The sequence below is a fragment of the Pagrus major genome, chromosome 6 (genome assembly GCF_040436345.1).
Source record: "Pagrus major chromosome 6, Pma_NU_1.0".
In the NCBI taxonomy this organism is placed as follows: domain Eukaryota; kingdom Metazoa; phylum Chordata; class Actinopteri; order Spariformes; family Sparidae; genus Pagrus; species Pagrus major.
The window spans coordinates 31,198,748-31,342,926 of NC_133220.1; the positions used below are offsets into that span (position 1 = coordinate 31,198,748).

The following is a 144,179-nucleotide window of genomic DNA, read 5'->3' on the forward strand; positions in this document are numbered from 1 at the left end:
GGTGTGAATCAGCCTTGTTTCATTTCTTCCTTGACGCCGTGCGACATGTGTTTGATTGACATTCCCTTTTACCAGAAAATGCTTTGGTTCTTGTTCTGCATCGCGGCAGTTCCATTCCAATAAGTCCTGCCACCAAACTAATTGGGCTTGGTGTGAAACCTCAAATTGCTCAACAGGCTCTGACAGGAAAGAGAAAACAGAGATCGGTACAGTCGCGTGTGCTTTAATAACAGTGTGTGTGGAGGTTAGCGCCACAAACTGTCACAGGTACTGGAAGAAAAAAAATACTCCTTCACTGTTCTGTTTTTGACAGCAGGGAAAGCAACTGACAGGTTGCAGCCGTGTATATTCTCTAGTTAGACTGAATCCAATGCGCATTTATTATTTTGAGAATCAAACTGTTTTACTTGATCAACCTCAGCAAGGTTACTGTAAGTGAAAATGACTGGAATGTATACCATCGTTACAGGGTTACATGGGCCAGAATTTGTGGTGGTATGCCATCAATTTACACTTGAAAAGATATTTTGGAATGATTATATGCAGTATTTTTGCACTTATTTGATATAATACCTGTTTGATCTCCTCCATCCCTGACATCAATGCTTGTAGGTTAATACAAAAGACCCGTCCAGCCTATCCGCTATGTCTTTGCACCAAAGGCCTTCATATTGTGGATCATATCTCCTTTTCTCCACTGTGCAATTGATCTCAGACTGTGAAAAGGAAACCAGCCAGCTTTACATAATTGGATTGCAAAAGATTGCTTCTCTCTTTGAGGCTCACATCAATCTCTGTACCTATTAGAGGGAATGAAGTAAATCTTATTGTCATTTCAATTGTCTTTTATTGAAGGTATGCATCAGAGGTGTGCATCCTATATGTCATGCTCCCTGGTATTACAGCGTCTCCCTAAAAAGAGCAACCAAATTCAACAGAATATCAAAGTGACTGATTGTTTCAAGGTGCCTGCAGCACAGGGGCAGCATACTGTTAGTGATTGATTACTGTTAGTCACATCCTCAGACACAGTATATTATTTAAAAGCCTAGTTTGGTGTACACCTAGTGCAGTTGAATTTGTGTATTTTTTGAGGAATAAAGTGCTCTAACCGTAGCATAAACTGAGAAAGCATTGACAGGTGGAGGCTGTGTGCACATACTGTATGTGACTGTTCAGATTACACAAACAAAGAAACGACAAAAACAATGCCTTCTCCGCTCTAAGCCTCTTTCCCCTCTGCAATAATTTTACTCCACTTTCCGTCGCAGCAGACTGTTGTGCAAGCTGTGATCATTCCCAGTTTCTGTGCGGTTGATAAAGCCCCGCTCAGTTCATTACGGTTTGTCACAGGCTGCAAACGCCATGTTCAGTGGACAAAAGCTTTGCATACTAATTTCAGCCTCGCTACATTTTCCGAGCGGCAGCCAGGTGTGGTCATGTCCTGAAAAGTGTTTTACCAAGCTATCCCCTAGTCACTCCTCCACTTACTGCTGCTTCCCATTATCAAATGCTAAATGTTTGTCCTCACACAGAGGTGAAGCACAGCGTTTAATTGGCTGCTATGATCGACCAGGACAGCTTGTATTTAAGCACATGAGCGGGAGGTGGCAGAGCGCTTCTGATCTGCTCCTGTCAGGATCAAACTGAAGAGGTATTTTTGTATGGAAATGAGATCCGTTCATTAACTTTCAAGGAAAATTCCAGTTTATTACATCTTGGGTCTTATTTTGCTGGCTTTGGCCAGTGATTCTGTTAGTTATGACAAGTACTCACCCAAGTTATTGCTGAGATCTCTCAGCCCAGTGTCCAAGGCGAGGCAAATTTAAGGATGTGGAGGTCAAGGTGGTGAACATCTGGCTTTCATGCATGAGACTATTCGTGTCCTTATACAGTGCTGCAGTTAATGTTTTGCTTTATTAATTAACCAGGATTTTTTGAAGTCTGTAAGCATAACCATATCATAAATGCATCCATCGATTAAAATGCACAGTATGTCATTTCTGCCACTAGTGGTCTCTCAATCAAACATGGAACAAATCAACAAATCAACTATTGCTGATGAAAATCTATCTACGTGACTCGGGCAGAAATGTTCACAGACCAGCTGCTGTTTTGAAGTTGTATTCTTCTCTTTCAACGACTTACTCCCTCTCTGACTCTCCCAGAAGTTATAGCAACAGACGACCAAACTAAATGCATCATCAAGTGTTGTCACTGAACATAATCTGGGCTTTTCTGCAGTATAGTCCAGTATTCATGTCCTTGTCTGGCGAGACAGAGGGTTCAGATCAGGTTAAGACATTTCTACAAGGAGTTCTGACAGGGCGAGACACAGTGAGAAATCAGACAGGTTGTAAACAAGATAAAAATGTAACCTGATTGTCTAAACCACTTTGGAAACAGCTGGAGTGTTGGCTAGCTAAAGCTAGCTACCCAGCTGTCAGCTGATGTCTCGTCAAGAAACACCAACAGCATCAGATTAATAAGTGTGCTGACTTTTCTGCTTTTCGCTGTAACACGCTGTTAAAGTAATGTGTTCTCTGCTTGAATGCAGCCTCAGATATGGACAATCCAGATTTTTTATTAAACCTTCAACTATTTCAGTCTTCTTCAAACTTCTTTGTTGTAATGTGTTCTGAGACCAATCAAATCAAATCAAATCAAATTTTATTTATATAGCCCAAAATCACAATCACATTGCCTCAATGGGCTTTACCAATGTGTCTAAAACTATGAAAATTAGACTCATATTGTATGAAATCAAAATGTCTCTTACTTCAGGAATAGAAAAGAACACACATTGATTCATGGTTAATAATGCAATCTTTGACATCATTTTACAAGATGTTCATGTGATACTTGACTTGACATACAGCAATAGAAGAACCATGACCTAGAAACAGTCTTTCTTATTATTATTGTTGTCAAATCCACCCCAGTGTGTGAGAGAAGCTTGATCTGTAATAAGAGACAGCAAACAGCATGGGGTTAGGCTATGTACACACTACATGTTGGGATGTGTTGGAAGCTACAGAACTGAGAGTTTTTGGCTGATTTAATTTGAGTTACTGATGACAGTTTGACTTTACATGGCAGTAAATCTCAAAAGTCATCCTCCAGGAAGAAAGACATAATCAGGTCAACTATAGTAAATGACCAAACAGAAAAAGTCTTCTTTTTTTTTCTTTACAACATTTTTTTCGTAGTAAGTTTAAACTTTTAATTGTGGAATTTGTTTTGCAACTCCTTGTTGCAAAAATCTCTTACTTTACAAGTTACAAAAAAGCAATGGCTGAAGTTGTTTCTCAGTCTCAGTGTGACTTTTTTGTGTGCAATCCCTGGTTCTCCTGTAACTGGCGGTCGGAAAATAAACGAACCAATTACAAAGCTGGAACAAAGCAGACTTTCCCACTGTGTAAGTGGGATCATACCAAAGCTGTCAAACACTTATGATAGAGGCCCATGACTGTGAGCAAAGAGACGTAATACTCAGAGAGCCTGACTTATACTAAAATGTTCTAAAACATATCCGCTCAAAATAGATTTAGCAGTTTTATGGAATCAACTTTGCTCTGGTTCAGGTTATGCCTGCTTGAGTCAGTCTGTCTGCTTGCAAGTTGCATTCTTGTTCCCACAGCTGGAGTTCCTGCTGCGTTGTTGGAAACACTGTATGCGATCAAGCTTTGGCTTGTGAGCTCAGCAGCCCTCTGCCTCTAAGAACATTTGTCTCTGAAATGCAAAACAGTCTTTGAGGTATTTTGGAGAAGTTTGTAGTGCACTTTGAATTACCTTTTAAGATTTCAAGATTTCTGGGTATTTTTTGTGATTCTTACACTTTGGGTTGCTAGAAATCTTGGAGCATGGCTTTAGGCAGAACACTGAAGCTGGGCTTGCATTAGCTGATTTGCATCAGATGCTCATTCACCAGCTCTTTAAATTACCTGACGACTCATCAATAACCGATCATATTAACGCAGGTGTACAACCCATTCTCATACTTCTCACTATTAGGGTATGGTCACACAAGCACACATCCCAACCCTGCCCTTACGTGAAATATTAGAAGTTCATGTTAATAATCTGTGGCATTTCCTCAAACCGGACACAATAAATACAGTATGTCAACTGTAAGTGGCACAGCAAAAGGTTAGGGTCATGGAGTGTCTTTTTATGGACTTTTAATTACAGTTGTAAGTCAAGTTTGACAGTTGAGACCAGTCTTTGTTCAGATATATAATTTATATTGTTTGGAGCCCAAATTGAAATGCTGAAAATTGCATATATGCATTTAATAATTTAATTCAACATTATGATTATATTGGCTCTTGGCTCATTCTTTTTTCTAATAGAATTTTAAAATAATACGAACACGATTTTTTGAATTGGCTCCGGGACAAAAAAATGTAACCGTGTCATCAATCATAAATTGAAGTTAAAAAATATTTGCGCTGCTGTCGCAAAGACAAACCAGAGTTCCCAGAGTAGCGACCAATGTCAATACAGGACAAAATTCCTGGTTATTCCAGCCCAGTTGCCAGGAGAAAATGTTAGCAGTCAACGTTTCTGCAAACAACAGATGCATTAAAATTTTTATATGCCATAGGCTGTGTACCATTTCTAATGTTTGAGACAACAAGGCTGCTAAGCCAGTGGCCATGGTTCGAGTCTGTGTTTCAGCATGTTTAAGTGTCAGACCACTGTATAGTTTCTCTGGCCATGTTTGTGGTGACCGAACCAGGTATTTTAAACCAAAACAGGATGTTTTCCTAACCACTACCAAGTGTTTTTTTTTTTTGCCTTAATGTAACCAAAACATAAGCACAGCATTGTTGAGAAGAGAAAAATTTACAATTCAACCTAATCAAACGTGAAGTTGACCTGAAAGCAGATGGAAGAATCTGAAGAAATGGAGCCAGGCTGCCAACCTGACTGGATCAGTCAACCTTTGTTATCCGAGATTGTGTGCCCAGTGGCATTAACGCTGTCAAATGGTGTCATTATTCTATTGTCCAATAAACATTTACTTCATAAAGATAAGCTAAAGCAAAAACTTGTCTTTTGCCAGTTTAAGTAATCTAAGCTGCCAACCATAACTCAGTACTGTAGTTGTCATGCCTTGATATTGAAGAAGTAATTCATTTAAAAAAGCATTGACAATGATCACCCAAAAACTTATGAATTTAATTACATAAATTATCTCTATAAAGTTATATTTGGTGAGTGTGTGAACAAGGTTTTAGAAGATGGTGTAAAATGCTAAAAACTATGGACTGTAACAGTGGTGATTTTGGTTTGATTTAGTTCTGATGATCATGTTAAAAAAAAACGTAAATAAATCTACTGTGATTCAATGTTGTGAATCACATATATGAAAAAGAGTATACAGTAGTATACTTCAGCGGAGAACCTTAACAACACTAAATAAGACACTTTGCTTCACACCAATCAGAAGAATCCATCCTGGAGCTTAATTTTGCTGTGAGAACAGCAATGTTAAGCTAAGAAAAGATTCAAAACTCATGATTACAGCTCGCCAATGTAGAACTAATGAGTGTTTCATCGCACATTATAGACACAAACAGACCAAATACAACTATGATGCAAAATGAAAACGTGGTGCATCAACAGCAATTTATATTGTATATCAGAATATACACTGCCTGGCCAAAAATAGGTAAGGTAATTACTGCAGTGATTAATGTTTCAGCTGGCAACAAGTTATTTAACCCTGACTGATGCAGTGAGTAGCTTCTCATTTCTTAAACAACATGTCAGAAGACATATCCTGTGGTGGTGGAAAATATGTTAATCTGTTTCAGAAGGGTCAAATTATTGGCCTGCATCAAGCAAAGAAAACAACTGAGGAGATTGCTGAGATGATGAAAATTGGGTTAAGAACTGTCCAATGCATTATTAAAACCTAGAAGGACAGTGGTGAACCATCATCTTCGAGGAAGAAATGTGGTCCAAAATTATTGCAATCGGAGAAACGTTTGGTGATCGAATGGTAAAAAAATCAACAGTAGAACTCGCTATGTTTAATAGTGAAAGTAAGAGCGTTTTGTAAGAGAACTCAAGGGATTGGGACTAAACAGCTGTGTTTAGAGATTGGAGTCTGGAGCAATGAAAAAAGGTCAGGGTCCGGATTTACCCTGTTCCAGAGCGATGGGTGCATCAGGGTAAGAAGAGAGATGGATGAAGTGATGGACCCATCATGTCTAGTGCCTACTGTACAAGCCTGTGGGGGCAGTGTTATGATCTGGGGTTGATTCAGTTGGTCAGGTCTAGGTTTAGCACCACACTCTTCACTGTATATTTCATCTGAATGAGAAAGAGTTTTTTTTGTTTCTGTTTGTTTTACTAGATTTGTCTCCTTGCTTCCACTGACTCTTTACTCTGTCACAACAGAGAGGGACTTGGCCTGTTGGCGTGCAGCTGGCTCATTCAGTGTTGCTTTGAAGCCACTTGATACCTGGGAGAGACGTACGGCCTGTGTGACCTCACATCACCCAGCGTGTCCACCTGGCTGTAAAAGCTGAAATCCTGGAACTAACGTGTTTCAATGTTTCTGCCAAAGGAGTCTGAACAACCACCCCCAGCCATCCGTTTGGCTTGAGTCCAACTCTGCTGCCTCTGCTCAGGGCTGTAGAGCAAAAGGAGAAGCTCTCACAATTTAAAATAGCATATGTGTACTTCACTGTAACAGAATAGTGACCAGGCATAGTTCACTTGTGTGACTTTGTTTACTTTTTAAGTATGCTATTAGCATGAATCTATAGTTAGACTCAAGCCAAATGGTAATGTTGGTCTGTTGGTTAATCCAGACTGAAATGTCACAAAATATTTTGATTTATTGCCATTACATTTTATTTATTTTTTGTATTTTATGGCCTTTTCTTGGTTTTATTGACAGGACAGCTTGAGCGATGACAGGAAATGGGATGAGAGAGGGGGGATAGCATGCAGCTAAGGGGCGCAGGTCCGACTCGAACCCTGGGCCGCTGCAGCATGGACAAGGCCTCTATCATGCCGGTCACGCTCTACCAACTGAGCTACTGGGGCGCCTCGCCATTACATTTTTGACATGTATGTCAAAAATTTCACGTATGGTCTCCATGGATGAATCCTCATGACTTTGATGACCCCTTGACCTTTCTCCTAGCACCATTAGCAGGTGGTTTTCACTTTTCCTGTGAAATTTTCCCAACATCGTCATGGTTACTACCCAATATAACCTAATGACTCTGGTGACCCCCTGACTTTTTCTATAGCGCAACAAGGATGGTGTTGAGCGAAAATGATGCATACTAAACTATGATGTAAACATGGTAACATGATGTGAACATGTTAGCATGATGAAATTAGCATTTATCAAGTACAGTTTAAATTGTATTTTATTTGTTTGTGAATTTTGAGAATGCTTGTTTAGAGTGTGGTATTCTCATGGGCACAGAGCGGACATCAGCCTAAAGCCATGATTATACTTCAGCACGAACGTGTACACAGTTCAGTACATACTACAATTCCAAACATGATTGTGACCTGCTGACAGCGACAGCTCTTTCGTTTGCTGTATTTTATGAAATGAAAGATGTATATATCACCTTGGCCCACACAGACCAGAAAATATTAGAACTCCGTATTCCGCTTAACAAGGGATCCCATTATAAATCCTTGATGTATGCATGTCTTTGTGTACACATTAGACATACATTTCACATCAGCTAGTTTGACGTTCTGGTGTGTTCTACAGTATATATAAAATCAGCCCCTTGAAGCATTTTGAAGCTCTCCCTTGCTGGGTTCCTGCTCTTTGTCCTGCTGTGTGTATAATTTTATCCTTTTATTTTGTCAAATCCATAATTATTTCTGGTATTTCTTTCACTGAAATGCCCTACCCCGACACAATCTACAGTATTAAGCCATTTTGCAAATATTTTACTACTCATAGATGATACAGGATGAGAAAATTCTCCACTTCCATTGATAATATCTTCAATCAATTCACTGAACCTATCATTAGGGGCAGAGGCCCCAGTGTTGCTCCCTACAGTGAACAACTCTCTTTCCACAGAGTGCACGTAAACCCTGATATAATACCTCTGCACTAATTTCACACTGCTCTACCTGCTTGTGTGTGTGCAGCCACAAACCTCCACGACCACATAATGGCAGGCCATAGACCCAACGTGTGCCTCATGAACTGTAAAACACTAGTCACGCAGAGTGCATGTGGCTTCTTGTTTATGATGGGTTCAGAGTATTGAGCGGTGGCCAATTCAGTTGTCCAGGGAACACAATCTTGATATTGCTTTTCAAAAGTTGCCTATGTGGTTGTTCACTAATGGATATTTGTAAAACTGGCATCAGGATATATTCTGGTCAAAAATATGTGCATCAGTGATTAAATAAAATTGTAGTATAGTGAATAATTGAGGGTTTGGTTGGTTTTAAGTCAACCTTTTGTGTGGTAGGCCTGCTGTGGATTTTTTCCAGATTTGTCACCGGTGAACACACACCATTAAACAACCACTGCTCCTAATTATAATCTATCTGATGTCAATCAGGCACAAATGTTCACAAACAAGGTGCTGTTATAAAGTCCTATTCATCTTGTGTAGTCTTGTCACGGACTTCCCTTCCCTATAAGTAGCGACAGGTGACCATTACCTTGATTAAACTTGGATTTGTCTGGGTTTGAAAATTGTTGGAAACATGAATTTTCAGTCTTTTTATTTAATAACCATGACCTTTTCTTGACCTTAAACCATACCTTAGTTTCCATGCAGGGATATTGTAAAAAGAAAGTAATTCTGTATTCTATATATAGTATATTCTATAGAATGTAGAGCCCAGTTCAGACCAAAGATTCAGGTCGGCTGATGGTGTTGCCTGTGGCTGGTTTGAGAACATAATGCGTGTAATCAATGCAATCAGCGCCTACTGCTTAATTTACAACTTCACTGCTCTTCTTCTGCTCCTCTTGCATTCACAGCCACTCTTCACCGCTTGCTCTCTCTTTCACTCAACCACACCTCTCCACCGCCCTTTCTTTTCTCTCCCACACAGCTTGCTTTGCGGGGTCACACACCTTCCGATTTCACCATTTCATCACTACTACAAATGCAACTGCAAATAGTAACTCACAACAGTATCACTGTGCTCATTCATATTTTAAGGCACTGAAAAACAGTTATAAAAAAGTCCGAAAAGTCGGCCGTTAACAAGGAAGTAGAGAGTCGCTGCAATTGAGATGATACACTGTCTCATCTAGTGGCATTGGTGTGAACTGGCAGGTTTTCAGACCAGCACATGGCAAGTAGTTGCAAGTTTCAACGCATCTCTTTGCAAATCTTTGGTCTGAACTGGCCTTAACATAATGCAGGGTTTTGTAGAATTCACCATCATCTATCACCCTTTCCACACAGAGACTCTGCATTGTCGCCGCAACGAAGGCTCGCCTTAACGCCACCTTTGTTTGTTCACACCGAACCAAGCAGTTTCGACTTAAAGCCGCACCAGTTTGTCAATTCATACAGCACGCCGGCGCTGTGGAACCGAAAGAGGCGTGATGGTACACATCATGACGTTGAGATCTGTGTGCTTTTTTTTTAACATGCTACCCCGGTGTCCACCTGTTAATCTAAATATGTACTGGCTGACTGTTATAATCATATGGATGCAGTTATATAAGTGTTGTGAATGAGATTCTGACCCACCATGCATCCTGGAAAATGACAAAGTTACGCTTTTTGCTCTAAATTACATAATTACATAATCGCCATCAATAATGCAAAGTCTCAGAGGGCTCACAGGCGTGGTGATTTTTTTTTGAATCGCGTCACATAATCACCGTCAGTCAACTGCGGGAGCTACCTGACTGCTGCTGGGGACAGACTGTTTTTCTGTTTTTCGGGCAGAAATGTCGCTGCATCTATAACTTTCCCACAGACGTCGAGGCCGATTATCGCCGCATGATTCCGCACTGAAAGGGCAATGTGAATGGACTGGAGTTAATGTTAATGAGCACAGAGATTTATTTTTGGCCTTGAGGACACTTACATATGTGGTGAATATCCTAAACCTGTTATCACGCCGCTTAGGTCCTGTACTGCACTTAAGCCACACGATACCTGAGCAGGTTCTACTCGCTGCAGAATACTGTTGGATACAGTCAAAAGCTCTGGTTACAGCTAAGTAAGTGGATTTTGTGTTTCGACTATTCACCAATTATCAACGTCCTTGTCTGGCAAAAGCATTGAAAATTGTTGGATACTGCTTAAAAATCTTTAAAAATGTTGTTTCTTTATATTACTTTTGCAGTGTGTGGCCATCTTCATTGGAAGGCCTAACCTGAAAAGTTAAATGAGCAGATTTTTACGATGCAGTTTTACATTCATTATGATTATTTGTGTATTTGCACCATTAACTGATATCACAGTTAATGACACATGTGGAGAAAATCTGGCGTTCATTATCATTAATTGAGGTAAAAGGAAAGACTTCAGTGAATGATAAACGAGTAGAAGCCTCTCAACGCAGAGCCACCTGCAGTCAGAAGTGCTCCAAGTTGTTAATGATCACCAGTAGCAATTTTGCCATCAATTAAAGTGACAAGAGGATGTTAAAGGTGTCTCCGCAGGAAGTCTCTCGTCTACGGTGGTGAAGCACCGACAGGGAAGTGAAAATGAGCCTTTTGGACTGCTGACTGCAGCAACACAGTTCCCCTGTATGTGCCAGATAGTGCCACGCAATTAAGAGCCAAGCTTGTCTAATGGAGCTGCAACATGAAGAATATGTGGAGGCCACCAGTGTGAAAGGCTCGACAGTGTGAGCTTTGATGGCTCTGAGCTTCAAATAGACTTAGAGTAAACCTCGTCTTAAATGATGGCGAGCAGAGCAAAGTCACAGGACTTTAGCACGGATAAAGAGCACAGCCATTCAGGGGAGTTCAGGAGAGTAAGAATGGGCTTTCAGGGAATGTGGCTCTTAGACACAGAAACATCCATTTTCACACCGACTCGTAATCTCCATACACAACAGCAGCAGAGGCCCAGGAGCTGCACTGTTACTTAGCCGTAGCTTCATGTATAATGGATGATGAAATGTGTTGCTTGACTCCAGCGACCTTTGCTCTTATGATTACTGCATGAAAATCACAGTGTGTTTCCCAGCCGTGTGCTATCGTGTTTGCCACAGAAAACAATTCCTCCCGTCTCAGTGTTTCTTCCATTTGCGGGTTTTTCCTTGTTTTCTTAGAGAGCTTGTGCAGGGTCAGGAACCACTGATGTTGTAGGTTTTCAAAGTGCCTCGGGACACTGTATGTGATATTAGCTTAAATAGACTTGACTTGGAGTGACTTCTCTGCATTCAGAAACTGTCTTTTCATTGTTCAGGGTTAGCAACAGTAAGCACACAGTGATTTTGACATCATAAAGTTGATCGGTCGATCACTTTGCCTCAGACTAAAATATTTCAGCAACTGCTACCATAAAACTTCAGAGAGACAATTATCTTCCCTAGGGGATGATACTTACTAAAGTAACTAACCTTTCCTCTAGTGTATGGGTAGACCGATTAGCAGTCTGGCCGATTATCACACAAGACAGTGTGATTGGTGTTATCATTGGTGTTAGCCTATCAACACGGAATAATCTGAATCAGCAAAGTAACTAGTAACTGAAGTTATCAAATAAATGTGGAGAAGCTGAAGTATAAAGAACAATTGTACTGAAGTACAGTACTTGAGTAAATTGTAGTTAGTTACATTCCATCACTGGTTATTCTCAACTTTAACACTAAGATTTTTATTTTTACTGAAAATGTATATCGGTTATCGGCCTGCTTGACTACTAATAATCGGGATCGGTATCAACCCTGACAAAAGTTAAACATGTTATTTATATGTTATATTCATAACACAAATATTACAAACCTTGTACAGAACGTTATGGATTTGTACTAGTTACACAAGTTGTTTGTAGGTAATGGATATTGGTTACTTGTGCAATTAAAAAAATCTGTTAAATTTGATACAGGTGTGCAGGACGCTAATCGGAAAAAAGGTCCTGTTTTTAATAATTAAACAGTATGGAATAAGATCTGTGCGTAGACAGTACCAATTCCAGCATTTTAGGCAGTATTTTAGGAATTTAAATACTAGTATCAGTTTCGGAAAAAAACCTAGAAAGAATGATTTTGTTCAAGATTATAACATTTGTATGGCCCCTATGGCTCCTGCACATACTCTCCCAGTGTTAAAATCCTGTATTGTAGAGATGGCGGAAAGTTTGAAATTCAAGCTTACTACCAGACCCAAATTCAGAGTTTCTTAATGTTCAGGCCAGAAGAATTTTTGATTTCACTCTTCACATCTTGCTGTGTGATAGCAAATACAGCTAGTGCTAGTGAACTTGTGTACTGCATGTTTTTGTTGTAGTCTTAAATGAAAATGACAGAAACAACAAAGTGTAGAATAGAAAATAACGCACAGTTTTATGTTTATGACAGTTTTGTGCTATTGTAGATTGACAACTTACGTTTTCAGGCGGTGGGATTGTGTCTTTGGCACTTTGGTATTGTATTTTGCTCAAATTGTACTTGTCATGTGCACCCTTTTGAATGTGTGCTCTCACCCCTGCTGTGCATTGCTGTTAAAAAGGATGTGGCACTGTTGACTTGGATAAGCATTAAATGCGGCCGTGAGGGGCGGACCTAATGTTGCCGTTTGCATTCTTTTAAGAGCAACAAAAATTTCAGGGCTGTCCTGAGAAATGTCTCTTCAGTGAAAAAAATATTTACCAGTATACGCTAGATGTTCAATCTCTTACCCAACTAGCTGCGTAATTTTCATGAAACATTTCTCAATTCCACTTTAACTATTTCCTGCAACATTGTTTGCATCTATGGTATTTTCACCACAGTTTCACCTTCATTGTTACAGCTTGACATAGGTGTCCCTGGTTAAAATGACAGGCAGTTAGCTTGTTAGTGTCTGACTAAGGATCCAGGTGGCTTGCTTACCAAATATAGACCAATCACCCAGAAGTGCAAGGACACGGTCATGCAACCTTCAGCACATCTCCATGCTCAGGGTGTACTTGAGCACCTGTGCTAGAAACACACACAACGCACCATCCAGGTTTCTCTGACTGTTCTTTTTAAAATTATTTTTGTATTTCTGTATCCACAAGCCCCAGTTTTTAGTCAATTGGCAAATGTCATTGTAGCCAAAAATGAAAATAGATGTGCGTATACAACTCTCATTCCAGATGTCGAGAACTGTGTTATTACCCTCTGAGCATCCTTTCCTCAGCCGTATAGTATAAATGGAGCTGGAGCCCTGGAAGTAATGGGTGTCTTGTCTCCTGGGTTGATATTCTCAGGCTGAGACTCAGTGGGAGCCAAATTAATTGAAACCACTGAGGCTGAGGGATGTGAGTTTGGGGTGCGTGAGAGGGCAAGGGTAAAGGAGACTGTAGGGGATGCTGCTGTTTGGATGAGTAATTTTAAGATGTAACAACCCAACCTTTTATGAATATTTGGGGGCTGTTGAGCCTTCTTTAATTGTAAAACATTCCAGTTTACTAAAGCTCTGCTTTTATTGTCAGTATTGAAAAAGTTACGATTTAAATGTAAAAGATTAAAGATAGCCTGTTTAAAATGTAATAAGTAAAGTAACTATTGCAATAACTACGTCAAAGTAATGAAACATATTACATGTCATTAGTTTTTCTATTACTTTTTTTACTTTTTTGTAGACTACTGGACCAAATTACATCTAGAACACATATTATTCAGCCTGTCCTCATCTGAAAAACCACCATTGTGACCACTATGCAAGCAGCTTATTAAAGTGTTTTAAAAACAATCATTTTGGCTAGTTGCAGTGTGGCACAAACTCCACCTTTTAAAATGGTTCAATAATCAGCAGTCAAACACGCATTCAACAACAAGCAATTTGTAAAACGTGGACCAGAAAGTGCAACATCCAGCCAATCTATATGGCTGTTCCATTGCAGGGCAGGAGGCCTTCAGGTTCACTTTAAAAGCTCTGTCATGACATTTTTACTGTACCTCAAGAATGTGTTGTTGCTTCACATAGCGTAGGTTGCCTTGGCCAAAACCCGGGATCGAACCAGGGACCTTTAGATCTTCAGTCTAATGCACTCCAGCTGAGCTATTTTGGCAAACATTTTGGGAAAAATCTGCACTTTTCACCGTTCCATTACATGATGAAAGTACGTTAATATTTTGCATTTGGTAGTCTATCTTAAATCCTTTGAATTTGTCCAGTGGCAGTCACAGTCCAGGATTCCCTGAGACAAATCTGGGCTGATTAAGGGCTTGCAGAAATCATGTTTCAGCCTTAAGTCTAATGGACCTCTTAAGAGAAGGTCAACAATTGTTGGTTCATGAACGTTCAGCAGTTGGGCTGCAAGAGCATTGGTGTGTGCCGTGCCGAAAGGCTAAACAGTAGAACCATTGCAAGGATCCTTGTTGCGCCTGAACAGGGACTTGAACCCTGGACCCTCAGATTAAAAGTCTGATGCTCTACCGTCTGAGCTATCCAGGCCCTTCCAACACAGCTTAGGTGATTTTAGCAAGACCAACACAGTTCCACAGTTAACTGATGAAGATTTCCATTAGGCTTCATGTCTTACTATCGAGTACATGTTACAAGTGGAGGCAGGATCCCACATTGTGGTTGCTCCAAAAAGAGAAGGGAGATGCTTTTGCAGAAAAATAGGGGAGTTCAAACCTTGGACCAGTCGAGTCTAGTCGAGCATTTTTGAAGTCACGTGTGTGGGTTGTGTCGCTTTCATACTTGAGACTCATATTTACATTTATTGTAATCCACTATAGGTCATGGTAATTATTACAGCATCAAAGGAGGAAGTCAAATGAAGTATAAAAAAGAAGCAGAAGTATAAAGTCCAGTATAAAGAGCTATAAAGTATGTAAAGGGAGCACCCAAAAAATTGGCATGTTTGGCTAATTTGAGGTGTAGTTTAAAATCTGTATTGCAGTCTGACTGACCGTAATTCTTACCCTTTCAGACTTCTTAACTTTGCTCCCAGATCTCAGCTAATAGCTTGGTGAGTACAGTGTTATTACTGATAGTATGGACGAATGATTCATTTTTTTAAAATTGATATCACTTTTTTGATTTCAGTGTCATTTTCGGATAGCAAGATTTGCGATTTTAATTATAACTTGCATAATTAGAGTTAAAGGTTTAAGCTGCCGCCTGCTGATTCACCCTCTATAATAATAGTTGTCATAACTCAGTCATTACTGTCTGTGAGTTGATTAAACAATATAAAAGAAAATCATGCCATTGCTTGGGTAATATCCTGTTTTCATCTAGTGTCTGTACCTTTGGTCAAGGGTACAAGGATACACCATGGTTTGGTGGGAAACAACACACCACTCTGTATTATGAGACCTTCATAGTGGCAAGTCTTCCTCTGCAGAAACAGTTTAAGTAATTGTATCACATCAATTTCCGACAGGTACCTAGCAGTTTGCTCTGCAGTTGTCAAGTGAAAATAGCAGACAGCTGGCGAACAGAATTGTCAGAATGTATCAATTAAATGTTTAACAACATAAAATCATCATTCTAACCTTAACTCCATGAAAACAACTTGTTCTGTCAGTCTGTGAAGATAACGTGAAGGTCAAGCAGCCACAGTACCGAGCTGTTCGCTGTATCAGGTTTAAAACACTGCCAGAAGTGTCTTTCCAGCAGTTTCATTATTACCATAATTGAGAAAACCACTGTGTACAGTAGTTGTTATCAGGATATATGATGCCATGATTCTATTTGAATATTTTAGAGTAGTCAAATTATACCACTCATGTACAGTAATATCTGAGGAAATATGAGCTAAAATTGAAAAAGGAAAAGGCACTAGGCAGGATAACTTAGGCCTGGACTACACGAATACGATATATTCCTAAACGCACATTTTTCTGTCCAATTGGGCCTCTCAACCACATGAACACGGCGATTTCACCCACATAAAGGGAGATATTTTTAAACGGATAAAAAAGTGGAGAAATAAAAAAATATCCGATTGAGTGGAACCATGTAGCGATGTTAAACGGAGCTGGTGTTGACGCGATGATGTCAAGCGCCTAGCGACAAGCCGTTCGCACATGTGCATTGAAGCAAAACGGTTGGCAACAACAATGGCCGACATGTACCGGGCTATCTATGTGTGCTTTGCACTCTTAGGTCTCATCTCAGCTCTACACATGAACGTAATGTTGTTGCAACAACTCCACTTCATCGTCGGTCCACACAAAAGATTCTATTTTCGTTTTCTTCGCCATATCTTCTTACTCTAACTGCCGCCGTTTGACTGCTTCTTCTGGACCGTTTGACTGCGCATGCTCATAATGTTATTCTTCTGTGGTATTTTACATTTTGCTAATCGCCACCTATTGGCCGGGCATGGCATTGCAGGCTTCAGAGGCGATCGTTTTCAGATTTGCCTTTTTGTATGGACAGAGATATTTCTGTGGTGTGGACAGAGATTTTTTTTAAAACGAGGACGAAAATATCCGCTTAAAAAAATATCCATGTACGTGTAGTCCAGGCCTTAGAGGCTTAGAACCTTTTTGTGACTGAACAACCAGCATGTGCATTATTTTATCTGATTCTAATAATCTAGAAACAAGATACATTTTCGTATCATATCTTGTTGAGTATTACAGTATATCCACAAATACAGGTCTGTAGTTTGATTTATAGAAAAAAAAACATGGCAATTTAAAGGTGCTATATGTAAGAATCATATTTTCAACAAGTAGGGGGCATCATATTACCAGAGTTACTGTTAACTGCTGCTTACTGCTGCTTACTGTCGCTAATGTTAGCTAGTAAGCTCAGTTAACTGTGCAGGTAGCAGTCATAGTAGCTTACTCTTCTTGACTCATTTACTATCGGGTTACCACCTCGGTACAAACTGGCTAGGGGGTAGCTGGTTAGCATGCTAACTTCAATAGATATCTCTGCAGGCAACATATAGACAACTTTGACATAATGTCAGTACTGTTATATCTTCACATACTGTTGATAATTTAGTGAATTTTTTAATTTTTTAATGGAATTTCTTACATATTGCACCTTATAAAGGTGCGGTTGGCAAGGAACCAGCAAGACAAGATACTTTTGAAAGTATCCAACCTAAAAAATGCCACCTCCTCACTTCAGGCCTCCCTCCAGAATCACTCTTCTAAAACACATAAATGTTTTTTGGATCTAATTAATACATAAATTAACATCTCTGTTAAATGTCCATCATATAAACACAAGCAAAATAGCCATCATAAACATACCTCAGTTTGAAAAAGCCACCTGGTGTGACAGTTTCTCCTTACTGCTGTATCCGTGTGCCTTGTGTTAGCTGAGTTAGCATGGCTCAGTCCTTCAATTTGGTCCTCGGGATCCCCTGCCCTGCATGTTTCCATGCCCCAACACCTAATTCAAATGAATGGGTCATTATCAGGCTTCAGCAGCTTGATGACGAGCTAATCATTTGAATCACGTGTTCTGGGGCAGAGAAACATCTAAAATAAGCAGGACAGTGGGGCCCCAAGGACCAGGATTGAAGAACACTGTGCTACTTGGTTAGCAGCTGAACAACACTCGGATACTGCTGCTGCTGCTCACTTATTCTTTGGCTCAGGGGCTGTGTACCTAGTGTTACTATGCTAGCTACAGTAGTTACTGAACTACAGACTCGAGGGCTGTGTACTGTGAGCACAGCACATCATTTTCATCGCTAACCATATCCAACTCTGACGAACATGGCTGTTGTTAGTACTCACCGCTGTCAGGCGAGCAGGTTAGTCTTGGGACATTTTGGCTGCACTTTCTCTTCCATTCTCATGTGACTAGCTCGCTAATTGCTTTCGCAATACATCCCGCTAGCCTCCTGGAAGACTCCGGTCATGCGCAATGAGTGCATGGGCAGAGTGCATTCAGGTAAACAGAGAGGTAGCCTGTCCAATCTAATCATACGGGTCAGATGAGACGATTGGGCGGGCTTATTACGGGCCTGGAACAGCCCTGCGTCTAGAATAACTTACCAACCCTAGCATTAAATGACACCACAAGTACTTATTTACCACAAATTGTTCAGCCTTGACTGACAGAACTTAACAACCAGAATCATCATGTAAGGAAACATCTCAAGTGTGACATGTAAATGATAGGCTTGATGATCTCATGATGTTACTTTCCCTTTAACAGAGACATACTGACAGTCGCTGTCTGGAGTTTAACATTTCTATAGCTTTGGTTTCGGCTGATGCTCAGCTGGGACTTGAATCCTATGTGTTTGAAACTGCATTGTGTGCAGGGATTGTTTTGCTCTCCAGGAGGTGATTCTTGATTTTTGCAGTGCATGACCCTTTAGCAGTAGAAATCCCAAGATATTTGCATCCTGAAATTGAAATGTCTCAGCTTTCAAAACAGGTGCAGTTGTGTCCTCTATGGTTATTTGTACACCCACTTTGTGTGCAGATCAATGTTGTTAGATTTTCACTATGCAGTTCTGTCAAACCCCCTTTTGGACAGAGGAGCTGTCAGCTGAGATTTGACACTGTCATGGGACATACAAACGGCACTCATTTCAACTGCATAACTGTTTTGTGAACAGCCTCAGCAATCAAAACTTCTCATGAGCTTTGACAACAGGCCTTCAGCATGCAAACAAGCCTTCCAGTATTAATGGAGATTAATCTGAGGGCTCTGATGTACGGGGAGTGATGAAGAAGCAGCACAGACAATTGCTCCCCAGTGTTCACGAACAGAAGTCTGCTCCAGGATTCAGCACCACAGTAATGAAAACAGAGAATAATGTACTCCATTACCTAATTTCATTAGAATTTCCCACAGAGATCAATATCAGAGTTTGATCTAATCTATCTTAAATTCTCATCATGGATCTGAGGAAATAAGTTAACTAAGCTTTTTGGCCCAATGTTAAATACATTTCGAGTGGATGGGATGTTTTTTAAAAAGGGAAAACATCAAGTCAAGTTTATGTATCACGAGCGGTGTGACTTAGCCTGTGAAAACAGTTTTAATGTCCTCTGGAGGAGCCACAGAGGACTCCCTAATGTAGGGGTAAATAACCTTGGTGATGTCATTAGGGTTATCTGGGCTTGTGCTTGGAGATTACAAAGTCTGCATTATAACTTGGCAGTGTGCAGCATAAAAAACAAAGCTCAGCAGTCAGCGAGGGTCTAACGACAGAAGCTATCCAGTCGCATTGTGGGAAGTGTAGGATTGAGTGTTTTTGGGTCATACTAGGGGCTAAAAGTCTCAATATATGGGCCTCTGCTGCATCGATTTCAACCATTTTTAAAAAATCTTTCCCTCTAAAGTCCCCTAACTTTATGCAGCTGCTCTAAATCAATTGAATGTCCCTCTGAGCCATGTTGAAATATAGTTTCCCTGACATATAGCTCTCTGAGATATTTTCCAGAATGCCACCCCCTCCCACTTGCATGCAATATATTTTTCTGCCTCGGTTTTAATATAGCTAGTTCCTGTTCAGGACATGCTGCTCAAAAATATAACATCTGATGCATTATTATTCATCAAACTGTTCAGCATCACATTAGAATTAAAGCTGCAAGCAGCGATGAACGGGCCCTCGCAGTCCACGCGCGTCAGGGTGTGCCACTTACCTGGGACAGTACAGGAAGGGGTTAAACGTCATTTAAATGAAGGCAGTCAAGCTGTTCGTTCGTCATTTAGCAATAAAAGCGACACCTATTGGCCGATTTGCACCTATTGGCCGATTTGCACCTATTGGCCGATTTGCACCTATTGGCCGATTTGTGATTCAACATCCATCAACATTTTTTGTGTGTTTGTTTTCCCATTTGATCTCCCAAAATTGAAAAACACTGCAAATGTCACATTATTTGGCAGATCATCGAGTAACACACACCTTTTTTTTTTTAAAAAATGAATGTCTGAATTTATGTGGAACATTGTTTTAAGAAGCTTCATATCGTTTTTAGTCTCCTCAATCAACAGACAAGGCTCATGTCTTCACACTGGGGTTGTGAGTGTGTGTGTGTTTGTGTTTTTCTGTGGTTGGACAGGATGACTTAAGCAGATGGACTGCCGTCAATTGATGTTGACCGTCGCTTAGACCCCCAAATCCATTGTCCTTTGTTGTGTTAAGAGGCTTTGAAGGCCTCTTCATCCTTACAAATTAAATTTAGACTTGAGCTTTTGGCACAGGTTGAGGGTTGTGATCTTACCTTTTGACAGTCTCTCTCTCTCTCTCTCTCTCTCTCTCTCTCTCTCTCTCTCAACAAGTTAATTGCAAGCAGGCATTTGATCCTTGTGCTGCTGGAAAAACATGAAATGTGCATGAAAGAGCCATTGTTAAAGACTCCACAGCATCAGACGTGAATATAATCTATATGTTAGCCAGTTTCCTCCCTGCAGGCTCTCACTGAGAGTGACATTTAAAATCTCCTGAGAGCCGAGAGCAGACTTCTCTCTTCATCAGCCTTCTTCCAAGAAGCCGGTACCGGAACCTCTGAAGAGCTTCAACCGTGGAAGCAACAAAATGGCATGAATTTTTTATATAGTAACTCTATTGTGCAGCTTCTTCTTATGTTCTGCCACATTTCCTATTGAAGTCTGTCGCTGTGAGCCTCCCAGCCCGAGCAAACTGCTTGTAGGCTCACTTTCAGGATGTCAGGGGGGATAATCAGACAGCCATGAACCTGATATCTTCTCCGGCGATGCTCAGTCAAAGCCTCGTCAGAAAAAGCAGTCGCTGTCTTTACCCCACCTTTGCTAAAATTAGTCATTTGCTGTGTGACCTACTGGAGGAAAGATGATAAAATCCCTTGCTCTTGTCTGAAATACCACCGCCGTCTTCCACATTATTCAGGTGACTGACAGCTACAATTGCCTAGCCAGCAAGACGACCGGGCACTTTCGACAGAAGCCTGAGTAGCTGTGATGATACTGTATGGTGTGATGAAACGGGTGTTACAGCATCAGCAATTTATGATCGAGACTATTTTTTCCACAGCAAAATTTGTTTTGGTGTTTTTCATGTTGCACACAGAGCTGTTATTGCATCGCACTGAAAACTGTAATTTTGAGTAGACCATTTTTCTATCCTCAGCTTTTTTTATTTTTTCATTCATGGATATAATATGCCCAGGCGCTTACCAAAACAATCTTTTCATTTTGATTTGAGTGTGCTCAACTGAGGAAACAAAGATGGGTTGATTGGTTTTGGTGACATTGTTATTCCATTTTCTTCCTTTGATTGCTCGACTTTTAAACAGCGAAGTGCTGTAATTCACCCTTACAAAGTACTCCTCAAAGTAATATTTACAAAGACATCCTTGGATTTATAATTTCCACACCATTCAGTCAAAGACACATTGTTGGATTTTTGACAACAATTAGTGACTGTCAGTTTCTTGTTCATGTGCACAATCATAGCTGTCACAAGGACCGTGCGAGAGCACAGGGCCTCACAATGTTTGTTTTTATTATATTCTTTATCTTTTTATCAACACACTTCATGCACACTTCCTGTCTGCCTTGTGACAGGTCGAATTACAAGAAAAACCTATGCAGTTGTTCCATTCTGGGTAACAATCATAGGTCCCAGATGAGTTAGCAAATCCACAGTACGCATATGAAAGGTTAAAGGTTATCCTTATTGGGAGTTTGACATAATATTTGGATTGAACTGACTAAACTGTGTGAAACAGAAGATATTGATCCACAAGGGCACCGCATCAGACTGAGAGAAGCACTGAGCACGACCGATTCTCAGGAGATGAACGTGCAGGACCTGTTCCAAGAGCTAAGATTACTCAGAGATATTATTCCAGAGGGAGCAAATACAGCACTTCAAAGCCCCTGTTTTTCCTCAAATGCATCAGACAAACATTTCCCAACTGTCAGACTGAATTTGCGTACGTAAACATCTCAGGACAGGCTGTGGGGGCTGGCTTTTCTATCCATTGAAAACAATGAATTAGACACATCTTACTGCTTTGTTTGCTGCAAATGTATGTGATTTGTGTCGTTCATTTGATGAATGGGGAGTCCATCTTATTTATTTTTAACATGATAGGGTTTCTCATGGTGCTGCTGTGCTAATATGTGCCAACATGGCTTTCAGAAAAGAGTTGTTATTTTACTGGCCTTTTTTGAGGGTTCCATATACGACATTTTGTGCCACTAGATGTCGCACTAGAGCACCAGCATCTCACACCAAAACAGATTCTCGCGCGGCCACGCCTCCAAACAGTCGTTTTGACTCGCAGATGGTTATTTCATTGAAAATAGAAACAAATTAAAAACTCTTCAAAACTGTCTTGGTTAGTCTTTCTACTGTTCCAACGATCACAAACTCTCGTTCGGTCGAAATAAACCGTTTAAGATATAATGTAACATTACTGCACTAATATATATAAAAACGACTTGACCTGTAATATATGGTCTATTTTGTTGAGATGTGTTCTTACATTATCCCAAATATTTCCATGTTCAAACCTAGAGAAATCTGTTATTTCGCTCAAGATAACGATGTTTTTTCTTCTTTTGGTTTTCTGTCGCTTTAACGTCAAGGAGAAATTCAGAGAGAGAGAAAGTCTGCAGACATGACCAAAAATATTGTGAATAAAACTTTAACACATGACCTCGTACGTGAACTGAGTCACATAGATTTTCCATCAGTCAGTGGTTGTTTAACGGTGATGAAAAAAAACATGTTACCTATATTTTTTGTTACCCCTAGTGTAAGAAAGAACATACTGTGCGTTTCATTCACAGAATTTGAAGTGTAAATATTATATTTATTTAGGCTCTACACGTTTCTAGCGCTGTACGTAACATTGCTAACGTTGGTAGGGAGGGAGATCTTTGATCTGCCAAGAGAACTAGCATGATTATTAGCTTGCTAGCTATCCTGCTATCACTAGCTAACTAAACTATTAAGTAAATGATGCTTTAGGTCGCTAAAGTTAGATAGTTTCAATTGAATGGGAATGCCTTCAGCTTAAATCTTTGTACTGCACTCTGCCCTCTTGCTTTTAAAGTGCCGCAAGTTGAGGCCACTCTTAGGCCTAGTCCACATGTACATGGATTGATTTGTAAACAGGGTTTAGAAAGAAAAGAATCTCTGTCCAGACAAAAGTTTAAGCACCATTTCAGAAATTGTCTCCATCCATACAACATACTGGAAAACGTATGCCGATGACGCCATCACTCCATTATATCTTTACATAGGAAGTAGTTGTTTGCTGCTTTTTATGTTCAAACTCTCATACATAGAACCTTTATGGTAATGCATACTGTCGTTTTAGCTGTGCATGATGCAGTTGTGACACCATACAGTGTGCACTGTGGGAATGTTTAAAACACACACACACACAGACAGCAGGACAGCGGCAGCAACAGCTTCAGTGCTCCATTTGCATCTGCACAGGATGCATTTAGGGACAAATTCTTGGCAACTTTTACAGAGGAGCAGTGGGTAGCATCCTGTCTTGAAACATCACAAACTGGCATGGTTCATGCACAGCCCAGGGTAGGAAGGCTCTACAACGTGTGACTAAAACTGCCCAGAACATCATGGTACCCATCTACAGAGCATCAGTGATATCAGTGAAGTGAGATGTCTGCACAGAGCCCAAAGGATACTAAAAGACAACACCCACCCCAGCCACAGTCTGTTCACCCTGCTGCTATCTGGCAAAAGATACAGAAGTATCCACTGCCGTACCACCAGGCTACAGAGCAGCTTCATTCCCCAGGCTGTGAGACTTTGTCCTCCACCCTCATTTGAATGAAATACCTTGTCCTTCTGTTTTTTTTCTGTTAAGTAGCATAGGTGCTAAACACAGTTTTGTTTTACAGCCCTGGTGTTGTCAAATGACAATAAGTGAACATTTACATTTACCTTTGAAGTACCTTTGATGACATTTTTGCATATATAGCAAGGCACGACTAGGGATGGGCGATCTGATCAGTTGGAGGCTTTATCTAGCTTCATTTTTAAATCTCTACATTGTTTCATTCACTGTGATAATGGGTTGTGATGAGCTGAAGATTTGCAGTGAAAACAGCTTTCCTAGATGTGTGCTGTTGAAAAGGGGAAGATAACAGAACTTGCTCAACTTGCTTTATAGTGTCTTCACTGTCAAAACAGGAAACGCAAGCAGCCTGTGCTCCCCACATGGTTTCTCTATAGCCCTGCTGAGTAGTTACATTTTTGAGGAGGCACACAGCAGCCACAGTGTAGCTTACTGCATAGCCTACACAGGTAGCCATCAAAGGTATGGTGTAAGTTGCAAACCATAAAAACAAAACAATGACCTGAAAGATGTCTCATAAAGCTGAGGGGCGCTGCATTGAGGTCGTAATTCTCTCTGGTCTTCTCACCATGACTTGTTGTGTCGTGACTTTCACTTTACAGAGCACTTGATTAATTGTGAGTATAAATATATTAATTGGAGCAACTTAACTATAATTAATATAACTTTTTAATGATATGTTACATCATAATTCGAATTTGTTTAGACCTAAATTGCTGTCGTGATCTAGGACTGGCTAAATATGGTTTCATAGAAAATGTCAAAAGGTTTTAGAGCCACTAAATCAACAATACAAAAAAGAGCCTCCATATAATGAAGTGAAGATAAGCGCAAAATGCTGCATGCAACAATCTCACAACTTCTCTCTTGGAGTCTACAAAACAGGAAAATACTGTCCAGACAGAAAATATACTCCACTTGAAAATCTGATTGATTACACCCGACATAACTGAGAACATTATAAGACTACTATATGAATTCACCAGCTCCGCATTGCCACCCTAAACTGGTGATTTATTTTTACAATACATAATAAAATCCAAATATGAATACACAAGCCCCTCGGGAAGGTGGGTGTTTATGCAGCTTATGCAAGCAGGGTTCATATGTCACATTTCTGCAGGCCAGAGGGCAAATTATGAGCATAACAATGTTGGTGTCTCTTACAAGCTGCTCCAGGTGGAAACAAACTGACACGGTTTCTCGTGGGTGGTTTATTCCTTTAAGCAATCTTCACTTTGAGTAGAACATTTTTATAAAAAAATGTATGATTGTAGCATCATACTTAATATGATTGACAACTTTGGCATGATGACAAGTAACACAGATTCTGTATCCAGGGGCATTGTGTCAGCAAAAGCAGGGGTAAGGCAATGTAACATGAAAGGACCTAGTAAATGACTAAAAAAAACTGTTTTAACAGACATTCACAATGCCTCATGTTAGTAATGGAGTTAAGGGGGCAGTGAATATACAACATTCTTACATATTTTAGCACCCTGGGCACAGATCAGGAGTGAAGGTATCATTAATAATTTTTAAACCTTGCAGAATATAAAGAAATGCACTGAATTACAGAATCAGAATCACAAACAAGGAATTTGACTGTGGTTAAATTTGCTCTCAGTGTACAGGGAACAGTTTTTTAACATTACATCTAAAAAGGAAAAAAAATAACTGAAAAATTGAGACGAATATGTACAAGAAAAAAATAGTGCAATTGTAAGTAGTGCAGTACAGTACAATACAGTAAAACAGTATTTACATCAAACAGTATTTACATTAAAACAGTGGCAGGATTTATTGCACAGTGGTTTTATCTGATACTCTGACTGTGTCCGGTAATTTTGGTAAATTTCTATCAGAGTAGAGCAGCTTGAACAGATTGTGACCGGGGTGTAAGGGGTCTGCAGAGATGTTACCAAGACCGGTACAAGTCCGGTATGGAGGGCAGGTCGGCTCCAATTATTTTTTCTACAGACCTTATCCATTGCAGTCTGTTCCTGTCCTGTTTGGTGGCAGTGTAGAGGGGTTTCTCCTGAACTGTCACCTCCATGGTCTTGATGGTTCTGACCATGCAGACTCATCACTGTTCCAGATGACACTGATGACCGTGGTGTCATGAGAGAGGACACACCCCTGGGGGGCGCCAGTGCTGATGAATACATGCTGATTTCTAGTAGGGAACCAATAGATGGTCAAAACACAGCAAAACAAACAATACTTTCTTTTACATTAGACGAAGGGCGCTTTTCTACATTTCCGTTAAAATCTCGGGGATGGGAGAGAAAAAGCTGATTGCTGCGATTGAATACAATGGATGCAGATTCAAATACAAACCCAGGTCCAGTCGATTAAATATGTTTTATTTTATTTTGGATTAGGCTTGATTGATTAAAGGGGACTGTTGGGCCTTGGCGGAAGTATGTGCTCTACTGAGTGCCATTCTAGTTTTAGTTTTATAATAATACACATTGCGTATTACCTATGCATACCACAGTCACAAACACTCAAAACATGCAGTATTATTAGTTGCCATACCTTGCATACACATAGAAGCCTTTGACTGTATCAGATCTTTTAACATACCTTCAGTAAGCAGAAGTAAATACTGACTACACTGTTCATTCACATGTGTCTTTTATGCGGCTGTCTTGAGTGGGCTAGCTACACCTCACTAACAAACACTTGTACTGGAGGCAATCAGTAGGAGAGGAAAGTCCTGATTCAACACGGTTGAATATTTGGAGGCCTGAAATTTGAAACCATGAATTATTCATTTGTGGCACTTTAATGAATGTGAAAAGAGTTTGCCCATCATTCATAATCTGCACAGCTGCTGTAATGTGACTCTCTTGCTGTGGGCACTTAGTGGGGTTTCCAACAGGCCATGTGATACCTACGCGTATAGAGAAGGGGTTGAAATAAATGTTCCGTGCATGCAGAGGTAGAGAAAATCCTGGAACTTTTGCAACATATCTGATACTATTTCAGGAATATTTCCCAAAAACTACACCGAGGGCAATAAAAAGCATCTAGTTATTGAGATTTTCATCTTACGCTTCAAAATATGAGTAATATATCAAAGCTATTAGAGAAACATTATCGAGATTGTCTGGGAGCTAAGGAACAGGCAATCTTGTATATATAATTTTTTGAAGGTGATGTACATCTTCATCTTCGCTGCTGGACATAAGGAAGGACATAGATGAATAGTGACAGAGTAATGCACCATGATTCATATTCTGAATTTGTGCTAAATCACAATGGTATTGCTTTAAAGGATGGTGATCCCCTGCTTTCAGACACAGAACCTAAAATATTTAATATATTTCCCCTTGAGACACTGGAAAGTGTCTGAATTGTCCTTGATTTATGACTTACTTATTTATTAATTTATTTATGTGTTGTTGCTTGTACCCTGGGTCTGGCGTCGAGGCAGTCAGTCTCTGTATTTCTTTTTCGAGATAGCCATGGTTGCTTGTTGTACATGTTAACTACTCAGGTCTTCTACTTATTCCAAACAAACCCTGTTGTTGTTGTCAGAGTCATAAAATGCATTCATTTCTCAGAGAGCCTATATTCCTAGCAGTCCGACCAGACAGGCAGTGTTTACAACAGCGAATGCAAAGTCTTTTTCTGACTCGACAATAAGTTGAATCTCCATAATGTTGTGCTCAAGGACAGCGTTTTGTAATTGTAATTGCTTGGTAGATTTCCTTAATGATTTAATTGCATTCTGACTTTTTACTTTTTAATTAGATTAAACTAACGCAAAAGTTTAGCTTTACTGAGCGTGGTCCTGATATTGTTCATGGTATTCAGTGCTTTTGCTTTTGTGATACAAAAAGTTCTGTGGGTTCTCTCTGTAGTCCCAAAAGCCCCAGAAGTCGACAGGTGCATGAATCCGGGTCATCCATGTTAGTTAATCGATGATTGTAAGATACCTAGCTTAACTGTTAACTGTTGCAAACCTGTTGCTCGGCTTCAATCTCTTCTACCATTGCCATGATCTCCATTTTGGATTTTTTAGAACCTACATGAGCATATTTTTTATACATGAGTATAGTTTTTATGCTCAGCCTTTTTATGAATCAATCATTAGCACACCATTAAGACTAAGCTTAGGGATAAAACTAAGAATTTTAGCCATCGCTGAACACCTTCAAATGCCTTTTAATTTCAATTTCAGAATCAGGTCATGCATGGAAACATTATATGTCAGATATCATCCAAACCAGGATATGCAGAATACCACTGTGAGCAATTATTCTAAACTGTCTGTCTCTGCTTTTGTGAAGGAAAGCATTTCATATATTTTCTTCTTTTCAGTTTGCCTGTTCAGTGGAGACATGAAGTTAAATCTGAAAATGTGGCAGGAAAGTTTGAAGTGACCATATGACTCATGGAAGAACATTTGACAGATGTTGGAGATGGCCACAGGTTTTCAATGATTTTCTCTTGGAGACAGGCAGAGAGGAGGAAAAGAAAATTGTTACAGCAGAGATGAAGAGTGATGAAAGGCGTGGGTGGGATATATCTTTTTCCCCACATTGTAGCACCTAACTAGACTCTCCTGCCCATCACAAAATAAATGAGTTGACCTTAAGTGTTTCAGTTAGCCTGCAGTCTGTGTTGATGTGTAGGATGGGAAGTTCATAACCTCCTTTGTGCTAGACAAATTACAGAAAATACAGTATATATAGTTATTAATATAATATACATTCATACAAATATACATAAACATGTGGTGCATCTTTTGAATCTGCATCAGGGTAATTATAAACAGCAGCAAAATGATGGTGATGATAATATGGTCGGCATCTTCTCATCAAAAGTTCAACATCAGGGAGCCAGTGTCCGTCCACTTTGACTCAGTGTAAGCAGCAAGCATCCACGTCTCCTCATCCTGCTGTGGGTATAACAGACTCTGATGGTCTCAAAGTCCGCTGCTCTTAATCAGAAACAGCCACTTTCTTCTCCAGTGCTGTTTAATGTATTTCTGGCGTAGGCAACATGTGTTTCAGCAATGAAGCCAAGAAAGTAACAGTTAAGCAAACAAGACTGTAGCAGAATTTGGAGGAGCTACCTGCCACTGCATCTTCATGCGCCCCCTGTTGCCATAGCAGTTCTTGACACATGAATTCATCAAGCATGTTTAATTTAGTCATCGTTGGCCTTGTGTCATTGTATTGATACAGAATCAGAAGGTACTGGACCATGTAATAGGTACAATTGTACGTGAGTTATAACCTTTTATCCACTTCTGATAAGAAAAAAGGTTACCTTTAGGCATTGTAGTGGATACTCCAAGCAACATTCATCTCACATCTCCAGTTCTATGACAAAGAACATTTCCCAGCACCCTGAAAATGTAATTACTGACTCATATGAAGGAAATACGGCATCTTATTGAACATGTGAAAATAGGCTCTTTCTTGACAGGGACAAAGGTTTCCGTTTCAGATTAACAGTATGCCATAAAGGTCTTGTTATTAAACATCTTATTTTAAATAAGCATTCACTTTCCCCTGATCTGGCAATGGAGATAGTTTTGGTTTTATGGACTTATGAGGGTTTTGGTTTGTTCACTTCTGAAACTCATTTTGAAAACTCCTACAACAACAGAACTTTCCAGGAACAATGTCCTGGTAACTCTGGGTAATCAGACCTCTCTGTCAGCCATTTTTATAGGGAGGTTTTAGTTAAACAGGCACACAAAAAGGGATATATCCAGAGCAATCACCTCGGAAAGCAGTTTTGGCTAACATGATGGCAACAATTGTATTCGGCAGTCAGAGAGGAAGTCATTTGGAATTGGATACCTGGTCATCTGACCTTTTTCGTCTCCACTAGGTCCTATGTGGTCTTTGCCTGCTAAATGTCCAACTTTCATCACCCGCTTGTTGCTTGCTTCATCTGTTTGATGGTGTGGCAGATAGCAAAAACACCATTATGCAAAGCTTGTTTGCTGAAAACAGCTAAAATAAGCTGAAAAAAATCAAACTGCAGGGATGACCGACTCTCTGTATGTTTGGTCATTCTGGTCTTTTTAGTAATCTGTTTAATTGTTAAAATATTGACTGCCTTTAATGATTAATCAAGTCAGTGCAGTCTCCAAATATGATAAACAGTGCCCTGGTTTGCTGGAATGATTCAATTCAAAAATGTGCTTGTAAAGAACAGCTCAGAACACGGTCTGAACATTCGTCGTGAATTTCAAAACATTTCACTTCTTGAAAAGCTTCCACTCTCCCAAACAAATTCTCAAAGGAAGCTGTTTATAGCAAGATTCTATGTTTTCCTCAAGTACAGCTCTTGCATAATACCTGAGAGCTGTTATCTACCCCCCCCCCCCCCCCCCCCCAAAAAAAAAAATGTGAAAATGTTTGCCAGTTGCTTTTCTCAAGGAAAAGACACCCTTTCCTCTGATGTCTACAGTGCAAACTAGTGAATACAGAGTGTTTTTTTTATTATAGCCAGTGCAAGCAGGGCTATCTACCTGCAGAATCAATCAGTCTTTTTTTGATAGCTCTGCTGGAGTCTGTCTTGCTGGAAACCAAATTACACTGAGTAAATGGCCTCTATGGTGCCAGTGCAGACATTCAGGTCATTATGATTAGTTTTGGTGTCTGGAAGTACATGTTTGTGATATCAGACTTTTTTCTCCTAATAAATGTAATCTCCTGTGGAAGTGCACTTTTTATATTCAGAAAAGTGGGACTAATGTTCCTACAGTACATGTCCTATATAATGTTGAGGTAAATCATTTGTATGGACTGTCTCATCCAAGGAGGAGGTGCAGCTGCTCACCACAGTAGCCTTGATTTGCACGAAGGCTGCACCTTTGTAGTCCTAGCTTTTCGGAAGAGGCAGCACCTGAAACGGGTCACAGCTGCTGACACAATGGAGTCCAGTGAAAAGTTATTAAATGAGGAGCTAGAAATCAATATAGAGCCTATAGTGCCCTTGCTTATTGAATCTAGCTGTTTTTCAAGTTTAAAGTAGCCATACTAGCCTGTAACGTCCTAGCCTTCTCAGTTCGACTGCCATTGACTCGCTACAGAACATATTGTTCCTGAAAACAATATGACGATTGCTCATGCAAGTGGCAAGTGTACTGGACCTTTGTTGTACAGTTGCAGCATGGTTACATTTAGGCATCAAAACTACTTGGTTAGGTTTAGGAAAAGATTGTGGTTTGGATCAAAGTGAGCACGCTACTTATGTAACTTTATTAATGTATGTCAGTAAGGCTGCATTTATAAGCTAAACAGAAAACTTAAGTGAGTTAAAGTAACTCACTGTTGACTTTGCTTTTACATGGGACATGACCAGTGTTCTCCTGGGTCAAAGTCCTGTGTTTTTCAAACCCATCAATCGATCCCAACCTCCTCCTTATCTGGACATTTATACTATGTCACCTGACTTCCTCCTTTGCTGCCAAAATAATTACTTTGGCCACCTGAGGTCAGCACCTAACAATAAATGTAAATAAGGGTCGTAGGACGCTGCTTCCACAGGAGACCTATACGGCTGTTTTTCTAATCAGAGCAGGCTGGGAGTAAACCCCAACACTGTTTCCCGATGTTGAGGATTAGAGTTGCCGAATAAGCTTACATTTACCATTAGCATTTTAGTAGCCCAACTCTCTTTTTTTAAACCTTCATCTTACTTTTCCCAGGTACAAGCTAATTTCTTCTTCCTACTTTTGGTGAGTTGCTTTTGTAGCTTCAAATTAGCTTTTAGCTTCAATAGCTACAGTCTTACAAATTAATTCCACTGGGAACATCTCTGCTACCTGGCGTGTGCGACCCTGTTCGTCCCGTTCTCGACGCGGCTTCATATCCCACTGGGAAGTGTCTTGCCTGCCTGATATCGTTGACTTACTGAGATTCTGTTTATTTTGTCATTTGACCAGGCTACGTAGTTAAATCCTTTTGTTATTTCTGTTTTAAATGTGTTTATATTTCATATGTCTGACTTTGTTGTGCTTAAGATTGTGAATCTGCACCTGGTGTTTTATTTTGAAAATTGACGGGATGCACTATGCCGTAACGTTGTCTGACATCCTGTCTTGCTCGATCTGCTTTGTCCATATTGATGTGGCTGCAGTCCCCTTCTGTCAAAAATAGACTTGGCATGTATTCTCAGTGGAGCAGAGCGAAGAGCCGCCTCTGGGCCACTGCTGAAATGCGCCGTGGCGCAGCTGTTGGAAACACGAGCATTATCGAGAATGGCCTCAATCAGCTCTGGCGGTCGTATCGGCCCAGTGGAAATCTGGATGTTACAGTAGCTTCCCCCCACTTTGCTGTTCACCAATTAAGTTGAAAAGGGATTTTGTTTTCACCCCTGACTGTCAGTACAGTTTGTGCCACAGTCAAACTACGGTAAAATCCAAAGATGGACCGATGCAGTAGACCTAGTTTGATGCTAACTAACAGAAAGAGATACAATTAAATCTAATGATTGTTAAGCTTGCACCTACCATATACAGTAGAACGCCTATATGACAGATTTAGTAACATTCACCACAGTTATATCTTAGATTAGCAAGGCTTCAGTTCACCCATGAGATCCATCAATGGGGAGCGAACAAAAATATTGATATGTTTCCAGTAGTAATGTGAGAGGACACAATATCTTTGTTTGGAGTCAATGTCTGTAAAAAGCAGCATTCCACTGTGGCCATTTCTGCACTATTATTTGTCATTCTGCCTATTAGGCTATATTGTTGAGTCATACATGTGTCGCTGGAGCTAATACAAGAGGAACCGATAGAAACAACCAGAACACTATATAGGACTATGTATACTGAATACTGTATTTATAGGCTTTGTGCAGCTTATATAAATAGTATTGCAGGATTATAGCGCAGGCATTATTCAGAAAAATTCTGTCTGATCAAGATACTGTAAACAAGACACATTGAAGGTTTTCTGTCCCAGTGATGTGTTCAAACAGACGAGAACTGAGTCTGTTTGATCTCTTAATGCTGATTGAGTGAGCCCATGCACAAATACTGCATTTGGTTGAAGATTTGTTGGTTTAACAGCACTGTCGCCAGCAGAAAAATTATAATTTTAATGGAATTGAATCATAAACCTATCCTACACCGACCTACAGCCTTGTTTACTGAAAGATTATTTGTGCACGTTTAAATATTTGCAACCAAACCTCCGTCTGCATTTTCATCAGTGAGAGCAAAATCTGTTTATGTCTGCAATTCTATATGCTGAAGGAGCGGCCAAAATCTTGGTGTGTCCTGTTGTGTCCTTTCTCCTACAGACTATCTTTGACTGTTTCACTCCTCCATGGTTTTAGATTATTATTCGTACTCTTGATACTCCGCGCCTTTTCCATCTCTCTCTCTGATTCCCTCTTTCTCTCGTCCCTCTCTCCTTCAGCTGGCCAAAGGGCTGACTGTGTCTTGGCTGCAGGGGAAAGAGTAAGCAGACTCCACTTACTCTGTGAGTACTCAATCAGTGGAAAACATGCTTGTCTGTTGGGCCTCATGATTTATTACATGCTATAAATGACTGCGACCATAGCTGTTTTTCAAGGTAGAAGAGCTGTGGTAGCATACAGTAATCTCCTCTTCCCTGGAATGTGTGTGTGGATATATAAACGTGTGTACTCTGTTGTTGGTTATTGAGGTAGGTGATCACATGCAATGAATATCAGAGTTAAAATTAATCATCTAAAACGTGTCCTTAGACAGATATTGTCAATGACACCAAAGCCTCAAGTCTATGGAAGTCCAAGTGCTCAATATTAAATAAATAGAAGACATTATGAAATAAATAACCACTCGTCATTTTGATGCTTCATAATAAACCAAGTTCACAACCCTGGCTAGCTAGTCAGCCAACTAGGTAAGTAGCATATAGCCTTGCTAAGCTAATTAAATAAAGAGATGTCAGTTTCTGTGTCAGTGTACTTATTATTATTTACTATATTTACTTTATTATTTAGCAAACTAGTTGATTCAGAATTACTTTAACATTACTGTTTTATAGCCACAGGAGCTAACAGGCTAAATGTAGTAGCAGTTGAACTTGCTTATAAAAATGGGGGCATGTGATTGGCCCAAAAGGTTTGAGGGTGGAGACAACGACCTGGTCAGGAAATGTGACAAGGGTCTTTTTGGATTATTAATAAATCTCTATTTTGAAATAAAACAGGTCCTTTAAACTGTGTTATTATGAAAAAAAAAGAATCATTAAATAACATTTGTTAATAATTAATAATAAGTTTCACTAATTTCTTCAGGTATTTCACAAATTACTGTTTCATTTATATCTTTAACACCATGTATTTATATAATTCATTTAATATTGAACTCTTTGGACTCAATACAGGTCGGTGGTCAGTCCAGTAAAAGAATTATGAGGACAGTGTCACAATTTTGAGAAAAGGTGAGGAACACACAGGAGACGGGCAGGATTTGAGAAACAAAAGGCGAGCTTTAATACTTAAGCTGAAATAACCAAAAACCAAGAATCCAACAAAAACCGAGAAGAGCAAACACCAAAAAACAAAGTATCAACACAAAAGGCTAAACAAGGTACAAACCAAAAGCAAAGTACAAATCAAAAGCAAAGTTCAAACCAGAAATCACAAGAGCTAAGTGGAGACATAAAGCCAGGAACAAAAGCCAGAACCATACTATGGGGAGAAATGGGGAGACACTGGAGGACACTGAGGAAACAGGCTCAGGTGAAACACGGCAAACACACAGGAGAAAACGGAACAATCTGTCAAGACAAGAGGGAGCACAAAGACTATACACAAACACACACTAACGAGGGGATGAGGTGCGGATGGAGTGAGGCGGGGAAAGGACAGGTGAGGGAAAGGAACGGAAAAACACTGGAAGGAGGGAAAACAGAGCAGGTATGGACAGCAAGAAAACAGGAGGGAAAATGACACAATAGAAGGAAATAAAAAGCAAGACCCGACACATGAAGGCAAAATACAAAATAAAACAGGAAACCATAAACACAAAACCAGAATCATGACAGACAGAAACTTAACTAATCTGTCTAGACAAAGCAGTTAAACAGGTAAGTTAGATAGAGCTGATTTGTTAATAAGTCTACAGTCATTAATGGAGACAAGTGTTTTTTTTCTTCAAGATTAAGTCACTGAAGATGCTCAAAGAAGAAGCATTCTGTTCTAGTCAAGACTGTATCCACATTTAGAGGACCTAATGCTCAAAAACACTATTATGTTCAGATAGAATATACTGGATCTTTGAGGCCATTTTTTAACATTATATCAACAGATTATTTTTTTCACATTCCAAATACCATAAGTACTCGGTGATAACTTTCCCTGAAATTGGGCTATTAAAGCTGTAACTTTACACTTGATTAACTTTATTAGGCTACACTGTTGCTCTGAAATAGTATGCATTTTGTCAGAAAAAATAATCAGTTATTCAGACCTAGGCCTCCTAAAAAGTCCATGAGAAATCTTTGGTGGTCCCTGGTTCACCGCAGCCTTGAATTTGCTCATCAACCCTTCCTGACGCCCCCCACCTCCAGTCATATAAATACAAAAATCAGCTGCCATGTGCGTGGACAGTATGGAGTAGGAATTTTCAAAGACATAGAGAGATTGAGAGCAAGCATCTGAGAGCAGAAGTAGTAGTGCAGTAGTAGTGCAGCAAGTAATGAATGAACTGCCCTGTTTGAGGAGCGCTGACAAGATGCATCCATCTCCCTCCAAGAAAGAGAAATGGACAATTAACAGTTACATGTATAAGCATGCAAAGGATACAGTTGCAGACTCAACTAAAGCAAAAGCTGACAAAAGACAGTTCAGGTTCTTTATGCCTCCTTACCTTGAGCATACTTGAGTATTCATCTCACATCTGAGGTCTACCTAGCACTTTCCATGCCCAAACTTCATGTACGGTTGTGTTTGCTGAGTCTGTATTGAACTGAGAAGATGTTAGCTTTCAATATACTCCTCCTCCTCTTAGTCGATGTGTAATATGCAGTTGCACCATGAGTGACAGCTTGCAGCACTGCTCGGGCTCCCATGTGGCTGACTGGATTTAAACTGGACTGTAACCTGAGATCAGGAGGCTTTTCTGGACATTTATAGCCTGGCACCTTCTCTGATGAAACAAAGCTGCAAACCCAAGCCCACACAGAAAAGATATATTTTAATATGAGAGTTAGTGAGTTGGACAATTACTAAAATGAGCATGGCTATATGTTTTCAGGCTGTTTCGGGTTCTGAGCCATGGTGATGCGGTGTCAGGCTGATGTCTTCATGGGGCCCCTCTGCGACGCTGAATGCTGCGTTTAGCATGATATGCCAAGAAAAAAGAGGGAAAAAAGCCTTAATTACCTCTCACAAGGCTGCTGAAGTTAATTTCTGTAGTCACGTGTTTAACCAATTACTGTGTGTGTAATGAAGTGGAACATGGCTCAACAGAGTTCACAGGACACCCTCCACCTCCTTTTTTTCCTAGCCTAGTTTGGCTGCTCCGGAGTGGGAAGCTCATCATCACTAAACATTAAACCAGGCAATACTTCACTCCGGATACATACATTTATCCACGTCAATATCCATTCCTCGTTTAATCATTTCTCCACAGCTATCTCAATATCACGGGCTGGTGAGGGAGGCGGCGGAAAGCACATTATCTATGCCGGGGTGTTACAGTATTAGGGATTATCCCTGACAGATAGTTTCCCTTCCAGGCACCATTAGCTTGGCCTCATCCCATTTGGTATTTCCAACACCTGCGACCACCATCCGCTGGGCACAAGAATTATTACCATTGTATTTTTTCTAGGGTATATAAATTAATCATGGGGATCACAAGCAACTACTTTAAATTTCTGGACTGTGACCAAGAAACACATCCTCCCCAAGGATGCCAAGGACCTATGCATCATTAAAACAGAGTTGTGCTATTTGACAGAGGAACAGTGCCAGCTCCCTCAGTTATATACCTTACGGGATTGTGGCTTCTGCATTTCCACACTATGCATAATAGCTACTGTCTATGGCTAAATGCAATCAGGGTCCTTGAGTCTGACTTTGAATGCTAAACGAACGAGGGAGGGTGCGTGTTTTGCTAGCAGACGATATAAAGTTGATCAGCTTGAAAGTGAAAGTGGACAGCTGACTACAGCGAACATAAATTAACATCGATCACTGGGCAGAGCACGAACGCTAATGACTGAAGGATACAGGGGTCTTGTTAGACAACCTCTGCAATGGACTGTAATGGTTCCCATATCCTCACAATCCACTAAATACCATTGGCTGCAATTCCTCACTGGCCACCCTTCACTTTGGCAAATGATCTGTATTTGATTCACATGCATGACTGAACGCTTGCGTATTAATGTAGATGTTACAGTATTACCTTTACTTCAAATTGTGCAATTATATCCACCTCATGTTGTGGCGAGGAGCAAATGCTTCTCATTATAGGCTTCCAAATCGTTTCAACTCAAATTCAGGCTCAAAATGTGCATGACATAATGTTTAAATCAGTTTGGTCGATATATGAAGAATCTCATACTTTGTCTGTTTATAAGGTAGCTAGTTTTACCTGTCAGTCACAATCATGAGATCACTTTCAAGATGCAGGTTTTCGAGTATTTTCATCTGAGTCCAATTTGGCTTGTTCTAAATTCCTCCGCTCACACGGCGCTCGGCAAGTGCATCTGAATTTTAAATCATATTGATTTGGAATTACTTACAGGCGCTGGCCTATAACATTATTGATTGCAGATAGGCGTTTTGACGAAATGTCTGGAAAACATTTCACATCGATTTAAAGTTCCTCAGATCTCAAAACAAAGGCCTTGCATCTAAATGTACAGTAATTGCCGTCCGCAGCTTTGTGTCGTTCGTTTAACGCCTGTTCATGCAGCCCTATAATCGCCTTATAATTGCCTTTTGACTCTAAAGAAGACTGAAAACAGCAGCCGTCTGAGCAGTTTATTGAAAGAAAGGAGAGAACATTTCATAGAGCCCCAAGTCTTCTTTTGTTAGATGGATGGATGGATGGATAAAGTTTCTTCATTGGTTTTCTCCGGAACAGGCAAATATATCAACCCAGTGAGTCTCATAAGAAAAGACATCAACCAAATCTCCCTTTATTGATCCATCCCTCCATATTTGATTGAGACTCATGACAAGACTGTGGGCAGGATGACAAACAAAAAGGCTGAAGGTTAAAAAAAGTGGAAACCAAATCGATAATGATGACTGACAAGATGAAGCTTGGATGATCAGCACTGTGGCCTCTTAGAATAAATAATGGAGAGCTGAATAAATCTACTTCCCTCTCTACACAGCTAAAGCCTTTTCTCCTTTCTTTCCTCCATGATTAGTTTATTCGTCCTCTTTTGTTACATCAAACTATTTACTGCAGGAACTGAGACAGAAAAGGACAAAGAAATGGTGTAGTAAAAATGCTATGCTTTAAAACATGGTGTTTTTTATGAGAGCTCATAAAAGTTTTCACATACAAGAACCTGTGGCATTTTAACATTCGTTACCTTCTGTACAAAGATGGGGCAAAGAGGTGAAAGAAAATTTGAATCTCTTATTAACGCGGTTTACAGGTGCAGCAGCAGCACGGGCTGCACTCCATCTTTAAGTCAGATCTGATAAAAAGGACATGATACACTTATTTTTACTTTTCAAGGATATCATTAATGCTGATGTCCTGGAATAAACGTCTCTGAATTTGCTTAGAAATCCTAGAAAAAGATGCGTCTTATAACTCCAAAGCTTTTAAGTTTTCTTCAGTCTCAAAGAATTTCAATGATACTTGTTAGTTGGTGCAAAGAGGAACTGCTAATAGCTCATTTTACACACTTTTAAAGGTCCCATATTGTAAAAAGTTAGATTTCCATGTTTTTCTTGATTATAAAGCAGGTGAAGTCAATATAAATACTGTGAAAGTATCAGAACGCTCAATCCACGGAGAAATAAGAAAAAAAATGGCAGTGCTGATACGGAAACACAGTGGGTGATGTCTGCTCAGGCCTGTGAGAGCTGACCAATCAGAGCTGACTGGGCTTTTCAGGAAGGGGGCCTTAAAGTGGCAGGCACTAAAATGGAGTGTTCAGGCAGAGGGAGAACATTAAAACATGTAAACATTTTCTAGTAGACCCCCAAAATAATATAAGATAACAATACATAATAAAGTAAGTATAAACTTGAAAATAAGCATAATATGGGAACTGCCATTAATTGTGGCAATTGGCCAAAATGCAAACAAATATAGGCTAAATACACAGAGCCCACAGCTAGCTTTCTGAATTGATTGCAACATTATACTTTGTGTTTACATCCCTAAAAGCAACTTTTTTGTTTTCCTTAACAATCTTTTCTTCACGTTACTCAGAATGTCCCACCAGTATGGTTCTTATCCCTGGAACACTGTAATGTGGGGTGGTTACTGTTGCTTAATGCAACAGTAATCATTTGGTGCACAGGATGTACCAAACCCTGTAATAGAACATCCTGCTCTGGAGCACTTTGGGGACAAACTAGCTCAAAACACAAAACTTAAACCAATAATTAACTTTAGACTTTAAAATGAACACCAGCCTACACGGATGTCCATTAGTCCCTCTTCTTTGAGCTAAGGGGAACTGCAGAGTCAGATGATAATTCTGCGAGCGACTCCTTTAACATAAACATAGCTGCTTGATCCATCGATCATATAAAAGTATTGATTCCAGGTGCTTTGAACAGTGAGCTCAGAAATAACGTCCAAACACGCAGACATGTCGGAGCACCAAAACAGCATCATCTGTTTCATGTTACTTGTAATGTTATTCGACAAGATTGGCTGAAAGATAAAGGCTCAGTTTCTTAGTTGTAAATCAATGGCAATAGTTCCTGGCATCGTGATCCATAGAAGATGTGCAGCCTGCTGTCGGCATGTTTTGAAGTGGAATCATTTGCCCACAGAAGGATTCTCTCTTCTTCTTCAGTTCAGTTTATCTGTCTGCATTCATTAGCATTCTCTGTGATACATACTGTACACTTAATAATCACAGAGTTTGCTCGAGTAAATATGTTGAACCAACAGTTAAGAAAGCTTAGCATTACCTTTGGCATGATGCTCTGCTCATATGTTGCTGCTGCTGCTGTGAGAATCTTTTCCTTTTACTCTTTTTATTTTTTCTTCCTTGTATTGCTCCTGGGATTGAAGCAGCAGTATGTATACACTAAATATCAGCTCCCCAGTATCAGCTGCTAGCTGGCCCTTCGGCATGGCATCTTGACTCTGCTTATTTGGTTGAATGAATTATTAATGGCTCACCAATTTTCCACAAGTTCCAGCCTGTTTTTTGTTTTTTCCAGAAGGCTTGATATGTACAGTACTGCATTTTCTCATCTCCACATCTCCACAGTGCTCATTTTCCCTCCTTTTCTTCCAGAGCCAAACGTAGGAGCGTGCGCCCAAGAAATATTCTCCACTCTCTGGCAACTGGATGGGAAGAAGGAGAATCTTTGACCTTGGAAAATGAAGATGTTGTTGCCATGGGAACTGTTAATCCTTCTGTCACTCAAAGGGTGCCTGGCTGGTGAGATGCCAAGACAAGTCGCCTTTCATGACACACCTGATATGCATACATCTCTCACAGGGAGGCTTTAACTCTTTCTCATGCAAGTTTAGGTTATCGCTTTATTTGAAAGGGCATGATCACAGTCTCAGAGGGGATCATAAATTTAGAAGCTTTTGTATCTGGGCAAAATCTACTACCAGTTTGTAAAAAAAATTGTGCAAAGCATGGCCAAATCTGTGGATCCTATTTGGTTTTAAAGGGCTTAGCGGAGATTTTCAGGGCAAACAGAGCCAGACATTTGAATTTATTGGTGTCGTTTTTGTTGTTTAGCGGGATGAAGTTGTCACGGGGTAGAGTGAAACTGCCTTGTGTCATTCTAAAGATTGACTATTATGTTGAAATTCTCAAGCGTTAACTGCAACCAGAGTTCACATTTTCTTTTCAGATCACCTCCTCTGATAAACGTGACTCCCTGTAAGATTTACATTTGCAGAGAAGGAGAGAATTCACTCTCTCTGGTCTTTTTATGTCTCCCTGTTTTATTATGCAATTTCCTTGCTTTATGTCCAACTGCTGCCACTTACATGAAATGTGGCGAGCACTATAAAAATCCACACTAACTCTTTTCTTAACACTAATTTATTCTGTACTTCGTTCTCTGCAACATAGATCCCTACAGTGTGCTCGTCTCCACTGAGAGAAAAGCAGAGGAACATTCGCTCACATCTCTAATACCTGTATGAGCTACAGCTAAGGAGTTAAAGTCTCTCTAAGAGCTCTCTTGGTAACCTCTAAAGCTTCGACAACCGAGTGAGGTTTAATGTCTGCAGTCACACTTAATGCATATACTGTATACCGAACTTAAGCCAACCATTTGCAAGCCATCTAACAAATATATTTAAATGTATACAGCATATGGAGTGGGATCTATTATAGTGGTATATGCTTCTATTTCCATTGATTTAGCATCTCATCTCCAGTCAGCAGTTTCACTGGGGTTTATCTATGCAGCCCGCAAGCGCAAGAAAAGAGAATGAGGGGTTAAGCAAATGGCAACACATGCTTCACTGTACATACATGTGCCTGCTATTTAGCTCACATTTGTATGCATTCCCATGGACGCTAATTAGGTGTAATTTGTACATGCGTTCATGTGTGCCACTGGTCAGAAAAGTTGGTGTGTTTACAGGGCAAGCCTGTTCTTAAGCATACACGCACACACCACTGGATCATTCCCTAGGTGCAATAGCCCAGCTATTAAAGGTTCATTAATTTGTTTAATTTAAAGGACATCGCAGCCAGGGTAAAAATGAAGCACCTCCCCTCAGAGGCTGGGGAAACAAGGCCCTTACCTGAGGCAAAGACTCCCACTCTCATTAGGATGATGATGGTGATGATGTGGGAGGGAGAACTCTTTGTCCTACTCAAGGTTAGGGACACGTAAAAAAAAACAAAAAAAACATCTCCTCGTCTCATACGCACAAAAAGAAAAATGAGCTGCGTGCAGCTCGGCATATGACACACAGTGTCAGAGGAAAGGGAGGCTTGGACGCCAGTGTTCCAGTATCTATTGAAGAAATGTTAGATTTCACGGGAGTAATTAGTGCAACATCAGTTAATTACTCCTGTGTATTGATTGTTTGGCTGGAGCTAACCAAAATAACAAGCTCGACTGAGCAGACACACATGCCCAAACAGCTTGCATATAGACAACAGCTTTGCAGGCTCTCTAATAATTAGATTAAAACCAGAGTAAGGCAATACTCTGATATTACAGCTCTCATGTAAACACCTTAACCGAGTTATCCAACTTGCATTCAGATCGTAATGACATAAAGCATAATTCAATTAGCCAGCCGAGTTACTTGGCAATCCTTCTAATCACTTTTGACATGTAATATAGCTTGGACCCGTGTCTGTCTTTGTTTAGATGAAGATCAGAGAATGAACCAGATGTTAGGCATGAGATTAAATGAATCGTGGCAGATTTAGTTCTCAGCGAAACACCTTTGTACTTTACTTACATTAACACTGCAAATAATAGAATTTAAGTTGACCATTCACTAAACCCCTCCTCCAAACAGTAATTGTTCAATCATTCTTTAGCAACCAATAATAGGTGCACCAAGTCTGTCAAGCTTGGGATTTTCTTGCTGTAATGAATAGGGGGCTACTATTAGTGGGACGGTGTTGTAAAAAGTACCCCAAAGTCAAACTTGAGTAAAAGTAAAGAAATCGTGTTAAAATGTTAATATATGTTCATATATACGTATGTAAGTATCAAGTACAAGGAAAAGTAAATAATACATATATTTACATGTAGCCTATGTCTATACTGTGTACTAGGAGTCAGCCGATTATCGGCCTAGCTGATTATCAGATCAGATATTCAGCATTTTTCTGGTTATTGGAATCAGGGTGTTTTTTTAAAATCTGATTGCTGATAAAAAATGAATTACAAATCAGATACTTTGGCTCTGATGCAGCATCTGCAAAGAAACTAAATCAAGAAAAATGAAGTGGAGGAAAAATGTCAATATTTGCCTCCAAAATGTCGAAGAATGTAAGAATAAAGTATCAGGAAATGGAAATACTCAAATAACATAGGCTACAAGTACCTTGAATTTGCACTTAAGTACAGCACCTGAGTAAATGTGCTTAGTTACATTCTATCACTGAAGACACAGTATATAGATTATGGATAGTGGTGACATTTTATTAATCTCTCTAAAACTAGAAATACAAGAGGAAAAGTGTAACTAATGGGTTCAACACTGTGTTCAACTGCTCTAACATAAGCTGCAATTGTCAGCTTGTCTGGCTAACTAACTTAGGCTACTAGGCAGCATTACTCCCAAGGCCAAGTAAAAGTAAACTAACAAGCAACACAAATCACAGGTTTCGACAGATAAAAATGTTAGCTTAATTAGCTAGCTAACTACAGCTGCTAAAATCGTCTAGAGGAATGCGGCCTGATATAGGCGCCCAATGACAGGTTTTCATACCAACAGTCAACATCCGAAGAGTCATACAAGGTATAGCCACATAAAGTGTCAATTCGTTTGTTCATAATGGCTCAATTTTTTGTGTTTTACGTTTCAATAGTAACTTTTAAATAAAAAAGAAAAGTTGGTGGTCAGATTATTGTAAACTATGTATGATTTGACTGAACTATTACCGTAATTTGGTTATTTTAACTAATAACATTACTTGTACGTGTGAAGTCTACAAATCAGAGACTTAAACATAGAGACAGACAGAGGGCACAAGCTGGAGTTCAAAAATCGAAGTCTACAATGGTAAACCAAGCAATCATGCACAGGAGGTCAGTCTGACACATGCAAACAGGCCTGGCAGGGAGTAGGCAATAATCCAAGAACCAAGTTACAAAGCTAAGTCAAAAACCACAGATATTAACACCAGGAAAGTTGCTGAAAAAGAAAGAACACACTGAGAGGAACAAAGACGATCCAGCAGAGGAACATTGGAGTATATGTGGGGTTGGCTGATAGCAAGACCAGGGGCAGGTGAGGGGGTGGGAGACACTGGAATGATGGGAGATGTTAGTCTTTCAAAAGCAAACAGGAAATACAACACGTACGCATAGCATGTTACAGTGTGCATGTTAGCCGAGCGTTCTGACACTGAATGAGGGAAAGAATGAGACACAACTTCGTGACATGTATTCATGTGTTGAAGGCTGCATAGAATATGCCGGTTAGTGAGTACGCTACAGGGTTATCTTGAGTTAATTGCTCTCTCATCGTCATACATTATCTGCCTCGTGACGTGCACAAGAGGGTTTATTAGAAGCGGCATCCACTCAAAGAGCCATGTTGACAGCTAATTATATGGGTGTAGAGTTTATATACAGTTTTCTGAGCGCTGAGTGATTTATTTTTGCATTTATTTAGTGTCACTTGCTCGGCACCACTGTACAGCTAATGTGTTTTTCAATACAGAGAACACACGCCACGGTCCTGTCTTCACCCAGGAGCCGAGTGACAGTATTTTCCCACTGAGCACCGATGATAAACAGGTGTTTATTAATTGCAAAGCAAAAGGAAACCCACCTCCGCATTATAGGTAAGTGTTTTGTCTACCTACTACAAGGTGAGACCGCAGTGTGCATCAGTGAATGTGTGGTACAAAGTGCTCTGCTGAGCTGTAAATGATGCCAGGCGGTGTTAGTGGACCAGCTACATTTGCATTTCAGTGCAGGCATTCATTAGAAGTAGGAGGGTAATTGCAGTCTTAACTATGTGTGTCCTTGTGGGATGTGCTCTGGACTTTTTCCAAATATTCAGAGGAAAGATGAAAATGAAATCTCCCCTGCAGTATTGGAAACTGGGTGTAGCTATGAAATGACCCCTCACAAATAACAGTAAGTGTTGTGTTCAATGATGATAATAAAGAGTTCGATTTCCAGGTGGAAAGTGGATGGGAAAGAAATAAACACAAAGTCAGATCCAAACTACAGCCTTGTAGAGGGGAACCTGTTGATCAATAATCCTCATGTCATCAACCACGGAGGAGTGTATCAGTGCATCGCCACCAACACATTTGGGACCGTTGTCAGCAGGGATGCTAAAGTCCAATTTGCATGTGAGTACAGTGCCATTTTTCACTCTGCTTTTTTATGCAATATAATATAATATTATGCAATGATATGTCATTTTAACATTTTCTTAATGTCTTGTTTTTTTATGCATTCCTATGCCTCTGTAAAGCACTTGAATTGCCTTCTGTCTGAACTGTGCTATATAAATGAACTTGCCCTGCCTCGCCTTACCTTGCAAATACACAACTAAATAGACAAATGGACCTGTCCCCGGTGTACCCCGCCGCACACCCAATGTCAGCTGGGAACAGCTCCAGCCCACCGCGACCCTGCTCAGGATATCGGTTAAAGATAATGGATGAATGGATACATAGACAGTGATTCAGAATATGGCTTTAATTTATTACTATTTCCTTCATCAGTTGTTAATAGGTCTATAAAATGGTGAAAAATGCTAAAGTCCCCAGAGCCCAGATGTCTAATGCTGTCAGACTAATTTAACAGTTTAACTTCCATTTATTCAGTGTACTGCAGTCGAGAAGCAGCAAGAGGACTCATAGAATTTTGACAATTTCTGCTTAAGAAATTACCTAAATTATATTGTTTATCATAATATTGTTACCAATTAATTTTTCTGTTGATTAAGTAATCAGACTAGAATGGAACTTAGTAGAGCACATGCCTCCATCAATACCCAACAGTCCCCTTTAATTTAGTCAAACCTGATCCAATATCCGATATGCCACTGTGTAGCAGCTGAAAAACAGACTATTCTTGTCAAATATTTCATGAAAACAAGCCTCAGAGACTGTGCCAGTTCATGCAGCATTATGAACTTTCAGAACATATTACCATGTTAACATTTGGATGCTAGTACATGCCAACAGTACCCTCTTAATTTGCAAAAATAGTAGCATTAGCATGCTGAGATGCTCAAATTAATCTGCTGGCTTTGCTCTGGACTTATAGTCTTGTTTGCGCTTATTGGAGGAATGTGTTTTAAATACACAGCAGATGTTAGCAGTCGCTAACAGACTGGACTGAAGTCTCGCACCAGAAAACTGCACCAAGGTTAAATCCTCAACTGCTTCATTTTGGTATCTTTGTGACCAGTGCCGGCCCTGACCAATTTGGTGCCCTAGGCAAGATTTTGGCTGGCGCCCCCTTGCATCGCAGTCAATTTCACAATCAATTTTCATACACTCACACAGAAACTACATGTATGTATTCAAGATTTTATTTCTTTTAAGTCAAAAATATCACACCAAATACAAACTGAAGAAAGAATCAAGTGATAAATTAAAAATACAATAAATAAGGTATTGCACAAACATATTAAAGAATATTCTATTTACATACAAAATAAAAACAGTCTGTATTCTTTGGGAGGAAACCTTTTTGCAGCAGAAGCAGTGCAAGCTATCATTCGTTTTTGAGTACATCAGCCAACTTCTTTTGATTTTTTCCCCACTGACTCTAGTAAAAAAAGTCATGTGGACATTCTCCCAACTTTGTTTTTGGGAAATGTGTAACTGTTTTTTATTTGAAATGGTCCTCTGTGAACTAACTAATTTCTTACTTTGTCAGTTAGAAGAGAAGGCCAGTCAGCAGGTCTATTGGTGCAGCCTTTAGTCCTGATGCTGTGTCACTCTGCTGTGCTGAGGTAGAGGACAGGAGCACCTGATGCTGTGTCACTGGGGGTGGTGGTGAAATATTTTAAAAGTGCATCTGAAGAGAGAAGAGAAGTATATGTGACCACTGCATGTTACATTTTAATAAAAAACAGATGCTTGGTGTGTGCTTTAAGGTGGAGTAACATTAACTAACGTCGACTCAGCTATTTACTGATTATTAAACAATGCTACTTTGGTCCAAAGTAAGCTAGCAAGCTAACACTCTGCTCCAACAACGGTAACTGCGATGCATATTAGTTTCATTCACTTCATCACATTGACGTTACTGTACCTCTTTCTTTTTCACGTGTTTCTCCTCTTCTTTCCTTCTTTTCCTTCCCTGGGCGCCGGATGGTTTCAGTGTTTTGGACATTGTTGTTCTGCTACAGTATCAATAAACGTCTCTCTTGGGTCACGGTCCGGTCAGATTCAGGCAGCTCGCCTCTCGACCCCGCCCCCACCCTCACAGAGGGCAGGTACAGTGCAACGAGCCAGGAACCCAGAAGAAAGGCCTCTCCATTATTTAATAGGCTTTGCTATGAAGTTATGTTGCTGTGGGCTTATATAATATTTCGAAATAATATAAGTAATAGCACTGGTAAAAAATAGTATTATTATTATTATTTTTATTTTTTTTCTCCCCCCGTTTGCGGCGCCCCCCGTGGATGACGGCGCCCTTAGCATTCGCCTATACTGCCTATGCCCAGGGCCGGCCCTGTTTGTGACTTGCAGTGTGCTCCAGTGGGAGACGAGGCAAGGTAGAGGCGATGCTATTTGCACCCCGCTATGTCGGCACCAAGAATGACTGTCTTGCACAGCTTCCTGTCTGTTCAGAGCCAATAATATTAGCCATTATAATATGACCATAACATTTCATCACTTTACTTGGTGAATGCACAACCATATAAACCTCTCTAAGATCACACAAACACCCTTGTTCATGTTTTGTTTTTTTCCACAACCAGTTAACATGGTGATCATGTAGACAAAAAAGTTTTAGTCCGAGTATGGTATCATTGCCAGCCAGACATAATAAAGATTAACGAGTGTTAGGAGGTAGTCTATACTTAAGGCCTCTCTTTTACTCTGGTGACTCTCTTTAAAGCCGTCTGAGGGCAGACAAAATCTGTACCATCTGCAGTCTCTAACTGGAGTGATGTTGACATTGTCAAGCCGTAATCACAGGGTTTCTGAATACAAATATTTGGGTATATCTGGTTGGATCAGAAACATACATTTAAATTCAATTTAATTCATATTAACACACTTGTGAGCAAGCTAAGACAAACAATTGGTTATTTATACAGAAACAGACCTACTTTCCCCATGTTCTGTAGGAAAGGGATCACTGAAGCTGTCTTCATCTATAGACATGCCTCTGTCTCTACTCTTACTCCACTGGACTCGGTTTATCACTCCACCCTCAGATTCATCACTGGTGACTGTTATTCCACTCATCATTGTATTCTATATGAAAAAGTCGGGTGGGCACCTTTAACAGTAAGACATGACAGCCATTGACTTCTCTTTCTTTTTAAAGCCTTGAAGGGCAACGTGCCACCATATATCAGCTCTTTATTAAACTGGTCACAGAGTCACTATTCCACATGCGTGATTGTATAATGCTTAATGTTCCCCGGGTAAACACTTGGGGAAAACTGTTTTCAGTTTCAGTGCTCCATACATTTGGAACATTTTAAAATACATTTACACAACTGTTTTACTGGTATTCTGTCATATGCTTCTTATCTGTTATCATATTTATGTACCCATTGTGTATATTTGCACTGTGATTATGTTCGTTGTTTCTGTTTGTTATCACATTTTTGCACCTTTACTGTTTTTTTTTTTCATCTTTATTTGTGCTCTCGACATCATTGGGAAATTTTCCTCCATGATTTTTTTGAGATTTAAACAAAAGGTTGAATTGAAATCGTTTTTGCATGTAATAACAGTCACATTCAAGTGAATGAATACAACAAAACAATACAAATTGAGAAAGAAAATAGACAGCATTTGAATTCAACTTTTATTTAATTCAGTGCACTACATTTGTATTTAACTGCAGACGGTTATTGTTAGGATCATGGTGGTGATTAATTCAACTTCAACATGAATTGTGTTTCTTTTCATTATACATTTTGATTTACTGCAAAGAATAAGATACATTTTCATATTTAAAGATATTTCTGATTGAATATCACATTGTGTCGGAAATGTGTTACCCTTTCATGCCAGTGTGTCGCACCAGTGGAGTACATGAAGGAAGGAGGACTGTATGTCTTGATTTGGGGGATTTTTAATCAGTCGAGTTCTGATTTGACCTCTTCTGATATTTGCTCAATGCCACCTGGGACTTGGTTGGTATTTCTAAGACTTTGGGATTGATATGTCTTCCCACTATTTATTCTCTCGCACAGCACAGGAGCATTTAATTAAAGGTGAAAGTAATCTCTCAAGCTGGAGCGGTGAGGAGCACTTCGGTGCACCCTCCACCCGATCTGTAATATTAACAGGGGACTCTCGGGTTTGACTTGTAAGCAATGTGAACAGACAGGGAAATATTCTGCAGAATGAAATGCCCCTCCCTGGATGTCACCTGTCGGTAGAGTTATTACATCTGTCAAACCCTGAAAAGTTTTTGTTTTTTTATTTCGTATTCAACAGTTCTGCAGAACTTCAGCAGGAAGTCGAGGAACACCGTGTCGGTGAGAGAGGGTCAAGCCGTGGTTCTGCTCTGCGGCCCTCCACCCCATTACGGAGGTACGGCGCTCTGTCTTAACTCTTCTGCATTGTCTGCTGTAGTCTCACACTCCTGCTTGCCTCAGCAATCTTTATTGTTCCTCACTCTGCTGCTTATTATCTCCCTGTAACACTGCCGTGTCTCTTTTGTTTTTATACCTTCCCACCTCCTCTGTTTGCTGCTCTTCTTTTCGAACTGACACACTGTTTTCCCCTCACTTCTCCTTATCTGTCAGCCAGGGAACTTTTTATGACCAGCCACCGCTCCACCTGCCCAGGCCCATGCCTTCACATCTGTAGTTCATAGCCTCACGCTTCCTAACCTTGAGCTCACTTTTCTCGCCCATATGATCTGTGACCATGCTGCCGTCTATAAAGTCTCCAGAGCTCCACTTCCCCAACTGTCATTTTTTTTCTTGATGTGGGCAGGTTATCTTTGGGTAATAAAGGCTGCCGGTGGCTGCTGCGGCCGGGGGAGCGTTTATCCCATGGCACAGCTGCGAGTCGGCTCATGTGTCTGTGTGCTGCTGATTAGCAGACCCTCAAAGTGGTCCGCACTCCTGCAGCCATTCGATGCCCACCAGCGCAATTTCACGCCAGCGTACCAGCCTTTCTCTGCTCTCTGTTGCCAGCTGAATCCCGCGGCCACGTGGGATTCCACACTTTAGCAATTTGCCCTCCAGCCTTCCCTCCCTCCCCCTTTTAAAGCCTCCATCTCTTTATTTTTCCTCTTAAACAGAGCATAGTCACACATTTGATGGGATTTGCACGACACGATAATGCTAGCTTGAGGTGTTTAAAATTGAAAAATGGTGCAGAAAGGGCCTTTATATCGCCACAGCGTTAGAATTATCGCAAAGTGTTTTTACAGTAATGCTTGTTGATGCACCACTTGAGGAGGACAGTACAGTGGTGCACCTTATTAAAAGATGAATCATCTGAAGCTTCTTTGAGCAATCAGTAGGTAAGTGGTCCAAAAGGAGCCGTGCTGTGAGTCAAACTCTGTCAGAGGACATGAGATTATGTGCCTGCAAGTCCTCTGTTGCTGTGAGACTGCAGCGCTTAAACAGACCCAGTCTCTGATCGTCCCTAATCATGAAAGGTCTGTCAGTTTCTGCCCTGACTTTCCCTGTAATGATTTTAATTCACTGTTTTCCCTCAAGGAAGCGAGTGGGACTTTTTACCGTCTGCCCAGTCAAAAGGGCTGACTGCAGAATGTCATGTGTCTGATACAGGAGGGCTGCACTAATAGCCAAGTTCACCCTGCAGTCCCTGCAGACATCTCTCCTCTCTTTCTCTCTTGCCATGTTTTAAGCTGGAACACTGACACTCTTATGATTCCTTTCCTTGATTTATTTAGACGTGAATCCTCCTTGTTCATCTTTGTGACAAGGAGATCAACTAAAAATAGAAATTTCCTGTCAAAAAACTATCCAGACTGTGATACAGTAAGCAGATTAGGAACTAATAAGCATGTGTGATCTTGCATTCTAACATCTGTTGTGAATTGCTTGATTTTACTGTGATACTGCGTAAGCACTCAAAGGATAAGGCAAGGTTTTCTTATTGTTTGCTACAGTTAACAAATCACATGAGAAGAACAAAATTCATATTGTCAGACTGGGCATTCAGACGGAAAACTGCCCTGTAATAAATAAGCATAAGGGGCCGATTGAATGAAATATGAGTTTAAAGGCTTGTGAGATGCCAAAACACTGCACAGCTGTTTATAATACTTCGAGACTGAGGAGTGCTTAAAGTCAGCCGGTACTGACCTTTATGCCACACCAGCAACTTTACATTTTATTCATTGGCATACCGGCACTCCTGACAAACTGCCGGGACTTGTTTTCTGCCCTCTCCATATCAAGCCAGGGACACACAGGAGACAGAAGCACCATAAAGCACTAGTACTCCGCACTAAGCATTCGGTCCCCATGACCAATGAGCCCGACCGGCTCACAATGAGCATCGGCATCTGTTCTGTTTTCTCCTCTTACCCCAAGATAATGTGGCAAGAAAGCACGCAGATGATCTGTTAGAAGTAGCGTCACTGCTGTTTTGGATTGTTCTTGTGTATTTATTTCTCAGAGTTACCCCTCCCAGCAGATCATCAGATCACATGGTCCCTTTTAACTTCATTGTTGCAGAAGAAGCAGCGTTCCTCTTATCCAGGATACATAAAAGGCTGTACTTTATAAAGAATGTGCTTATTATAAAGATGAGCTCAATGTGTGATTAGAAAAGAGCAAAGCAGCAGAACTGAGAACAGAGAATTGTGCCTCTGAACAGCAAGGCAAACGACCCCTCCACCCCAGTCACCAACGTGTGAATTAGGAGAGTACAGCCACTTGTTTTTTCTCCATCAATTGTGTAACTATCGTGAGCTAAACAGCCAAATTACCTTGTTCATATTGCAAAGTAATCTCCTACAAATGAGCTCTTGCACACATTTGATTGCTGGACGATGTTGCATTGCACTGCTGCAAGAGTTGATTCAGGTTCTGCTTCCACAAAGGATGACCCTACTTTTTTTAGCCAGAGCTCCAAGTGCCAACACCCCGCTGAGCAACAGCAGAAGAGGTCCAACTCAAAGGAATGAGTGGGCTGCATTATGTCACACGGTGCTGTCTGTCTGAACTCGACCTTATTCCATCTCTCAACACTCTCCGACTTACATGCGCCATCTGTGTCGCTCAGTCTCAAGGCAATTGATTCCTACCGAACGCACAAGTTTTGAGTCATTCGTTTTTTTTTTCATTCTATGAAAAAGGAAATAATTTTCAAAACAGCTGGGCACTGTACGTTTCTTTTTTACACTGGAGCAGGAGGAGGTGATGACTCAAAAGGATCTGCGGTGGCCCTGTTGAGTGTAATAAAGGAACATGTCATTCAGTGCAACATGTGACTGAAGTATTGTGCACTTGTATTGAAAGACTCAGTGAAGTATATTTCCCCAATTAATTTTTGCACGGTTAATTAATTCAATAATTTCTATCTGTTATCTGGGTTGGTGAGAGAGGTTTAGGTAACGACTTTAATGCCGAAATTAGTTTTTAACCACAGGAAAACTTCACAGCTAAAAAAAAGCAGTTGATTCCTTTCACATTCACACTTGCTTTTTTCCCCTTGCGTGTCACATCTGTCGTTGCGAACGCAACGGAAAAAACAGGGAACAGAAGACAGCAGGAGATCATATACACCTCATCAGACTACAACCAGCAGATGTTAAGAGTTGTTTCTTAACCAGTGATATTCTGAATTATGGTGCGTTCCATTTGCCCTGGAAGTCGGAGCAGGGAATGATTTCATATTCGAGCTGAACGTGTTCCAGTACAACAAGTCGGAAACCAATACTGGCTGGCAACAACGCATTACATACACACTCAGCAATAATCTGTAAGACAAATTTATTGAGAAACAAATAAGGCAGTGCTAATAAACAGTGTATTAGCTAAAGCTTCCACAGCTGTTGACAAGCAGAGCAGCCATCTTGGATTTTGAGGTCGGGGCTGGCAAGGTGCGTCTGACTTTCCGAGTCGTAAATCTGACTTCAGGGATTGTTGCAGTTGAAATAGCTGACTATGGTCTCAGAAACTCCAACTTCCTACTTCGAATGGAACACACCATGAGACTCATTGTTTTTTTTTCCTGAGCTGATAATGGAAGTAGCTAAGGAGTGAGAGTTGCGCTATATGCACAGTGCCGATAAGGGAGCTGGCAAGGTTCACTAACCACTGAACGCTGTATACTTTTTTAATATCTTTTACTTTAGAATCCGTTTTCACCTCAGTGCCTACGGAACGATGTACAAGCGCCGCTTGAACAGACATGGATGGAAAAGTGTTAACAAGCCTGCAGCCTTAACTTCAATGCGCGTCATAACAACGAGTCTGACAAGGGACGAAAATTAGTGTGTCCACCTCTGTGTTGTGTTCTTATCACAGCTGATAAGAAGTGGAGCAGGTAAACACCCGTGACCACTGCAAGGTCAATGGACGCGAGAGTGAATGCAGATTGTACCCATTCACATTAAAGACAAAAGCCAGATGTTAGTGGGTGTTAGTGGGCTTTTATTGTCCAGTGTGAAAGGGATAGATGAGTCCCAACACCACAGCTTACCAAGGCCACACCCCTCTTCTTTGCAATCAATCCAAAATCTCCTGTAATTAAAACCCTGTCCACACATTCTGTCTAACTAAAGAGGCTTAGTACAATCTATCTCTTTGCTGAGGCTTTAAAAAGGCAGGTTCAGGTTCTGTGAAGTTATCTTATTTTTGGCACAGAAATACAATATCATAATTTGTAATATTATATGTAGTACAGGTCTTACTGTCCTGGTCATTTTTGGACTCTCACTGAAAGGTGTATCTGTTTTTTTGTTCTTCCAGAGATTAAATATTCATGGGTTTTCAACGGTCAGCAGAGCTTCCTGCAGCAGGACGCCCGCCGTTTTATCTCCCAGAGGACGGGCAACTTGTACATAGCAAAAGTGGAAGCCTCAGACGCCGGCAACTACACGTGTGCAGTGAGAAACATGATGACCAATGCCACAGTGTTCAGCTCTCCAACCCCCGTGGTGGTGCGGAGGGACGGTAAGCATCCTCAGTTCGCCTCTGCTGCCTCCTGGTTATCTCAGGCACTGAACTGACACAGGCTGTCGGAGGGAGGGCGGCCCGGGGAGATAAATCGTTTGTCTTGAGCGTGACACTGTTTTTGCTTTTGCTTAGGAGGTTTTTGCACCATCCCACAGCCTCTGAACTATACAGGGTTATGTATGCGAGAAACCCTCTCTATCTGCATGAAGGCACATATTTACATAACCAGAAATGTTGTCTGCGCTGACAGAATGGCACGCAGGCACACACACACACAGCGAGGAGCTTGCCACACACACTGAACCCCATCAGGACCGTTTATGTGTACCACTTCAGATTTGAGCTGAGGCAGATATGTAATCCAAACTCATCCATCCGCTAAGCCAAACGCTGTTGTATACGCCGTCAACATGCACGCTCGCTCTGTGCCAGAGTCATCCTCGCCACAGCTCTCACATCCAATATGAGTAACATGAAACTGCATGTCCATGCTTTGTGTTTTGACTGATGTGATTTGCTTTTATCCTTCATGCAGTGGTGATGGGTGAATACGAGCCAAAGATTGAGGTTCGGTTTCCTGACACACTTCACGTCTCTAAAGGATCGTCAGTGAAGCTGGAATGCTTCGCCTTAGGAAAGTAAGTGTCAGAAATATTAGCACAGTGCAGTTCTACCCCTCACACTGCTTTGTCAAGTGTGTGGAGTTGCCAGACATCTCATACAACACACAGACTGACAGACATGGCAGAAGTCCTGCTGGTCAGTGTGAGTGGGGAGCATGTGGCCAGCCTGACCTTTTGTGTGTGACCTCTGCAGCCCTGTGCCTTCTATCTCATGGAGAAGAGCTGATGGAAATCCACTCCCTGGCAAGATTAAAATCAATCACTCCAGTGGTGTTCTGGAAATTCCATATTTTCGCCCAGAGGATGCCGGCATGTACGAGTGTGTAGCCGAAAACAGCAGAGGACGAAATGTTGCCAGAGGGCAACTTCTATTTCAAAGTAAGAACCATGTAGACTTCTGCTTCCTGTTTCATGGAGATGATTGCTAATGTTTTTCACCTTAATAAGTACTATTTAATGAGACATTACAGGGGAATGGAGATATCACCATGAAACTTCAACTTGAGTTGATTACGAAAATTAAGACGGTTAAAAAATAACTAATACAAGTGTTTTGAAATTTTAATCTTAGAAATATACAAATGAGCCATTATCTAATTTACAATTTACAAATTTGCATACATTTTCAAAACCGACATCCAAACATTAGACAGAGCAAGGTTCAAAATTGTTTAATGTTGTTTCATTTTGTTGTCATATTAGAGTCAAAGGTTTTTACAGAGGGATTTTTATCATCCCATGACTCAGAAAATACTGTCAGCAGCCATAATAAATTCATTTTTGCCTTGTTTTTAGGAATAATATGTTGTATAAACCAACTGACAAATTATATATAAACTTCTCTCTCCAAATGCTTTGGATAGCAAAAAAAAAAAGGAAAGTTTGGTGTATGTAAGTGCTAATGAAGTGGAGATTTCTGGCTCAGGGTATGAGAAAAAAAATGTTTTGAAAAGAAAAGGCCTTTAAAGATAGTATGTATAAATTCCATCCATTTCACCAAGAATGGTGATAAGGGTTAAAGCAGAACTAATAAATATCACCACGAAACTTCCCCAGTTGATTACTTACATTAAGACAATTCTTTTTTGTATTAAGTTTTCTGATATTAAATGTTTAACTATACCAAAATGTAATCTAATTAAATACACGCTACTTTGCATACAAGTCCATTTGAACATTTTGTCTCCACTGAGACATGTTATGGAAGCAAAATAGTCCAAAATCTCAAAAGTGACCAGTGCATGAAAAAATGCTGTTTTCACCTGTAGTGTCTTTTATACCAGCACTTTAGTATATATCGTTAGTTATTATTTGCATTTTTTGGTAAATGATTGCTTTAACATTTGTTCTATCTAAGGTAATTAATTATTTTCTCAGGATGAGAATAGCTGTACAATGCCAGACTGATGTGGACTAAATGGTTGCTCATTATCTGTGCTTTTAAGTGATCACAACATTAAAGATCTCCCCTGGTTTACTGGATATTTCTTTTAACTAGTGGCTTGAAGTAGAAAATTAGTTTGCTCATGTGTCAAGATAAGTCCTCTCCCTCTAAAGAATCTGAAGGAACCAGCTGTCAAACTGCTTTGAAATGAGTCATTTGTATGTCGCAGGATCGCACCGTCTACATCAGCTCGCTTCTATATAGAGAGATGAGTGAAAGTCTTCATTGTTCTGTCTGCTGCATGTGTTGAAAAGGAGCTGGAAAAGATAGGTATTGGGCTATACATTAGGCTAGATTTGATTTTTGTGTTTTTCTGTAGAACTTATATAGCTGCTGTTTTGATTCATCCAGTTTGATGTTTATTTATTTTAAACATAAATGCTTTTCAGGGTGCTTTATATCACGTATTTACAATATGATAAGCCATTAAAAACATTAAAACACAAATTCAAAAGATAGATACCCTTTAAAAGAAATAAACAAAATAAATAAAAGCAGGGAAATAAATAAATATAAGTACAAGGTTGAAAATAATTAGTGCTGAAGGATCAGTCAAAGGCAGCAAAGAGCAAGTCAAAGTCAAAGTCAAAGTGTTCCAGCTCTGTGATACAAAGTCACTAACTGCTGCTTCTCCAAGTTTAATCTGGACATGGTTAACAAACTGACTGAGAGGTTGAGAGGCTTAATTTGGTAAACGATGTTTTCAGATCCTTAACAACTGGGAGGTTTTAGACAGGCAGCAGTGGCTCAAACTCTATTATATGACACAATGCAAGCGAGTGCAGAGAACTGTGAAGCGTGACATGTGCTCAGTTTTCATTGTCTTTGTTTCTTTCTGAATAGGAGGTCCTGCAGGGACACAAAAACTTGGATTCTTAAAATGATAGTCTGCAGACTTTATAATTAAATCGACGCGGCAATCAAAGTTTTTATCTGATGCTGTGATTTCACCAAGATTTATTTTTTTGTTTTGCTTATTTATGAGGATACCCATTAGCTGTTAACCGGCACAACAGCTTCTCTAAAATGTAACAACAACAATAAAATTAACTCCAACAACAGAAAGTGTAAGTGATGTTACATAAATAAGTGTACTATGAACATGTACACATGTACATTTATTAATAAAATAAAACAAGGAACAGTAAATTTAGCCATTATAAATATGCAATATCCTGTAAGACTGTCAAAATAAACATTTTATCGACAAATAGTTCAATTATTATGACATATTAAGGCTTTTGGACCGTTATTAAAATGATTATCATGGTTTGGCTAGCTTTAGGCACCAAAACGTCTCGGTTAGGTTTAGGCACCAAAACTTCTTGACTGTGTTTAGGAAAAGATCATCTTTTGGGTTATACTGTTAGTTCAGTCATGTCACTTACGTAACTTATGTAACTTAAGTAACCTTATACTACAACACCAGTGGTGTGTCTCCAAAAATTACGCTGTTATCAGGTGTCATTCCTAGAAGCATATGGGCCACTGACCAGGCTCTTGCATTTGACCCATTGGGAGTGAAAACAGGATATTAATGAACACTACACAGTAGCATACACACTGCTTCAATCAAATGCCCATAACTACCCAGTCTACAAATATAACAGGACACTTCTCTGCTATTTTTCTGTCATAAACTATAAAACTCTGTATGAGTCAGTATATCCTTAAAACTGTCTGTGACTCAGTACCAATCACCTCAGCTATTTTTAAAGTCAATCCTCTCAGGTATTCCGAATAAATGAGGGAAAATGCTTTCACTGAATGGCCGCTCTGAACAAAACAGTTTCCTTTAAAGCATTACTTATATTTAAAGAGCCACCGTATCCATGGCCACTTGTCTAGTTTTGTAATAGTGCTTAATCCCAATAAAGGTTATTCTTGAGAAAAAACAATTTGGCTGTTGTAGAACACATATTCCATGAAGGAAGGCTAAGAGACACCAGCTTCCGTCAACCTTCAGCCAGGAAAGAGCAGAATGCACTCCCCACACCTCCTGTCTGAATGAACAGCACAGGACCAGATGTGAAGCTTGATTTAGGATTATCTGAAACTTCTGCTGATCCTTCTGAGCTGCACTGGGCCATATTGCTGGGCAATCGACCAGATGTGTTGAACAGAACATTTGAAACGTGCTTTAATGTGCTTGAAAACAGGCATGAGTGCACTTTTAATAGCAGATATCTCTCTGCTGGACCAAGACATTTTCTCATTAAGGGTAATACCCAAGAGTTTTGATTTTCAGAGACAAAACTTTGAGATGAGCACTAACTGTCAGCCTAATTCTAAGTGCTGTATCGTAGGCAACTGGACTTGTTTCAGTTTCTTGAAGACGTTTCACCTCCCATCCAAGAGGCTTCTTCAGTTCTAACCAACTGGAGAGGAGTTGCAGGCTTTTAAACTCTGTGTGGGAGTGTCCTTACAGAGTCGTTAAGGACTAGTGTGAGCTCTGAGTTTCAGAGTCATTAGGGACACTTGTGGGTTGTTGACCCAACCGGCCTTCATGTGGGTTGCTAGGGCTAGGTGAGATGGTGTGAATGGCGTGAATGGTTGTTAAGCTGTCTGGGGAGGGAGCTCTGCATTGTAGGTGGGTGATAGGTAGTGTCGTAGGCCACCTCCTCTGTTCAAAGACGGTCGTTCCAGTTGGACATAGATGGATTCTTTTAGTCCTCTTCCAAACCATCTGCTTTCTCTGGCCAATATGTTTACATTGTTGTCCTCAAAGGAATGATTTCTTCTTCAGCTGTAAGTGGACAGCAGAGTCTTGACCTGAGGAGTTGGTCCTCCTGTGTTGTGCTATTTGTTTATAAAGCGGTTGTTTTGTCTCCTCTCCAGTTAGTTAGAACTGAAGAAGCCTCTTGGATGAGAGGTGAAACGTCTTCAAGAAACTGAAACATGTCCAGGTGCCTACAATACAGCACAGAGAATTACCATGACCTGGATGACTGAGAACTTTCATCAACATGTCAGCCTATTGTTTGCACCAAAAACAGGTTTTTTGAGTCTTGTTTTTTGTTTAGCTGGAGGAAGTTCAGACACATCCAATCACTGATGTGTTTAGTTTGGATGTCATCTACAAAATATTATGTTTGTATGTTTTGCATAATTCTTTATAAATCCAGCCTGTTTACCTGTGTGCCTCACTTGACTGTACTTTGTGCCCTGTCCCTTGATTCCCATAATTTAAGGCCCAGAGTCGGTACTTCTTGTTACATAACAGTCTACTTTCTGGTGAACTAGTCCAGTGGCAGTTTGCACACATCAGGATGTAGGAGTAGTTTTCTTGTCATTTGAAGCACTCTCTATTTGTCAGCAGTAAAGTGCTCATCTCTCCTTAATGTCTATGCCTTCAAGGTCTGATCATGAAAAGAGCAGAAGGAGTTACTTGTGGTTGATTGTGCCTTCAGGTTTTGAATGTGAAATGCAGCTTTCTAAAGGGTAAGCAACTGAAATACATATGTCTAATGCAGTCTTCTGTGACAAATTAGTTGGCAAAAAATAGATACATAAAAGCTACATAAATATATTCTTCGAAAGAAAAACAGAGCAGCATTAAAAGTGAACAATGACTGAATTAATGCTATCTTAAAGATACAGTATGTAACATTTCTGCATTAAAATGTCTAAAAACAAATAGACCTTTGTTAGATATTTTGTTGAGTTGTGTACCCACATTATCCCAAATGTTCCCAATGTTCAAACCAAGAGAAATCCACAAGTTTATTTGAGGTTGCTGTGCTTTCTATTCATAAAACAGTTGTGCTTGAGTCAGTCAGATAGTGTTTCATCAGTAATGGTGATTGTTTAATGTTGTGTTCACAGCCAGCAAGCACATTTTTGCCTTGCATTACTCACGTGAGTTTGACTCTGGATTGTGCGAGTGTTTATTCACCAAAACAGCCAGATCAATTTATTGTACTCCAGCTGTAAACTATCGAACAACAGAACCCACTGAGGGTTTGTGAGTCTGTGTGTTCAGGTCAACCTCTCAATAAACATAGCACTCACCCGAGATACTGCTTCTTTTGTTTCTTTTCCCCCTTTTCGCTCTGTAACGTTACGCTCATGAAGTAAAGTACATTTCCCCTCCAGCTCCCGTCAGCACAGTACATAAACACCCAACAATGGAGGTCACCTCCACAGATCGCTGCTGCAGTCAGGTTGATCGACAGGAGTGAAGATAAATCCACTTTTTAATCCCAAAAGTTCTAAAATAATCTCTGAGCTCTCCTCCCATTGGTAGACGACTCTAGACTGCAGGTGTTTATTCCTCCAGAAGGTCCAGCTCTGCACAGAAAACTCCCAGCTTTCTCACCTCTAGTTGTATGTCTTGTGTAAACTGGATTTTCTTTAGATTACATTATCTTTATCATTTGGGTTTTCAAATGCTTATTCGACTTCGACTTCCGGGTCACTGCTCGTGTGGTGACCGGTGGCATAACGAGCAGCTTTTTTAATCTTTTTTTATGTGTTTTATGTTGTTTCTAAAGACTATTCTGGCGCACTGTCAATGGCCTTTTGTCCCTTATATCTTGGACAACTTGCGCCTGTGTAAGTGACTGTGTGAAGTTTGTCGTGTGCTGTTGGAGGCTGTGTGAAGCACGGAAGCTAAAGAGGCTAGTGATAGCTAGCACTAGCTCCGTCACACGGAGGATGGATTACACTAAAATCCTGTGGATTACGGCGTTCCTGCTGCACTTTATGGACTACTGTCTCTGTCTATCAAGCGGATACAGTCTTCCGGACACACAGCGGATCACATATTCCAGGGACCTGCTTCTGCAGCTGCGGTTGCTGTCCAACCAAGTTGTTTTCACCAAGAAGCTGCCGGAGGTGTTACAACGTAAACACACGCCTGGACATTCAGACACGTCATAACACAAAAAGAAGGTAACACGGAGGGGGAAGAAAAAGGCAAGAGTCAGAGCTAGACTGAAGCGTGGGAAAGTGAAACTCCGGACTCTTCCTTCAGTTATTTTAGCTAACGTACGCTCACTTCGCAATAAAACTGACGAACTGCAAGCCAACGTCAAGCACATGTATGAATATCGGACGGCATCAATTCTAGCATTTACTGAGACATGGTTAAATGAAAACGACAGTAATGATGCCCTGCACATAGATAGCTTTGGCTCTCCCATAAGGCTTGACAGAGACTCTGCACTCACTGGAAAGCATCATGGAGGGGGGGTCTGCATCTATGTTAACACAAACTGGTGCTCATCTGTCGTGGTTAGGGAAGAGTTGTGTAACTCCGATATTGAACTGCTGGCTATTTCCCTTCGTCCATTCCACCTACCACGGGAATTTCCACAAATTTTTATCATACTGGTTTACATCCACCCCAAAGCGAAAGCTTCTGTTGCCACTGAGCATGTCAAGAACAGGTTAGAATCAGTTTCTCCAGATGCTCCCAAATTCCTTATGGGTGATCTTAACCACTGTTCACTTGACAAATCCCTTAAAGGGTTTGATCAGTATATTGACTGTACCACACGATTTAGGAAGACACTAGACAAATGCTATGGCTCTATTCCTAACGCATACAGAGCTGTTCCCCTCCCCCCCCCCCAGGCTCTGCAGACCATAATAGCATTTTGCTTGCTCCAGCTTATCTACCTGTAGTCAAGAGGTCAGACAAAATAACTAAAAACATCAAACAGTGGACTCCAGACAGCATTGACAGACTACAGGGCTGTTTTGAAACCACTGACTGGAACTGTTTACTGTCCTCTAGCAACATTGATGAGCAGGTGGATACAGTGACATCATACATCTCCTTTTGTGTGGACAGTATAATCCCAACCAAAACCATTACAATATTCCCCAACAATAAACCCTGGGTCACTAAAGAACTAAAACAAGTACTCAATAAGAAAAAAAGAATTTTCTTCACTGGCTCGGAGGAGGAAAAGAAGGAGGTCAATCGAGAGGTCAAGCGCGCCATTGAAAAGGCCAAGCTTGACTATAAGAACAAAGTGGAGGTCTCCTTTTCCCAGGGGAACCTCCGCTCTGCCTGGCAGGGCCTGAAGAACATGGCAGCTGTGAACTGTACTACATCCAGTCGTAAACCCATCCAGGTTGATGGCTGCAACACAACATCTCTACCCAACGACCTCAACTCATTCTTTTCAAGATTTGAAAAGGACAATAGCGCAGAGCTAAAGACCATCATCTCCACACTCCATCCTGATGACTCAACTTTCACCTTCAGCAGGGAAGAGGTGGTGAGAGCCCTCAAGAGGACCAAATCCAACACTGCAACTGGACCCGACAACATCTGTGGGCGGACCCTAAAGCACTGTGCTGAGCAGCTGGGGGAGGTATTCCAGCAGCTGTTCTAGACCTCCATGAACTGCAGCACAGTGCCCCAGAAGTGGAAACATTCCACGGTCATTCCCATCCCCAAAAAGGGCCCCACCAAGGTACTAAACGACCTGAGGCCTGTGGCCCTGACCTCCTTGGTAATGAAGGCGATGGAGAGGATTGTCAAAAACTCAATCACCAAGTCTGTTGAGCCACTGATGGACCCACTGCAGTTCGCATACAGGGCCGGCAGGGGAGTGGACGACGCCAAGATATTCATCTTGGAGACCATCCACAAACATCTGAAAACCCCCAACACCACCGCCAGGCTCCTGTTTGCGGACTTCTCTTCTGCAGTCAATACCATGCAGCCACACATCCTTGCCGAGAAGTTAATAACGCGGTTCAATTTGGATCACCAGCTCACCATGTGGATTACTGACTTTTTAACTAACCGGTCACAGAGGGTGCTTGTTAATGGCTTCTGCTCTGACATTCTCCACACCTCCACCGGCTCCCGGCAGGGCTGTGTCCTATCGCCTCTGCTTTACATCCTCTACACCGATGACTGCAGATCCACCCAGCCAAATTGTCACCTGGTTAAATTCGCTGACAACACAGTCCTGCTATCTCTGCTCTCTACCCTAAACCTTCACCACAGCTCTGTTCTTCAGGACTTTATCACCTGGTGTGAGGGCGCCTGTCTCCAACTGAACTCAACAAAGACTAAAGAGGTGATTGTGACATTCTCCAGCAAGCAGAGACAACTGGCAGAGGCCATCACTACCACCATCCGGGGGAACCTGTGGAGGTGGTGGAGGAATACAGGTACTTGGGCACAATTTTTGACGGCCTTCTGAGGTTTTCCGCAAACACTGAGGTGATCCTGAAAAAGTGCCACCAGAGACAATATCTGCTCAGGAAGTTGAGATCTTTTGGAGTGAATAAAGACATTCTCCTGACCTTTTACCACTCCTTCATCGAGAGTGTCCTAACATTTTCATTCATCTCCTGGTTTTATTCCATCAGCCTGCAAGATCGGACACGTTTACTTAGCATCACCAAAGTCTGCTCTAAAATCATTGGACACCCTGTTAGAGCTCTGTCCGCTTTCTGTGACCAACAAACAATCCGCACTGCTCACAGGATCCTACATGACCCCTCACACACTCTGCACTCAGTGTTTGAGTGGCTCCCATCAGGCCGCAGGCTGCGCTGTCCACGCTGCAGAACACAAAGGAGGAGGGCCACCTTTGTCCCCAGAGCAGTCCAGCTCCTGAACTCTGACCCCTCCCTGTCCCAACATCACTGCCCCTCATCTGACTGAATGCACACAGCACACAGCACTTTACCATGAAGCACAGAGCACTTTGACTGTGACAGTCACTGAAAATACTGACTATTGCACTTTATGTGATTTTATGTTGTTGATATTCTGTTTGTCCTTTTTTAATGATGCTGCTCCTCATGCCTTTTAAATTGCCCCTCGGGGACAAATAAAGTGTTTTGAATTGAATTGAATTGAATTGAATATTCCTTTTTTAATGCAAGGTGGCTGTCAGATCAAGCTGTATTGTAATTGAATAATTAATGGAATTTTTATCTTTGGTTGAGTTGAACTGCATTTTGGTTTTTTTTAACTTCATTTCAGTATATGCATCATATGAGACATTTTTTATTTTGCTCTTAACCCGGTGATCTCCAATCCATGAATGAATCTACAGCAGAATGTGCCTGCAGGTCAGTTCCAGGCACTGACTGAGTAATGAGCAGCTGCTGTGGTAAATCAGGAGCTAATTACACGCAGATTTAAAGCGCAAATTGAATGAAACAAGTAGTGCAAATTTGCCATGGCCTTTCATGTTTGTAAATCTTACACGCAGACTGCAAGATCATTCAAACTGAGGCTGAATTTTACTTCACATAAAGACCACACACCCACGTCCCAAGTTTGGAAAAAGAAATAAATAACTGCTCTACACTGTCCATGCAAAGTTTTGGAGCAACAGCTCCAAGTCCAGTCAAGTCAAATGTATTTATAGAGCACATTTAAAACAAAAAAACAGAAGTTGACCAATAAATAATACCATAATAAAAGCCAAAGAACAATAAACGTGGGCCCTGCGATGAGCTGGCGACTCATCCAGGGATATACCCTGGCCTCCGCCCTATGTGAACTGGATTTGGCCCCAGTAACCCGCAACCCGCAATCCCCTGAAAGGGGCGATAAAGCGGCAACATCTCCGCGACCCTCACGGAAAAGCGGTAGATAATGAACTGAACTGAACTGAACTGATGAACAATAAACGTATAAAAAACTTAATGTAACATATATGAAAATGCCAAAACACTATTTCACTGAAACAATGAAAGTCAATTTTATGAAATAGACAGGACAACAAAATTCACAATGCATAATATCACTAAAAAGTGTAGGAAAAGATCATTAAACTCAGCAATTAGATATATTGGTAAACTAAATATATCTGCAATAGAACGTTGACATTTTAGTCAATAAATATTCATATTTATTGGTATTTTTCACAGATGTTGAACATCTGCACTGGGTCCAGACACTGAAAGATGCTCACATGGCAATTGATGCTAATCTGCAGTGGGAGTGTAAAGCCATCGGGAAGCCAAGGCCGACATACAAATGGTTGAAGAATGCTCAGCTGCTAACATCAGAGGTAAGAGCAACACTGAGCTATGAGATTTATGAAAAAAAAAAAATGTGAGACCAAGGATGCAATGAGGCATTATCTAAAGAAATATACACTAATATATTGTATATATTTCAAGAACAGAAATCTGAACATTTAATAGAGTCAGGTTCATTTTTATAGAGGGAATTTTGGATATCTCTCCATCAATCAGAAAATACTGTCAGCAGCCATAAAAAAATATTTTTTTACCCTTTTTTTTGAGAATAAAATGTTCCATAAATCAGGCAAAGAATGGTATTGTCGTGAACATAGTTTTTTGCCTGTTACTGGAGGACACCACTCAATGGCACACCAGAGGACTGGTAGTCATTGCTGTCCCTGCTGCTACTGACGTCATTACTGACCATGTCACTGTTCGAGTGCATATTGCAGTTTGTGGACGCATTGAGTTAATTTCTGAGGATGTGCACAACTCCGTGAGGAGCCCATAATGTGAACGCGAAAGCGTTGTTCAAAACAAGTGTATCTCTGGACAAAATGCTAACGAAGTGGAGATTTCTGGCTCAAAGTATGAGAAAAAATACGTATTTTGAGAAACCATTCTTTAAAGATATGTATTGTAAAATAAAGGGTAAAAGTTGAATACATACTCTACATTAAGACAATTGTGTTTTGAAATGTTATGTTTTAAAATGCAAATGAGGCTATCTAATTAAATATCCACTAAATTGCATAAGTTAGAGGAATAAGATACATTTGAAGTGACCAGTGCATGGAAAAAAATTGTGTTTTCACCTGTAGTTTTTCCCCTTAAGGCAAAAATAATCCAAAAGCTTTCATTCATCTCACAAAACATGTAAATAAATCAGTGAAAGGTTATCAAACATTAATCAGCTGACCTGATTTTCAGGGGAGGATCCATGTGGAAGCAGGTAGACTGACCATATCCAGGATCAGTCTGTCCGACTCTGGGATGTATCAGTGTGTGGCAGACAATGAACATGGAGCCCTCTATGCCAGCGCTGAGCTCAAGGTTGTAGGTAAGCAGTTTGCCTGCTCTGTATCATTTACAATGAGCTGAACTGAAGGCTGACACATACTGTATGTACATTGTGTTGTCATTGGAATGGAAGTGCATCATCTCATCAAGTAAATGAAAAAATAAATAGAGGCTGGCCTAGCTCCTCACTGAGCCATGGCCTCGCTCTTTCATTTACATAATTCTTTCACACAATAAGCCAGTCTGCTGGTGAAATAGAATTCCCGTAATTGCCGGTGATGCACTTGACATTTCTGCTGATGCACAGCTGCTGCCCCTCCACAAAGCGAGACAAATGGCCTTAACACGGGTCTGTTCCTCAGCCTCCCCGCCTGACTTCACCCGCCGACCCGTGAAGAAGTCCACAGTGATCCAGAGGGGGGGTGAGGTGGTCTTAGAGTGTCGCCCCCACGCTTCCCCCAGAGCCACAATCTCCTGGTGGAGAGGGGGTGAGCTCCTGAAGGACAGCAAGAGGTAGGGTACTGTATGCACCGCTGCTCATGCCATTGATGGCATCTGTTCGAGGGATTTTTTCATATGGTCATTTTCATTTCTAGGACTCATTGTTATTTATGCCTCTGCTCAAGGGGACTTTGGAAGTCAACGTTGCATAACGCAGCCTTGTTTGGCCCAAGAAAAATGTTTTATATCAGATGGACACGTTTTTCTTCACATAGAAATAGATGTTGGTTTTCTGTTGACATGCAGTTGTTTTGTCTGGTGGCGTTTTACTTGATGTAAGACTGAGGCCGTGATCCCTACTTTATCCATGTTCTTAAGGCACAAGATAAAGAGTGCAATATGATTTGGCTGTTTGAAACTTCAAAGCATCCAGTGCTCCACTGTTTCGCAGCTCTTCGAGGCAGTCAAAGTGCTGGATGTAGAACAGAGATCCTGCAGGGACGCTCTCTGTGTGAAAACCACAGAGAAAAACAATCTGACAACATCCCTCTGTGAAAGTCAACCTCGGGCTACATGACAGGCCACACTGTGTCATGATTTAAGGTCTGAGGCAAAACCTACAAGTTAAAAGAAACAGTCGGTTGTTGCACTCGGCCTTAGCAGGGACTAATACACACAATAAGAAGCAACCGAGTTCAAACACAGTGTGACAGCTGCTTTCATTAAATGTTTGGTGAAAGACTAGGGGAGATAAATGTTCATGTGGAATCAGGGAAACAGGTTTGGTAATTGATAGACAGGTTCAAAAAATAAAGAGAGTCCAACTGTTTCCAGAAAACTTCACAATGGTTTAGCAGTTGTTACCAGTCAGTGAAAATCACTTTCCAGCATGAATCCACCCGGACTGCTGTGGGACTGAAGGCAGATCTGACCCTCTGAAGGAAGCTCCAAGCTGAAACTCCATTATTTTAGTCCTGTGACATAATATTGGAGGATTTAGTTATTTTCTTAAGGCAAAGAAGGTTTGTATCCTGATGTTCTCCATTTAAGACATAGTTCAGCATGCTCACACATCATCAGACACACACAACTAAAAAGTATGTCTCTTTTTAAAAACGCAATCCGAAAGCCTTGTCAGTCTCAGCTGTACAATTAACTTGTACTGTGCCAGCTGTCTTTTTGAGAGAGCTTTAGTGAAAACAACTTCCTTCAGAGGGAGACTTTGAAATAAAGAGGGCAAGAGGAAAAAAATTGTAGTCGGATTTCTGAAACTTTTGACCAATCAGCTGTTTAAAAAAGGGTCCATTTAAAATGCCTATGAAGTTACTTCTTTCTTCAATACTTTCTCAAATAATGAGTTTAAAAAGGCAGTGTGCTGATTTAAAGTAATTCTAAAAAGATGCTTAAAAAATTACAGGAATTCTGACATAACATTAAAGGTTGTTCATTAAACAGTTAACCCAAATATGAAAATGCAGTCATCATCTACTCACCATCATGCTGATGTGAAGTCTGGTGAATTTTTGTAGTCAATAAAACATTTCTGGAGCTTCACAGCAACAGTAGCGTTGCAGTATTCTCCTTAACAACTGAAGTAGGTGGGTTTGTGTTTTAAAACGTTAAAAAAAAACATGAAATGGCCTCATACAGCTCGTCCGGTGTAATCCAGTCTCCGGAGGCCCTGAGATCCCAAATAGATTTGAAAAGGCGTTATTGCGTCCAAAATCTTCACTGTTCCTGCTAAGCTAAAACCATATGCATGCACCCCGTCTGAAGTGGATGCATGAGCTCGACCACACGTCAAGGGTGTAAAAAACTCTTCTCAAATCAATTTGGGAGACTCCGGAGACTCGGATCAACTAAATTAACTGGATGGAGCCATTTTAAGTTGGGGTTTTTTTCAGTTTTTTTCTTTATGCTTTCAAACAAGTCCTCATCAGTTGTTTAGTAGAATGCTGCAAAGCTGTTTTGCTGTGAACCTCAATTTTTTTGCAAATAGTGTAGTAGAATTTCTAGAATGCATATAAGCAGCATCAGGAGTTAGCTTGTGTATTAATAGACAGCTACGACGACGGCTAATAATGGCAATTCACAGCCGAACCACTGACATTGTGTGAAAATCATCAGCCTTGATACTCAAGGGAGGTGCCCCAGACAGCTGTGAACATGTAGTCAAGGAGCAGGGAAGTTGCACATGTTCATTAAAGGTGTGTGTCAAATTTCCTCTTCTTCTTCCTCTCTTTCTTCCTCATCAAAAATGTATCCCCTCCCCATCACTTTCAAACAGCAAAATACTGACAGCAACACAGACAAATCATTCAAGTCTTCATGTCACAAGTCAAGTCAAGACACAAGTCTTTTATTTTATTTTCTGTCAAGTCAAAGTGCAAGTCGTCAAATCAGTGATCAGAAATCAACCTAAGTCCAAGTCACAAACCTGGTCCTCACTGGCTTCCCACCTGCAAACATTTCTAATTGTATTTGTTGAAATGTATGATTTGTACCAATGGGCAAGTATTCGTTTTATTCAAAACCCCCAAAACCCAGTCAAATGCTACCAAAGTCATTTGTCCTACAAATGTCTTTACCACTGAGAGTTTTTCAAGTGAATTACATTTTTTCTCCCGCAACAATATCATGCTGAACACAATGACCTGATGGCACTCTTCCAGCAATCAAACTCCAGACATGTAATTTCTGTGGAGTGGAGTGGAGTGTTATATCTATGGAGGCAAGTTTCTGTTGAATTTCTGAAATTAGTTTCACTAGAAAAAGTTACAAATGGAAAAACCCTTGCCTCACACAGCTGTACCCAGGGCACGGGTTATTTCACTGAATTTCTAAACCTCAGTGGCTCACTTAAACCTGCTGGCAGGACATCTGAACAAAGTGTACTATGATAATCTATTTGGTGAATACAGTGCATGCTCATTCATTTTGATGCATAGATATGAGTGATAAGAAATGGAATTAAAAAAAGGGGTGGGGGGCATTAGCTCAGGTGGCAGAGCCAGCGTCCCATGTACAGAGGCCCTGTCCTAGCTGCAGTGGCCCTGGGTTCAAGTCCCAGCCTAGGGCTGCCCACTGCATGCGCCTCCCCCCATCCCGCCCCCCGTCATCCCCGAAGCTGTCCCATCAATAAGGCCAAAAAAAAATTACAAAAAGAAATGTAATAAAAAAAGACATTTTGTGATTTTACATGGCTTGAGTTGGACAATGAGGTGTCTTTTATGATTGTCTCACTCGACTAGCGCTCCTGTATTTTGTAAGGCTTGTACATTCTCTTTAGGAAACCACCATCTGATGAGACAAGTAACTGATTTTCAATCAAACGTCTTCATTCAGTTCAAACCAAGAGGAAATGTTAACATCTCCGAGTATAGTGGTTTGAGTATCAAATCGTCTCTCTCAGTCAAAAAGGACACTCTAGTCGCTGAAAGTCATGGCAATCTGACCAGAATCCTTTCTAATGCACTTATTAAACACTGTGGCATATGCTGACTCTAAATTTGTCATTTTAATTTGCATGCTGGTTATCTGCCAGTTGAAGTGTGAAGTGTATAGCTGCTCTCTTGCTGGTTGTTCCTCTCTCATTTTCTTTTTGGGCTCTGTCTGAGATCAATATCTACAGTCATATTTCCATTGGCTCTGCATAACTCACTGGGCATGGCTCAACATGTGACCAGTTGGATTGATTAGTTATCATGATTTTTCCATTGCTTGGTCATGAGGAAAGGAAGAAAAATTACCCAGGCATTACCCAGGCAGCGCATTTGGAAAAATGAATAGAAATTCTCAGCATGGGACTGGGTTTGTCTACAAAGCGAGATAGTTCTTTACGTTTGTATTTGTTTTGCAGCTCATTGCCCCCCAGGTCATGTTCTCAGTGCGCCTCCATCACTCAGTGTTTGATATTTTTGTCAATAAATCAGCGCAAAATACCCTGTGTCAGACATGCTCTCTGGGTCTCAGCTCGGCTCGAGTGAATACATATTTATTCTTGGGAGCCGATGTGAAATTGTTTGATTTTTGAGCTGGCTGCTCACAGCATTTCTGTTTGATTTACTGAATCCAAAGGTCACAACAGGAGGCCATAATCTGCCTTATTTATGCATATGTTTACATGCCTTCCCACTTGTATGTGCAGAACCAAGGCACCGGAATAACTGTTGTAGGCTAAAATATGGAAGGTGTAATTCCTGTAGGACGCGGGGAACATTCCATCGTATTTATTGTTTCAGGTTTAATTCCTTAATGAAGTCTCTCCAAGCTGTGTCTTGTCCTGACGAGAGAAGATATGAGTTAATAAAAATGTTGCTACACTCATCTAAGTCACTTTCACTTATCACCGAGGGCTCAATATATGATCTTAACGAGCAGCTGCGACTGGTGCGGCAAGAGAATTCTGGGCTTTTTTGCCCTTGATTTCGCCTTTCAGACTACAGACAGGTTGCCTGACCTTACTGGTGAAGGTTTTGGAGCTGTATGCAGCCTGACAGGAAAACTGTTAAACAAGTTTTTCAGGTAATATATTTATTCCCAGTTAATATTATCCTTACAAAAAATAAAAACAACTGAATGACTTGAGCATCAAAGACAAGACAGCAAAATGCAGAGCTCTTTTTATTGGATAGCATAGGAAACAAAGAATGAGTATAAGAGGGTTTAGAGCATTTACAATAAAGACATTTTGGGGTTTACGTAGCATTTCTTTTTTCATTATACGACCCTAACCCCACTTAATACTAACCCTGACCCTATCGTGGAAATTATATCTGTATATCTGTATTTGTTCCAGAGTTAATTTTATGGGCTACTACAGGCAGCAGTGTGTCTATATGATGCTCTTGCACTTTCGCAACCACACATTGCTACTTGTTACTGTGATCATGAAAAGTATACAGGTTACAACATAGCATAGTACTGAGGATTTATAGTATATGATTGAGAGAATAGCATTGGATCCAAGATGAAACTGAGAGGAGGGCGGTATTGAAAGAAAAAACTGCAATTACAAATCCAGCTGCACCACGGACAGCGCCACGGATTTATGATTTATCAATACACAGCACAGTTCAGCTACTGATTTTTCAGAGCCACGGTCGGGGTCATAGATTCTAACATGCACAAACCTCAGTCGGATAAAGAATCAATGAGTCAGGCAGACTAGACTAACATCTTCAACTAACCGCCCCCCTGCTCCTGCACTCTCTCTGATGCTAGTGGGCGGAGAGGGGATGTGTTTTGGTCATGTTGCCAACAAAGGGGATAGCATCCCCACAAACCTCACTCAAATTACCAACTGATTACCATAGATTATGTTAATTAGCTTAGTTTTTTCCTGCACCCCCACAGCCCTGCCTGCACATAGTTCTGAAACCAAACCTAGAAGATTTTCACACTTTAAAAATCAAATTAATCGTCTGGAGAAATCTTATAGCAAAGTACAATATAGTTCATGGGTGTAAGTCACAAACTGGGGTGTAACTCAGTTGGTAAGAGCATGTGTCCTTGCTGCAGCAATCCAGGGTTCAGATCCAACCTGTCTGTGTGTGTGTGTGTATATATATATTGATATATGTAAAACTAGTGAGTTACAAACTGCTACACAAAGACAACCTCTGTACAATTCTTGTTTTAGTCACATTTCTTTCATGTGTTCTCATTAGACTCCTGCTTTATTTCTCCCATGAGACCAGCCTGACATTTTTTCAAGTGAGATGCTTCAGTATGCATGTATCCATGTTATTACTCTTCAGTAATGGCCTACTGTATAGCATGTTGATACTATCTCCATGTGCTGTAGAGCGATAAGGCGGCAGGTAAAGGTCCCATTCAAATTGCCTCTCTCCAGTGCTGCTCTCCTCTCCCTATCGCCCTCCTGCCTGGCCCTGGTGGCCTGTTGTGTATCCAATTAATATGTGCATTTAAGCCACTGTGCTGTCAATACTATGCTGACCCTACAGCAAATCTGTTCTGCTCCAGCTAAGATAATTGTTATCTTCTGAGGCGTGTAAATAGACTTTTGGAATAGATTCTGAAGCCTTCATTCAAAATGAAATAAATATGGGGAAAAAGTTCAAATGGCCTGAGAAATGACACCGTATCTCAGTCAGGAAGTAGTTAATTTGATTCCTATCATCACTTCTCATTCAATTATTAATTCAAGAATTGATAATTATATGCCGTATGTGATCTCTTGATGGGCTGTTTCAGTTTTGTCACTCTCCTCAGACAGACTATCATGGAGGATGGGACTCTACGTATCACCAACATCTCTAAATCTGATGGAGGGAGGTTCACATGTGTGGCCAGAAACCAGTTTGGAACCTCCAGTAGCACAGGAACGCTGATGGTGAAAGGTATTTCTTTCTTTTCCACAGGTTTTCACTACTGCACCTTTTAAGCCAAGGGTTTAAACTTTTGTTAAGGGGAAAAAAATACTAGCTCAAGCATGAAATTGATAATGAAATATATAGCCATTTTATGTTCCCGCCGGTTTGACAGACGTATAAGTCATCCATGGTTTTGTCAGCTTTGAGTTATTGTTCATGTAGCAGAGTGGGGCAAACCACCGCCGTCTATAGCTGTGAGAGAGGAATATTTTGTCACCAACATTTAATTTAAAAAGAGCTGCTGTAGCGTTTTCAGATTTGGGTTTTTAAATAATGATGATTATAGAGAGGGAGTTCTTTTTTCCTTTCTAGTTGACATTGTGATTGCAGTGTGTTTAATTATTCATTACTGAGTTATGAGAGGCATTCACTTCCTAAGTGAAGTTATTTAAGGTCACTTAATTACACTGATAGAGCAGAATCAGTCTCACTATTCTGCGTAAATTAAGCTTTATTACCTTCTTCATTTGCCTGGATTTTATATAGATAGTGTGCTACATACAGAAACAATTCTACTTTTTTTCCTCCTGTGTTGCTATAGAGCCTACCAGGATTATAATTCCTCCCTTGAGTTTGGACGCCACCGTGGGACAGAGCCTTGTGTTGCCCTGTGAGGTGTCCGGTGATTCGTCTCTGAGTCCCATCTTCAAGTGGTTTTTCAATGGGAAAGCCATTGATTTCAACAGGCAGGAGCACTTTGAGATGATTGGAGGGGTATGTATAATGTGGGTGCACACTTGGTGATTTAAGGCAAAGAAAATCAGAGCCAAGGATTTGACCTATGTAGGCTAGAGCTGATACTGAAGCTCCAGGGAGCTGTGTTATTCTTACACTTTATGTCTGTGATATTCATATAGAAACTTCTTCATTGTGCATTAAATTTCCCTGGATGCCTCTCACTCTTCTAATTCTTCATCAAAACCTAGATTAAAATAATGTACTTTGTAATAGCAGGTGACTCACTGCAGCATTTAGATAATAGTGAAATTTAAGGAAGCTTTACTTGTAAGACAAGACTGTATTTCTTTCCTGTAGTCTAGCAGAAAAAAGAGAACTACATGATGTCAAAGGAACGGTTTGACAATTTTGGAAAATGTTGTTTTGTCGCTGATATTTTGATCATTTCTGTGCTTTAAATACGGACAGGCATAAATCCCAAGGGGGACAGGGGGGGACAGGCCCCCTAAGCCTGGGAAAAATATGGTTTCTTCCCCGAAATATATAACTGTAAACACAACTATGTGTTTTTCAATAAACACACAATAAAAGCACTTGTGCCTCTCTAACCTTCAGCAGTGGCAAATGATGCAGGTACAGCACATGTGTGGGAACCTGAGTCTGTCGATGGTGGTCGACCTCCGGTAAATAGTCAAAGGATTTGTTAGATGTTTCTTTACTTCTCCCACCGAATAGAGTAAAACACATTTATAATCACTGGACTGAATTAGAGGTCACTCTTAATGTTAGCTAGCAGTTGCTATGGAACCACAGGAAAGGTTTGCCAGCACGCTAAAATCGCCATTTTACATTAATCAACCATGGTGAGCAACATGTGTGATTCTACATCAGTGAGATGAGATGATTTGTGAGATTTATAGTTCAACACACACTGTTCCCTGATATTGTACCTTAACATTTAGAAAAAACGGCACAGTATGTACCTTGGGAACATATGTACCTTTTGTCCCTAAAACGTTACACATGGTTACCTTGAGGTTCAGCATTTAGTCCAATTACATGAGGGCACATTAGTGTAGATTGGTGCTTGGGGGACAGAAATGAATTCCTACCCTGTTTCTGAGAGTGTAACTTCAGCAAGTGCTTGTAGAAGAAAACGTAGCAGTGTAGCCCTCCCAATGTGACGCAGTAACAAAATGTTTGTGAGCAGAGTTACAGTACAACTTTTGGCATCCCCGTTAGGAACTGCTCTTGAGAAAATTTCATGTCCTTGTCCCTCCAAAGTTGATATTAGATTTTTGCCCCTGAATATGGGGCTAGGGGCAGGACGGTATTAGCCTAGCTTAACATAAAGACTGAAAGCAGAGGGGGACAGCAAACCTGGCTTTCTCCATAAGTTCAAAATTACAGTATGTCCACAAGCTCAGCAATTGTATTCTCATAGTTTTCCATGTAGAAAGCCCACACAGTACATCAGAAGATCACTGCACCTGGTAGTTTGTTAAGAATGTGGCACTTAACTCCCCACAAATCCATAAATTGTTGTCTTTGCGTGCCGTTTATGTGCAGATTAAAGAAACGAGATAGAACTTGTTAAAGGAACAGTTCAATGTGCTTTGCTTTCCATTTGAAGGTTGCAAGATAAGATCGATACCATCCTCATGTCTGTCCGTTAAATAAAAAAGGTTAACACCAGCAGCCTGTTAGCTTAGCTTAGCACAGATAAAGACTGGAATGCTGGCTCTGACCGGATGAAGCAAAATCAGCCTACCGGCTCCCCTAAAATTCACTAATATTATGTATGTCTTGTTTGTTTAATCTATACAAAATGTTAGGGGTTATGGGTCCCAGGCCGGGAGGGGTTATGTATTGGACAATTGCCAGCCTCTGAGCACTTGCCACTTTTGCTTTTAAGACTGTGTGTCAGAAACCCTGTGCTTGTACATGGAATTCAGAGATGCCAGCAGATGATACAGTGTGTTATGTCTGAGAGGGAGACCTGTAAACAGGGATGACATTTCTCCAGCCTGGAGGTGATTTCACTGTATGAGCAAATCAATCAGTTTCTCCCCGAACAAAAGGGAGCCTAAATTTTTGTAATCACAAGATTTATGCTCCCTCTGGTTGAGCACACCAGGCCCACTGAAAGTCTGTGTGCAGCACTGACATTTCCACAGTGAACATAAAAACAACAGCTGTTTTACTTGCCTTTTCTTTCTGCTCAGAGGGACTGATTTCTGTATCCCTGTACTTTTCTGAGAAAAAAACTTTTGAAAGTGATGTGTGTGTGTGCGAGAACATGACAGGAAAGTGAAAAAAGCAGCTTTGAAAACTCTTACTAGAGCCATTCATCTGAGCTGAAAGGGTAAAGTATAAACACAACAAACATGATTCAAAGAAAAAAAAAACGTTTCAAAACAAGTCATTTTGTGTTTCCTCCCCTACAATGTAAAACTGAATTAATTTGTTTTGCTAGACTGTAATGTTTTTTTTTTCTTTTTTCCTGGTAGTCCTGTGGTGAATTCTTCCAGGATTCTTTTCATGGAGGATTTACTGCATGTGACAGAGAAAGAAATTGAATGTGTTCCGAGGATTCTCCATACTTCTGTTTTTGACTTTGTTGCGTCTGCTGTTTTTTGTCCTCTCCAACACTTTTATTCCAATGTGTTTTCTGTCATCAGGGATTTGCAGGTGACCTGATGGTGAGGAACATTCAGTTAAAGCATTCTGGGAAGTATGTGTGCATGGTACACACTGAAGTTGACACTGTTTCAGCAGCGGCAGACTTAATTGTCAGAGGTATGCCTTTTCCTCCTTTCTTACAGTGCTTGTCATTTTTTACACTCTGTGGAGGTTTTTAAAATGCTTCTGTATTTTGTTGAGTGTGTATATGTGTGTGTGTGTGTGTGTATGTGTCTTAAGATGAAGACACACACATCCCTCTACTGTCGGTTAAGAGCTGTGTCATCAAGATGTCAGCTTTCAGATGTTCAGAAAACGACTTTAATAGACTTTCAGATTGACAACCACGAATGTGGTCAAATTACAGAATTATTCTGTTTTCAACCCAGAGGCTCTATGATCGTTACACTCACCTTGAAGAGATATTTTAAGTCACGCTTAAGCTTCAGGGCTATCCAAAAAGATCAGAGACCAGCATCATGAATGAATCATGAATAAATGGTTGGCAATGAATTCAACACCATACTGTGGGGGACATTTAAGTATCTTAAATAAGTTCATAGACATATTCCAGGCTGGTGTGCTCGGTATCAGCATGTAATTTGATTCAAGGGTCATATGACTTTTGATACATCATTCTGGACTTGCAGCATTCTTTCTAGTTTGGCATTACTAATGACTGTTATGTGATCTTAAGCTATCAGAACAAGTTGTGATTTACCTTTTTACTACGCTGTCACTTCTGTTAAAACATCAAACACATCATATCTGTGTGGAGCAGTGATGAGACCCGAATTTAAATGATTAGATTTAGAGGAAATCGCTTTAAAACAATCATCAACGCCACATTACCATCATGTTTTCTGCACAGTTTTCTACTGTTTGAGGATTGGCACTCTTTTATTTACATCATCTTGTTGCACCTTCGTCTTCTGTATATCATAATGGCACCTGACTGGAGAAAATTGAGGATAGAGACATATCATAATATGGTTTGGCATCAGCAAAGAGAAAATAATAGCCTAGTTTAGTGTCACGGCCTCTCACAAGAGTGCGAGCACAGCCTGTTGCACTACACAGTTAATTTTTAATTTGAAAATCGATTTTTTTTTCCCCCATTACAAATCCAAAAAAGCCATAGCTCCCACTGATGACATTGATGCCCTCTGGTAATTTAGAGATTGGATATTGGAGACATCTAAAACTTTCTATTACATGGTCAACCCAGTCCTCAGAATAAATGTGAACAACTTATGTTCTGCAACCCACTGATATGTTGAAAAATGTCTCAATCAGGGTTTTAGTGGTATTTGTTTAAGTACTGGAGTGCAACTAAGATGCACTTGTGCAATGTGCGTTACATTATGGCTCATTTTGAAGTTCAAGTAACAGCCATTCCTACACTGGCAAGTTTGCATACATTAGTCAATTATAACTGACCATGTGATTAATATTATAATTATGTAATTATATAAAGATTACTTTTATACTCATACGTTATTCTACTTAAGTATACATAATAACTTTGACCTTTTTAGCTGTTCCAAAAAATTAAATGATGTTTTGCTGCCTTGTCATCATTAACAGTTGACGTTATGTAGCTATAAACCGGAAGAAAAGGAATCACAAAGATGATCGGCATCTTTCAACATTTTCTTGCACGTTACTCAGAGCATGAGTTGTCAGTATGACGTCTTTGACCATTCTGTTTGTTTGTTTTTTTGGGGGGGTTTTTTGTCCTTTTTTTTGGCTCTCTTGCATGACAGACATTTTAGTGATGTGTGCGGCACTCTGGTGTGCTCCGGTGTGCTCCGGTGTGCACTAACCCTGACCCGATGTCTCGTTAAAATCATCCATTGGTTTCACACTTATAAATGGTGAAATGCAGCCATCGCCATCCTCTTATGTCCTGACATGGAGGTCAGCTTGTATCTAATGTGAACGTGATATGACACACATTGTACATATGTCTATATAGTACATTAGAAATGTACACATTTGAACAGATCTGTGGTTTGCAGAAACATAAAATGCCAACATTTTATCTTGGTGACATTGTAGGATTTTAATGGCTGAAAAAATACTTTGACATGTGCTGCCATCACTAAAGACAAGTCCTGAAAATGGGAGGTTGTGTATGCAATGACAACTTCAATGTACACAGACACCTGTTGTTTTCATTCATAAAGGTGCAGTGCACTCTATATGCACTTGGAAAAGGTTATGGAATACAAATTGAAGGGGTGTGTTGATTAATTATTACTGTATGTTCTCAGCCAGTCACTTTCTCAGCCTGATCCCTCTCACAGTCATGAATAACTAAACCAAATAACCAAATGGAAAGTCCAGGCCGGCCTCCCCATGTAGGAAGATAATACCGGTGTCTCGGAGGGTCAGATTGGCAAGGAATGGCATAAGAGTCTGCAGCCAAAGTCAGATGGTGCAGCTCTTACGATCAGACTGCACGTTTCCGTGTGCATAATCTGAAACCAAACGTTGCTGATACCCAGTGATCGTCTTCCAGCAGCAGGTAGTCCCGCTGAGGGCTCAGTGCTACTTTTGCAGATTTGTGGGCTTAGCAGGAAATCTCATGTCAGTTATCCAAGTCTCAGCCTGTTTGTTTGATCTCATGTTGCTGCTTTCTCTAATTTCAATGAGATCCCAATTGAAAATCTTGCCTTGTTGTTTCAAATCCCTGGTTCATGAATGGTCTGTCGAGTTATTCATAATTACTTCTTTCCTCTTGGTTAGCTAATTTAGTACAAACGGGCTCTGGAGCTTATGGATATTTTGTTCCAGGAACAAAAAAGGTCAAATTTCTCAATGTTGTTGCCTGAAAAGAGTCAATGATTCACTTTACCATATTATATTTTTCAGTTTAAACATCACAGAATTTATTCTCACGACTAGGGAAGTGGTAATTTATTATCAAAAGCAGCAACTTGAGGCCTCAAATATAGTAAACTAAGACAGACGATCTCACCTAAGTTCCAACTGAGCTGCACTATTCAGTATATTGATTAGACTGGCACTCCCAATAGAACCAATTATAGCTCCACTAGCCCTGAATTGAGGTTTTTAGCCGGGTTATGAATCACTTAACATCTGTGTTGGGATCTGAGCGTGCCACACCAACCTGAGCTGACTTCATTTGTTTTGGCTGCTGCTGTGCACTGAGGCTGATGCAGGTGTGTGTCTGTCCTTGTTTCTGGGTGTTGCAGGACCTCCTGGTGCCCCGGAGGGCCTGCTGGTGACTGACATTACTGACACTACTGTGCAACTATCCTGGGGCTCTGGGCCTGACAACCACAGCCCTGTTACCATGTATATGGTGCAGGCCAGGACCCCCTTCTCTATAGGCTGGCAGACTGTCAGAACAGGTAACAGCTGCACCACCATCCACTTATTCTCAATTTATGCAAGTCAATACAGAGGAATTACACTTTAATATGTGAGTCTGTGGTCATTTAGCAGACTTTACTCTCCTTTTCAGATGCTTTGCTTATAAAAGAGAAAAGTTGAAAGTATTTCATATGAATGAAAGTTTGTTTTGTGAGCCGTTGCTAGGCAACAAGAAATAAGTTATAAGACTGATCAGGATCCTGTTGTTGAAGTTCTTTACTTGATGATTTTTTTTCTCATTCTGAAGTTCACATGTGGAAAAAATGATGTAACTTGACAGAACACAATGTAGCATGCTCAAACTAATTCAGACTGGATATTTTTAGGCACGTTTTAAAAAAGCCAATAACAATGGTGGTATTCATTTTCTATGCAAACACATAAGAGAAACAAACTTTTGGGTCACAAGGATCCCTCAAAGGCGTTCTCCAGTGATATATCACAGCTGTTTCATTAGGTTTTGGGACTCACAACCCCTAAATTTCCCATAATGCAACCAAAAAATAACTTTTGTTCGACCCTCCCTGCCTGCTCAATGCCCAGGTCTTTCAAACTCCACTCCCCAAGTAACTCCACAGCTTTCAAGTCTTCAGGGTTACTGCAGAAAGTTCCCTTTCGAGCCACAGAGGGCATTATACAGCTGTTGTCACAGGTAGAGTACTAATCTTTGTGGCTGATAAATTGATCTTCATGTGTAAAATCTGTGGAGTGACCCTTTAGTGTTGTGAACATACAGTATGAACACAGTGGGACGTTTTACAGCTGATCTGCGGTAGACAAACTACATTAGGTAAACAGTGTTTCTGATATTCAGCAAACATACAGTGATTTGAGTATTTCGGTATTGAAATAATTTGTATCTTACCAATCAGCTAGTGACACACATATATCTGCATTAAGCTAATATTGACCTGCCCAGTTTATCCATCAAGCTCTTGCTCAATTAGTTAGCTACAGTGTGTGTGCAGTTTGGAGGAAATGTGTGCCCACCATGACCAAACATTTGAAAAAATTAATTAGCTGAAAACAGTGCAGACAATTACAAAAAAAAAATAATAATCATATTTGAAAATGTGTTGTTTATGACACTCCCCATTGTCGCGGTTAAACAGGGGGGACCAAAACAAAGACACGCAGTCAGCAAGTAATTAGAACAAAAAACGAGCTTGGGAAACATAAAGCTGTAAATTCAAATCCAAAATCCAAAAATGCAGCAACAAAGACAGATGACAAAACAGGAGAAATCCAAAAAACAAAAGCAAAACAAAGTACAAACCAAAAACATTTAGGGCATTTAAAAAGCAAAGCAAAAGAGCAAAGTACACGACGGGAAGATGGGACAAAGAGACACAGGAACACAAGGGCAAACCAGAACATCTGACCTGGCAAAGAGAAAGGGGAAGACAGGGATTAAAATACCCAAGGGGTGATTAACTAATAGAACATAGGTATGGAATGAGAAGGGCGAGAAAACAGACAAAGGGAGGAAACAAAAAGCAAAACATGACACATGAGGACAGAACAAAATAAAACAGGAAACAACAAAACCAAAAACTCAAACTGTGACACCCATTAGCTGTAGTAGCAACAGTTAGGACCAGCAGTATTAGGTTGAAATCACAAAAATAACACATACCTGACAGTCAGGTGAAAGACTTTTTTAAATTTCAGAAAAAGTCAAGTATTTCAAATGAACTAATGCAATCCTTTACAACAGCCTGACAGTAAATTCTACCTTTGTGAAAACCTGTTGACACTTTGTCACAGAGGCTTTTCAACTTTCAGCAGAAAGTGTTGGTGGTGCTGTTGTGTTATTATGAAAGGTTTCTCTTGGTAGGAGGGAGTGCACAAAATATGAAAACACATAAATCTCTCTTCTTTGTTGATAAAAGGTGAAATGGCAAGAGAAGCTTGTATTACAGCTTATTAACACTGCAATCACATCTTTTCTTTTCTCAATATTTTTAACTAACTTGCTTATGTGAAGAAAAAAAAATCATCAGCTTTCTCTTCAAGTTTCTTATACACCATGCTACTTATGAGAATATTTGCTAGAAATTATAATTGAGTGCTGATTTAGTGAAATACCTGTTTTTCCTTGGAACTTATTCAATTCCATTCTTCTGTAACCTCAACCCTGCTACATTTACAGTAAGATTCATGTGATAGATGCTGATTTAAAAAATAACAAGTTGATTACAGGAAGACATTAGTTCAGTCGCATCAGCCTGACCTGAAGCGACCTCATCTGACAGCTTATTATTCCTATTTATTATGAATTGCATTTATGTGTAAAGTTTCATTGTGAGATGCCGGCATTGCTGGCGGACCACTCACACCCTGACTGTACTGTAATTGGAAAAGTATTCAAAGATTTGCAAACATCATGTACTTCATTGGTTTTGAAATGTTTTTGTATTTGTTGAAGACAAAATGTGAAATGTGCCTCAGTAAAGCATAACAAAACACAAAACACATCTCAATTCTAAATTCTTTAATCCTAGTTCCTGATTCTGTGCCTGGACAGATGATGCATGCAACAGTGAAAGATTTGAACCCCTGGGTGGATTATGAATTCAGGGTGTTGGCAATCAACAGTGTTGGTGTTGGAGAACCCAGCACGCCATCAAAACAGATTCGAACCAAAGCAGCAGGTATCCTCTCAATTTGTTGTTTCTCTTCATAACAAACTAATCAGTCCCACTTGGAAAATGTAATTTTACTGTTTCCCTCCCTGTGATGTGACTCATTTCAAATCTGTTGTTCACTTTTCATGCCGATACTCAGACTGATTACTCAGTCAAACGCAAAATAAGTGAAAATTGAAATACACTTTTGGACATTTGAGTATCAACACTAAGCTTGTGTGTGTCAGCACTCTGGAACTCGTGCCATGATTTATTAATACTCGCATCAACAGAAAATATGACCTATTCGCAAATGCCATGAGGCAAGGACATGAAAGTGTCTATTTGGAGCAGTTTAGCTGAGTAATTCCATCCCGCTGGTTGAATCACAGGGGAACAGGTTTCCCGTTGTGCCTCGCACATGGAGCTGACATACGGTGCTCGGCTAATAACGGCACCATACACGAGTGGTAATGCTACTGTCAACAAAAACCTGATTCCTCTGCTGTGTGATGAACCCATTTTGTAAATAAGAAGCTCTCCAGAGTGGCTGTGATCACCTCGTTCAAAGCTGTTAATAGAATCCTCTATACCTGCCTGAGACATCAGAGTCCAAACTAAGGGATGATTAAGTTTTCTTTGTGCCTGTTTAGTTCCCAAGGTTGCACCAGTAAATGTGAGCGGTGGTGGCGGAGCTCGAGGAGAACTTGTCATCACATGGGAGGTAAGAGGATAATGTGCATTTTTGAGTGGGCATTCATTGTGACGGAGCATTCTTTAAATCTTTTGATGAGAATGGACTCGTGGCAGAGTTACTGTGTCTGCGGTGGCCTGGCTTCAGTGGAATGGCTTTTAATTAAAGGCAGAGCTTTACTGATTTGCTGCTTGCTGACTCCCACTGTTGTGTAAATCAAAATGGAGATATGAAGCCAGTGCAAGTTTCACATGTGTAAATCCAGAATGAGATGACAACTTTACTTTTTTTGGATGTGGTTCACAGCGCATAAAGATGCTGTATTTGCTCAATAGTTTACAGGACATAAAACACTTTTTCTACTTTTGTGCAACTCCCTAATTAAATTTCTGCTCACAGTTGTTTGGGTCAAAGGCATAACTTTTATGTCCCCAATCTCAGCCGGTTCCAGAGGAACAGCAGAGCGGAGAGGACTTTGGCTATGTCGTGGCTTTCCGCCTACTTGGCAGCAGCACCTGGATCCAGACAGTGCTGGCATCACCTGATGCATCGAGGTATATTTACAGAAACGACAGCATCGCACCTCTGTCCCAGTTTGAAGTGAAAGTGGGAGTCTACAACGGCATGGGAGAGGGCAGATTCAGCCGCGTCGTCAGAGTGTTTTCTGCAGAGGAAGGTGAGAAAAGTTGATCATGTTAATTCATGACAAGGGACTTCATTCTTAATTGCCAACATGCATAATTCATCATCTATTGTACTTAGAGCCCTCTGAGGCGCCGTCAAGAGTATGGGCCCGAGCTGTGTCTGCCTCCGACATCGAGGTGTACTGGGAACCGATTCCCCCCGGCTCCAGCAGCGAGAAGATCATTGCATATGAGGTATGAAGAAGTAAAGTTGAAATAATAGTGCTACAAGGAATATTCATACAAGGAGTAGACATTAATCCCTGAATGACTGACAGTACAATAAGCTGGCGTTCATTTGAATATAATCGCCGATGGGGATGGGGACAACGTGGAAATATTCTGACATTAAAATACTGCATGTGTCGGAGCGGCAGATTTTTCACAGGCTAATCTGGGGGATGAAGAGGTCTGTTGGCAGCTGTCCCAGTCCCAGACTCAATACCAAGAGCTGCTATTCAAAAAGAAATAAATAAATAAGAGAAAGTGTGAACATCATACATCACTATCCTCTACAACAAACACCCTCCTGGGATTGGACTGTGGAAAACCTAGATAAAAATAACATTCTCGCCTAAAACCCCAGATATTTTACACCGGAGGGTATACCCAGGTGGCCTGACCTCAGCTGAGAAGCTTTGAGGTCATTGCCAGTGTTCGGTACACACCTTACTGTAAGACTGGGGTTTGAAGTGCCCTGATGATGTGTTTGGGAGCCAGACAGAGCAGTTGGCAGGAATATTCATGCTGAACAGAGGAAATATAATTTTACAGATTTTACTCCAATATAAAAATAAACATTTCAACAATTTTAATGTACTTTTACAACTTCTCAATGTCAGGGAATATTGAATTTGTCATCATTTATATATTTCCTATCTAGAAAGTATTAAATTGTGTCTCGACAGCATGTGGGCAGATAATTATCCATATTGTCACAATGACTAACTTTTCCAAAAGTCCACTGAGTTTTTACGACATATGTTCTAATTTATCTAATTTAAGTTCAAATTGGCTCTCAAATCATGTTTTAGTGGATGATTTGAATTGCAGAGACTGGGAGTAATGCCAACAAGTGTACTGCTACAGCACCCAGTCAGTCAGTTAGGTTTCAATCGGGTTTCTAATTTGAGTAATATTCAAACTACAAATTATGCAGTGATTATCGAATATTTAATTCTGGATGAACAGATGTTGAATCTGCTTTTAGAAAACAACTTTAGTCTCAGAATTTCACCACTGTGGAATGTTTCTACAAAAAGTTTGACATCAGAGTAACAATCTTGTAGATCTGCGTTTTGTGTGTTTTTGGCCCTCACTACCCTGGGGTCCAAACAGTGTCACTGATGTGATGTCAGTCAGTTGGCAGTTGGAACTTTGGCTGCACCGCCCAAACAATTTGAGGTCACCAGTGCCAGCCTGTCCTCACTTCCAACACATCGGACACAGCAGCCTCATCAGTGGCTCACATTGGTCATATTTTTATGCAGGACTGATAAAATGTTTTATTCACATTACATTTAGTCATGTTCACTGACTTCTTTCCTCGATCTCTGATGTACCATCTGACATTTCAATGGAAGATGAAGCTTTCGACGACCAACTGAAACGCACTGCTACCTTGAATAAAATTAGGATTTCTCTGGGTTTGAACATGTTACAATCAAAGTAAACAACTCAACAAAATATAACAAAGATCTAGTTGTTTTTAGACATTTTAAAGGTGCAATATTCAAGATAGTTGGTCAATAGCGTCTGTATTTGACAACCAGAGATTGAGACTCAACAATCAACTATCTTTCTCCAAAATCGCTTTTTGTACGTTTAATGCAGAAATGTTATATGTTATATATGTAAAGTGCACTGCTTCACACACAGGTAAGTTGAAGAACGTGTATGTTGCCTACCTTCTCTGCCTGACCAACTCCTGCTGTGTGATGGAAAACATCACCAAGAGTGCGCTACTTTGGATTTTTCCTGGGAATATAGCCACAGACATCCAGTTCATTATTATGCAAATGCAAGGGCTATGTCAGGAGAGCAAAATGAACATCCGCCAAAGGTAGAAGCTAAGAGGAACACTACAGGTCTAACACTAAAGGAACAATAAGAACAAAGAAAACTCAGGAGGGAGGTATCATACAAAAGAGAGTCCAAGACCATATGAAATGACCTAAAGCACATGTCCAAAGCTTTTAGAATGAATAACATTGAAAACTGTAACCTCACCATTACAAATTGATACTCATCCTGAGTGAGTTGCTTTCCAATTCCATGAAAACCTTTTGGAGTACTAAGGTTAGTCGGTTTCAGAAGGGGACTTATGGCTAAAGCAAAATGGCAGCCACAAATGCAGCTTTTTGCAATCTTGCAACACCATCTTGCCCTTGAGGAGACTCTGAATGTCTGCTATGCTGGCACCATAATCTTCGATAACAAATATTCCCATTGGTCTCCCCAGTGGATCCATGGATGAGAGCTTCATGATCTGTTACCTTAGAATGCATATTCACAAGATCAAATGAGATCAGATGAATTAAGATACACATATGCATGATGAATATTATACCAAAAATCTGTATTCAACAATAAAGTAAGATTTAATCATTACATGTGCACTTGTAAACCCTGTGGACAGGGTCTGAAGTAAAATCCCTCCCAAAACAAAACATGACACACTTAAGCAGGATGAATAAGTTGTTGGTGTGTGAAATCATTCCTGCTGTCCTTACAATCTGCAAAGTCACCCCCTCATAACATGACTACACTGTAAATCATGAGGACTAAATCCACATGACCTTGTTCTACAGTACAGATGGGGCTAATATGAGGCCTCAACAGCGTGAGTGTGAGTGAGATACTGTTTTTTGGTGAACAGCGTCTCCTTGCTGATCATTGCTGAATGGATACATCCTGCTGGTCACACGTTGTCGGGACAAAACAAAAAAACTTCTTCATTCTTGTTAACCTGAAAATAGTTATGATCACAGACAAAACAAGCAGCAATTTAGTGAGGGAAAAACACCAATCAAACTACTAAATAATAATAATTTCTTCTAACTTAATAATTTCCCAACAAATGACCTCTTATCATTTTTAATTTAATACTTCTGCTGCTGCAGCATCCTATTTTAGCTCCTATATATTCAACTCCAGCCTATTTAAAGTATCCACACAATAATAAAATGAATGTTACTTTAACAGAATTTTATTTTTTCCAACTTCATGAAGCTTTTGATGAATTTTAAATCAGAATATTTCCCAGCTGTGTGAATCTGAGACCGCCCATTCAAGTGTTGATTCAGCCATTAAAAAGGTGATACAGTTATTGATATTAGAATATCCCTCACCACTACCACAGAGCCTCTAGAGCACCACTCAGTTAATCAATGCTTATGGCTGAATGAACACCAAGTATCTACAAATATTACTTTTAATTCTACTTTTGAATTAATTTTGTTTTCCCAACTGCTTGGTGAAGCTTCTGAGAAATCAGGAGATTTCTCACCAAAACATAGCCGGTCTATGATTACCCAACCGTCTTAAAATGCGGTTAAAAATCGAATAAAATCAATTAATATGAATAATACTACCATAAAGGCATTGCAGCATCACTCAAAGCACAGCAGAAGTCAATGGGTAGCCTTGGGTAGAGCAACACCAGAAATCCATTAGAAGAAATCTAATGTATCATTGGAAAACGTATAATTTCAACTGCTGCTCCCCTCTGCTGCCACCTGAAGTGAAACACTCATTTGTCCTTCATATCTCCAATTAGTTGTGACTGACTGAGCTGTTTTTCTCTTCATGTAAAAACATGTCACACAGGAGAAACAAAGCTAACCAATGTCCCTCTAGACAGAAAAATATACCGTAACTCTGCTCCATAAACTCCAGCAGCACATCTTTGGCACATATATCGTGAAACATTGCTTTGGGATCACTCATAACATCTCGGAATAAGTTTATGTAAGCCTGATAGAGAGTATTCCTGTGTTTAATGTCTCCGTCTGGACACTTGACATTGACAAACAAGACAAGCGTGCCAGTATTGTCAAAACAGCTGGAAAGATAGTGAGCTGCCAGACAAAGTCATTTGATGACCTTTCTGGTAAAGCTAGGAAAGCTTCGTCCATCATTAGTGACACTCCTGCCATACTGAGTGTGACTTGCTACAGAGTACCCCAGAATAAAGATCTCCAAAGGATCTTTTGTTCCGAGTGTAATTAACTCTGCGCTCCTCTGTGTAGAATGGAAGCAGTGCATTGTGTGTATGTTGTATTAATTGTTGTCCAATTTTTGTGATGGGGTGAAATATGCTGTAAGCCTGCTGTAATGTGATGGTGGAATGTATCTTGTGAGACCAGCCTTGGCATTTGATGTTCCTGCCTTGACTGTATAATAAAGTTGCAATTATGAACATCAGTATTAACAGATTAGCTTTTAAGTGCTATATGAGGGCTAATGTTAGCATGACTAGTGGCTGCTATCAAGCAATTGCATTTCAGTCAGGACCACTTTTGTCAAAATAATCTTTATTTACTTGCACAGTTTTATTTGGCGGTATGATACTGTTCTGGGGCCCCCTGCTCTTCCACGCGCTTGCGTGGAAAGCCTGAGGCAGGAAGAGCACCTTCCTGCCCTTCACGAGCCATCATGAACGGCATAAGCAGGGAGCGCAGCAGCAAAAGAAAACCCAGACAGAGCAGAGCAACCAACATGAATACAGGAGGAGCTGGGGTGGAGGTGGGTTGCGAAAGTGCCAGCAGCAGAGGAAGCAGGAAGGAGGGTCGGGCGAGAGCAGATTAAATACCCCGCTCTTAATGCAATTTCCCAATAGGGAGCGGGCACGCAGAGTCAGCTGAGCCATCAGCTGATCTGCGCCGGTGATGACAGCTATGCAGTTAGAGCTTGACGTCGTGGCCTGCCAGAACTAACGCTACGCTCAATTTCAGTCAGGACCACTTTTGTCAAAATAATCTTTATTTACTTGCACAGTTTTATTTGGCGGTATGATACTGTTCTGGGGCCCCCTGCTCTTCCACGCGCTTGCGTGGAAAGCCTGAGGCAGGAAGAGCACCTTCCTGCCCTTCACGAGCCATCATGAACGGCATAAGCAGGGAGCGCAGCAGCAAAAGAAAACCCCCAAAACGACCATACCGGCAAATCCTGGAACCTCTGCTACAAGAGATGCCAGGAAGCTATCTAGGATGAAATAATTTGTATACAATTTAATAGGGAATAAGCCACGCGCTGCCTCTTAATAATAACGATGATAATACAATAATATAGTAATACAAATAATAATAATATAATAATATAGACGTAGCCAATCATGCCTATGAATGAATATTTATTATATCAAGAATTACAGTGAGAGGCTCATGGCTTTTTGAGCATCTAGGATGGCTTTATTGCCAGGACGCACGTAACGATTAAAGGCAGAAGAAGACCACCTGCCCATCGCTTTCAGGGTGGCCACAGGAGCGACCATTGCTGCTGTCGTAGCTGCTCCTATGCGGAACGAATGAGGAGTGTAGCGTTCCGGAGGGAGACCGCAGAGTTGGCAAAGGAGGCGGAGGCGAGAGGCGAACCAGGCTCGTGACAGGGGCTCCCCTCTCTCTGTGACGAACAGCGGCTCCTGAGGGCTGGCTTGGGCACGGCTTTTCAGATAGCGGACCATGGAAGACAATGGACAGAAATCAGAGTTAGTTTGAGAAATGATGACAGATGTTCCCCTTCTATCTCTGTCAGTTTTAGAATGTTTTAAGAGGATACAAAAGTAGTGACTGTGAACTGATACATCGCCTATGGTGAGGTCTTGTGAAGGATCAAAAGATCGTGAGCGTGTAGTGAATTCTCCGCACCTTAAGAACCCGTAAAAAGCTATGAGGAAACAGTTTCTAACAGTGAGTCTGTATATGGACCAAAGCACCCGTTCCTTAAGTGAGTGATTAACTTGTGCAGAAGTGGAGGAGTAAAAGGGAGACGGATGTCATTGCCTTGAGGTTTCTCTCTTTTAAAGCCGTTTAGCAGAAGCTTAATGGATGGATTTTCTAGTAAGCTGTTGGAGGACGGGTCCAGGCAACGCAGGTGAAACTGGACACCTGCGAGGAGGCCTTTGATGGAGGACGGCTGCATTTTTCGGGACTCAAAGCAGTGAACCAGAAAAGCACATACAATGGGAATACTTATAGGAAGAATAGCAACTGAGAAAGAGAAACAAAATGCTGTGAAATAGGACCATGCAGAGTCATACAATTTTAATGTAGACTTCGCTAAACCAGAACGCATATAGCCAGCAGCTGACAGCATGTATTTTTGCAAGGTGCTGTCTAATCTAGCACCGCATGGTGAAAGGGGGGGCAAGGCAGGCTGGAGGGCGCAGCTTCCGGACACAGTCTGTGGAATTTCTGAAATTCAAATCGAGACAGAGCATCAGCAATATTATTATCCAATCCTGGAATGTGCGCTGCGCGGATGATGAAGTTCCCCAGCACGGATTCCCAAGTAAGGCGTCTTACAAATCTGTTAATAAATGGAATAGATGAACGCCCTTTGTTGATAATGTGGACAGCTGCTTCATTGTCACAAAAGAAAATAATTTTCCTCCTGGACCAGGATTTCCCCCAGAGAAGACAAGCTATAACGATTGGGTATATTTCCATAAGCGCAGAGGAAGAAGCACTAGCTGGCAGAGATGACAATTCTTTTGGCCATACATCAGCAAACCACTGATTATCAAAGAACCCCCCAAAACCCACGGAAGGAGCTGCATCTGTGAATAATCTAATGGCCAAAGATGATTCAGTATTGTCGTTATAGAAAAATGAAATGCCATTCCATTTCTCGAGCAGCAAAGACCAAAACCGGAGCTCTGATCTGCACCCTTCATCCAGAGTTACTGTGTCATGAAGCTTTTCAACTGACTTTGAGAGGTCGAGAAGCCTGGATATGAATGAGCGGCCCTGAGGAATCACGCGCATGGCGAAATTGAGATGACCTAGGAGGGAGAGCAGATCTCTTTTTGAAATGGACTTTGAAACCTGTTCCTTCATAATTTCTCTGATGCGGTTTAATTTCTCGAGAGGCAGGGAAGCTTGCATGAGGACACTGTCTAGTTTGATACCTAGAAATTCGATGGCTTGAAGTGGACCTGAAGTTTTCTCCTCAGATAAGGGGACTCCCAGGTTTTTGAAAGTATCTTTAAGAGTGATAATTGCGTGGTCTGGCTTGGCATGAGGATAATCTACGAGCAAGAAATCGTCTAACAGGTGAAGCACGAAAGGCAGCTTGCAATTGTTTAAGAGAATCCAGCAGAGAGCTTCAGACAATGTGTCAAAGATTTTTGGACTGCTGCGACACCCAAAGTGAGCCTAACTGCAAAATACAATTTCTCTCTCCATTTCACGCCGAACAGATGCCATTGGGAAGGGTGCAAAGGCATGACTTTAAACGCATCTGTGATGTCGGCCTTTGATAACCATGCTCTTCTACCTGCTTGTTTGATGAGCTTAATGGCATCGTCAATTGAGGCATAATACAGAGAGAACGGCGGGAGTGGAATGAGACTGTTAATACTTTGGACTTCATCATGATGAGGAGCTGATGAATCTATAATGAGACGCTTTTTACCAGAATATTTCCGGGTAGCCACACCTATGGGGTTTATGCGAGATACGGGGAAAGGGGATTTATCCAGAGGACCGATCATAAAACCCTTCCTGACTTCTTTTTCCAGCAGAGTGTCGACAACTTCAGGCTCTTTTAAAGCAGACTGCAGATTGCTACAAGAAAAAGACAATTTAGGCAACCACAATAACCCAGCCATGAATCCTTGAACCAGTCCGGTAAGCAAATAATTGACAAAGCAGCGGTTCGGATGCTTCTTTAGAGCCTTGCCCAGCTCAGCCACGTTGACTGGGGTTGAAGGTTTTATTTTTTCTTTTCCTTTCTCACAAGGCGGGTTCGTCGGGGGCACACAGACTTTGGATGACTGTCCCCACAATAGCTGCAAGCATGAATATATTTACAATTTACAAACCTGCACACATTCTCATTGAAATTATGGCACATGGGAGTCCAAAAAGGTGTCACCTTAGTCTCATCGGATTGCGGGACTGCCGGTGGATGAACTATAGCCACGGATTTGGGACACATATTGGGAGAGTGCGAGAAAGAGCCACAAATGGAGCAGGAGAGAGCTTGGCGACCAGTGCAGTGCCTGCTGATTAGAGCCAGGTCGACTACGGACCAGTCCAGTCTTTGGTTAAACCTCTGAATGAACATGGCGGCCTTGGCAGAGAATGATTTATGATATTCATAGAACAAAGTTCCACCGTATGTTAAGGCAAGATCTGCAATGATGGCCAGATAGGTGTCCAATTCTGCTCGACGGGATGGATAGACCTCACAGATTACATCTCTGAACACACCAAAAGCAACAGTAAATTCTGCTAGAGTCAAGGTCTTTGAAAGTCTAGGGTCACTATCCTTTAGCATCACAGACACATCACCACAATCTACCACACGCTTGTCACTAAAATCTGAGCACAGCAGGATTTTCACTAAATTGACATCATTACCTGCAAGGATCTGGTTTCTCAGATTGAAGGAGATGGCAGCAGCAGGAGGGTAGAATGGCACACCGGTGGAGATTGGGACTGCACTACCCAGAATCCTGCGCGGGATAGAGATGCCGTCGAGGGGCGCCGGAGTGACGTCACTGAACTGCGTCGCGGAAGAGGCAGCAGCAGCAGCAGGTTCCCGGGATGTAAACACGGCGGCCTGGAACGCAGAGCTGGTGGATGGAACGGCGGCGGCTTCTAAGGTCTGGATCCTTGAATTCATGCTGGAAAGGGAAGACTGAATAGAAGACAGCGCTGCCAGGATGGCGTCGTTTGCCGGAGCTGAGGAGGCGACTGCTGTGGCCGGGGCTCTGGCTCTTTTGGCCGGCGGGGCAGCGGCTGGAGTCGGAGCGACTCCTGAGTTCTGGGACCAGTGTTTGCGCTTTGGCTGCGCTTTCCGAGGAGCGGAGACAGGAGGAGCGGAGACAGTAGGAGCGAAGACTGGACGCTGAACTACAGGTGGAAACCCAGCGCAGTTCAGGAACAGCGCAAACAGTTCCCGGTGAGACGCTCCGACCGGAGCAGAAACATCATTGCAAAACAGGAACTCCAACAGTTTAGGAATCGGCCAGTCATCGATTGATGGTGCGATTTGGCCGGTACCCTTTCCTGCTATGCGAGAGCTTCGACGGAGAGAAGAAGGAGCCCTCTCCTCGTCGATGGCTTCCTCTGATTCAGAGACTCGGTGAGGCTCCACCATGATGCCGTCGGATTGCCACGGGTCTTCATCATCGTGGACGAGGGGCGACGACATCGGGAGCAACAAGGTAAATACGAAAGTGAGCAAAATGTTCTTCATGCGGGAGCTTGCGAAAGTGCCAGCAGCAGAGGAAGCAGGAAGGAGGGTCGGGCGAGAGCAGATTAAATACCCCGCTCTTAATGCAATTTCCCAATAGGGAGCGGGCACGCAGAGTCAGCTGAGCCATCAGCTGATCTGCGCCGGTGATGACAGCTATGCAGTTAGAGCTTGACGTCGTGGCCTGCCAGAACTAACGCTACGCTCAATTAATGTTAACTAGCTAGAGTTGCTTTCTGGCAGGTCACTTAGATAACAGCTTTGTAAAAATATACATCTGATATGAGGGAGAAAATGGTGGATTGTGTTCGGTCCTTGGCTGCAGCTTTCAATTTTCAGAAATTTTTTTAGAAATCATAACTTCTTTCATTCTGCCAAATCAGTCCTTGCATTCAACTGTATTGCATTATTCTAATTTAATGCATACAATTATTTACAAATGCTTGTTGGAGTTACTGATCCTGAGGCATGCTGTTTACTTTGACAGTTACTGCGATACGCTCTTCAGATTTTCAGATCTTCTTCTCACAGCTTCCACAGATAGCAGTGAAACTTGAGCACTGTCACACTTGATGTATCTTCAAATCTAACCAAACAACCACTTGTTGATTGGCTATCCCAGAACAGTTTTTACAATCTGCACATTGGTAGCATAATATTACCGCCTCATTATCCCACTGGGGTACAACCACTTAACTGCCCACTCATTTTAATTATAGTGGAGTGGACCAAATTTTCTAGCCATTACCAAAGTAAATAATGGCTTCAGTGAGGCATAATCTCACTGGAAAAAAACAAAAAAAAACATTGTCCCGTGGTGGTACAACAAAAGCAGCTTTGTGGTCTCCTCGAATATCAACAAGTCATGCTTAGCTCCTAGCCAAAAATGCAAGCGTAAAAAGCCCTGAAATTATTCAAATCTAAATGCTTGCTTGTGTTTCCACTAATATGTCACCCATCAGAGATATTCCAACAGTCACACATAACCAACATGATCCACATTAATTCAATGTCATTCAGGCTGTTGGTGGAGTCCAATATCTGAGTTGTAGAGTATCCTTTGACTAATAAGAAAATGTAAAAAATATACGAGAAATGTGTTTATGAGATAAGTAGTAGTAGTAAAGTGTTGAACTTCAAAAGATTCAGTGAGACCAGGTATGTATAATACGTACAATATACTTTCATCAGAAATCAAATTCTAGAAGTGATCATGGAATTGATACAGAAAACATGTCAGAGCTTTAAAACTCAACAGTTTGAGAACATGTAAACACGTATACTACAAAGAAATCCTGTTGGTTTTAACAAATAAGTATTCAGTTTATTGAACAGGAATCAATTATTTTTTAAAGGGACAACTGATGTACTTTTTTCATGTTAATCCAACAGATATTTTTTTGCTTCTGCAAAGTTTGACAAGCTCTCCATCATAAGTACAGTTGCTAAGCTATGATTAGACAATCACTGATTGGGTAGGGCGGGGATACAGTTTTAATACTGTACTGTTTGGTACTATAAAACTATTCTTTTCTTCTTGTCCACAAGATTCAATACAGAAAATGAAGCTTACCATATAAAAATAACATCAAATATCTGTGCCTCCCACACACAAACATTGGTATTGTTAAAACACTGATGGTATGAAGCACTTTCCTGCCACTGTCTCCGTAAGACTTTAAGTTGCACCAAGACAGCTTTAAATCTCCCTGCATCCCTCTCTTTCATCCCTCTTTGAGTGTGAGTTTAGATTATGTTGATATTAAAACTGTAAACTTCTTCTCCTCAGGTATTTGAGGTATTTTCCCAAGTGCTGGTAAAACTGCTATAATTAAACTGCTGGTGGGAAAAAGAAATAACACCCTAGATGCATCTGTTATCAGCAACTCCAGGCCCTGTCGCTAATCTGCCTTTCCCAACCAAGATCCCTGAAAAACCCATGTGCAGCCAATTGAATAAGTACCTACTCTCAAACCATCTGTTTGACATTTTCATGTCTGGTTTGCCTGTCTTGTGTTCGGGTCATAAACGATCTCCCTATGAATACAGATTCTGACAAGGTCCTTATCCATGTACTCCTCACTCCCAGCTGCTCTTGGTATTGCTGATTGTCAGATACAGTATCACTTAGTAGTTTAAAAAATGTGGGTTGGACTGCCTGAGGGCCTACAGTAGCTGATAACATGGAACTTTTTTTTCCCTTCGCCTTTTAAGTAGGGTCCTATAGAATCACTGCTTCAGCATATTAATGACTTAAACCTAGATGAACTCAGAACTTCATGAAGTGAAAGCAGAAGCTCCATAATGAGTCTCCATGAGTGTGCCCTCCGTGCACTTCTGTATACTGTATGTCAGCTGGCTCAGTTTCTAACTATATGCAACACTTTTATTTTTGACCTGCATAGATACATTCTAGAATAATTGTTGTACACAGGTTTTAATAGTCTCTGGAGGAAATTGGCCAAATAAATTAGATTTGACTTGACTTAGTTGCCTCCACGTTACAGATCTGAAAACAGATGGAAAAAGACACAGGAAGGCACTGTGGCTGCAGGTCTGTGTTAACCTGTGTGTCTTTTGTCCAGGTTCTCTTTTGGGAGAAGGGATCTCAACAGAGCGAAGCAGAGAGAGTGAGGATTATCAACACCACAGCTCTGCTCACTGGCTTGAAGGGCAGCACTGTCTACCTGATCTCAGTCAGAGCCCAAAACAGCGCTGGACTCGGACCCTGCAGCCCCGCTTTTAACATCACCACCAAGAAACCACGTGAGACCGCACACACAGGACCCAAACATGTGCTTTGTTATATAACATGCTTATCCTTTTACTTACGTTGTCTTTATTCCTTTACCCAGTAGGTGTCTGTAGGTTGAAGCTTTAGGAAACAATCCCTTCACTGCCAATATAGAGAGGAAGAACTCTACCAATTTGTTACGTTTGTCATGTTTATGTTTCTATTATCATTTTTCTTGTTAATTAAAATGACAAATACAATTTAACCAACTTCCAGCTGGGATACAATAAATCTTTTATTTTCCAAAGGAGAGGTCGGATAATTCCATGTAACTGCTGTCACCATTTACATACCATTTCTCTCTCTCCTACATAAATACATGCAGAATGTCTTTACTATTTTTCACATCATCCTCTTTCTGACAGAAGGTGGCTACTTCACTGACGCTGTAGCGTCCTCTTGGCTATCATTAGCTGGCTTTGAGCAGCTTTCTGAGCTGACTGAAAGAAGTTGGTCATTACTGTGTTATTTGGATGTAATACCCTGGCCAGCTGTCATGATTTGGGTTTTGGGTTCGCTGTTTCTTGTTTTATCGTGTAGATTATATTCTTGCGTGTCATGTTTTACTTTCCGCTTCCTATCTTTGTGTTTTTCCCACTCTTTTTCTGTGTGTATGCCTTTTCCATTCTCTGGGCTTTCCCCTCCCTTTTTGCTGGTTCATCTGTTTTTCCTGCATCTGCTGTGTCTGTTCCTTCGTACCTCTGTCCTTATGTGTTCTCTATGTTCCTGCCTTGTTCTCCATGGCCTCTGGTTTGTCCTCAGTTTTATATTTTTCTATAGTTATTTCCTTCGACTTTCCTTTGCCTGCCTTTTGTTTTTTGCATTCTGGACTTTGGATATCAGTTTATCATTAAAGCGCACTTTTACTTTTACCTCCCTGCCTCTTGCATTTGGGTCCCTATTTTAGGGACTTTTAACGCCAGTTCCCTCTTTTTCGACTGCTTTTTTTTCTTTCATCACAATTGAGGTTGTGACATCACAAGGAAATTCACTACAAGTTTAGATTGGTAAATTTTTCAGGTCATGTAGCTGGTTACAGCAGGGCAATTTTTATAATCATTTACAGATTGTTTTTTTTTACAGTATAATGAAGCAAGCTAAATTTTATTTAAAAAATAATAATACAAAATAATTCAATAAGCAATGGTGAGTATTTTGGTGAATTCTCTTTTTTTTATAATTACTTATGTATGAATATTGTTGGGCTCTATCGGCTCCCCTTACGGTTTGACCCCATCAAGCTTTCACTTTTTTCTCCCCTAATATTATCTGACAAAGTATTTACAGTTTGCTGCTTCAGCGATCTTAACAGTCAATCTCCAACTGAAATTTGCAATTGTAAATTTTATTATTTACAATTCAACTAACATTTTGATTACTTTCATCCCTTACTCTTTAAATGACAGTTTAACTACGATGACATCTTTTACATTTCAACTAACAGTTGAAACTAACTGCTGTCAGTGTTTACATACACACAGACAATTCAACCACCTGTGTGATTAAACAGAAGTTTCACATGTTTTCACCTCAGCTTCTTTCAATGCTAACATTTCAACTGACACTGTAGACTGTGTCAGAACATCAGCGTCAAATGACCTTTTTAAAAAAAAAAATCAAAAGTGCTTTATCCATCAAACTGTGTTATTACTTAAAGGGACCCTATGGAACCTCTGTGTTGTGCTGGAGGATGGATGTTGGTTTATGTAAGCAGCCCTTATTTCTTAAACTGACGTTAGCTACAGTTGCTCTCTGTTAGCAGAGACGAAGCACTCGAGAATGTGCAACGTCCCATCCTTTGGACTGTCGGGGAAAATCTGACCCGAGTCCTTCACAAAGATATCCACAGCCCAGCAGAAGTAAACAAATTAAACAAATGATCCAGAGGCTTGTAAAGGCAACTGAGAGAGATGGCTAAGGTCTCATTTTTCACATCACGTTACAATCTGCTCATGTATGGCCCCAAAAAAAAGTGATTAATACATGTAAATTAATATAAATTGTTACATAGAGCCCCTTTGAAAACAGTAAATACATGCTACAACATGTGTCAATCCTCAAAATTCTGTACTGGTTTCTCAAAAGAGAATGACTGTAAACATAAACTCCTTAGTCAAGATGGCGCATCGAATCATAAGTTTAAACCTTTATTATTATTTTTTGAGGATGTTTTTGGTGCAACACTGTAGTCTGATTAAATCAGTTCCAACTGTTTTCCGGCGTTATGTTTACACATGTCTACATCACAGCTGCTTTTCCAACCCTTTTAGCATAGTTTTAAGCAACCTCGAGGTTACATGTGGCTTTCTACTGTTTTCACAGTCAAAAGTTGTGTTAACGCAGTGAATGAGTGATGAGAAAACATATCTGTTAATTAGGAACCAGACTGAAACAACAGTCAACAGGCAACCTTAATCTTACCGTATATCTGCTCTTAGTGTCGACTCTTGCGTTAACTGCTTTGCATAACTTGCTCCTAATGTGAGAGTTGTGTGAAAACTAAAGAAAACTCTGTGTGGAGAACCAGAAAACATTAAACGCCAGGTTCACATTTTTTCAAGTCTGTCTAAAAAGAGATACTATAACTCTGGATTTGTCTTTTTCACACAGCTGAAGCTTCATAGCAGCTAAACTTTGGAATACATTTTTACTCATGTGCTTCTTACCTCCATGAAAGAATGAGAAAGGGATATCTTAATGTCCAGTATGAACAGCTGGAGTCAGTACAGCAGGAAACACCTGTTTCAATATTCATATGGGCTTCTGACTATTGCTTTAAGACAGCCTTGAGAAATTGTGAAACTCTCTTTTAAAGGCCTAGTGTGTAGGGTTTAATGGCATCTAGCATTGAGGTTGTGGATTGCAACAAATCAAACACCCCACGCCTCACCATCCCCTACAGTGGCCCCTGAAAACATGAAAGACCCAGAATCAGACTCTGCAGGAAAGGACCTGCTTCCTCTGTAGATATATAATACTCATTCTAAGATAACAGAAGTGAAAACATAATTATGAATATTAAATCCTACACACTGGAGCTTAAAGAGAGAAGTACATTTGAAGCTGTGATCGCTGCATTCACAGCCTCAGACCACAGAAATGCATCAAATCAATGACGGTTAACTGTGTTATTATTGTTATTATTATTATGTTATGTGCAATTGCAAATCGAGGCCAGTCAGTCACTCAATACACATTTAATATCTGACTTCTGGCATGCAAGCATGTATATTCAACCTCAGCTATTTCACAATCTCATGCTACATTCTATGTTCACTTCAGCCGCTCTACCACTGAAGCTGTTTGCTGAAATATGATGCAGTAAAGTCTTTTGTGCTGCTTCAGGTTGAACTTTTCATTTCGTCCTATTTCATCCTGTGCTTTCAAACACATACATTAAGGGTTAATCAAAGAGTGTGGGTTTTCTTCTATTTTCTTGACCTCCATTTTTCTCCAGCGTCCTCCAGAAGATTGAAGAGGAAATTGTATGAAGTGCATTCTTCTGCAGCACCAGGGGCTAGATGCATACAACTCTATGTAGATTCACATCCAAAACTGTGTGCATGCACAAAGACAGAAATATGTATACCAATTAATTTTGTCAGATTTATACATTTGTGCGAACCCCTGATTCTGTTTATAAGTCTGTGTCAATGTGGAAACAGGCGGGTGCTTCATTTCCACTCCCACAATTATCCATAATTGGATTTAGAAATGCCCTTAAGAAAACCATTTGCATATTGATACTTGTGCCCGCTCCCCTACTCATTCAATAGTGGACTCATCTCCATCACCAGGAGCCATATAGCGGAAAAATCACATGTGGTTATCGCACTTCCTTATCAATAAATAACGTTAACATTCCACTGTATTATATTATATAATATTATATTATTATAACACTGTATATACTACATTATATTATATGATATCATATTATATTATTATTAACACCGAATTACATGCGTGTATTGTTTTATTGAATTCTAAGCAGACTGATCACATTTGGTTTTAGGATTAGGCTACTAGCCTATAATTTTTGTCATGCTTATGGTAAATAAATAAGTGCATTATATGTTTAGCTGCCACTGTGTTACAGGCTACACAGCAGAAAGGCTTACAGGCCACTTAACCTCTGCATTGTTTAGATTAATTTACCTCCCAGTGAGAGAGAAAAGACGGTCAGAACTGGTTCAAAGTGTCAAAAAAACTGTTTCCCACTATTTGAAGACGTCGATTAAACATTCACATTGAGGGCACACTCACACTTGGCCCAGTTGCTCCTCCCCATCCCCTGCTGCCCTGCACTCACATTGCCCAAGCCCGGTTACCTATTGTTCATACGTCATCACATCATAGCGTGGTCGCTAGAATGGGGAACAAGAGAGAACATGACTAACTTTGCTGACTATTTTGTGGCTTTTTTTGCATTGTTTTGGTCATAGACACCTCTCTCACATTCCTGGATTTCTTGATTATAGAAGGCGGCATAATACAAATGATTATACTTCATGTCCATGTTGCACACCTGTGCGCGTGCTCATTCATGAGCATCCGTATTGTGCCGAAGTACACAGCATTGTACAGAGCGCTCACACTAGTCAAACAAACTGGGCTTCGGGGGTCAAATGTACTTGGGCACAGTACGTATGGCCTAGTGTGAGCGCACCCTTAGACCATATTTTATCAGGATTTACAATACTGGCTATCAACTGATTCATTTTGATGTGGTTTCTTAGTCAGGCTCCAAAATTATGATATTTGCACGATATATGATAAAAGGTGTTATAAAGCAATAAGAAATGTAATAGTGAGGGTGGGTCTCAAACCAGCAACCTTATAAATAACATACAGCTGCCCTAACTGTGCAGCCAAGAAGGCCACCACACTGTCTTTGGAGAAATATCTTCAATAATCGATACCGTCTCTCTTTCACCCTACAAATGAACAAATTATCAAACAGATTACATGTGTTTTCTACATGTTGATGTTGTAACCACATTTTAGCCGCTTTAAAAGTGGACGAAAGGACTTCGTAGAGCTTTGAACCGCATTCCACCCAATTTTCAAATAGAAATCAATGTTGAAATCCTGGTTGGTGCTCACTGGGGTAAATGTTATTTATTGCTAAGGAAGCATGAGAAACATGTGATTAAAAAATGATACAAAGTGCAAAATAAGACAGTGTAACAATATAATATAATATAATACAGTGGCAATTAAATCTTACTTTTTGATAAGTGCAATAAACATGCATGATTTTTTTCTGGAGCCAGACCCCCACTAGAAAAACTACAACTGATTGTGTTTCATCACTGTTGTTCCCCATCAGTATCAGAAGTGTAACCATTAAGTACAGCTGAGGCTATTTACAGCGCCTGCACATGAACCTGTAAACCATAATCACAGTAATATGTCAGTCATCATTATAAAACATTAGGATGATTAATGATTCATCTATAGAGCTCATCTGGAAATAGACTTTACAAAGTGCTTCACCATTACGGATCAAATGAAAAGATCACTAACAGGGTGGTAAAAATTCAATTTAATAAAAAGAATGATAAAATTCATCACTGATTAAGAATTAGATCTTTAAAATTCACCTCTCAGTGCCATTTTTACAGAATGCTAGACTGAAAAATAACACAATCAGTGAAACTGGCAAACAACCTAAACTTAAGTCTTGTGCCTCTCACTTTATATGTCCTCCTCATCATTTTAGCCACAGCTATCTCTAGAAAAATGTGTGTACACACATTGTCTGAAGTTTGTGAGTTCCGCACATTCTTCCTCCACAAATACCAGTTTATGTGTGAGAAAAGGAGTATGCATGTTTTTTGTGCGTACACATCTTATACATCCGGCCCCAGATAATCACATCAAGGCAGAAAGCAGAATTAGTGTAGAGAATACTATTGATCACAATGATTTATTCATTCATTTGTGAACCTTGTGTCTGTATAATTACATGTCTTACAGCTCCAAGTCAGCCTCCAGGGAATATTGAGTGGAACCTGACCAACTCAAAGATCTTTCTAAATTGGGAACATGTCAAGGCAATGGAAAATGAGTCTGAGGTGACAGGATACAAGGTGAGTTTGTCAGAGTAATAGCAGTAAGTCCAGAACTGGGGGAAACAAATAGAGCCTCCGCAGCTGTCACCCCAATAAATGGCTTTCTCATTGCACTGGAAAGATAGACCTGAGCACTCCAGTATTACATTATGGATTGGCCCTGTCTGGCCTTTCAAAATTAAAAGATCTGTTCCAGGTGATAAAATAGAAGGCGTCATGCCACAGAAGGAATTCAGCTTCTCCCCACCAGTACGACAATGAATCATATTTGATCTACTTTGCATACCTGCATGAAAAAACACTGTTTTTGATATTGCTTTTTGATAATGCTTTCCACAAATATATATATATATATATATGTGTGTATATATGTATATATGTATATGTGTGTGTATTTGTGAAGCTGTAAGGGAGACAGCAATGGCTTAATAATTTGGAGAAGGCAACACTGCGAAATAAAAGTGGAAATGTTAGTTTTAATGTTTTTAAATCTAAATTGACAGTTTGGCTCTCTGTTTCTTTTGAACTATGAAATAAAACATTATGCTGCATTTTGAAGAAGATGAAATTACACAACTAAATGTGTAAAAAGGATGGCTGAGGTCCTGTTCTGAAAAGCCTTTACTCCTCCACTTTGAGTCATCGGGCCAAACCAGCACCTCGCGAGGCATTTCGAATTCATTACCTCCTCTACAGAGAGACTGTATAATCCAAATCTGGCTGCACACACTCCTCCTGCTTTTGTTTTTACACACTAATTTAACATGTTGAATGAAGTCATGACGCTTTCAATTCTGGCTGTTGAGGCAAAAGAATGAAAAGTTCATCCAAGGCTCCACACTCTCCTCCAGGTTATGTATCGTCAGAACTGGCATGGCAGGACGACCGTACTGGAAACCAATAAGACCAGTGTGGAGCTGCAGATCCCCTCTGGAGAGGACTACCTCATTGAGATCAAAGCTCTGACCAAAGGGGGCGATGGCACCAGCAGCGGGCCCATACGCATACCAAAGATGTCCAGTAAGTTTCAAATACTGTGCAGCATGCAAATGATTGGAGTTGGAATTAAGCAGAGAGGCAGTGGGATGGGTGCACTCTGTGTAACTAATCCCCTGTGTGACTGATACTGTTTATCAGCTTTGCCGTAGCTTGAACAAGGCCTTCAGAATACACACAGAAATTGCAATAAGACTGCGCCACATGACTAGGAAGAGGAGACACAAAATATACAAAGTAATCTCCATCCACAAGGTTGTGTTTTCAGTCCTCTTTTTCTGTCTGTGTGTTGGCAGGATGGCTCACAAATACTTAAAAAGACTTACTTGGCCATAAAAAGTGAGAATGCAACCACATTGAGATGATATGTATACATTTAAATATACAGTAGCAAGTAACTGTATATGTGCACATTTCTACATATACACAAATGCACATATATGTAGGCCTACATATGTGTATATATGTTGTTTATACCCTATAAACAATAGGGGTATAAATCACCTTTTTCATCACGACACTATATTATATTGATGCTTTTGACAACAGTGCGATATTTGCAGATATCAGAGAGTCTGTCATGATATGATTTCGATTCTATTCAATTTAGTGGCCTGTGATCGACATGAGACATATCATATGACCATTTAACACGATAGATTACAGAAGAAGCTGCTTTTGGCCATAAAAAACAATAAAAGTAATTGTGAAACGGACTCCACTCACACACAAAACAATGCTTAACAAAAAGGAACATAAGACTTGCAGTAACATGGCTCAACTTGGAACTTGACTTGACTTGAAGGAGCCTGTCACTTGAATTGCCTAAGAAAAAATAACTTGGTACTTGCTTGAGACTTGGACCAAATGACTTGAGTTACATATCTGTGAGATTGTAATGCAGACGTTTCAGGGGTAGGTGCTGTCTTGCTCTTACTATATTTAAGTTCTTATAAGGCCAATAGGATTCCATGGTTAATATACATTTTTGTTCTTGTCTTTCTAGGTCTTAACTCAAAAGGATGTGTGTGTCCAGTTCCAGTGAAGATTTGCTGTTTCATGATGTTCTTTGTATTTTCTGTGTTTATTTTGTAGCTTCTTATTCCTTTAAAATTAGCCCTGGACATTAGAATGGATATAGTCTCTGATTCTCTCCTACATGTCAGATTTACGGAATAAGCAGCCAACTAAAAGGGTTTCTCAACCAAAACTGGATGAGGGGAGTGTTCTGACAGGTTGTCAAATGCCCACAAATCTGTGGCTGGACTGTTACTCATAGGGAAACAGCATAGTTAGAAATATATTCATCTGCCTATTTTCAGGACCACTGCAATCCTCCAGGATGCATGCGCTTGATAAACATGGACAGATGAATTTCTTATCTGTCATTTTGAAATGAAGCTGAGCACGGGTTCATGTCCCAGTTTCCCCATTCTACTGTCTGTTTCCACCTATTTTGCCTCAAATTCCAAGTTATTTTCTTGGCTTGCTGTTAGGGTTAGGGTTAGGGTTACAGACCAAAAGGTACAAGTTTCACTTACTTCACATACTACACATATACCATCGTAAAGAATTCGGTTGATAATAATTCACTCTTGCTCTCATCATTTGGACTTAAAAGTGTTAATCCTTTAAATGAAAACAAATTCAACTACAGCCATATGTCATTGGTAGTAGAGTCACACAATTAAAGTCTAGTCTTTATGCTAAACCTGACTCCCAGCTCTTGCTCCATAGTCAATGTGCACAATATGATAGTGGTGTTGTTATGCTCATCTAACTCTCAGCAGTAAAACCAATTCACATATTTCCCAAAATATCAAGTATAGGTACAGGGTGTACCAGTATCCACAGGAAACGATGCATGCTCCCATGCTCTGTGCATGTTGGTAAGAAGTGGCTTTGGCAACAAACAATGGCTTATCCAATGAAATATCTCATAGTGACTGTAAAACCTTGTATCTTATGGTTCTTTGTTGTTTGTTTGTATACGTGTAGTGCCTGATACAACACACAACCCAGAACCACATCATAATTTGTTTAGTTTATTTCACAGTTCACATTTAGCTCTAAGTAGTATGAGCTCAGCTCCTTAGCCAAACTCCCAAACAAACCAGCAGTGTTTGCTTTAGAAGACTGATTTTGCATTGCATTCCTCTAATATAACAAAAAGATCAAACCTGATGCAGCAGAACCAAACATACAGGTGTGTTATGCTCAACATGTCCTCATAGCTAAACAACAGAGTAGGTTGTTTGCCAGTGAGTGCCAGAACGGCATGTATGATAGTTTGAGGGTAAGAATGACAAGTGTACCAGACAAATACATAATTAACATTGTCATTGTTTAGGAAATTATTTTCTCTGGGGTTACATACGTGCTGTGAGTAAAGTAAGTGGGGTTATGCTAGTAGCAGCTAATGTAGCCTCAATTCTCCAGTCTCAAGCACAGATGAGGATTGGGCCACAGAGCTGGCTTTTTCTCTGCACCCCTAAATTTGTTTCATTTTCAGGTTTAAGATTTTTCAAACTTTTAAATAGTTTTTTAAAAGCTGTACAAAAGGCTTTCAACTCCCTAAAGCTCCTTTTTAAATCTATTAAAAACTTGGATTTTGTTACAAAATCTTAAGGTCTCCTTTCAGCACAGCATGGACTGAATTCCCTCAAACTCTTTCTTTGGCTTTCTCATTTGAAAGCGAACACCTTGGAAAGTACCCCAGATACACCAGACTTTAGTAAATTAGATACATGTAACAACATTAATTTCACTGCATTTCATAGCGTAGGTGTTCCGGTGCAGCCCTGGTATTGTGCACGCAACAGCACTGTTTACTTATACACATACGTAGAACAGAGCCATGGTTATGTAATTAGTAACACCTGTGCTTTCCCTGCTGTGACAAGTCAAAATGACTGCTGTTCAAAGGCAGCTCGTTAATGAGAAGCTCGGCTTGTCCATTCCAAATGCACTAAAATGTATCACACTGTAATGGCTAACGTTGCGCAAACGGTGGCAATTAGCGTCATTCCTCCTTTAAAAAAATCATCTGTTCATATTTTTCTACTATTGGATGATCTAATAAATACAGCTCATATTAGTTAACAATGCAGACTGTGCTAGTTTGTTTGGGGTATACAGATTCATCACATGTTGCATGAGGTTTAAGATACATGTGTAACCTGATGTCACCGCCAGTCACCACAGGTGTCACCAAATCCATTAAAACAGACAACCATCAGGATTTACACTTTAACACCAGCCTCTATTCATCCACAGAGTTAGGACAGTCATACACGTTTTCTGTGTTGATCACAGCACTTGAGCACTTGGATTTGTTGCTAAAATAGGTTGTTGTTTGGGAACAGATCCTAAGCTAAACTCTTCACAGGTGTGTAACAAAACTGCTTTGCCTTATCAACTTTATATTCTTTAAATCTGTCATCGACCGTCTTTAAAACATGCAGATTGTATTACGTTTTGCAAAAGGGCAGGCCTATCAAACATAGAATGTAAAATGTTACTTGCTGATGTAATTTTGCGTCTTGTACCCCTAAAAGTGATATAGATTAGTATAAGAGCTCTCCTGAATCTCTCTTGTGTTGCCATTTCTTTGAGAATTGTTTTGTGCAATTAGTGTGATATTCATTAAATGTCAACATAGGCATCCACCATACTGACAAGAAACTGCATCTTAGTTGAGGAAACATTTATCTTTGAACAATTTCCATACAACAAGACAAATCAGCATTCATATCTTGCTATTTAAAATACATTAACTGTACGTTACAGGATATCAAATTTTAGCACTGAATCTTTTACACATAATTTACATTTATGATTAAAGAAAACATAATAGATATTATTACATGATCACATTCAAATTGAGATATCATTTTCTGATGCAAAATAGTTGTAGATGAACATAACAGACCCTTTTCACAGCTGATAATGCAGGAATACCACAGGTGAGACCAGTAACATTAACGATGGCTCCGTTCATTTAAGTGCCCCAGTAGGCGATGTCAGTGAGCGAGCGTGCACAATAGCAGAGCCCTGCTAGCTCACCTAAATGGAATGCAGCCATCTTTAATGTTATAAATTCCACCTGTGCTTTTCCTGCTTCGACGAGTCAAAATGTCTGCCGTGAATAGGGTCTGCTTGTAGGAGACAAGTTGTTACCTTCATGCAATGCACTACTGATTGATTAAAGGTAAAAGAGAACGGTTCACAAAAGTTACAACAAGCGTTGCCATGGTGACATGTAAAGATGTAAAGATGTGCTATTGTAACATGTAAGATTTCAGAATTGTTTGCTATGCACAGATTTCAGATCGTCTGATGCCTTTTTATTATGTTGTACATACAGTCACAGGGTGTGCCATTTCCAACACATCTGTGTGACACTTTTGGGACGACACATTTTCCTATTAATATTTAACATACAGTATGTTTGTCATATAAAATGTTAACCAAACATCTGTTATTATTGTGTGTGTGTGTGTGTGTGTGTGTGTCTGTGTGTGTGTGTGTGTGTGTGTGTGTTGCTGGAAAGTATAACACAGATATTATTATTATTATCCTGAAGATGAGACGCAGATGTTGAAATGACATACTCAAGATTTGTATGCATAGTGTACATCAACCCAAACTTTACTGCTTTGAAGGATTTATTATGTGATGTTCCATTACCCAGACCTTTTAATCCCTTTACATTTTCCTATTAAATGCTTTTATGAATCATTTTTATGTATTTTTTGCTAGAATATCTCTGTATGATGTCACAAATTTGTATTTGAATTGTTTTCTCCTTTCATTTCTGATTAATCTGCTTCTTTAACTGAATCTGCAATTTGTTAATTCTGTAATGTAATACCATTGTATTAAAATAATAAGATGTCTCTGTGAGATGACAAATAAAAATTTTCACATTGAAAGCCTTTAATCAGTGGATGTGTTTTAGCTTGTGGGACTCATGCGCCTCACTGGGACGTAGCAGATCGTGGTCTCGGGGGATTTCTGCTGTACTACAGAGTGTACAGTGGAAAAATCACAGCAAATCTAGTGTGTAAGTACACTGAGGGATCCGTCTCCTGTGGGACTATAACAGGTGTACTAGTGAAAGAAAGGTGAGGTGAGAAAGAGGCAGAGTATTCCCTCGGGACTAAAGACAAATTAGCAATAGATTTGTTTTCAGAAGTTGCTTGAGCAACGACGGAGATAAAGACAAAGATATTTCAATCAGGAGAGACTCGTATTTTTTTGAGTGAACATGAAGATGTATTGCCATGTGTGCAAAAAGAATGAGAAAGTTTGGCGGTTAGACTCGGGATGAGGTTATATTTGGGGAAGTGATGAATCTGTGCGTAGGACTGGAAACCCCCTGCTGGAGTCTAGACACTGGTGGCGGTGATGGAGGAGGAAATATCCTGTAGATCTGACGATGGGGGGGAGTTAATTCTGGTGAGTAAAACTGGATATGAAGAGCTGGAGGAGGTTGGGGTGGAGGAGGGTCACACAAATGCCTGAAATGACAGCTGACAGCAGAGAGGAGGGTGGTTTTAAGTTTGACAGCAGAGACATGATTGGCTGATTGTTTTTTTCGTGGCGGAATCTGGTTGGTTAAATGGAGAGGGAGTACAGGAAACACCCATGGTGAGGTGAATGGAGGGAGCAGGGAGAGAGGTGAAGGAAAAGATAGGCTTCCTGATTGAACTTAGGCTGAGCTTCATTATTCTACTTAAATACATTCATAATGGACCTCTGACAAGTAAATGACAGTCTATCTGGAATCTGATAGTGCACAGAATATGCAATTTTTACAACAGTCACAAACAAAAGCAATCCCAGTTATTATGAAACTGCTGGTCTTAAAACAGTGTACACCAACTGTTGGGGGATCTATATAACTCATGATTACTCACAGATCTGATTTTAAAAGAGAAAATATATCAGAAGCCCTGTCGGTTCTTAAACTGTCTCACATAAGAATGTGCGTAGTACTCCACAAGACTATCGACCTCATGCTGCTCACTCCTTTTATCATTGTTACCCTCAGTGTTACTGCTGGCTACAGAAAAAAACAGTTTGGGGATTTTTGCAATAACAGTTTTGGCAAATCGCTACCAAAAGTCAAAGCACACTTGTTCCGATCATTCCGCACATTTTGATGTATTTTTGTGTAGGTGAGGGCAATGCTGGACTAGTTACGTGCTGAAAAGTCATACAGAAGAATCCAGGATAATTGTAGTAAGTATGTCAAATAATAGTGTGCTATGTGCTTTTCACATCAGGCAAACTAAATTATCAGCAGGAACAGGTTAACAGAACAGACGACTAGACAATAATGACTTCTGACTGGATTTAAATCCAAACTAAACTGACGAGGGGAGGGGGTGCAGGTGAAGAGAGTCGGAGAAGCACAGTGAGGTTAATGATGTGAGGAATAATACAGAAAGCAGGAAAAGGGCTGATGGGCTGGGAAGAACACTGGGAACAGGGGAGGGCTAAAGAAGCTGATGCAGGGCAGGAGTGGAGGGAAAAGCAGGCTGGGGAGGAACACAGGGGGGAAACAACACTGGGAACTGGGCAGGACTAACGAGGGTGATGCAGGACAGGAGTGGATGGAAAAGCAGGCTGGGGAGAAGCACAGGCAACACAAAACCCAGAAAACAAATAAAAGGAGACAGAAATGACAGGACCATGACAGACAGCTGCTGTGGACAAAAGTCTCTCGTCCTCCAGCTCTGGCAGTGCATTATATTGTGAAGGTGGTCTGATATATATAACATGCGCCTACACAATGCAGAACATTCCCACATCCATTGTAGACGGGAAGTGAAAAGACAAAACAAAGGGAGACGGAGCACTTCCTTGTCGCTGACAAATATTAGGTCAGCAGCTCCAACAACTTGAGATAACACTGGTGCTGGTCAGATGTGGACAGTACGTTATGAATCCGATGTAAGTGTTCTGCAGTGAGGTTCAGTTGGATTTCTTAAACAACAGCACAATGCTGAAATCAGTCAACGGTAGCCAATTCAGGGTTGAAACAAGGTTAATCCATTCAGTCTCTGCAGACAGAACCAAGTAAGAAACAGGAGTTGAAGCTCTCTTGTGTCTGTAAATAGTCAAGCTTCCGTACTCATCAAGCCAGTGCATTGTAGGCTGCCAAACCATTCATTAAAACAATATATCACATCACAAGAAAACCATCATGTTACCAAACAAACGGCAGGTATTTTAAAAGACTGTCTGTCGATCTTAATATCACCTGGCAGCCTCGTGAGATATCACACTGATCGTTGTACGAGAATATGTTGCACCTGCTATTTAGAGAAGCAGAATATTTAATCAAAGTCATGTACATACACTCATAAAGTTGTTATCAGCGGTGACGATCCAGGTTGCAATTAAATGTGTGATGGATTAGGCAGTTTATCTCTGGCATGAGTCCTGGAAGATAAAAATCAGCAATGACATGACTTTCTTCAGAGCTCATTGGAAGCTTCCTGAGCTCAGCTCATAATCTCTGTGTCATAAAAAAATTGATTTACTGTAAGTATGTCCAACATGGCAGGATGTCTTTAGGTTTTTTAGTTTTTTAAAAAACTACATCTTGAAACATTCTCACTCGCACATTTCGAGGAAGAAAGTCAAAAATAAATCGTAATGTGCAAGCGTGACACATTTTAGCACCATGATATTTGGCTCACCCTGTCTGACACATCATTTAAGTTGGAGACCTGATAAGGCCTGTATGTTAAGAATTTCAGGAACTTGTGTCAATATACTCTCCCAGGACTCATTCCTGCTTTACTAAAACCGCTGCACAATCTCCTTTGACTCTAAGCCGCCTGTTCTGCTGGTGCAAAATTCGGCCTTAAATATGTAAAGCAACTGGAAGAACCAGAGCTTGACTCACAGCTTGTAGCTAATCCCATATTCATGGAAATCTCCTGAGAATGGCAGCATTTTCGAGGAGGGGCTTCTTTACCTTTGCTGCGCTGTGCATGTTGTGCTGCTCCGAATCCACCTCCGCTCATTATTATCAACATGCGACGCCTCATGTGGGACAATCCGGAGAAACTGCTTGGGTCACCTGATAAGCACGGAGTGATCTGTCAGGAACTAAACCCAGAGCTCTTATTTTATTCTACACATCCCCGTCACACACACACACACACACACACACACACACACACACACACACACACACGCTGAGAAAAGTCAGATATGGAGTGGATTGGTGTGGAGAGGTAGGCAGGAGGTTCTGTTCCTACATCCAGTTTGAAAATATGATTTGTTGTTCATATTGAAAGTGAGTTGGGGGTGGGGGAGAAGCTGACAATATTTTCTGGTATTGTTGAGGTGTAGGCTGCGAGATATGTCAGAAAGTGACAGTGTGTGGACCTGAGCTGAGCTCTAAAGTAGGGATAAAGAAGTGTGATGGACAGAAGATTGGCTGGGAATTAAAAAGACCACGAGCCCTCTCCAAGCACCATGGGACAGCTGACAGGCAGCCTGTAGAGCTCTCCTTCCAGGTTCACAGGGAAAAGGCTCTGTGTGGAAGACCACTGCTGAAGGATCAGACTGACAAACACTGTGGTTATCACTTTCATTCTTCACTTGAGTCTGTGGGTGCCAACATTTCTTTCCAGAATCGTATGCTAACCCTTGACATTTTGCTGAGGCTGCTGACATGAAATAATCATAAATCCTAATTTAAAAGATACCATGGAGGGAAAAACTTCTTTCCCTCGCTGTTGAGGGTTTTTGCCTAACATAAAACTTAAAGCGTTATTTTGGTTTATTTCAATTCATGCCCTATGTTCAGACAGCATAAGGAAGGTTCAGGGAACACAGTGCCATCGCGACAACAAGACTAACAGGAAGAGAAACAAAGCCAACAGTCTTTTTCTGAAAATACAACAGAAAGAGCCATCAAAAAAGTCAGTAATAATTCCTCATTGCACGGAAAAACTGCCGCACGACGGCAAGTACGCTTGGTCAAAATTGAATCTGAAGTCTGTAAATGGTGATGCATGGAGAAATATTTTTCACCCTCATTTTCTCTTCTAAATAAGTTAAGTTGACCTTTGAGTTCATACAAAATCTGTTTCATTGTCTGAGCACTAGTGTTTCTTTCCCCAACATACTTTATTTAAATAATGTTGTTGTGTTCACAGATTTTAGCTATTAACTTGTTGACTTCAGTCTTATTAGCACTGATGGGAATGATGAGAGCACTTAGAGTGAGGCAAGAAAAGTTTTATTCGGGCATCTTTCTTGATCAGACGACAACAAATAGTCAACATTCCTTCACAGTAAAACACACAAGGAAGACATTAAATAGATGGATTTAGTGAATAGAGATTAAAATAAACAATAGGCACCCAGTGAACTGAAAGAGGCAGTGACATCATTCACATTACACTCTAGTCTTGCTGTTTTTATGTTTGTTTTTTTATATGTTAGCATGGCCAAGTTTGTATGATTACAATGCTTATTATTTAGATTTATTATGTACATCATTTTCAACATTTTAGTTTAGCCTGTTACAGTGTTGTCACAATACTGGAATGTCCAACTTCAATTCAATACCTTGAAAAGTATTGATATGATATGAATTTTAAAATGTTGATACCAATGGGAGAAGCGGCTTGTCACTCATAAGAGAATAGCTTGTTGGGTCATTTTTTAACCTTAAAATAAGAGCTTTAAAATTATTTTGATGGTATAGTATCTTGTGTGGTGGAAATCCTTAAACAGAAGTGAACAAATAAAAGATGAATCACAGAAGGTTGTCTCTGTGCAGTTTGTGCAAAGTGATATTATAGAAAAGTGAAGAGTAAACAGAGTCAGTCAATTTCAGCTGAAAGGTCAGAACTGTACAGCAGGTAATGCTGGGTGAGACTGACACAAGCCTCAGAGAAAGTCACAGTTTATAGGCAACACGGATAATAACTCACAAAGGAGGTTCACAGTCAAGACGGAAGAGTCAAACAGCCTTGAAAGTGTCTCAGTACCTCCATACAACCAAATATCCAAGGAGCACAGCGTGTTATCATGCACACAGCAGTGAGGTCACTGCTCAAAAGAAACTCATAGGTCATAGGTCAATATGTGAAGTAAAACAGTGCAAGGTGGTGCAGGGTGACAATAATATGAAAGGTTAAATGCAAATGATAAATGTTGTTACTACATCTTGTAACATGGTGAATGGTGTCTCTGCCACTATGTAACTTCAGTGAGAGGACCACAGCATTTCATACATGCTTACTTCAAGATACAAGTTTTCAACACATAACATCGTTATGATGTAATGAGTTTTGTTTGTGGTTAGCACCTACACTATGTCTGACAAATTGTTACAGACCTGGGATTTGTATTTACAACAGTGGTGTTGCACTCAGAAACTGTAAGCGGCACCAAATCGCAATCTACATAATGTTGCTTTGAGTGAGCCTCGGACAAAGTGGTCACTAGCTCCATGGCTGACCCTTCACTTTGATCAGCTGGTGGGAAGCAAGACACATCTTGGCCCTGGTCCTGAGGAGTTGCAGATAAGTGTAATTACTAATTAACAGCCAAATACAGCTGAGACTGATGGGAATGCTATTGGTTTTGCAGGTAGGCCTATCTGCTCATTAACTTAAGTATTTGACAAATGAAATGTTTGACCTGATGATGGCGCTGGATGAAAAAACAGAGGATCATCAGTTATTTAAATCCATCCTCAGGGGGACATGAATGTGTGTGGCAATCCATCCAATAGTTATCAAGACAGATTAAACATCAGGGGGTCATGAAAGGTACTGTCAGTCTCTGGTGACCACAGAATGACACAAAATTTTATTTCAGTCCATTCCATGATGATATTTGACTGAACCAAAGTGGTGGACTGACAGATAGCCAGACAGACAAATGCATCGCTAAAAAACATCAGTGCAGCGTCAAATTCACTCGTACAATGGTTAGATATGGAACCAACCAAATAATGCTTTACAATGCTATATAATACATTATTCATCTGATAGTAGTGTTTTAACTTTGGTGCTATGTTAACTAGGCTCAGCGAGGATTTTCTTTGTCCTGAAGGACAACAGAAAACAACTGTGGCGAGGAAGTGGAAACGATGGCTTGACTGATATTTGGGGAGAAGCCTCAATTCAAGTCAAAAATAGAGGGCAGGCATCAAAACCAAAATGTGTTCAAAACAAGCTGCAGAAAAGTGACATCCTATGTTACTGTCATTCTTCACAAAAGTCTTTTCAACATGGCTGTCAGTTTATATTGGTGTCAGATATTGGTTACATCCTAGAATAGATATGAAGAAAACGTTAGAAAAAAGTCAGTTTTGAGCAGCAATTCTGAGCTGTGCGGGAAGGACTGCCTTGTGAACGTGGCCTATATTTTTCACACATCTGTAACAGTGTGAAGGCTGGTAATGACAACACTGACATTCTTCAGTTTTGACTGTTTCCTATGTCATACACTACAGCTCGTCTTCTCGGCATTGTCTATGAATTCCTGGTAACTATATTCACTACCTACTGTGTCAGTCCTCCATTATTGATTACCACCTGAGGGTTGTAACCCTTACAACAAACAACCATCTCATGAATACACCATCAAATGCCCTTTATACTTAAAGCAGTTTTGACATGTTTTGCGCTTGTAAGTGATTTGTCTTTTTACTTGACCTCTGTCACCTTTACTATACCTCAGGTACAAAGCTTTCTCTGTCATTCAGTACAAGACACTACTGTCTTCTTATCTGTTATAGCCTGCCAAGCGACCTCTAACATTTCAGCCCATTAATGCATGTACGCCATTAACCTTGGAAACCCTCTGGGACCTGGACGTTGTCAGTCACTCCTTTGTAAATTATTGATCAGTGAAACATGAGTTTATATGCCATCATGTGTTGCCTGTGTGTAATCTTTCTTATACTGCATACATAAGTGCAGACTGACACAGGAAGTGGCACATAAGGCTCCATTTATCCTTTATTCCTTGAGGCCAGGCTTACATCTATAAGCAATTAGTGTTATTCTATCTTTTTGAAACACATTTTTGCTGCCAAACATAAAGATACAGCAATCTACTTTGTAAATAGGGTGACACATTAGTATGGGAAATATAAGTTGATGACTGCACTAAATTTCTGTTAGACTGCCTACACATGATTAGACACGTTTACTTAAAGGGATAGTTCGGATTTTTTGACATGAAGTTGTATGACATCCTCACCATCAGTGTCGTGCATCAGCAGTGACTTTCCCCCCACTGCGTCCTGTGAGCCGAGGTCTGTCCCGCTGTTGTTGCTGAAGAAAGTAGTTACGGCTAGTTTGCGGGGTCACTAAGATAAAACACCGTGAAACAGCTGATGGAGCGGTGCCGTGTGTCAACAGGCGGAAGCGCGCAGTGATAGGAAGGGAGGGGAAGTAGTGCCAGGTGATCGTGAGGTCTGACTTTTTTGTCGTAAACGATTTTGTGATGCAAATGTTTTACTCCTTTGAACGGATATTGTTTTTTGAAGCAAAACGCTTTATCTTAGTGACCCCGCAAACTAGCCGTAACTACTTTCTTCAGCAACAACAGCGGGACAGACCTTGGCTCACAGGACGCAGTGGGGGAAAAGTCACTGCTGATGCACGACACTGATGGTGAGGATGTCATACAACTTCATGTCAAAAAATCCGAACTATCCCTTTAACAAAAAATGCATCAATTATTATGTGTTTATTCAAATTTTTGACGTAGAGATTCAATGAAACAAGGTCTCGCCCAATGCAACGTACATCAGGGCAAGCTACGGGAGCCTCCTTCAGCTTTCCAAATAAACATGCATTTTACATCAATCATTTCAAACACCAGATGCTGAGTCTGACTGAATGTGAACACATAAATTAGCCCCCTTTCAACCTAATAGCCATGGTGGCTGACTCTGTCGTGGCTATCAGGGCTATATTTAAGCCTTAACATCAGACTACGTTAATGTTAGCTATATAGCGGCCACTGTTACCACGAGTGGAAATTACAGTATTTGAACATTGAATATTCATTCATTTCAAAATCCTCCATTCATCTGAAAAGACATCATCAAATGTCTGTTAGATAACTGATGACGTAGGGGGAGATTTCTACCATCAACCATTGTAATTCTCTTCTGGAGGGGCACTCAAAAACAAGGGGTAGGGGTAAAAATTGGAAATGTGATTGAGCATAATTAAATCTCTGCACTGACTCAACACAACAATATCTCAAGTTATTTAAAGTTCTCGTAAAACGGCTAGTGGATTTTTTTTGCTTCAGCACAGTTACATGTTTCATGTAAAAACTGGCAGCTAGATAAGGAGTTTGAAGGGTATAGATTGGCTTTTGGTGTGGCTAATAGTGCTGAATATCCATTACGTCACCACCATGGAGCTAGTGGTCCACTGACTCTGCCTGGATTGGCAGTTTCCAGTGAATACGGCAGGACTGGTACAGATCAACACAGCCTACAACAAAACAGAGGCAAGATTGACAACAGGGAATATAGCACTGAGGTGGTTTTCTTTTTGGGTTTTGGCTCCTAAATCAACAAAAAAGGACTATGAACTGAGCTTGCTAGATAAAAGCAGCTACATTTAGCAGCAGTTAGCAGGTACTTTATTGACAAAGCTACATATCAGTCAAGAAACTCCAAAAAAACACTTCAATACTGTTACTGGCTTCTGTTGTTCTCAGAGGCTGCATACGGCCCCAGTCAGGAGGTGTTCACAGGGAGTCCTTGCGTCCTTAATATACATCCAAAGCAGTATCATAAAAATCAAGAGAGCACTTAGTTGACGCAAAATTAGTACACGCCCCACAGTGCAAGAGGAGTCATCAACATTTTTTATCATTTACCACAAAGTTACAAACTCAAGAAAATGATCGAAATTACCTACTGTCTGATACTTGTGTATAGGTGAGATATAGAGAAAGACATATGGAGGATATATTGATATATAGGATGTATACAACTGCTAATGAATTTACTTCATTTGTGAGTGGCAGAATGTAATGTTCCTTCTTCCAGTACCTTGTTCTGCTCTAAAAAATAATAAAGAAACTATTTTGACTTGAGGCAGTTGTGGTTGTTTGTTGATTCCCATAGAAACAGATATAAATCAGATGCTGGAATAGATTTCTAAGCAGTAATACTTTGTTTCGAGATCAAAGTAGATTTGAAGCAATTTCTAATCCTAATGATATAATGTTCATGTAATGATAAAGTACATACGGCTTTCTTCTTTGTTTGTGTTTCTTCTTGTAGTTGTATTCATTTCCACATATATTGTTCTTCACTGCATTATTTTGCCAACAAGATAATTGCTTCCATGTATGATTTCTTTCATGTTAGCTTTTCTCCTCTACCTGAAGCCTTTAAGCAACCAATGGCTCAGTGTTCAGTCAGACTCGTAGAATGGCTCTAGCACCTCTGCAATTCACATTAAGCAGCTGCCTTAAAGGTGATTTAGTGGAAGGTCTTAGTGAGTCATTTGCTTAATTTGGTAGGTGTGTATTCCCTAAATTGTTCCTCACTGTGGTTTACTGGGCTTCACAAATGATCTGCTGAGTTAGGTGAGAGCCTGCAGCAAAAGCTTTGCTTAGCATTGTGTCATCATATCTGATACCAGTGTGCTATTTATCTATAGGAATCATTTGTTGTAATGTTACTTTATTTTAAAAAAAAAATGTAAAAAAGTAAAATGAAAGTTTGGCTGAGAATCATGTCGATTCGAAAATGCTCAGGTGGACAGATTGTGTGAGCTATTTGAGTGAAGTGGAAAGTAAGTCCCATTTCCTTTGGTACTGTACAAATTATAACGATTTAAGAGAGTTAACGATTCATGAAATGGCTCAACAAAACTCTGAATTAGTCTGGTGTACACATGAGCAAAAATTGGAATGGCTGCTTAATTTTGGTGAGTTTAGGTTTGCCAACTTTGTCTCAAAAGCCTGGAAAAAGAAGGAAAGATAGATTGTTTCATTAGTTTTATTCAGATTTTTCCAGTACTACATAGTAAATGTGTCAGTGTTGATTACTTTAAGCAGTAACAGACTAATATAACGTGGACAGTTACTATGTCCTCTCATGCATTACCACCCAAAATTAAGTGTTTAAAGATGTTTTTCAACCTGGTCACACCCACTGGGTCGACAAGCTTTTTAAAGTGCCTCAGAGCAGTATACTGTAGATGTTTCAAAGGTGTAATATGTAAGAATTTTAGTTTAAAATGTTGCAAATCTGAAATTATCAAAATTACTAAATTTCCACATGAATCTGATGTAGTCCATCAACTAACTACACTCCAGCATTATAATTGACTTGCACACCTGTCAGCTTTTAGCCCTGATAATCAACACATCCCAATAAAATCCACCTGTCCTACTAAAATGTATATTGTACCTGTGCCTTTACTTTGAGGACCACTAGCTGCACAGCTAACTGAGCTAACTAGCTATTGGCAGGTAAAGTTACCAGCAATTAGCTGTAAGGTGATATGCTTTTGGAGTATGAATTTGACAAGTGGCCAATTCTTCCATATTGCACTTTTAAACTTTGTCAATATGGACATGATATACATGGTTAGATTGGTCAGATTCTCCACAATTCAGTTGTTCAGTTAATCTAACGAAAACCATAAGAACTGAAGAAAGACTCATTCAGATTTGCCTGCAAGGTAAGCAAAAGAGACCGAAAAAAGTGGTGACTCCCGACCTTTGAAGCAGTCATAAAGTCCTGATTTGTGTCCACTCCTTATTATTTATATTTCTAAGTGTCCACTGATTAAAATAATCAAAAAGGATTTTTGCCTAAAATTCATCCAAGTTGTGAATATTGTCCTTTCAAGTCCAGCTACTTTCGTCTAAACGTCTGCCAACTTTGTTTGTCAAACAAAAACATAACTTCATCCCGCAGGAGACATATTTAGTATTCTTCCTGCCTGGTGGTGTTGAATATGTTTGTTTACGTTATGTTCTTATGTGTCTCCAACTTTTTCTGTTTAGTTTTTACCTCGAGACAGCCACTGGAGTATTGCAAGTGCTCCCAGTTTGGAAAGCTGATCGGGTCTTTCATCTAGCTGTTCTTGGCTATCAACAAATCAATCACCCTCAATAGTCAGCAGTCAATAGGCTTGTTCCAGATCAGCCAGACTAGCAATATTAACCAAAATCACGAAGCCCCAGCACCTAAGCGTGCGTGGAGGCTGAGAAACCAACCTTTTCAAAGAGGAGAAGCAAGAGGACAAAACAACTCCTCACAGGTGCGCTGCTGCTCATGTGTGTGTCCAAGCTCACCTGTCCCTGCACCCTCTGCCCCCTTATCACCTCCCCCGCTCCAGCCAATCACCGATCACACTCAGGTGTGCTCAGGTAGAGAGGGAGGAGGGGGGGAATGAAAATCGGGGAGAGAGAGAGGGAGAGCAGAACACACAACAGAGGCACACGTGACACCCCCACCCTAAAATAGTGAATGGGGGAGTGCTGCGAATATCATTCACTCCTTACAGACCATGACAGCGCGACATATAGGAGGTGAGCTATTTCAGCGTGTTATAGTACAAAGTCCCGCCTCACAGACTGCTTTAGGGCCCGGTCAGACAGAGCCAGTTTTTGCAGTGAGTGGCGTCTAAACGCAGCTCATGGTGGAACATGGAAAATGATAACAAAGTTATAAATGAATATGCTACACAATAATTTTGTAAAGTGTGGCGTAACTTATTATTTTCAAATGATAGCAAGTAGTAATATGTAATACATTACATTTTTGAAGTAACTTGCCCAACACTAGTTATGAGTCCATAACACAGACTTGTGTGTGTACTGCTTGGAGATGGATGAAACATTTGTTGCAGAGCTGCACTGATACCTCCTCTGCACTGTCATCAATAACACTTTCTTCCATCATCTGTCAGTAGAGAGTCCATACTGCCTTAATCATCCCATCCCAGCACCAACTGCACACTTTTAATTACCAATCTGAGGATTGCCATTTGTGCTGTCTCTGAAGCAGTTCTCTTCAAAGATGCAATTACTGAGACAACCAATTGCTTCGACATCATTAAGATGCATAGATGTTGCAGAAAACAACTAAGCTTGTTAGCTGTATTACCAGATTCCATTTGTTAACGATGAGGGGAAAAAAATGGACTTTGAAATGTTCGTCAGACTGGATGAATACACGTTTGTAATAAACAAAACTGAGCAAATATTCGAATAATTTAGAAAAAAAAAGTGGGTAAATAAAGAAAAGAAATCTGCAGTTGACCTCAAATGCCCTGACTTACTTAACTAGCTGTCTCCTGTGTGCCTCAGCTCGGATCTGGTCTGGACTTTCCTTTAGCGAAGGCATTTATTTTCATTGCTTTGTCTCAGGCAATCAGTGTGAGTACTGTGTATACATCTGGACACTGTCAGCGCTGCACGGCAGACTACAGGCTGCATGAGGTTTTGCTGCATACATGTGTATGTTTGGATGGTAGAGCGGGAGCACTGTAACTGCCATTATTTAGCCATTTCCTCATAGGAACGATAGTTGTGATCGATCTACTTTTGTTATATTGTTTCAGCTTGTAGCAGCTCTCCTCAATTCCCATTAGATTCTCTCTGACGTCATTCATTTCTGTCTAATGTTTAATGTGTTGCTCTTGTTTAATTGTAGTTACATTCCAGAGGTTTCTGATATGTTTCCCTAATTGTGGTGTTATTTGTCCTCTGTAGTTGTTCTGCTTGTGCAGTTAAATATTATCCACTCTAACGAGAATAGTGAAAGCAGGTGTGCATCATAAAGTCCTCCAAGCAGTGGGTGACTGAGTATAGTCAGGTTGTAGGAGAAAGAGCAAATCAGTAAATGAGTTGTTAAAGCAACATAATGTAGCCTGACTATTTTAAGTTAAGAAAATCAAAATGTTACAATGACTTGTAATAGAGTGAATGGTGTCTCTGTCTCAGCCACTTTGCCCCCCTATCACTTGTTTCAGCACTATGTGGGTAGCATCATTACGGCAGTACATGATTTTGGTGAAACCGGATCACTTGTAACTGCTGCTCACTGTTGCTACACGTTAGCTCTGACAGAGTTGTAGAGACCGATGAGAATGTTGATGTAGGAACCCAAGAAGAGAAAAAGAAAAAGACAGTGACCAAGCGAGTGGCAGGAGACAAGAGTCTTAGACTGGCTTTTAGTCGTTAACAGCAGCTTCACTAAATAAAAGGCTGCATGGCAGACGCCAAGCTCTACTTGTTGCTGTTGAATAGTAAGTAATATTAGCTAGTTTTCTTAGTTATGTGTCTTGTGTTGTTGCACTTGCTTGATGAAGTTTTTAATCATAAGTCAAGTCAGCCAATTTTGACAGTGATTTAGCCGATAGCATTTTAAAGCCAGTTGTTATTATCTCTGGTTAAAATTCTGTTTGCTTGGCGTGCTGTTACTGATATCATTTACTGAAACCTGCTATAACAGTTTTTTGGGGCTATTTTGGCCACTTTGTTGTGCAAACATATCATCACCTTTATAGTTTATATAGTGAACGTGTTAGCAAACAGTTTATTTACACATTACAGCAGTTATGGAGCAACATTATCATTCATTTGGAGGCATGTTTGTGTCACCTGATGAATGTAAGTCAAATATTCTCTCTCTTTTAGCTCTGTTTTTGGTCTCTCCCAGCTCCTCACGGAAATATCTGGCTCTTTATATTTAGCTCTTTGGCTGATAACGCTCTGCTATGTTCACCAGTTAATCTCTCTGCTGTCTGGTGCTGAGCTGGTAGTTTATAGCGGGTTAAGTGCGTGAAAACAGCTGCCTGCTGCTGGAAATGACGCATTATGAGAGCGGTGAGAGTGAACCAAAACCTTAAAGTTGCAGCTGTACAGTTAAACAATGAGTTGAAAACTCAGTATGAAGCTCTGTAAAACTGAGGGAGCTTCAGATTCAGGTGATAATCCTCCTTCAAAATTGGTGCACTCACAGGTTTGTCTTGCTGCCCATTGGCAAGTCATTTTCTCAGCAATAACTTTGAAATCTAAATCATTGTTTTTTTTGTGTATACTTTGAATGCTTGTACTGTCAGTTTAGCCTCTGTCTCAATAATATTTTGTTAATAAATATCCCTTTTTTTGCATGGATGTCCGGGAGAGCTTCTTTCTACCCCTTTCAGATTTACAAATGCCACCCATCATCTACTGCCCTTGATATGGGGTTGGGTAGGTCTATTTGCATGCTGAATAAAATACATGATAAATTATTTAAAAAAAAAGGTACTTCAGTGTTTTTTTGTTGACCAGTGACAGTGCCCTCAAAGTGACCTAAAAATAGCATTTAAAAATAGTAGGTTCTGCACATCTAACACGTAAGCAAACAGGACATTTGTGTAGAGACCTCTTTTGAAGGTAACCCTATCCCCAGGTCCCCACTGAAAAGTTGCACCAACCATATGGCGAACATAAACAAGTGAAATATCTTCCTGAACCACTGGGGAGCATGTAGCTCTTATGAGCTGTGTTCATTAGCCCCACATGAACTCTGAAGGTGAGAGGGAACAATGAGGGAGACACCACAGCTGTACACAGGGTGTGATTTGTGTGTTACACAGTGTTGCAACTGTGATTATCATGGAATTGAATAATTGTTTTTCTAATTATAGATGTTGTGAAACCACAGTTAAGGCCGCAGTCTGTTCCCAACTCCTTGGAGAAAATGGAGTAATTGAGTGCAGCACACAGCAGATTAATGACATGGTGCTTGCAACTTGGCAACTAGTACTTATTATTATTGGCAAAGGAGGAATGCTACATATTGTGTCTAAACACTGATATGATTTGTTGAAATGATCCCTGTTTTCCCACTTCATTGCTAAGTCCCTGAAGAAAAATTGGACTCATTTGTACCAGTCTCTCCTCTGATCCTGTGGGCAAATCATCCTCCAACGAAAATTACATTGAAAGGAGAGGATGTCCCGGAGGTGTGACCCCAATTAACGTTGTCATCTTCTGGGCCTGAGTAGTGCTCAACCTTTGGTGACCGCAAACATCCCAAAAATCTGTCGTCTGTCCTGTCCTTCCTTTCTTCAGGGGACTGTCTCACTCACTGATTATCCCCCCTGTAGCCTGTCTGTCAGCACTTCATCAGCAGCTGTTCGATGCATTGATATTTCAAGGACTCATTCCTCCATCCAGGTGAGCAGCGCTGGCATGTTTAGATATTTCCTGCTAACGAGACTGCTTAAATCAGGGGTCTTTGTAGTTAGATGTCGGATGCCATTGATTAGCCTTCAAAGTCGCTCAAAAATGATTCTCTAGTGACAGAATGAACTGCTGCTCTTGCATCGCCAAAGGCTTGACAAAGTCTTATTTTGCATTCATCTCTGAGCTAATACTGCATCTTACAAATCTTTTGAATGCAGACTGATTGAGGGCGTTTTCAAATTTTAGAGTGCTCCACTCACCTCAGCACACACACACACACACACACACACACAGGTGCCAACTCTAACTAGAATTAATGTTTACACTCCTCCTGGCTTCAAAACCCTCTCCTCCAAGAGGCTCATTTCCCAGTCTTGGCTCGGAGCTGTAGTTTTAACAAAGCTGGCAAGGGAATCAAATCAGTGACAGGCATGTGAAAATCTCTATATGGATAACTGGAGCGTCAAAGAGAGAGAAATATTCAGTGTTTGTGAGTGCATGTGTACACCAGCACACTTGCATGCATACCTTTACAAGCTACAGGTCTGCAGCTAGATGCCAGCATATAAGATTCATGAGTTTCTCTGTGGTTGATTGAAGATGGAAATGCAGCAAAACCTGCACGAGTCTTTGATTGACAGATGTTCCTCGGAGGCATCCGTCTCCCAAGAGCGACTGCTCAGTGGTCAGGAGAGCCCGGTAGCGCGACTTGATGATGATAGATGATGCCAATGGGACAAGCCTACCTCATGGATCAAACATAAAGAAATGTGACATTGAAAAATAGCTTGACTGAAAAGTTTCATTTGATCGAATGGTCCTGGATTAGTCTCATCATCTCTCTCATGGGGAATTGCACGAGAGTTGCTACATGACTGAGCTTCCTGACTTCGCTTGAAATAGCAAGGCAGAGATGTGTGATGCAAAATGCTGAGCCCAACTGATCATGTCTTATTAACCTGAGGAGAGCATCCACAGGCGGTTATATAGAAACTTGCATGCATTCACTTTTACCCCTGAAAGTGTTGAGAGTCCTCTCTTGTTCAATTTTCCCAGTGTTCTGGAGATAAATATACTCCTCTCCCTGAGATAAATACTAACACAACCGAAGCCAACTCACTGGGTTACAGTTAAAAGCAGCTCAGACTTGACTATGCCCCCCCCCAGGCTATAGGAGAGCAGCCGTCTGCAAGGGTAGTAAATGCTATTGAGGCATCACTGAGCAAATACATCCAAGTCGGGGCTATTTTATTCAAGGGAATACAGCCCATGCTTCACAGACAATCCAACAATATACATGGTGGATCTGTGAAAAGCATAAAAAAATAACAATGAAGTGAGCTCTGTCCATGCTGTTCCGGCTGTTTGCGCAGAGAAATTGAAGCCAATTGTAGCTCCAAGCCACCCAATCTTTGTTTGTACTTTCTCTCCAAATGATAACTGAAAAGATTTTTTTTCTAAAGGTACTTAATCATGGAAACAATCACTTTTCTAGATTTGTGTTCATTCATTGTCAACTGAGGGGTTGAGGAATCAATAAATATTACCTTCTCTGTAGCCACACTGAGACCGACTGTAGAGAGGCCCTTAAAAATTGTACAGCATTCTCAATATACCACACAGTCTGCATAGTGAAAGCAGCAAGCCATAGTACAAAACATATACTAAGGTAATGCTTAAAGGCCCTATTTGTAAGAAAGTTAATTTGTGAGTCTCACTCCCAACTCGTCAAACACTGACATTTTGCGTTTCCCAACTTGTCAAATACTGATGCCTCGAGATGGCAGCCGAAACTGACCTACAATCCCAACGTGTCAGTATTTGAGTTGGGAATTCTCACAAATAAGACCTTAAACTGTTTTAATTCTTGAATTAATGCAGGATGTATGAAGAGCCCAGCAACAGCTTCAGTGCTCTGTCTCTGTCTTCACAGGACACGTTCAGGCACAGTGTTGAGTGTATGTTACCTGTGTTTACCTGTGTTAACCGACAAAACTTGAAGCGTATAAAAAAGCGTTTGTATGTGGTTATGTGTGCATAGTGCGACTGAAACGTCTTGATTATGTAGGAACATCTGTCAATCGCCTCTGCATTACATTGAGGCCCTGTTGTTCTTGTTAACCCTTTTCATCTGGATGAAGACGATTTACAGGAAGGAGGCGTCTTCCAGGCTGACCATCTTATCTCCTGGCAGAGAGGATAGTGTTCTCCTGGACCATAAAGACTTCAAATGAGGACAGTTTTAATTAATTTACAACCCAAAGCCTTTGGATGAACTTTCTCTCCCATTTCTGAACTCTCTTTCCCCTCAAAACAGATAAATCCTGCCCTCACAGGTCAGTCTGAGGAAACATGAAGTTACCTACTCTCTCCACATCAGGAGGGACCGGAGCCATCTGGTTATCAGAGACTGTGTTAATACAATGTCTTTACATTTGCAGATTAAGTAACACGCCTGATCTCTTTCTACCTATTTCTCTCTCTGTCTCTATGACTTCTGATCCACAAACACTCTCCAGAGTGGACACCAGACACCTTCTGATGAGTTGTTCTATGCTGTTACTCTGTCTTCTGTTATTTACGACCCTTATCTGTGGTCGCATTCCAACCAAATGGTCTCTGTGTTCCTCCAGATTTCAGACCATTTCTAATTAACCATTAAGTTAGGATCTCATTCTCTTAATTCCAACAGATTAAGGGTCAGTAAGAGGAGCTCATAAAACTGATCTTTCTCCCGTTTCTATGTGATGAAATTAATCAAATTTAATGTTTAAATCTGTCCTGTGTTCGGTGGAACCACAGCACCTCCTGATGGTGAGTCCTGGTACAATTGGACGAGAAATATTCTGTTTAATATGTTCATGGTTATAACCAGTAAATGACTCTGATATGTCTTTGTTTTAACAAGTATTAAGCTGAAATATGTATAATTAATGTTTAATTACGTCATAATCATTTTCATGATAGACAACGTACATCTATTAAGCCATGGTGAGAATCTGTGAGAAGGTGAAGCACTGTTTTGTAACGTTTAAATCTTGGAGACAAAAGCCGGTAAGCCCCGCCTAGACACGCCTCGATTTGCAAGTAATAAAACGGAGAGATCACGTCTCTCGAGTCAGTTTGTCAGGTTTTAAAAGTTGTTTTAGTTTGAATTTTGTTTTAGTTTAAGTTTTGTTTTAAAGTTTCTTTTGTAACTTATTTTGAAGCTCTTTACTTTACTTTGAAACACGCTCCAAGACAGCGATCTCATCAGAAGTGCTCACGCGTTGATTTTTCTCACTTTGATATTTTTCGCAGTATTGATTAGCTTCTTTTATTAAGTTTGTACCAGAACGAAGTTCTGTTTTAATTTGTTTTATACCGTTAAGTATCATAACCTGCTTTTGAAGAAGTGAACTTAATTTAGATTACCTTGCATTAACTAACAACGGACGATCCGCCTGATCAACGTATCATCCTCAGTTATTTTATTCAAGAAGTTAAATTTAGTTTATAAAGTCAGAGCCTGAGAACCACTCGAAGAAACGAAGAAGAACATCTTTATCACAATCACCATCACGACACTACAGCAACTTGCTGTGTCCGAGACCGTGCAAGCGGTTTCCAACGAAAGACTCTTTTGACAAGCCCCCATCGCTCGCTAGCGGTACCATCGCGCTGGGCATTGAGCCAAGATCTGCACCGGATCGGTACGGGACCAGCTGCCCTCTTCCTAAGACAACGGACCGAGGTGCCCAACCGACTGATACCGGACGAGCTGACCCTCGGCCATTGGACCGGGACTGCCAGCCAGAGCCGCAAATCACCCAAGGGAATCCGCCGCCGCGGACTCCGCAACTCTGCTGAGAAAGTAGGCTCTCCATCACTCACAACAGCTGGATTCACACATGATACATGAGATGGTGTATATGGCTCTGATTCATATCTTTTAGCTTAAAAGAAATTCGGTTAGGGTCTCGTTAGTATTAAAATTACTACCGTAATATTTAAATGCTTCAACCTAAATCGTGATTTCACCATCAGCCATATTCCACTAATAACCCATTACTTAGTTATTTCACATTTCCTGTTACCTGTTGTTATTCATTTAAATTGCCATTTCATTTATTTAACCTGAATTATTTAGTCAATAAACATATTTAACCGTATGTCGTTGTCTGTGCAGGTTTGTTTTTAATGTGGAGAACCGATGGATATGTGTAGAATTCACTACTTCATTTATGAGATTGATTAAATTGATCTGAAATTGATTAGAATTGATACAAGTTAAACTTGTCCAGTCGAATTTGATTAATTACCTCCGGATTATTCAAATAGACAAAATAACGGAGGTGGTGCCCCATTAACGAGTGTTTTATTAATCGCCAGTGATTGATAAATTACATTTATTATTAGTGTATCTCCTACAATTAAAAACTCAGAAGACAATTGGCTGACAGTTGAGCATCATCAGCCTATAAAGGCTATCTTGTGTGGTCCATTCTCTCTCTCTTCCAACAGTTGACCACCATCTTACATCATCTTTTGTTGTGACAAAAGAAGTTTATCTGCTCCATCAGATGCAATGTAGACCACACCATTTTTATTCCCAGGTTCTCAGCATCTCATACAGATGTACAATGCATGGTTAAGTGTGTGTATGAAACACACCAGGTTTCCAACTCATTCCAATGTAAACCAGCAATATTAGACACTCAGAGGAAGTCTAGGGATGGTGTATAAAAAGCAGGAAAAGTGGCTGTAGACAGAAGGTCGTGGTTGATGGATGGGTTTAACAAACATAGGATTCTCACCCTGGAGAGCACTGTTCGTGTCTGTTGTGGAACCAATGTCAGTGTAGTGTTATTTTAAATCAATACATCACTTTCAACGCACCCTCATACCAAAATGACTGAATAGGTCAATTGCCAGTGACTCCCAAAAAGGAGTATTCATTCACTGTGATATCTGTCACAGATGCAGTTGATTTACTTCACTTTACTTGCTAAAATGCATTTATTCAATAAATAGTACTAATACAGTTAATCTTGATGTTTTAAAAGGTTGAATATATTTAAGGAACTGTTTAAAAAGATAAATAGTGTTTAAAAGAAGTAAATAATTTCATTGTTTATTTAAGATTTTGATATGGAAATTGATCATAGATAATTCTTTCCTTTGCACTAAAATACTTTGTTGTGAAGTATAACAATTCATTTCACAAGGAATGTAGTACTGTATATCCTGAGTAGCTGGTTATACCTGAAAAGATACTTTGAATGATGGAAATAAGTAATGAGGTCTAGTGATGGATAGAAATATAAGATACTATATAACTATGCATTCTGCACTATGTGTGTAGATTGGTTTTATCTTGGACTAGAATTGGATGATTCAGAATCTGAATCCTTTTGGGCTCAGTGGCGAGCAGCTCAAGAGACGACTGACTGTGGACGGACCGGAACTACGGTGTGGCCAGCCGTGGGTCCGCCCTCAGAGGACATCAGGACCATCAACTCATTCCATTCATTCAGGAACAGATAAGAACTAACACATTAAAACTACCTGGGTAGTGCTAGAAATAGCGTGCAACGCAAAGTCAAAGGAACGTTTCATCACCTTCCCTTCAGAAGTGCCTCTGAAGGAAACAAACTCTGACCTTTAAGCCATTAAAGGAGGATTTCGCAAAGAAAGGACACTTTATTTGAACTTTGTTTTATTTAAGATTATTTTGCACTTTGGAAGAGCTCTATTTTGTTTATACTATATTTTATATTTTTGTAACTACTTGCACTGCCACTTGATTGTGTCTGAGGCAATAAAATTGTTGTTACCGTTCAACTGCACGTCTACTCTCTCCTCGTGAGTTAATCAAATAACACAGGCTATCCAAACCTAGACAAATGTTAGTGCCTTTTATCATCTTATCAAGGGGTTGGGGTTAAAGGGGCTACAGTGAGGTTTGGGAAAATATCGTGGTTTAAGTTAAAATAACTCCTTTACTTGCATAACTTAAGTTACCAATGCACCTACGTTACGTACTTAACTTCAGTACATGATGTCCCTTAACTACGTTGGTAAGTAAAAATTAGTGACCGTCAACTGTTGGTTTCACACTGGACACAAAACATCTGTCTCCTGGGTAAAAGTCCTGTGCTTGATTAACCCAACTGTCCATTCTGTCCTCCTCGTAATGTGGACTTTGTAACTCTGTAGATTACTTCATCTTCCTTCCTCCTTTATTGCTGTAATTATTACTACAGCTGCTTAGAGGGTGCCACCCAACAAGAAATGTGAATATGAGTCGTAATAAGCTGCTTTCACAGTTGACCTAATTGTTCGTTTTTCTAATGAAGTTGACCTGTACATTAACTTGCCTCACCTACGTAATGTAATTACTTTAACCAGAAGCATGATCTTTAAAATGACCTTACCAAGATGGGACTGTTTAACAACATTAACAACATGTTAGAGAGACTTTCTGGCAGAGAGGCTGTCATATCTTACCAAGGGTACCTTGAGTGTCTGTATGAGACACCTCAGGGCTGTAACAAAATGTTGTTATTTGATGACCTGAGAATGAGAATAGCTTGTTGAAACATGACTGAAAAAAAAACAGCTGAAATACCTTTTGTGCAGACACCACTTATCTGTGTATGTGAGTGTGTATGCTTGTTGGTGTGTTTGCTAGTAGCAGGCAGTAATGGTCACAGCTCTGTCACAAAATCTCATTTCAAGATCAAACTCTCCCATAGTCTCATCAGCATTTTTAGACATCAAGATGTAAAGCAAGGCATCCTCCTTCAATCTCTGGTTTACCCAGTCTTTATCTTGTTCAAGCTGCACTAGCCAGACTATTTGCGTGAAAACACAATCTAAATTACAAATGAAAAATCACAAAATGAACCTGTTATCTTGAAGCACATTTCTTTCTTGCTAATTAAGTGTTTCTTCACATTCTACATTATCACTTATGGAATGATGAAGAATAACTCTGGGAGGAAGTGTACTGAAGTTTACAATTTTTTTCTATAACACTAAAAACTAACTATGAAACAATATTTAACCAGTTCTGTTTTTTAGCATACTGGTGTGCGAAACTGCATTTAATGCCCCCATCTATGTAAAGGAAAATTCTATTCTCCTATGTTTTTGCCATTGGGATTTCATGCTCAAAATGCAACCACTTCACTTTAGAGGTTTAGGTTAAGTTGTAATTTGCTGGTAATGCCCTGCTTCAATACACACTCAAAGGCAGTTGAGCCCAAAAGCGATTAATACATGGCCCTTCAGTAAAGAACACTCAAGTTGCAATGGGAGATAAACTACATAACATCCTGATTGTCCATTTTCTCACTTGTTTATATGGAGTGGTACAGCTGTTTTTACAGGTTTCACTGCTCAAGTGCTCTGAAGCTGCATTTAGGTAATGCACAGATACACTGGGAAAATCCATCTACATCATCCTCTAGGTGCCCTCCTTAAGCATTTAGGAAGGAAGGAAGAAAACTTTATTTTTTTGCATTTAATGCAACAAAGACTTTTTTCTTTTCATGGACATAACCTCAAAGTACCAGCACTCAGGGGTGCTATGGTGCCAGCAACTACATCTAACAGCAGATAAAGGAGGTCATTGATAAGACTGGTCTTGTATTCATTTTGACCATCAGTTCCTTATAGATGGTCTTCTTATAGAAAACAGAATTAATGCAGAAGTATGAGCAACCATATCTGAAGGTAAAGTACGAGTAAAGGCAATGAATCGGCTTGATGACTGCTCTACTTTTGTCTTCCCAGCCTTAATTCAGATATTCTCTTGCTGCTGACCCAGTTGAGTTGTGTGTGGGTCATGCTCTCTTCTTAACTTTGCACCAGGAGGTTTTAGCGGCACTGTCAGTCTTTTAGTCGTCAACTATTAGATGGATTGTCAATAAATTTTGACATTTATCATGGTGCCCAGACGATAAATCTGACTGAATTTGGTAATCACCTGGTTTTTCCTCTACTGCCATCAGAAGCTCAAAGTTTTTACTTATGAAATTAAATATGATCATTAAAATACATTTTAAAAACAAAACAAAATTTGAACAAGATTTTTGACATTTATTATTAAGAATTCCAATGACTTGGATGATGATCCCTGACATTCCCTCTAGTACCACCAAGAGGTTGACAGTTGGGGTTTTGAATGAAATGTCTCGACAGATACAGGATAGTTGCCATGATATTTGTTATGAACAATCATGGCTTCCCAGGATGAATTGTAATAACTTAATAAAGTTCTGCCACAATCAGGCCTCAGCTGTACTTAGTATTTGGTGCCAATAACCAAATGTTTGCATGGTAACAAATACATATTTACATCGAAACAGCTTTAGTGTGTGCCAGGACTCAAAAAGATGTGCTTTGGCCACACTCAGAGGACAATAGTCCTGTAAGTGTTTCAGGTCTGTATTTTTCTCATTAAAATCAACTAGCCAAAATGATATGTAATATTTAACAATCTGAACAGACGATGACCTTTATAGCGCTACTTTTCAATGTTTTTTTCATTATTTCTCAACAGAACACATCAATTGCAGACAGCAGCTCCTACATTCAGTTCATTTTGCATATTAACAGAAAGCACAGCTACAGTAGATGTAGTTATGGTATGTAGATAGTGTTTTTCTGTCACCGGGTGCTCCATGGATTGTTGTCGGTGCTGGCAGGTGGCGAAGGCGGCGAAGAGAGAGGAAGCAGAAGCGAGGCTGTCGGTCTGGATTACTAGCTAGACTGAGGAGAACCCCACACAAGCCTCCCCTCCCGAGTATGTTTCTCACCAACGCACAATCCTTGATCCACAAAATGGACGAGTTGGAACTATTCATTGAGGGTAATCGATATGTTTGAGACTGCTGTGTTTCGATCATATCTGAAACCTGGCTTCACCCGCTGATGCCTGACGCTGCAGTGCAGCTAGCAGGCCGCTCCATGCACCAATGAGACCGCAACAGAGACTCCAGTAAGTGCAGAGGTGGTGGCCTGTGTATTTACGTGCACAACGACTGGTCTAAAAACAACGTAGTCACGCATACACATTGCTCACCGTACATAGAGTTCATTTCTATTAAAGCCTGTCCTTTTTTTCTGCCCAGAGAGCTAACAGCAACAGGTGGTATGTAAACAGTCGTGATTAGCATGACTAACACTAGCATAGCTCTCTCGCTATTGTCAGACACAATAAACAAACTACAGCGGTCTCACCCCGATGGCGTACACATTGTTGCAGGAGACTTTAACCAGGCAAACCTGAAGTCTGTCCTGCTTAAATTTTAAAGTTGTGCTACTAGAGGGGAAAACACTTTAGATCATGTTTACACAAACATTAAACATGCATACAGAGCCATACAACTCCCACACTTAGGCCAGTCAGACCACCTCTCTCTGCTCCTTACCCCTGCATACACACCTCTAAGAAGAAGCACAACTCCAGTGACCAAGACCATCACAACCTGGCCTGAAGATGCGCTTCCTCAACTACAGCACTGTTTCCAGCACACTGAATGGAGTGTCTTTGAACATCAGGACCTGACTGTACATACAGAGGCTGTACTATCCTACATCAAGTTCTGTATGGGGAATGTAACAGTGGATAAACGCATCCGAGTGTTCCTCAATCAGAAGCCCTGGATGAACAGCCAGGTCAAGACACTCCACAAAGACCGCAACACCGCCTTCAGGTCTGGAAACAGAGAACTGTGGGGCTGGGGTGGCACAGGAGGTGGAACGGATGCTAAGCAGGGTGAACCCCAGGAAAGCTTCTGGACCTGACGGTGTTCCGGGGAAGGTGCTCAGGGCCTGCGCTGCACAACTCTCGCAATCTTCACCACAATCTTCAACCTCTCCCTGACACAGTCCACCATCCCAGCTTGCCTGAAGTCTGCCACCATCATCCCAGTACCGAAGAAATCAACCACCGTCAGCCACAAGGACTACCACCCAGTTGCACTCACACCCATTATCACCAAGTGCCTGGAACGGCTGGTCCTAAACCACATCAGGACCTGCCTCCCTCCCTCCTTCGACCCTCACCAGTTGCTTACAGAGCGAACAGGTCAACAGAGGATGCAATAGCCATCACACTCCACACTGCGCTGAGCCACCTGGAACACCAGGAGAGCTACGTCAGGATGCTCTTCATTGACTACAGCTCAGCATTCAACACTATCATCCCTGACATCCTGGTCAGAAAACTGTCTGACATGGGACTCCCCCCACTCACCTGCTCCTGGATTAAGGACTTCCTCACAAACCGACCCCAGACAGTCGAACTGGGACACCACCTCTCCTCCACCCGGACACGGAGCACAAGCTCCCCACAAGGGTGTGTGCTGAGCCCGCTGCTCTACACCCTCTACACCACAGACTGTAGACCCGCCCATTCCAGTAACACCATCGTTAAGTTCGCAGATGACACGACAGTGGTGGGACTGATCACGGGGGGAGATGAGTCTGCCTACAGGGACGAGGTCCTGAAACTGTCTGAGTGGTGCTCAGCAAACAACCTGTCTCTGAACACCACAAAGACCAAAGAAATCATCCTGGACTTCAGGAAACACAGGACAGGTCCATCTCCCCTCTACATACACGGCGACTGCGTGGAGAGGGCCCACACCTTCCCCTTCCTGGGCACCGTGATCTCTGCTAACCTTTCCTGGTCTGCAAACACCTCAGGTTCGGTTCTCCCACTGCACCGAGGCAGATAGGAAGAGTCTCCAGAGAGTGGTCAAGACAGCACAGAAGATCATTGGATGCCCCCTCCCTTCCCTCAAAGCCATTTACACATCAGAGCTGAGGCAATCACAAGAGACAGCACCCATCCTGCACATCACCTGTTCGACCTGTTACCCTCTGGCAGGCGCTACAGGTCCATCAAAACCAGAACAAACAGACTCAGGAACAGCTTCTTTCCACAAGCCATCACTGCACTGAACACAAACCGGCACTGACATTGACATACACGCACACGCACACACACACACACACACCACCCAAGGACAATGTGCAAAATTGTAAAGATTATTTTACTGTACTTATTTATACTCTCACATTTCCATACTTACAACCTGCACCACTGCACATATTTATTTATATTTTTATACTTACATTGCACTACTTGCCTTGTACTTTTTACTCTATTTTATGTTGTGTGAAATACTCGGATGCTGCTAGAATTTCGTTGTACACTTGTGCAATGACAATAAAAGGATTCTAATTCTGATTCTGATGATCATATTAAAAACAACAAAAGCTTGTATATCGTCTTACACAGGGACAGAGTTAGGTTGTATCTTAACTAACAATAGCAACACCCACTAGTAATATACAGTATGGGCAGCTACCACTTTGAGAACTAATGCTGCTAGCATGCTAATGTGCTAACTGTGGGTAGAATCACAACTTAAACAATCTTCATTAAAGTTTGTGATAGCCAATTCAATTGAAGAAATGTGAAGGCAGCTTAATTCAAAAGCCTAATTTATGTCTTTCAAGTCCAATAACCATAAACAAGTCCATATGACAAAAAATACCAGCAGAAAAAAAGGCATCTGTGCACTTGCAGACAGTGTTTCTTTAAAAGTCTTTAAACGTCTACTTCATAAGGCACAGAGGCAAGAGGAAAAACAGAAAAGAATGGAAGGGAATAACAGGCTTGGTCTCACCACTAGCAAAAAGATTAAATGCCAGCGTCTTAGTTGTCATTGTCAGTGTCATTTCCCATTTTGTCAAAACACATTTTTTGCTTTTCACATACATTTAATGCAATCCACAATAAGCTTTTTGTGTCTCTGTCTAGGTGTGTCAAAGAGGTAAAAAATGTCAGAGGAATTAGTACACAGAGCAAGAGAGTCTGGAGGAGTGTAGGAACGATCAGGGCATCTTCATCAGAAGAAAACAACATGTACTGTATGTAGTGTATAGTGTAGGGGCTGGGGATGGTTGGTTGGGTTAAATACGCACTGGACTTTGACCCAATGCACCACTGTTTGAGTCCAGTGTATAACATAAAGGCTACACTGAGTTATTTTAACACTCTGTTAACAAGTACGAGGTTTTCACAGTAAATTCTCACAATAAACTACTGTAATCCAACTTTTGCAAACATGATGGGTAATTATTTGGCATATTACTGTAAGCTGCAGAGGATTTGAATGTAATTCATTCATAAGCAACAGGGCAGCACAGCTGTTACGAAATTTGAAATTGCCCACCCAGGAGAAGTCGGTCTTGAACATGCCATCTCTTCAGTACCGGAGACGACACCATGGATGTATAGAGAGCGGTTTCACTTACAAGGTATGCAGGTGTTTCAGTGTCTAGTTATGTAATATATTTTACTGAATGTATACCTCTCGGTATACGGTTAGCCAGCATGTGTTTTTGGCATGTTAATAGTAGCAACGTAGCTAACACTAATGCTGTAGACTGTCCCAGTGGCTATCCCACTGTAACATTATTGATATTAAGACAGATGTGTTGGGAGGCTAACGTTAGCGATACAATAGCTGTGATTTGTAATGGAAGTTTCAAAAACTGAAAATGTTAATAACGTTAATAAAGTCAAAGCCTGAAAACAACAGATAGGCAACCCCATAGTAAGTTAAAGGTCCCATATTATACTGTTTTTCATCAATTTCACACAGCTGTCAGAGGTCCAACAACACTGTATTCGAAATGTATTGCCCAAAACCCATCAGTGGTCCTGAATTTCAGCTGTCTGAAAGTCACTCAAGTGAGCTCTACTGAGCTCTACTGAGAACAGGCTGTTTCTGTGCCTGCACCTTTAAATGCTAATGAGCTCCGTCTTTAAATGCCTGCCTTGGCTGCTACATGCCCCTCTCAGGGAGAGGATGCTGCTTACGTTAGCGGTAGCATGCGCTAATGTTTACGGTGGATGTATCGCTCTGGCTCGCCAAGATGCTGTCGTTCAACTGATTGTATAAGCTTGATAAGCCAACACTCCATTACATGAGAGACTCCCCATTCCCCAACACAACCACCTGGCTCCCATCCCCCACTGACCTGCAACAGGTAACATCTAAAAACAGCTAGCAAAAGCTGTGTTTGTCTCCAACACAGTCTTCAAACTCTTGGACACTGTTCACATAGTCTCTGTCTCCAGTCTGCACGTTTCCAGACTTTTTACTGTGACAACCAAGCTCCCTCGTAATATTATTAACATTAAACTCGCTTCAAACGCCATTGCATAGCGGACCAAAGCGGAGCTAACTAGTTAGCCAATTTCAAACTGACTTCACCAAACTTGTAGGCAACTGTAAATACTATCAAAACGTGACGACACTTACCTGTGGCTTGGGTGCAGTTGCTGGGTCCTGTATGGTTGGGACTGATCCTTTTATGAGGATCAGTGTCGAGGCAAAGCCAGCTTTGTACTGACCCTTGTTACTGAAGCAGTCCGATGAGAAGTGGTTAGCACACACAAACAAACTTACAGGAACCATAGCCGGCACGTTGTCGTTAAAAATGAACGCAACCACTGTCTCTTCTGTTCTTCTGTAGCTGGGACAGAATGTAGGCACTTATGTTGATTTTTACAACCAACAACAGAGCAATTTGCGTGTCTAGCTCTGAGCGACGACATTGCGAAACACTGCTATCTTACCGCTGGACATACCGAACTTCACCTCGGGGATGAACGCCCCCCTCATGGATATCTCCGGGGAGAGGGGGGAGTGTTTTCGCGCAGAGGAGCCCGGCCTATGCAAATCACTCCAGTTGTTACGTAACGACAGGAGTTGACTCTGAACAGCCTGTAGGAGCCCCGTTTTACCAGTGGGTGGGCTGCAGAGACCATGCAGGACTCATTTGCTTTCATCATTCTGGGAGTTGGTAGGCTCAGGGAGGACCAGTTTAGATATGTAGAGACCAGAGAAAACGTGTTTTTCATAATATGGGACCTTTAATACTAATGCTGGTATACCACTATTGCGCTTCCTAGACGTCAAGGTAAGCCTAATTATGCGATTAAAAAGACTTGTTGTTGAGGTAATTTTTTGCACATATTTTGTCTGCCTTACGCTGACAAAAATCTGTCCACAGATAAAAAAAACCCTTATGTGGTAGTTCTTGCTGCAATAGGTGTCTCCAGGACCACATTTTGCCATGATGACCCACAACACACATACACACACACACACACACACACACACACAGGCCTGGTAATAGGACCTAAATGCATTGTGTAAAAGTTGCTGTGTTGAGTTGTAAAATGTTTTGCAGGTGAATAGTTTCCCACAGTAAATATTTTTACTATGCGCCTGGGAAAAGATGTCAAAAGTTCCTACTGGGCCTGAATATCAACCAATCCGTTTTCATGGCAACTGAACTGTTGATGCATTGTCCATATATGGTCAATATGAATGTTCATGGATATCCTTTGATTTATTCTATTGCTTTCATCACAATTTATCATGTCATGTTCTAGAATGTTAGGAGAGCCTTTTAATGCAGCTTGGTCAGTATGTACTTGAGATTTGGACAGACAAAAGAAAATGGACAGGAAGGAGTGAACATACCTGAGGTAAACGCCTGAGTACAGGTGGGGGATGAGGTAGTCTACCCTCCCCCGTCCTGCATAGAAAAAAGAACCTCCTCAGAGTGTTATTGTAGTATAGAGACTAACCCTTGAAATTGGGGCAGAATAATCACCTGGGTACAGGTGGGGAATGAGGTAGTCTACCCTCTCCCTCCTGCATAGAAAAAATAACCTCCTCAGAGTGTTATTGTAGTATAGAGACTAAGCCTTGAAATTGGGGCAGAATAATCCCCTGGGTTCAGTCGGGGTTGAGGTAGTCTACCCTCTTCCCCTAGTTCAGGCAAATGACGACCTGCTCACAGTGTCATTGTAGTATAGGGACAAACCCTTGAAATTGGGGCAGAAAAAAACGACCTGCTCAGAGTTTCATTGTAGTATAGAGACGAACCCTTGAATTTGGGCAGAATAATCCTGTGGGTTCAGGCGGGGGATGAGGTAGTCTACCCTCTCCCTCCTGGATTGAAAAAACAGTCCCCTCAAAGTGTTATTGTAGTATAGAGACTAACCTGTGAAATTGGGGCAGAATAATCCCCTGGGTTGAGTCGCGGTTGAGGTAACCTACCCTCTTCTCCTCAGTTAGACAAAAAAACAACCTCCTCAGAGTATTATTGTAGTGTAGAGACTAACCCTTGAAATTGGGGCAAAATAATCCCCTGGGATCAGTGTCCTCGGTTAGACATAAAAACCACCTCCTCAGAGTTGTATTGTAATATAGAGGCTAACCCTTGAATTTGGGGCAGAATAATCACCTGGGTACAGGTGGGGGATGAGGTAGTCTACCCTCTCCCTCCTGCATAGAAAAAATAACCTCCTCAGAGTGTTATTGTAGTATAGAGATTAACCCTTGAAATTGGGCAGAATAATCACCTGGGTACAGGTGGGGGATGAGGTAGTCTACCCTCTCCCTCCTGCATAGAAAAAAGAACCTCCTCAGAGTGTTATTGTAGTATAGAGACTAACCCTTGAATTTGGGCAGAATAATCACCTGGGTACAGGTGGGGGATGAGGTAGTCTACCCTCTCCCTCCTGCATAGAAAAAAGAACCTCCTCAGAGTGTTATTGTAGTATAGAGACTAACCCTTGAATTTGGGCAGAATAATCACCTGGGTACAGGTGGGGGATGAGGTAGTCTACCCTCTCCCTCCTGCATAGAAAAAAGAACCTCCTCAGAGTGTTATTGTAGTATAGAGACTAACCCTTGAATTTGGGCAGAATAATCACCTGGGTACAGGTGGGGGATGAGGTAGTCTACCCTCTCCCTCCTGCATAGAAAAAAGAACCTCCTCAGAGTGTTATTGTAGTATAGAGACTAAGCCTTGAAATTGGGGCAGAGTAATCCCCTGGGATCAATCAAGGTTTGCGGTTGTCTAACCTCTCCGTCCTGGATAGAAAAGAACAACCTCCTCAGAGTGTCATTGTAGTATAGAGACTAACCCTTAAAATTGGGGCAGAATAATCCCCTGGGTTCAGTCAGGGTTGAGGTAGTCTATCCTCTTCCCCTAGTTCAGGCAAATGATGACCTGCTCACAGTGTCATTGTAGTATAGGGACAAACCCTTGAAATTGGGGCAGAAAGAAACAACCTGCTCAGAGTTTCATTGTAGTATAGAGACGAACCCTTGAATTTGGGCAGAATAATCCTGTGGGTTCAGGCGGGGGATGAGGTAGTTTACCCTCTCCCTCCTGGATTGAAAAAACAGTCCCCTCAAAGTGTTATTGCAGTATAGAGACTAACCTGTGAAATTGGGGCAGAATAATCCCCTGGGTTGAGTCGCGGTTGAGGTAACCTACCCTCTTCTCCTCAGTTAGACAAAAAAACTACCTCCTCAACATAATATTGTAGTGTAGAGACTAACCCTTGAAATTGGGGCAAAATAATCCCCTGGGTTCAGTGTCCTCTGTTAGACAAAAAAATCACCTCCTCAGAGTTGTATTGTACTATAGAGACTAACCCTTGAAATTGGGGCAGAATAATCACCTGGGTACAGGTGGGGGATGAGGTAGTCTACCCTCTCCCTCCTGCATAGAAAAAATAGCCTCTTCAGAGTGTTATTGTAGTATAGAGACTAACCCTTGAAATTGGGGCAGAATAATCACCTTGGTACAGGCGGGGGATGAGGTAGTCTACCCTCTCCCTCCTGCATAGAAAAAATAACCTCCTCAGAGTGTTATTGTAGTATAGAGACTAACCCTTAAAATTGGGGCAGAATAATCCCCTGGGTTCAGTCGGGATTGAGGTAGTCTACCCTCTTCCCCTAGTTCAGGCAAATTATGACCTGCTCACAGTGTCATTGTAGTATAGGGACAAACCCTTGAAATTGGGGCAGAAAAAAAATTACCTGCTCAGAGTTTCATTGTAGTATAGAGACGAACCCTTGAATTTGGGCAGAGTAATCCTGTGGGTTCAGGCGGGGGATGAGGTAGTCTACCCTCTCCCTCCTGGATTGAAAAAACAGTCCCCTCAAAGTGTTACTGTAGTATAGAGACTAACCTGTAAAATTGGGGCAGAATAATCCCCTGGGTTGAGTCGCGGTTGAGGTAACCTACCCTCTTCTCCTCAGTTAGACAAAAAAACTACCTCCTCAACATAATATTGTAGTGTAGAAACTAACCCTTGAAATTGGGGCAAAATAATCCCCTGGGTTCAGTGTCCTCGGTTAGACAAAAAAATCACCTCCTCAGAGTTGTATTGTACTATAGAGACTAACCCTTGAAATTGGGGCAGAATAATCACCTGGGTACAGGTGGGGGATGAGGTAGTCTACCCTCTCCCTCCTGCATAGAAAAAAGAACCTCTTCAGAGTGTTATTGTAGTATAGAGACTAACCCTTGAAATTGGGGCAGAATAATCACCTTGGTACAGGCGGGGGATGAGGTAGTCTACCCTCTCCCTCCTGCATAGAAAAAATAACCTCCTCAGAGTGTTATTGTAGTATAGAGACTAACCCTTAAAATTGGGGCAGAATAATCCCCTGGGTTCAGTCGGGGTTGAGGTAGTCTACCCTCTTCCCCTAGTTCAGGCAAATTATGACCTGCTCACAGTGTCATTGTAGTATAGGGACAAACCCTTGAAATTGGGGCAGAAAAAAAATTACCTGCTCAGAGTTTCATTTTAGTATAGAGACGAACCCTTGAATTTGGGCAGAGTAATCCTGTGGGTTCAGGCGGGGGATGAGGTAGTCTACCCTCTCCCTCCTGGATTGAAAAAACAGTCCCCTCAAAGTGTTACTGTAGTATAGAGACTAACCTGTAAAATTGGGGCAGAATAATCCCCTGGGTTGAGTCGCGGTTGAGGTAACCTACCCTCTTCTCCTCAGTTAGACAAAAAAACTACCTCCTCAACATAATATTGTAGTGTAGAAACTAACCCTTGAAATTTGGGCAAAATAATCCCCTGGGTTCAGTGTCCTCGGTTAGACAAAAAAATCACCTCCTCAGAGTTGTATTGTACTATAGAGACTAACGCTTGAAATTGGGGCAGAATAATCACCTGGGTACAGGTGGGGGATAAGGTAGTCTACCCTCTCCCTCCTGCATAGAAAAAAGAACCTCATCAGAGTGCAAGAGACTAAGCCTTGAAATTGGGGCAGAGTAATCCCCTGGGATCAGTCAAGGTTTGCGGTTGTCTAACCTCTCCGTCCTGGATAGAAAAGAACAACCTCCTCAGAGTTTTATGTAGTATAGCGACTAACCCTTTAAAATTGGGGCAGAATAATCCCCTGGGTTCAGTCGGGGTTGAGGTAGTCTATCCTCTTCTCCTCAGTTAGACAAAAAACAACCTCCTCAGAGTGTTATTGTAGTATAGAGACCAACCCTTGAAATTGGGGCAGACTAATCCCCTGTGTTCAATCGGGGTTGAGGTAGTCTACCCTCTTCCCCTACTTCAGGTAAACGATGACCTCCTCAGAGTTTCATTGTAGTATAGAGACAAACCCTTGAATTTGGGCCAGAATAATCCTTTGGAATCAGTTGGGTTTGAGATAGTCTAACCTCTTCTCCTCTGTTTGAAAAAAAAACAACCTCCTCAGAGTTTTATTGCAGTATAGAGACTAAGCCTTGAAATTGGGGCAGAATAATCCCCTGGGTTCAGATGGGGTTGAGGTAGTGTACCCTTTTCCCCTAGTTCAGGCAAATGACAAATTCCCCATAGAGTGTTATTGTAGGCTAGAGATTAACCCTTGAAATTGGGGCAGAATAATCCCTTGTGTTCAGTCTGGGTTGAGTTAGTCTACCCTCTTCTCCTCTGTTAGAAAAAGAAACAACCTCCTCAGAGCTTTTTGTAGTATTGAGACTAACCCTTGAAATTGGGGTAGAATAATCCCCTGGGTCCAGTCGGGGTTTACGTAGTCACTTTCGCAGGCCTGGGCGGCAGAAATCGAGATGTAAGGGTAAGGGCGGGAACATCTGGTGACGCAACCAGGAAAGGCTCCGAAGGCTAGACCGTCCCATTTAACAATGGTGGACACGGCTTTCGAAGGTACCTCCGAAGGACTCGCCTTCGGAGGCCACAAAGGCCGTGTCCTTCGAAGGATGCAGCCCCTGAATTGAGACACAGCCAGAGTGTTATTGTAGCCTAGAGACTAACTCTTGAAATTGGGGCAGAATTATCCCCTGGGTTCAGTCTGGGTTGAGGTAGTCTACCCTCTTCTCCTCGGTTAGAAAAAAAAACAACCTCCTCAGAGTGTTATTGTACTATGGAGACTAACCCTCGAAATTGGGCCAGAATAATTCCCTGGGTTCAGTCGGGGTTGAGGTAGTCTACCCTCTTCCCCTAGTACAGGCAAAGGACAACCTGCTCACAGTGTCATTGGAGCATAGAGACAAATCCTTGAAAATGCGGCAGAATAATCCCCTGGGTTCAGTCGGGGGTTGAGGTAGTGTACCCTCTTCCACTTGGTTAGACAAAAAAAACCTGACCTGCTCAGAGTATCATTGCAGTATATAGACTAACCCTTGAAATTGGGGCAGAATAATCCCCTGGGTTCAGTCAGGGTTGAGGTAGTCTACCCTCTTCCCCTGCTTCAGGCAAAAGACGACCTGCTCAGAGTGTCATTGTGGCATGGAGATGAACCTTTGAAATTGGGGCAGAATAATCTCCTGGGATCTGTCAGGTTTGAGGTAGTCTACCCTCTTCACCTAGTTCAGGTAGAAGTTCAATGGCTAAACTAAGTATGTTTATTCATTTTTATATAAAGGGAAGAAATCCAGGTAATAACACCTGGAACTCCAGAGAACTAGACTTTATTTGCAACAGAAAAGTTCTGTTATAATGAATTGTTTAAAATGTTTACTTTTGTTAAGGGAACATCAAATGTAAAGGGGGAGGGATAAGTTGTTAATGTACAGCCTGCGTTGTCAGCTACAATTTTGTTGGAATGTCTGTACATGCGACATCCATTCTATGTCTGTACTGTGAGGTCTAAAAACAGAGGGTGACACTCTACAGATTGTTAAGCCCAATGAGGCAATGTGATTGTGATTCTGGGCTATATAAATAAAGCTGACTTGAATATTGACTAAGCTGGTTCCTTTTGAATTCCTGTATCACCCACTTGTGTTGGTGGGCTTACATCAGTATTTCTCAGTCCTGAATTGGAAGCTAAATACATGCCCACCTAAAAGTTTGTGGTTTCCTGTTTCCTCCTTATTAGTTGAAATGACAAATAGCAGAAAGGGTATAGAACAGCAACATTCTGTACTGTTAAAATGTTAAACTTTGGTTAATCAAAGATGCTAGCAAAGCACAGTACATAAAATGTAGTTTTCTGATTGCTTACACACCATAAATTAAAAAACAAAATCTATATCCCTTCATTTATCACTGCCTGTGCTTTCAATCATATTAAACACATTGAGCACATTCAATATGATTAACTCAAATCATCACAGCTGTAACTATTAACACACAATTCCCTATTTGGAAACACTAAGAGTCAAAATTGTTCACACATCAATCTGAACCTCACGATAGATGGGTAAAAGTGCCACGGGTCAGTTCAAATGTTTTGGAGGAATGGATCCACAAACACCTTAACGTAAACCCCATAGAGGAGTGGGGTTTTTTGTATACATATTTATATACAGTAAATGCATGCAAATAATTTGACTGTAATTGAGCGTAGCGTTAGTTCTGGCAGGCCACGACGTCAAGCTCTAACTGCATAGCTGTCATCACCGGCGCAGATCAGCTGATGGCTCAGCTGACTCTGCGTGCCCGCTCCCTATTGGGAAATTGCATTAAGAGCGGGGTATTTAATCTGCTCTCGCCCGACCCTCCTTCCTGCTTCCTCTGCTGCTGGCACTTTCGCAAGCTCCCGCATGAAGAACATTTTGCTCACTTTCGTATTTACCTTGTTGCTCCCGATGTCGTCGCCCCTCGTCCACGATGATGAAGACCCGTGGCAATCCGAC

General features: G+C 40.7%; 2 protein-coding genes and 2 non-coding genes across 5 annotated transcripts; 1 reads left to right on the top strand and 3 right to left on the bottom strand.

The window, feature by feature from the left end:
- Positions 1 to 14,120: 14,120 nt before the first annotated feature.
- Positions 14,121 to 14,192, bottom strand: trnaf-gaa (transfer RNA phenylalanine (anticodon GAA)). Its single transcript has one exon. It is a non-coding gene; the product is annotated as a tRNA-Phe (tRNA).
- A 313-nt stretch (positions 14,193 to 14,505) lies between these two features.
- On the bottom strand, positions 14,506 to 14,578 carry trnak-uuu (transfer RNA lysine (anticodon UUU)). Its single transcript has one exon. It is a non-coding gene; the product is annotated as a tRNA-Lys (tRNA).
- Positions 14,579 to 40,420: 25,842 nt separating this feature from the next.
- On the top strand, positions 40,421 to 112,129 carry cntn6 (contactin 6). 2 transcript variants are annotated; one of them, XM_073469010.1, is made up of 23 exons: positions 40,421 to 40,492; positions 44,422 to 44,543; positions 44,887 to 45,062; positions 49,359 to 49,454; positions 53,825 to 54,028; positions 54,567 to 54,669; positions 54,848 to 55,039; positions 64,968 to 65,097; positions 65,984 to 66,113; positions 66,436 to 66,586; positions 72,749 to 72,876; positions 73,451 to 73,623; positions 76,269 to 76,386; positions 79,491 to 79,649; positions 82,176 to 82,325; positions 82,952 to 83,022; positions 83,434 to 83,668; positions 83,755 to 83,870; positions 95,684 to 95,864; positions 101,875 to 101,987; positions 102,821 to 102,989; positions 103,972 to 103,989; positions 112,101 to 112,129. In XM_073469010.1, exons 1-23 carry the CDS (start codon positions 40,421 to 40,423, stop codon positions 112,127 to 112,129), a joined length of 3,036 nt encoding a protein of 1,011 aa, XP_073325111.1. The 2 variants fall into 2 exon arrangements, with proteins under 2 accessions (XP_073325111.1, XP_073325110.1); XM_073469009.1 differs by lacking the exons at positions 103,972 to 103,989; positions 112,101 to 112,129 and having other exon boundaries at positions 54,848 to 55,032; positions 64,955 to 65,097; positions 102,821 to 103,093.
- LOC140998661 (uncharacterized) lies at positions 88,191 to 93,053 on the bottom strand. The gene is made up of 2 exons (XM_073469012.1): positions 92,261 to 93,053; positions 88,191 to 89,338 (listed from the first exon to the last, which is right to left on the bottom strand). The coding sequence occupies exons 1-2, from the start codon at positions 93,000 to 93,002 to the stop codon at positions 89,190 to 89,192; spliced, it is 891 nt and encodes a 296-aa protein (XP_073325113.1). The 5' UTR covers positions 93,003 to 93,053; the 3' UTR covers positions 88,191 to 89,189.
- Positions 112,130 to 144,179: the final 32,050 nt, after the last annotated feature.

What these genes read in the sequence shown, in the direction of transcription:
- cntn6 (XM_073469009.1), top strand. Translation starts at nt 40,421, where the DNA reads ATGTTGTTGCCATGGGAACTGTTAATCCTTCTGTCACTCAAAGGGTGC. An exon ending in TGCTAAAGTCCAATTTGCAT is followed by an intron (nt 45,063 to 49,358) that starts GTGAGTACAGTG and finishes CGTATTCAACAG; the next exon opens with TTCTGCAGAACTTCAGCAGG. An exon ending in CTGGCAGACTGTCAGAACAG is followed by an intron (nt 79,650 to 82,175) that starts GTAACAGCTGCA and finishes CTTTAATCCTAG; the next exon opens with TTCCTGATTCTGTGCCTGGA.
- LOC140998661 (XM_073469012.1), bottom strand. Translation starts at nt 93,002, where the DNA reads ATGGTGGAGCCTCACCGAGTCTCTGAATCAGAGGAAGCCATCGACGAG. An exon ending in GAGAAACCAGATCCTTGCAG is followed by an intron (nt 89,339 to 92,260) that starts GTAATGATGTCA and finishes CTATCTGAAAAG; the next exon opens with CCGTGCCCAAGCCAGCCCTC.